A 144,179-nucleotide genomic window follows, 5' to 3' on the forward strand; every position below is an offset into this window, starting at 1 on the left:
TAATTTTAGTTTTTCACAATTTGCACAACCTTACGCGTAATTTTCGCATGAGGAAATATCATATAAACCCGTCGGAAACGGTAACGAACATATCTGCTGAAGAAAATCCATCCAGCCGTTTTTGAGTTATGCGGATTTAGGATAGGATGTGACAAGTAGTCAGTAAAAATCGTACCGATTTGCTGTCACAATCGTACCGGTTGCTGATTGGTTGAATATGACAATCGATTACTTCGATTGGTAGCGGCGCGTTTTCCGTAGGGCAGCATGTTGTTAGTTTGGCCGTGTTGCAGGTTTTTAAAGTTGATATTAAGCAAAATACGAAAATGTTTGAGTTCCACTTTTTTGGTAAGAAATAAATTTATATTGAACTGCAAACGCCATATAAATTATTCTCAAGGGTTGTACAGGTTTAAAACTGTTGATTTTAAGCATTATCATACACCTTTCCGTCATTTTCGATCTAAAAGTCATTTTTTCAGTAGCGAAAACTTCTCTCTGTTAGTCTTTCACTTCTCTTACATAAATAGTGGATGGAACGGGAAGAAAAACATCAAATTTTGATACATGATATTTGGAAGATTTTGTACCAAATTACTTTGGCAGCACTGGCGACCACCTCGTTAGAGCAACTGACTAAAAAACAACAAGGCAGTCTCAATTGAGTTGTCACATCCTATCCTAGATGCGGATACGAACACAGACCATGTCATTTTTATATATATACTAGTCGACCCGGCAGACGTTGTCCTGCATAGTAGGCGGAAATTCGCGTTGCAAACTGCCCATGCAAAATTCCCATACGAATCTTTATTCTAGTTTTTCGCGGTTTACTCAACTTTACTAATGATTTTCGATATCATATAAACCCGTCGGAAACTGTAACGAATATAACTGCTGAAGGAATGAATAAAATCCATCCGGCCGTTTTCGAGTTATGCGGATACGAACACAGACCATTTCATTTTTATTATATAGATAGATAGATAAGAATATTTCCACAAAAAAACAAAAAGGCAATTAAATTGATAAAAATGTTCCGAAACTTTAAAATTTAAAGAAGGGATCCCATTTTTTCGAATACAATAAATTCAAACTAACTTTTTCCGTTTTAAAGATTTTTTTCATATTTTTTTCTGAATTCAAGGATATTATTTGGAAGTGTAAATATATATGAGAAATTAAGCTAATCTTACTGTCACTATAAATCTAGCATACAAACCTTATTAGAAATGGATTTATCAATATTAGCAAATTGATATTGACTACAACAGCTACTTTACATGACAACGACTTTAACCATGCAGCTTTCCGAAGCCACATTATGACCATTCCCATGTCTCACTTTGTAACTACTGACCTCGATAATTGCAAGCGGGCCGTAAGTTCCATGCGAACAACAAAATCACAGCCCGTGGCTATATACCAACGTAGATAGTTCGCCTCGGAAGAGCCCGAACAAACGAAGACACGACTTAACGAGACATAATCACGCAGTAAATTACCGCAGCTCAAATTAATCCCCATCGTATACAAATGCAATTGCTGCAGCTCTCTAATTTGCTTCCTGTTTCGTACTTGCTCTCGTTTCTTCCTCACGCAGCATATCGCAAGTGCCAACCGGACGACATCCACTGCGGGACGCCGTCGCAGTCCGTGTCGGTGAACGGGCGCGTCGCCGACATCTGTGTGCCAAAGGAGAAGAAGTGCGACGGTTATCTGGACTGTCGGACCGGGGTGGACGAGGACGGGTGCCCGGGCATTGCCTGCCAGCTCGATCAGTTCCGCTGTGCCAACGGGCTGCGCTGTATCGATACGGTGCTGAAGTGCAACCACAAGAACGACTGCGGCGACAATTCCGACGAGCAGAATTGCAGTAAGTATCGCGATCACGATCGCGCAAAGGGTGACCTTGGTGAATGCGGATCTTCACCGTAATTAATCACGACCACGACAACGCTCAGCTTTAGAAAGGCGTCATCCTGCGGCGATAAGTGCCTTCCTTCATCAATCAACCTGTTTTTTCATATTTAATTTGTAGATTTCCCGCCGTGTCATGGAGGTCAGTTCCGATGCGCAAATTCGCTGTGCATCCCGGCGACCTTTCACTGTGACGGTTACCACGACTGCTCCGACGAGAGTGATGAGGCGAATTGCACGGCGATTGCCTGCCCGGATAACAAGTTCCTATGTCCGCGGGGTGGACCCAACGGTCAACCGAAGTGCATCGCTAAAACAAAACTGTGCGACGGAAAGCGAGACTGTGAGGACGGAACCGACGAAGAGACGGCTTGTTGTAAGTTTCCATGAGCGATCGACCTACAGATCATTTGGAATTAAACTCGAATTTATTTCAGCTACTGCATCATGCCCGGCCTTGGGTTGCGAGTACAAATGTGGTCCATCGCTGACTGGTGGAGTGTGCTACTGTCCTCCGGGACGAACTCTCTCACCCGATAACAGGACCTGTAGCGATCTGGACGAATGTAACGTGTGGGGTCACTGCGATCAGCTCTGTACCAATACGGATGGATCGTACTCCTGTGCTTGTGCGGGCGGTTACACGCTCATGGACAGATCGCGCTGCGTTGCCCCCACGGCATCCAGTCTGGAGTTGATCTTCGCTTACGATCGTGCAATAGTGCGGATGAGTTCACACGGTCAGGACTTCAGGACAATCGCGAACGCAACCGGAGCTAGCGGTTTGGCTTACCATCACAGCAAGAACCTTCTGTTCTGGTCTGACATCAAAACCCGCAAAGTTCAGTCTCAAGTTTTGGAAAACGGAGGTTATGGTGGTCATGATTTTTCGTTGCCCGGTACATGGGCTCCGGTTGCAATTGCCATCGACTGGATCGGAGACAAGCTGTATGTGGCGGACTTGGTCGGACAGAAGGTTGACGTATTCGAACTGGATGGACGATGGCGCGCTGTAGTGTTGGGATCGAACCTAACTAGCCCGGCTGACCTGGCACTGGATCCAACGTCTGGTCTCATGTTCGTCGCCGATGGAAGTCATGTTCTGCGAGCTCACATGGATGGAACTCATGCCAAATCGATTGTATCTGAGGCTGCCTACAAAGCATCCGGCGTCGCCGTGGATGTTATTGCGAAGCGAGTATTCTGGTGCGATTCGCTGCTGGACTATATCGAATCCGTCAACTACGATGGAGAATATCGAGTAATGATTCTTCGTGGCCAACAAGTGCCGAGCCCATCGCGTTTGGCGCTGTTCGAAAATCGCGTTTTCTGGACGGATGCCACCAAGCAGGGTATTATGTCCGTTGATAAATTCGAAGGTTCGTCCAGCATTCAATCGATCTTCAAAGCGAAGGATATCCGCGAACCTAAAGCGATCATCACCGTACATCCGATCGCTCAACCGAAAGTTTCAAATCCTTGCGGCAGCAACAACGGAGGATGTTCACAAATGTGTGTAGTAACGGCGGTGCAGGGTGCTCCTTCCGGATTGGGCTATCGCTGCGCGTGTACTACCGGATGGCAGCTGTCCAAGGATCTGATGAACTGCGAGCTAGTGCGACAGTTCTTGATGTACTCACAGCAGCGATTCATCAAGGGTAAGGTACTTGATCCCGTCATCGAAGGATTCAGCGATGCGATTCTACCGGTCGTGTCCCGACGGGCTCGATTCGTCGGTTTGGACTTCGACGCTGTTGATGAACACATCTACTACTCGGACGTGCTGCAGGACGTGATCTACCGGGTTCATCGGAACGGAACCGGACGGGAAATTGTGCTCGCCTCACAGAATGAAGGCGTTGAAGGACTGGCCGTTGATTGGGTTTCCAAGAATCTGTACTACATTGACAGTCGAAAGGGTACGTTGAATGTGCTGAGCACCAGGACGGTCGCCTACAGGAGAACTCTGCTGAAGAATCTGAAACGACCACGTGCTATCGTTGTCCATCCGAACAAGGGATACATCTACTTCTCTGAGTGGGATCGACCGGCAAATATCAGCCGAGCAAACTCCGACGGTACGGGCTTGATGGTGTTCAAGAATGTGACTTTGGGTTGGCCAAACGGTTTGTCGATCGATTTCAAGGAAGATCGAGTTTATTGGTGTGATGCCTTGTTGGACCACGTCCAGCATGCAAGCCTGGACGGTACGGACGTGAAGACGGTCAACTCACGACTGATTCGGCATCCGTTCTCGATCGTGATCCACGACGAGTGGATGTACATCACCGATTGGCGGTTGGACGCGATCGTGCGGCTGCACAAGTTGACCGGCGAGCAGGAGGAGATCATGGTTCGTGAACCGCAAACTAACAGACTATATGGCGTCAAGGTGTTCAGTAGATCGATTCAGCTGATCGATTCGCATCAACCGTGCGGAATCAATAATGGCGGTTGCGAGAAGTTGTGCTTCGCGGTTCCGCGCAATAGCTCCAGTGGATTGACGGTGAAGTGCGGTTGTCCGTATGGGGAACGATTGGGAGATGACGGCAGGAGTTGCTTTGCGGATCCGAATGCGGAACCTCCGGTGCAGTCCTGCCCGAACACGTGGGACTTTACGTGCAACAACCAGCGGTGTATTCCGAAGAGTTGGATCTGCGACGGAGATGACGATTGTTTGGACAACAGCGACGAGGAGCAGAACTGCACGAGTAAGTGGATTTATTTGGGTTTGGGGTCGTTTGGTCGAATAGTTGACATTATTTTCCTTATTAATTAAAGCGAGTTGTTCGAAGGGGGAAATGAGAAATGAGTAAAAGGAAATGGGTGTAAGGACTGAATAGTGAGATGTGTGCAGTAACAAGTGAGAAGTGAGTAGGGGAAATGAAAAAAAGTGAGAAGTAGGAGGAAGTAGTGAGAGAAACACAAGGAAGGGACGTGAGGGACGATGATAATTGGAAAGTGAGAAGGAAATGATAAGATATAAAACAGAAAGATAGAGGAAAAAGAAAGAAGAAAAAAGGGAAAAGAGAGAATAAGCTGAAGGAATAATGACGATGAAAGAAGGAAGAAGAAGAAGAAAAAAGAGGAAGCAAGAATAACGGATTAAAAATAAACAGAAAAAAAGCAAAAAGAAACAAAGAGAACGGATGAAGGAAGTATAAAGAAAAATGAAGGAATAAGGAATAAGAAAGAAGAATTAAGAAGGAAGAAGCAAGGAAAAAGATAGAAAAAGGAAAAACAAGAAATAAGAAGGAAAAATAGAAAAAAAAAGAAAGAAAGAAGAAGACGAAAGGAATAATGAAGAAGAAACAAGGAAGAAGGAACAAAAACAAGAAAGTAGGAAAAAGAATAAAGGAATAAAAAAAATGGAAGAAGGCAGAAAGGTTGAAACAAAGATGAAGGAAGTAAGCTAGAAAAAAAGAAGAATAATGAAAGAAGAAGGAAGAAGGTAAAAAAGTAGAAAAGAAAGTAGAAGGAAAAGGGAAGAACGAAGAAGAAGTAAGGAAAATGCAAATGAAGTAAAAAAAAGGACGATATAAGAAGGGAGATAAAAGAAGGAAGAAGAGAGAAATGAGATGTTCTAAGTGAGTGCAGTGAAATGAATAGTGAGATATGTGCAGAAACAAGCGAGAAGTAAGTAGGAGAGAGAAACAGAAGCAAGAGGTGAGACGTAAATCATCCCTTACGTCTTACGTCTTTGGGAAGTGAGAAACGAGTGGTGAGATATAACACAAAAAGGAGAAGAAAGAGGGAATAAGGGAGAAGGAAAAGAAGCATGAAGATGAAGGAAGAATGAAGAAAGAAGGAAAAAGGAAGAAAGAAGAAGAAATAAGAAAAAGGGAACAGTAAAGAAGAAAGCAAGAACAACGAACAAGAAAGAAGTAAAACAATAACATTAGAGGAGAAAAATGAAGACGGATGAAGGTAAAGTGAAGAAAAAAGAATAATAAGGAAAAATGAAGTTGGAAGACGGAAAAGCGAAGTAAGAAGAAAGGAGGAAGAAAAAAAGGAGATAGAAGAATTAAGAATGAAGAAGAAAGATGGATGAAGAAACAATAAAGAGGGAAAAGGAAGGAGGAAGTGGCAAAAGGGAAGAAGGAAGGAAGAAGGATGAAGGAATAAAATAGGAAAAAAGTAGAAAAAAGAAACAATGAAGAAGTAAAGAAAAAAATAGAGTTGAGTGGAAGGATAAAGGAAAAAGATAGAAGTCATGAGGAAAAAAGTAGAAGAAATAACGAAGAAGGAAGAACGTAGAACGAAAAGGGAAGAATTAAGGAAAAAGGAAATAAATCAAGATGGAAGAATGGAGAAAAAGAAGGAAGAAGTCAGAAGAGAGAATAAGATGTTCGAAGCGAGGGAAGAGAAATTGATGTACTGAATAGTGAGATGTGTGCAGTAATAAGTGAGTAGGAGAATCTAAGAAGTAAGCAGTGAGTGGTGAGAAGTTAGATGTGATATTTGTGAACTAAGAAGTAGCAAGGAGTGAGACGTAAGAAACAAGGGGAAAAAGAGAGAAAGGAGAAAGGAGAAAGGAGAAATAAGAATGAAAAAAAAGAAAAGGAAAATAAGAAGAAAGAAGACAAAAGGAGGAATAATGTAGAAGAAACAAGAAAGATGGATGAAGGAACAAAAACTAAGGAAAACGGATGAAAAAAGTAGCAAAAAGGAAGAAAGATGAAAGAATAAAGAAGGACAAAAAAGGGAAATTGGAACAAGAAGGATAGAAGGAGATTGAATTGAGATGGATAAAGGAAGAAGAAAGAAGTTAGAAGAAAAAAGTAGAAATAACGAAGAAGGAAGAACGTAGAAGGAAAAGGGATGAAGTAAAAAAAAAAATCAAGAATGAAGAAAAAAGAAGGAAGAACTGAAGCAAGATATGAGACGTAAGGTTTGATAATTGGGAAGTGGGAGAAAAATGGTGAGATATAAGACAGAAAGAAGAAAGGAAGAGAAATGAAAGAGGGGAGAAGAAATAGTATGGATGAAGTATGTATGAAGAAGAAAGAAGGACGAGGAAAAAACGAAGATGAAAACCAGAAGAAGGAATTATAAAGAATGAAGAAAGAACAGTAAAAAAGAAAGCAAAAAGATCAAAGAAAAAGAAAAGGAAGGCAGCAAGAACAAATAAAGAAGACGAGAGAAAAGAAGGAAGGAAGGAGGAAGACAAAAGATTGAAGTAGGAAGACAAAAAAGGAAAAAAAAGGAAGTAAGAAAGAAAAAGAAGAATCGAAAACAAGAATTAAGTAAAAATAAAGAGGAGACTGGAGAAGAAAGAACGAAAAAGAAAGAAGGAATAAAAAAGATACAAAAAATGAAAAAAAGAAAGAAGAAAGTATAAGAGAGGAGAAGGATAAAGAAAGAAAGTGAAAGAAATAACGAAGAAGGAAGAACGTAGAAGGAAAAAGGAAAAAACAAGAATGAAAAAAGAAGGAAGAACTGAAGCAAGAAGTGAGACGTAAGGGTTGATAATTGAAATAGAGAAGAGTTGTGAGATAAGGCAGAAAGAAGAAAAGAAGAAAAATTAAAGAGGGAAGAAGGGAAAAGAAAGAATAAGGATGAAGAAAGTATGAAAAAGAAATAAAGAAGAGGGAAAAACAAAGATGACAGAAAGAAAAAGGAATGTGTAGAGAAGGAGAAAGGACAGTAAAGAAGGAAGCAACAAGATCAAAGATCAACTAAAAAAAAGAAGAAAATAAGAGAAAAAGGAAGAAACGATAATTAAGGAAGAAGGAACAATATAGAGGGAATAAGGAAGATGGAAGAAAAATGAAAAAAGAAGGAATAAAGAAGATGCAAAAAATTAAAAAAGAAGGAAGAAAATATAAGAGAGAAGAAGGATAAAGGAAGAAAGTAGAAGAAATAACGAAGAAGGAAGAACGTAGAAGGAAAAAGGAAGAAGTAAGGATAAAGAAAAAAACAAGAATGAAAAAAAGCAGGAAGATCTGAAGCAAGAAGTGAGACGTAAGGGTTGATAATTAGGAAGTGAGAGAAGAGTGGTGAGATAAGGCAGAAAGAAGAAAGGAAGAAAAATGAAAGAGGGAAGAAGGGAAAAGAAAGAATAAGAATGAAGAAAGTATGAAAAATAAATATAGAAGAGGGTAAACGAAGATGAAAGAAAGAAAGAGGGATATGTAGAGAAGAAGAAAGGACAGTAAAGAAGGAAGCGAAAAAATCAAAAAAACAACGGAAAAGGAAGAAAAAAAAAGAAAAAAAGGAGAAACGAATAGTTAAGGAAGAAGAGAGTTCTCATGAATGAATAAGAAGGAAGGAAGAAGAAAGAAAAAACATTGAAGAAAGAAACAAGGAGGAAGACAAAAAAGAAAAAAGAAGAAGTAAGAAAGAAAAAGAAGAAACAAAAAGAATAAGGAAGAAGAATGGAAAAGGAAGAAGGAACAAGATAGAGGGAATAAGGAAGATGGAAGAAAAATTAAAAAAAGGAAGGAAGAAAGTAGAAGAAATAGAAGAACGTAGAAGGAGAAGATAAGAATTAAGCAAAAGTAAGGACAAAGGCAAAGAAAAAAAAGGAAGAAAAAAAAAACTGAAGACAGAACATGGGAGACAAAAGATTTAAGATGTGAGAAGGGAGTAAGCGGAAATGAGAAGTTATAAATGAGTGGTAAGAAGTGAAAAGTAGGAGGGAAGGTGAGAAAAACATAAGCAGAACAGAAGGAGATATAAGACATAAGAGGTAGGGAGAAACGAGAAAAAGGGAAGTAGGAAGAATAGAAAAGAAAGAATAAAAATAAAAGAAGAATGACGAAAAAATAAGGAAAGGGAAGAAAGAAGGGAGAAGGAAGAAGAACAAAAAGGAAGTTGGAAAAAGTAGATTAAAAAAGAACAAGAAATACTGATGAAGGGAGTCGGAAGGAAGAAGAAAAATAATACTAAAGAAGAATGGAAAAGAAAGGAGGAAACAGAAGAAGGAAGAAACAAGAAGGATAAAGCAGAAAAAAGCGAAAGTGAAGAAGGGAGGAAGAATGATAAAGATGCAAGGACAAAGGAAGAAACAACAGGAAAGAAGGAAGAAGCAACAAGAAAGAAGGAAAAAATATGAAGGAAGTAACAAAAAGGAAGAAGGGAGAAGGATGAAAGAATGAACGAGAACTAAGGAAGAAGCTAGAAGATAGGAGAAGGACGACGAAAGGAGTAAGAAGGAAAAAGGTAAAATACATAACAATCTAAAGTAAACAATAACAAAGAAAGAAGAAAGTACAAGGAAAAGGGAAGATGGAAGAAAAACTAAGGAAAACGACAAAGGAAGAATAAAAGATAGATGGAAGAAGGTTGAAAAAGAAGGAAAAAGTGACAAGAGAAAAATGAGATGTTTGTGAGTGGTGAGATATGAGACAGAAAAAGGGAGGAAATAAGGAGAAATGGAAAAGAAGGATGATTTGAAAAGAAAGAATAAGTATGAATGAGAAATGGAGAGGGAAGAAGAATAAAGAAGAATGAAGGTACAATGAAGAAGGAAGCTAGATGAGTGAAGGAGAAAAAAGGAAGAAAGAAAAAGAATCAAGAAAAATGAAACAAGACGATTGAAAGAAGAAGGAAGACAAAAAAATGAAGACGAAATAATATGAGGGAATAATGAGAAAGAAAGAAGCAAGGAGATAGGAGTGAGAAAAAAAGGAAAAATAAGTAAAAAGGGACAGTGAAGAAGGAAGAATCAAGGAGACTAAAAGAAGAAAGAAAAGAAAAACGAAAAAGTAAGAAGGAAGAAGAAAAAAACGAAGAACAAATGAAGAAGGAAGAAAGAACAAGAAAAGGGAAGAATTGCGTTGCGTTGCGTTGTAACGGAGTATTTCGTAGATTGCATACTGATAGTTGTCATGTATATTCTTTACCTTTCTTACCCCAATTGCTTATGGATTTCCATTTGGGATTCAATGGAAATCCAATTGGGGGTCCAAAATGATAAAACATGAAAGCTATCATTGCCGGCCACGCCCATCTTCTCCGTTACTAGGAAAGGGAAGGAAATGATGATATGACATCTACTTAACGAGAGGCCAGCGACTCACCGACGCCCTCATAGATGTCAAGGAATTGGATGGTGGGTAGGGTATGTGGTTTAAGAGTATCATTATAAGCAAATGATAGAAAATTTGTGGAAATACGTTAGGAGTGACTTTGCTAAGAAATTTATGTCACTCCATTATCCTTGCCGATGATTTTCCTCGGATGGGGCGAAGGTATTAGCCTTGCCCTGGCTAATAGCCTAGGTTTAAGCGCCTTTGCTCGCTCTCTGAAACGAAAAAAGAGCAAAAAGAAATAAAATTCCCCTTCCCCCCTGATATGATAATGATTTTGATCAACAAATGAATTCTAAGTGGATGAATAAATGATCAAACGGCTGCAAACAAGCCTCTATTGTCGTAGCAGAAGCAAACCCGCCTCAATACGACAGGCAGAAGCACATGTTTGTGATTCAAACGCGATCGACTGTTGTTCAATTTCGATACACATAGTTGGGTAGACAGACAAGATGTGAAATATTGCTAAATTAGGATTCGATGGAGGAAAACACTTACCGAAGAAGTCACTCACAAATCTTTTTCGTTTCAAACCTTTTTCCATCCATAGGTACCTTTTCCGTCCAACAGTAATCATCCTAAACTCAACCGATAATTGTTTCGGTCTCCAGTGAACCACTACGTTGTTCCAATTCGGAGAAACTCGCCAAAACCATGTTCACCGCTAGCTGATTAATGGTTCCAGAAAATCCCTCGTATTCCATGGTTCCAAGAGAGTGGATTAAATATTCCTCTTTTCAATTTCTTCGTCTTCTTCTTCGGGGTTTGGCCGGTTTGATTTCCAAAGTCCCACACTGATAAGTATTAACCACTTCAAAAGACTTACAAGACTTCAAGGAGAAAAAACAGCAGCGAAAAAATAACACGTCAACTAGGGATCGTTGACTACTGCGATCTCAAAGAACAAGAAAAGGGAAGAATGTACCAAAAAGAAAGAAGGATGTAAGAATAAGAAATATGGAAGAAGCTAGAAGGAAGAAAAAAAAAGAAAGAAGAAGCAAGGAAAAAAGATAGAAGATAGAATAACGAAGAAGGATGCAGGAAGAAAGTAGAAGAAGTAACGAAAACAAGAAAGTAGAAGGAGAAGGGAAGAAGAAAGAGGAAGAAAGGATTATATCAAAGGCTGAAAAAAAGGAAGATGCAAGGAGGGAGAAAAGGAAAAAAGGAAGTGATGTTCGAATTCCGATTAAACGTCCTTTTGACGAAATGTCATGCGACTAAATGTCAATCAACGAAATCTTCCAAAGCCGATCACAATCATTGATTTTTGAGCTTGTGCCGAAAAATAGAAGTTACCGTTTGCTCAGGTAAAAAATCCTTATTAGCTTTCGTATTCGTTCCTTCCGCTGCTGATTGATCTTCCCCACGTCCACTGAATTCCTCTTCAGTTCCTATGCAAATTGAATCAGCAATCTATTTGACGAATTATCCATTTTATTAATTAACTATTACCGACTGTAATTCGTTTTCAACATTCGACAAAATTCCCATTCAGCTAAATGTCTTTTCGACTAATCATCCATTCGACCAAATGTCCTTTTTACTAAGTTTTATTCGACTAAACGTCATTCGACGAACTGCCCCAAAGCCTTTTAAGTGAGTACAGAGAAATGGAAATAAGTATTGCCTAGTGAGATGTGTTCAGTGGCAAGTAAGAAGTGAGTAGAGGGAAATGAGAAGTAAGAAGTAAGATGAGAAATGAGATGTGATAGTTGAAAAGTGATAATTAGGAGGGAAAATAGAGAAAAACAGAAGCAAGAGGTGAGATGTTTCGGATGATAATTGGAAAGTGATAAGGAAGAGGAGAGATATAAGACAGAAAGAAGGCAGAAATAAGATAAAAAGGGGAAAGAGGAAGGAGGGGAAAAACAATAAAGATCAGTATCGTAGCCACGGGGGTAGGGGTGTTGTGGGGTTTGGGCTTAAACCCCCCGCCCTCCCCCAGAGAAAAAAAAATGTAGAAGTTTTTTTTTCGAACCCTCTGAAATTAAAAAAAATATGTTTAGAAAACCATTTCTTCTCACCTCCAATTTTTTTCCTTCTCTTTTTTTTAAAGAGAAAACTTATCATATCTCACTTTTCACTTTTCTCATAAATGTCCCATTTCTCACTGCTCGCTGTACACTTCATATAATTCTCACTGTGAGTAGTGATTGTTCAGTCTTCACTACTTGCAATCTAAGGATTGGGCCAAATGACCCATTCAGCCAAACGGCATTCGGCCGAATGGCCCGAAATCTTCATTTGATAGAAAACGTGGTTTCAGCTAATGATGGATTGATCTCTATTTCACAGAACCAACCTGCGGCACAAACGAGTTCCAGTGTAAATCGGGTCGCTGTATCCCGTTGAACTTCCGCTGCGACCACGAGAACGACTGCGGCGATCATTCGGATGAGTTCGAGTGCGGAAATGTGACCTGTGCGGCATCGCAGTTTGCGTGCGAGAATGGACGCTGCATTCCGAACATCTGGAAGTGCGACAGCGAGAACGACTGCGGCGATGGATCGGATGAGGGTGATTTCTGTGCGGAGAAAACGTGTGCGTACTTCCAGTTCACGTGTCCGAGGACGGGTCACTGTATCCCGCAGAGTTGGGTGTGCGACGGCGATGACGATTGCTTCGACAAACAGGACGAGAAGGACTGTCCGCCGATTACGTGTTTAGCGAATCAGTTCAAGTGCAACGATCTGCGGCAGTGCGTTGAGTAAACGTGCAAGTGTGAAGGAATTCCGGATTGTAATGATGGCAGGGACGAACTTGGATGTCCATCGATTGAACCGAATCTGTGTCATTTTGAGAAGCACTTTCGGTGTAAATCCTCCGGGGTATGCATTCCATTTTCATGGCATTGCTATGGGTCCAACGACTGTAAAGACCACTCAGATGAGAAGGAGTGCAATAAGATCACTTGCCCTAACAACTTCTACAAGTGCAGGAAATCCAAGTGTGTCTACGAATCGTACATATGTGACAGTAAGGACGATTGTGGCGATGGGTCGGACGAATCTACCGAGCATGCTTGCGTGACCCCACCGTTGAAGTGTCCGCATGGTCAATGGGCATGTCCTGGAATAACCGAACGTTGCGTCAATCTAACGTCAGTATGCGACGATGTCGAAGATTGTCCCAACGGTGCTGATGAAGGTCTTGGCTGCGATCTGGCTCAGTGCACACATCAAACTGGTCTGTGCTCCAACGGCTGTCAGAAGACTCCTTTGGGAGCACTCTGTATCTGTCCTCCAGGCGAAGAACTTGCGCCGGACAACTTCACCTGCATGGATCTTAACGAGTGCGATCCACCTGGCCTCTGTTCTCAAATCTGCACGAACACTAAGGGATCGTACTTTTGTTCCTGCACGGAAGGCTATACCTTGGAATCGAACAAGCACACCTCTGTAAGGCGATGAACCACCCTTCGGCCTTTTTGACCATTTCCAACCGTCACTCAATCTTGGTTGCAAACCTGAACGAACAAGGTCTGGAACGGGTGCCGATCATCGTGGAAAACGTGGTTGCAACCGCTTCCAATATGCACATCGGCACCATCTGCTGGAGTGACATGAAACTCAAAAAGATCTCTCGGTTAGATCGCGGACAAGAACCGCGGGAGATTATCTCGACAGGCTTGGATCTTGTTGAAGGCCTCGCATACGATTGGATCGGACAGAATCTCTACTGGTTGGACAGCAAGTTGAATACGATCGAAGTTTGCAATGAAAATGGATCAAACCGCTTGGTACTGGTCCGCGAGAACATCACCCAACCCCGTGGAATGTGTTTGGATCCGAGCCCTACCGCCAAGTTCCTCTTCTGGACCGATTGGGGTGAGAACCCACGTATCGAACGTATTGGCATGGACGGTACAATGCGTGAAACCATCATCAACACTAAAATCTACTGGCCCAATGGACTGACCTTGGATATTGCTACGCAGCGCGTGTACTTCGCGGACTCGAAACTGGATTTCATTGACTTCTGCTACTACAATGGAACAGGACGCCAGCAAGTGTTGGCCGCTAGTCACTATCTGCTTCACGCCCATTCCCTCTCGCTTTTTGAGGACACGCTCTATTGGACGGATCGTCAATTGAATCGAGTTCTCTCCGCTAACAAATACCGCGGAAGCAACCAAACCGTCGTCAGTCATCTAATTTCACAGCCCCTGTCGATCCATGTTCATCATCCTTCACTTCAACCCATGTACGAAAGCCCTTGCAAGTTGGCGACATGTCAGCACATATGTCTGCTCAGTCCGTCGGAGAAAACTGGATATTCCTGCAAGTGTAAACCGGGCTTCAAGTTGATGTCCGACGGACGTTGCGTCGAAGAGGAGAACGCCTACCTCATGGTGCTGAAGAACAATCAGATCGTTGATATCCCCTTCAATGGCGGTGATCTCCGAGCTGGAAGCATGATCCCAGTCGTAGGCATCGAAAGCGGCATCAGCGTGGACTACGACCGTAAGGGTGAGACTCTATTCTGGATTCAGGGCAAGGAAGACGACGACGAGAACTGCACGGTCTTCACGACGCCGTACGGAGGAGGCAACAAGACGCGTTTCCTCGGAGCGGACAATGGACTTGTTGGTGCGGCCTACACAATCGCGTTCGACTGGATCGGACGAAACCTGTTTATTGGAAATCGGCTGGCAAGTAACATCGAAGCCATTAAGGTGGACGGAAAAGTGAAGTACCGAACGATCGTGCTGGTTAACGACGGTGACAGGACTTCGATATCTAAACCAAAGCAGATCGCCCTGGATCCAACAAATGGCAAACTGTTCTGGATAGATGAGGGAGGCTTCGGAGTTCCTACCAAGGTCGCAATGGCTAACATGGATGGTTCAAATCCTATGATCCTGGAAGAAACGGTACAATACCCGGAGGCAATCACCATAGACATTGAGAAGCGAATGGTATACTACAGCTCGCAGCATCCACCGGAGGTAGTATCGATCGATTACGATGGAAACAATAAGAAAACTATTCTGACTGAGCAGAACGGAATCGCTAAACCGCGAGGTCTTGGCGTTTTGGAATCGAGGTTGTACTACATGGATCCCACCTACGAAAACATTGTACGGGTGGACCTTCCAAACGGAGACAATCCCAAAACCATCCTGGATAACGAACCCGACCTGAAGAACATGATCATCTACAAGAAACGATCGATGCTGCAGCACCCCTGCATGATGAACAACGGAGGCTGCGAACATATTTGTATTCCACACGACAACGGAGCACGTGTTTGCGCATGCGGCATGGGCTATAAGAAGGACAACGAAGTTTCGTGCAACGCCTACAAGACGTTCGCCGTGGTGTCCCAACTGGACATGACCCGAGGCTACAGTTTGAAGGATTCATCCGAAGCTATGGTGCCGATTACCGGCGCAGGACATCACATTCTACACGTGGACATTTTGTACCGGGACTCGTGGATCTATTGGGTCGAGTACAATCGTGGCCACTGGAATGGAATCTTCCGTGTTCGTCCAAATGGTACCGAACTTCAGGGCGTTATCAAGGACGGCATAGGAAGCAATGGAATCCGTGGCATCGCGATCGATTGGGTTGCCGGAAATATGTACTTCACGAACGTATTCCCGCATGAGAACTACGTCGAAGTCAGTTGGCTGGATGGAACGCACCGAAAGATCATTGTAAAAACTACAAACGATGCGCCTCGTGAGCTGGCGGTGAATCCTATCAAACGACTTCTGTACTGGATTGACTATGGTCAGTACCCTCGAATTGGAAAATGCTATTTGGATGGATCCAACTGGACCCCGGTTGTTACCTCGGGAATTTCGAACCCTCGTGACTTAACCGTAGATATGCTGACACATGATGTCTACTGGGTCGACTCCAAACTGGACATGATCCAGAAGATTTCTTACAACGGAGGAAATCGACAGGTCATTCGCCGTAACCTCGCCAACCCGATGGCCATCGCTGTTTACTTGACGGACATCTACTGGGTGGATCGCAACTTACTGACCGTGTTCAAGGCCACCAAATTCCCCGGAAACAACACCCTTCCGGAGAAGGTTCGTACCAATCTGCAGAAGCTGCGAGACATCTCAATCTACGACATCAACAACCAACCCACCGATGATAACAACCCTTGCCTGCGGCTCGGAAACGGCGGATGCGATCAACTCTGCTTCAGTTTCCCTCCGGAGTACAATCAAAAGCCGAACTTCAAGTGCGACTGCTCCGTCGGACGGCTGGCCGCCGATGGTCGACGCTGCGAACTGGCAGACGAATACGTAGTGTTCTCCACACGAACGGAAATCCGAGCGATCGAGTTGAACCCCGCTTCCACCAATGTTCCATTCGCCCCGGTCGTCAACCTTACCAACGTCGTCGGTCTCGATTTTGACTACGCTGATAACAAGCTGTTCTTCACGCAGATTCGACCCTGGGCTAAGATCGCGTACACCAAGGGTGACAAACCGGACGCAGCCAGTATCAAGCCGGTTATAACCCGGGGCATCAATCCGGAGGGTATTGCATACGATTGGACACAGAAGAAGATCTACTGGACGGACAGTTCGAACAACTCGATCTACGCCATGAATATGGACGGTTCGGATCTGGTGATGATCACCCGAGTGGAGCGACCACGTGCGATCATTCTGGATCCCTGCAACGGAACGCTGTACTACACCGATTGGGGACGTTTCGGTACGTCGGGAAAGATCTTCCGGACGACGATGGCCGGTTCGCTAAAGCGGGCTATCATTGATAAGGACCTGTCGCAGCCAAGCGGTTTGGCGATCGATTATGACGAGAGGATGCTGTACTGGACGGATGCGGTGCGCGAGAAGATCGAACGGTCCCGGCTGGACGGTAAGGATCGTGAAGTGCTCGTGTCGGCAACGATTTATCCGTTCGCGATCACGGTGTTCAGGAACTACATATATTGGACGGATCTCCAGCTGAGGGGTGTTTATCGGGCGGAGAAGCACACGGGAGCTAATATGATCGAGATGGTGAAGAGGTTGGAGGATTCGCCGAGGGATATCCACGTGTACAGCCACAGCCGGCAGCAATGTCAAGCGAATCCGTGTCTGCAGAACAACGGCGGATGTGCCCAGAGCTGTCATCCGGGACTGAACGGAAAGGCGGAATGCAAGTGCGACGATTCGACCAAACCGGTTAACGAAGGAAGGATGTGCGCACCGAAGAACCATACGTGCGATTCGAGCAAGTTCTACTGTCAGAACGGAAAGTGCATCTCGAGGATGTGGTCTTGCGATGGTGATGACGATTGCGGAGATAACTCCGATGAAGATACGAACTACTGTGCGTTCCATTCGTGCGGCCCGAACGAGTTCCGCTGCAACAACGGTCGGTGCATCTTCAAGTCATGGAAGTGCGATCACGAGAACGACTGCAAGGATGGTTCGGATGAGGAGAACTGTTCGTATCCGCCGTGCGTGGATGGAGAATTTACGTGCATGAATGGACGCTGCATTCCGCAGAGTCAAGTATGCAACGGAATTAACGACTGTAAGGATAATGCAACTTCGGACGAAACTCATGAGAGGTGTCCGACGAATACGACGTGCCCGGCAAATCACCTCAAGTGCGATAAGACGAATATTTGCGTGGAACCGTATTGGCTGTGCGATGGAGATAACGACTGTGGGGATAATTCGGATGAAGATCCGCTGCACTGTGCGCAGCGAACGTGTCCGCAGAATAGTTTCCGTTGCCCGAACCATCGGTGCATTCCGGCTACGTGGTACTGCGACGGAGACGATGACTGCGGAGATGGAGCCGACGAGCCGCCAGAGTATTGCAAATCGGAAGGAAGGACGTGCTTCGGTGATTTGTTCACGTGCGACAACGGCAACTGTATTCCGCGGATCTACATCTGCGATGGCGATAACGATTGCCTGGACAACAGTGACGAGGACAACCGGCACCAGTGCAACGATAGGAAGTGCGACGAGGAGACGGAGTTCACGTGCAACGAGAACAAGAATTGGGCCCGGGCGCAGTGCATTCCCAAGAAGTGGATCTGCGATGGGGATCCGGACTGCGTGGACGGAGCGGACGAGAATACGACACTGCACAACTGTCCGACGCCGCAGCCCTGTAGCGATGATCAGTTTACGTGCACGAATGGAAGGTGTATTAATCAGGTGAGTGAATACCATCGTCAATATTATGCAAATATAAGTGTGGATATGAAGATGGCATGCCCGTTGTTACTTCGGGAGTTTATTCGAAATGGAAGCAGTATTCGAAATGGAGCCTAATGGCCTGTAATTTTTATCTTCTTTTACACCCGTATTTCACAACGGTCTTTATAAAGGAGAAAAAAAATCTAACATTTCCTGCAGAAGCTTCTTCCTACAGAATCTTGGAAAGCTTCCTACAGAATCTTGGGAAGCTTCCTTCACAAATTTGGAAATCTTCCTTAAGAAGCTTGGAAAGCCTCCTTCAGGAACTTGAAAACCATCCTGCATAAGCTTGCAAAGCCTCCTACAGAAGCTTGGAAGGCTTCCAATAGTTCCAATAGAAGCTTGAAAAGCTTGCTGCACAAGCTTGACAAGCTGCCCACAGAAGCTTGACTTGAAAAGCTTCCTACAGAAGCTAGGAAATTTCCTACAGAAGCTTGAAAAGCTTCCCACAGAAGCTAGAAAAGCTTCCTACAGAAGCTTGGAAAGCTTCCTACAGAAGCTTGGAAAGCTTCCTACAAAAGCTTGGAAAGCTTCCTACAGAAGCTTCCACAGAGCTTCAAGCTCCAAAAGCTTGGAAGCTTCCCACAGAGCTTGGAGCTCCTGCAGAGCAGGCTTCCTGCAGAAGCTTGGAGCTTCCTGCAGAAGCAGGCTTCCTGCAGAAGCTTGGAAAGCTTCCACAGAGCTTGGAGCTTCCTGCAGAAGCTTGGAAAGCTTCCCACAGAAGCTTGGGCTTCCCACAGAAGCTTGGAAAGCTCCCAAAGAAGCTTGGAAAGCTTTCCACAGAAGCTTGGAAAGCTTCCCACAGAAGCTTGGAAAGCTTCCCACAGAAGCTTGGAAAGCTTCCCACAGAAGCTTGGAAAGCTTCCCACAGAAGCTTCTAAAGCTTCCCACAGAAGCTTGGAAAGCTCCCACAGAAGCTTGGAAAGCTCCCACAGAAGCTTGGAACCCACAGAAGCTTGGAAAGCTTCCCACAGAAGCTTGGAAAGCTTCCCACAGATGCTTTCCCCAGAAGTTTGGAAAGCTTTCCACAGATGCTTAGGAAGCTTACCGCAGAAGCTTGGAAAGCTTCCCCCAGAAGCTTGGAAAGCTTCCAACAGAAGCTTGAAAAGCTCTCCATAGAAGCTTGGAAAGCTTCCCACAGAAGCTTGGAAAGCTTCCCACAGAAGCTTGAAAAGCTTCCCCCAGAAAAAAGCATCCCCCAAAACCTTGAAAAGCTTCCCACAGAAGCTTGGAGCTTCCCACAGATGCTTGGAAGCTCCCACAGATCTTGGAAAGCTTCCCACAGAAGCTTGGAAGCTTCCTGCAGAGCAGGCTTCCTACAGAAGCTTGGAAGCTCCTATCAGAAGCTTCCTGCAGAAGCTTGGAAGCTTCCTATCAGAAGCAGAAGCTTCCTGTCAGAAGCTTGGAAGCTTCCTATCAGAACTTAGGCTTCCTATCAGAAGCTTAGGCTTCCCATCAGAAGCCAAGCTTCCTATCAGAAGCTTGGAAGCTTCCTATCAGAAGCTTAGGCTTCCTATCAGAAGCTTGGAAGCTTCCCATCAGAAGCTTGGGCTTCCTATCAGAAGCTTAGGCTTCCTATCAGAAGCTTGGAAAGCTTCCTATCAGAAGCTTGGAAGCTTCCTATCAGAAGCTTTGGAAGCTTCCCATCAGAAGCTTGGAAAGCTTCCTATCAGAAGCTTAGGCTCCCATCAGAAGCTTTCCCATCAAGCTTAGGCTTCCTATCAAGCTTGGAAGCTTCCCATCAGAAGCTTCCCATCAGGCTTCCCATCAGAAGCTTGGTGCTTCCTATCAGAAGCTTGGTGCTTCCTATCAAGCTTAGGCTTCCTATCAGAAGCTTGGAAGCTTCCTGTCAAACTTGGAAAGCTTCCCACAGAAGCTTAAGCTTCCCACAGAAGCTTAGGCTTCCCACAGAAGCTTGGAAAGCTTCCCACAGAAGCTTGAAAGCTTCCCACAGAAGCTTGGAAGCTTCCCACAGAAGCTTGAAAGCTTCCACAGAAGCTTGGAAGCTTCCCACAGAAGCTTGGAAAGCTTCCACAGAAGCTTGGAAAGCTTCCACAGAGCTTGGAAAGCTTCCACAGAGCTTAGAAGCTTCCTGCAGAAGCTTGGAAAGCTCCTACAGAAGCTTCTGCTACAGAAGCTTGGGCTTCCTACAGAGCTCAAGCTCCACAGAAGCCTTCCCACAGAGCTTGGAAAGCTTCCTGCAGAAGCTTGGGCTCTGCATAAGCTTGGGCTTCCCACAGAAGCCTGCAGAGCTTCCTGCAGAAGCTTGAAAGCTCCATCAGAAGCTTGAAGAAACTTCCATCAGAAGCTTGGAAAGCTTCCAGCAGCAAGCTTCCAACAGAAGCTTGGAGCTTCCAGCAGAGCTTGGAAAGCTTCCCAAGAAGCTTGAGGCTTCCTAAAGAAGCTTGGAAAGCTTCCTATCAAGAAGCTTCCTATCAGAAGCTTAGGCTTCCCATCAGAAGCTTAGGAAGCTTCCTGCAGAAGCAGGAAGCTTCCTACAGAGCTTGGGAAGCTTCCTGCAGAAGCTTGGGAAGCTTCAGAAGCTTAGAGCTTGGGCTTCCTGCAGAGCCCAGGGCTTCCTGCAGAAGCTTGGAACACTTCCTACAGAAGCTTGGAGCTTCCTGCAGAAGCTTAGGCTTTCTGCAGAGCTTGGAAGCTTCCTATCAGAAGCTGGCAAGCTTCCCATCAGAAGCTTGCAAAGCTTCCTATCAGAGCTCTGCAAAGCTTCCTATCAGGCTTGGAAGCTTCCTATCAGAAGCTTAAGCTTCCTATCGAAAGCTTGGAAAACTTCCCATCAGAAGCTTGGAAGCTTCCTACAGAAGCAGGAAGCTTCCTACAGAAGCAGGAAGCTTCACAGAAGCTTAGGCTTCCTACAGAAGCTGGAAGCTTAGGCTTCCTACAGAAGCTTGGAAAGCTTCCTGCACAGCTTCTCTGCAGAAGCTTAAGCTTCCTATCAGAAGCTTGCAAAGCTTCCTATCAGAAGCTTGAAAGCTTCCTATCAGAGCTTGGAAAACTTCCTACAGAAGCTTAGGCTTCCTGCAGAGCTTGGAAAGCTTCCTGCAGAAGCTTGGAGGCTTCCTGCAGAAGCTTAGGCTTCCTGCAGAAGCTTGGGCTTCCCACAGAAGCTTGGAAGCTTCCTGCAGAAGCTTAGGCTTCCTGCAGAGCGGCTTTCTACAGAAGCTTAGGCTTCCTGTTAGAAGCTTGCAAAGCTCCCATCAGAAGCTTGCAAAGCTTCCCATCAGAAGCTTGGAAGCTTCCTATCAGAGCTTGGAAGCTTCCCATCAGAGCTTAGGAAACTTCCTATCAGAAGCTTGGAAACTTCCCATCAGAAGCTTGCTTCCTGCACAGCTTGGGAAGCTTCTGCAGGAGCTTCCTGCAGAAGGAAGCTTCCTGCAGAAGCTTGGAAGGTTCCTGCAGAGCTTGGAAGCTTCCTATCAGAAGCTTGGAAGCTTCCTATCAGAAGCTTCCTATCAGAGCTTAGGAGCTTCCTATCAGAAGCGAGCTTCCTATCAGAAGCTTCAAGCTTCCTATCAGAAGCTTGGAAAGCTTCCTATCAGAAGCTTGAAGCTTCCTGTCAAGCTTGGAAAGCTTCCTATCAAGCTTGGAAAGCTTCCCATCAGAAGCTTGGAAAGCTTCCCACAGAAGCTTGGAAAGCTTCCCACCGAAGCTTGGAAAGCTTCCTATCCGAAGCTTGGAAAGCTTCCTATCAGAAGCTTGGAAAGCTTCCTATCAGAAGCTTGGAAAGCTTCCTATCAGAAGCTTGGAAAGCTTCCTATCAGAAGCTTGGAAAGCTTCCCATTAGAAGCTTGGAAAGCTTCCCATTAGAAGCTTGTAAAGCTTCCTATCAGAAGCTTGGAAAGCTTCCCATTAGAAGCTTGTAAAGCTTCCTATCAGAAGCTAGGAAAGCTTCCTATCAGAAGCTTGGAAAGCTTCCTACAGACGCACTATAGGATTTCGGGCGGTCATTAATCGAAAATGTCATGTCTTCCGAATTATTTTAAAATATTTTCTCTCCATTGTCAATACTCTAATTAAGAGAAATTCTGAATTTGAAGTCTCTAGGTGCACTAGTTCCAAAGATATAAGGTGGCAAAGTCAGAAATGGGTAAAAAAGTTAGCAAATTTTCTGAAAAAATATTTTATTTTCAACTATTTATTGAAATATTTTTAAATGTTTTTCTTCAATGTTAATACATCATTACAAAGGTTATTGTATAAGCTTTTAAATGGTGTGCAAAAACTAATGGTTACACTGTGAAAAAAATTGAAAAAAATGCGGAAGCAATATTTTTTCCAAAAACGACGCTATTTTCAACTTTGATAGTGAAGAACTTTTTTCCTCAGGAATCCCCGGGTTCTTTTATGATACACATCAAGGACAAAGCTTCGACTGAAGTGTCCCGAAAGAATTTCGTGCCAGTATTTGCAATTAACAGAGTTAAGTCACTCTGATTTTTTTCATTTGTTTTTTACCGTGTTTTGCCTCTCTCGTACTCCAAGGTTAATGCTCATTCCAAAAACGAATGTTTGATAGAAGGCCTGGAGACCCCTAGTGGTATATATCAACTAACTCAGCGCGAAGAATTGAGGTGATGTCTGTATGTGTGTGCATGCGCGTCTGTATGTATGTGCGCAAAAGAACGCAATCGCCATTTAGACACTTATTTGTGTCCGATTTTCTCGCAACAAGTTTCATTCGACGGGAAATCTAGTCCCATCGTTTCCTATTGAAAATGGGTCAGACTGAACTATGCGCTCAAAGGGTATGGTCAAAATACATTTATTGGTAATAACTTCGACTTTATTTATAACCATTTGAGCTCATTTAATTAACTTTTCAAAGGAGTAAATGAATAAAACCCCAATGCAATGCAGCACAACGGTAACGGAAGGATTTAACAGTTCGCTCATATATTTCCTGTCAAATTTTACCGTTTCCGTCGCCATTCCGCTGAAATGCGTTTGGGGCTTGAGTGGTTTGAGTCATTCTCTAAACCTAATTTTCTGAGCTATTCATTAGCTACTGATGGAGAACTAAATATGAGATTTCATAATATGTAAATATTTATAAATCTCCTGGAATCAATAATTCCCGACATGTTTATTGCAAAAGTAAAGACGAACAATATCTTAGTTAGAACGGAGCGTATGAAATTCCTGCTAGTGTTCATGAATGTCTGGCTAATGGTAGGAAATATTTATTCACTCATCTACACTTTGAGGTTCACTGGCTGAACAACCAGCGGAAAGTCAATATAAACAGTTGAAGAAATTTAGAACTCATAATGCAAGAAAATGATCAAGAGAGGCAAATGTTGACATTTTCCTTCGTGCCTTACATGAATCAGATCCATTTTAAGCTCGATTTGGATAACGAGGAGACGTTGGAAAAAATTTTTCACTTAGTTATTCTTATGCCATGCGTAATTTTGTAATATTTGAAGATTTTCAAAAGTTCTTTATCTTCTAATACTTTAGATGAATTTATCTCATCTTCCATCGTTGATGGAATTGAAGAAAATATCATTGAAGACTTAAACCTTGACACAGAAAAGAATGATGCTGTATATAACTTGTAGAAATCATGACAACAAATCAAAAGTAATTCAAATAGTGTTGTTATTTAAATTAAAAGAATGTTGCTTTTCGGAAGAATGGTGCATTCGTACGTTCCACACTGGATGTACACATTTTGAGAATATATTAATCTCATTTTTGAATAACTTGTACACGTAAAAATGTCATGGGATTGCGATTTCTAATTTGCTAATACCCTTTTTCAAAAGTTATTTTCAATTCTGATTATTTGATTAACATTTAATGCTTTATGATCCTTCAGATCCTAGTACTTTGTCAAACAAATTGTTCTAAATACAAATTGTGAGGCATGAGAGTGAGAACAAAAAATATCACGGAATGTCATGAAATTAATGTCATTTAACATGATCGCCGCCATAATGTCCATAAATTGCTGAACTTAGTTTTTGTACAGCCCCTTCCTTCTCCTTAAGAAAACGCACGAAATTTCAACTTCCCAAATAGGTTTGCTTTGTCACGTTAATCGAACCTATGAAAAAATAATTACGTAATTCATAGACGATCCCCAAAGGGGTTGGAAATTGTATATTCATGCTATTTCGACCATACACAGCTAAAACTAAGTGGAAAATCACTTTAAAAGTCCAATTTTATTTTTGACCGCTCGCTTGTATGGGGATCCCCCATAGTGAGACGCTTGGAAAGCTTCCGTCAGAAGCTTGGAAAGCTTCCTACAGAAGCTTGGAAAGCTTCCTACAGAAGCTTGGAAAGCTTCCTACAGAAGCTTGGAAAGCTTCCTACAGAAGCTTGGAAAGCTTCCTACAGAAGCTTGGAAAGCTTCCTACAGAAGCTTGGAAAGCTTCCTACAGAAGCTTGGAAAGCTTCCTACAGAGCTTAGGCTTCCTGCAGAAGCTTGGAAGCTTCCACAGAAGCAGGCTTCCTGCAGAGCAGGCTTCCTGCAGAAGCTTGGGCTTCCTGCAAGCAGGCTTCCTGCAGAAGCTTGAGGCTTCCTGCAGGAAGCAGGCTTCCACAGAGCTTGGAAAGCCTGCAGAAGCAGGAAGCTTCCTGCAGAGCTTGGAAGCTGCAGAGCTGGCTGCAGAAGCAGGCTTGGAAGCAGGCTTCTGCACAGAGCAGGCTTCCTGCAGAGCTTGGAAGCTTCCTGCAGAGGCTTCCTGCAGAAGCAGGCTTCCTGCAGAGCTTGGGCTTCCTGCAGAGCTTGGAGCTTCCTGCAGAAGCTTGGGCTTCCTGCAGAAGCAGGCTTCCTGCAGAAGCTTGGGCTCCTGCAGAAGCTTGGGCCTGCAGAGCTTGGGCTCCCACAGAGCTTCCTGCAGAAGCAGGCTTCCTGCAGAGCTTGGAGGCTTCCTGCAGAGCTTGGAGCTTCCTGCAGAGCTTGGAGCTTCCTGCAGAAGCTTGGGCTTCCTGCAGAGCTTGGAAGCTCCTGCAGAAGCTTGGAGGCTTCCTGCAGAGCTTGGAGAAGCTTCCTGCAGAAGCTTGGAAGCTTCCTGCACAGCAGGCTTCCTGGAAGCAGGCTTCCTGCAGAGGCTTCCTGCAGAGCAGGCTTCCTGCAGAGCTTGGGCTTCCTGCAGAGCAGGCTTCCTGCAGAGCAGGCTTCCTGCAGAGCAGGCCTGCAGAAGCCTGCAGAGCTTAGGCTGCAGAGCTTGGGCTTCCTGCAGAGCTTGGAGCTCCCACAGAAGCTTGGTGCTGCAGAGCTTGGGCTTCCTGCAGAGCTTGGAAGCTGCAGAGCTTGGAGCTCTGCAGAGCAGGCTTCCTGCACAGAGAAGCTCCTGCAGAGCTTGGGCTTCCTGCAGAGCTTGGGCTTCCTGCACAGAGCTTGGAGCTTCCTGCAGAAGCAGGCTTCCTGCAGAGCTTGGGCTTCCTGCAGAGCTTGGGCTTCCCACAGAGCAGAAGCTGCAGAGCAGGCTTCCTGCAGAAGCAGGCTTCCTGCAGAGCTTGGAGCTTCCTGCAGAGCTTGGAAAGCTGCAGAAGCAGGCTTCCTGCAGAGCTTGGGCTTCCTGCAGAAGCTTGGAAGCTTCCTGCAGAGCAGGCTTCCTGCAGAGCTTGGAGGCTTCCTGCAGAGCAGGCTTCCTGCAGAAGCTTGGAGCTTCCTGCAGAGCTTGGAAGCCTTCCTGCAGAGCTTGGGCTTCCCACAGAAGCTCAAGCTCCCACAGAGCTTGGGCTTCCTGCAGAGCACAGAGCTTCTGGTGCTTCCTGCAGAGCTTCAGCTTCCTGCAGAGCTTGGAAGCTTCCTGCAGAGCTTGGAAAGCTTCCTGCAGAGCTTGGTGCTACAGAAGCTTGGAAAGCTTCCTGCAGAAGCTGCAGAGCTCAGCTTCCTGCAGAAGCTTGGAAAGCTTCCTACAGAAGCTTGGAAAGCTTCCTACAGAAGCTTGGAAGCTTCCTGCAGAAGCTTAGGCTTCCTGCAGAAGCCTCCTACAGAAGCTTGGAAAGCTTCCTACAGAAGCTTGGAAAGCTTCCTACAGAAGCTTGGAAAGCTTCCTACAGAAGCTTGGAAAGCTTTCTACAGAAGCTTGCAGATTTAGGATCCAGGTTCGAACGTTGGCTGTGTTCTTTTCCATCCTGCTCATTTACTCTTTCATAGCGGAAAGCTCCTTGTGGATGCCATGCCAATACTCAATACATCCTTCAATAACCGATAATCCATCAAGCTGGTAACTAACAGTGACCTCCGTTTTCACAGGGCTGGGTCTGCGATCACGACAACGACTGCGGCGACGGCTCGGACGAAGGCAAAACGTGCAACAGCCAGTACAAGACCTGTTCGACGCAGGAGTTCACCTGTCAGAACTTCAAGTGCATCCGCAACCAGTATCGGTGCGACGGGGAGGACGACTGCGGCGATCACTCGGACGAAGTGGACTGCAAGAAGGACAACAACACCTGCTCGGAGGGCAAGTTCACCTGCGCCAATGGGCAGTGCATCGACAGCCATCTGGTGTGCAACAAGGTTCCGGACTGTTCGGACGAATCGGACGAACCGCTGCACTGCAACGTGGACGAGTGTGCCAAGGTGGAGATCCACCGGTGCGGACATAAGTGCGTGGATACACCGACTGGGTACTACTGCGATTGTAATTCTGGTTATAAGTGAGTATTGGGCGCAGATCATTATGGTAAGCGAGCATTCTTAACTTCTAATCTAATTGCAGATTATTGGAAGACGGTAAAGCCTGTGCGGACATCGACGAGTGTATCGAAACACCAGGAGTTTGTTCACAGCACTGTTCCAACACTCCAGGATCGTACTACTGCAAATGCGACGATCGGTACTACGAGCGACAGAACGACGAGCACACGTGCAAACGTAAGGACGCTACTCAGCCTTGGCTGATCTTCAGCAATAAGTACTACGTGCGTAACATGTCAGTGGACGGACATCAGTACAACCTGATCCACCAGGATCTGATGAATGTGGTGGCGATCGATTTCGACATGAAAGAGGAGGAGATGTACTTCTGTGACGTTACGGCCAAGACGATATTCAAATCGACATTCGGATCCATCAAGGATGATGTAAAGATCGTGAAGGTTCCGATTATCAAGCACGATTCTCATGGCTTGGAAGGAATCGCCGTAGATTGGGTCGGACGTAAACTTTACTGGTTGGACAGGCATTCCAAAAACTTGGATGTCTCTGAGTTGGATGGTACAAAACGAAAGACATTGAAGAGTGGAGTCGTTGATCCTCGAGCGATCGTTGTACATCCTGGAATCGGTTATCTTTATTTCACTTCTTGGCATCTGCAGGCCTACATTGCCAAGATGGGTATGGACGGATCGAACTTCACCCGTATCCTAACCTGGGAGCAGGACATTGCTTGGCCAAACGCTTTAACCATCGATTACTTCACCGATCGCATCTATTGGGCTGACGCCCACTTGGACTACATTGCGTTCTCCGATTTGGAAGGTCGACATCGCCACGTAGTTCTGTCAGGAAACAAAGTCCCACACGTGTTTGCCCTGTCAATTTTCGACGATATGCTGTACTGGACCGATTGGAACCTCAAGGCAATCATCCGTGCGAACAAATTCACCGGGGAAAACTTTACCGTCATCAGAAATACCACGCACAGACCTTATGATATCCATATCAGTCATCCATTGAGACAAATTGCGTACAACAATCCTTGCGGAGCGACTAACGGAGGTTGCACGCATCTGTGCCTGTTGGCTCCACCACTGGAATCCACTTATCTGAACGTCGAAGGCTACATCGAGGAAGGAGCTCCGAGCTATAAGTGCGCCTGCCCCAACCAATTCTATCTTGCTCGGGACATGAAAACCTGTATCGCCAACTGCACCACCGGCCAGCACCGTTGCGGCGGGGCTGACGAGAAGTGCATTCCGTGGTTCTGGAAGTGCGACGGCGAGCCGGATTGCAAGGACAAGTCGGACGAACCGGAAACGTGTCCGGCGCGGCACTGCCGAGCAGGAACCTTCCAGTGTAGTAACGGAAACTGCACCCCGTCGACTACGATCTGCGACGGCACGGACGACTGCGGAGACGGCAGCGATGAGCAAAACTGTGATCTCCCGTGCCCGGTTTCGGACTTCAAGTGCCGCTCCAGCGGACGGTGCATCCTGGACAGTTGGAAGTGCGACGGTGATGCGGACTGCAAGGACGGAAGTGATGAGGATCCGGAAATTTGCCGTGAGTATTATTTTTCCATGTTGTTAGATGGGACAGATAGACCATAGTAACTCCGACAAACTATTAAATTGGAACAAATGAAAAGTCACTTAATCGGATCGGCATATTATACAATTAGTCCGACACATCATGAGTTAGACATTTTTAGTAGACTTGAACAAAACTAAGGCTAGGCTAGCAGTTCTATAAATATTCGAAGGCAATCAGATTAGTCCGACAAGTTATAGATTTATGACGACAAGTTGTAATCGTGTTCCGACATGTCATCACTTTATTTTGAAAAGAGTAGGTTACTCCGACAAATTATTATGTGTGTCGGACAACTCATAAATTTAGTCCGACAAGTCATGAGATGCTCTGAACATACTAATCACGCATTACGATTCACTAATGAACCTTATTTCTCTCAGACAAACGAGCCTGCGATCCGGACACGGAGTTCAGCTGCAAGAACGGCCGCTGCATTCCGAAGCTGTGGATGTGCGACTTCGACAACGACTGCGGAGATGACTCGGACGAACCGGCCTACATGTGCCGACAGAGGAACTGCACCACCGGGTGGTCTCGCTGCCCGGGCCAGTCCAACTATCGCTGCATTCCGAAGTGGCTGTTCTGCGACGGTAAGGACGATTGCCGCGACAACAGCGACGAGCTGCCGGAGAACTGCCCCAAATGTAACCTGGAGACGGACTTCAAGTGTAACAACAATCGGTGCATTCCGAAGTATGAGCTTCCATAAAACCTGAATGATCTGAACTGACTAAACCTTCACACGTGTTTATTACAGACAATGGATGTGCGACTTCGCTGATGACTGCGGCGATGGAAGTGATGAGTCGGACGCCCAATGCAAGGGCAAGTACCGCGAGTGTTCCGAATCGGAGTTCCGCTGTGGAAACGGTAAGTGCATCTCCAGCAGATGGCGTTGCGATCACGAGGACGACTGCGGCGACAATAGCGACGAGTTCAACTGCGAAGGATTCCAGTGCAAGAATGGCACGTTCCAGTGCAACTCGGGACATTGCATTGCTTCGTACTTCCGGTGCGATGGTGATCGTGATTGTCGCGATATGTCGGATGAGATTGGATGTCCACCGAGGTTCCCAGGAGGGCGGTACTGTCCGGAATCGAGATTCCAGTGTGCGAACAATCTGTGCGTTTCGCCGTCGGACCTGTGCGATGGCACCGATGACTGCGGAGACAACTCGGACGAAGCTACTTCTGTTTGTACGAACTTCAACTGCGATACGCTTAGGAGGTTCCAGTGTGCAAACCATAGATGCGTTGCACGTTACCAGATTTGCGACGGAGTGGATAACTGCGGCGATGGCTCGGATGAAAATAATATGACGCTGTGTGCAACTCGGCAGAAGCCTTGCGACTTGTACACACAGTACCAATGCGCGAACAAGAAGTGTATCGATCGTGCCCAGATTTGCGACTACGCCGATGACTGCGAAGACAGTTCAGACGAGCTGGGTTGTCATCACACGAGTACTTGCTCGGCATTGACTAGGGGAGGTTGCGAGCATCACTGTCACAACCTGACAGACGGTGGCTACATCTGCGCGTGCTATCCAGGATTTATCATCGATGCGGAGAACAAGAAGCACTGCCTGGACATAGACGAGTGTGCAACGGGAACTCACAAATGTTCGCAAATGTGTACCAATTTGAACGGCACCTACGCCTGCTCGTGTCGCGACGGTTTCCGTTTGACAGATGCCGTTTCCGGTGTGTGCAAGGCGCTGAAGGAAGACGTGACGGTTGTATTCAGCAGCGGTCCGGAGATTCGGGCGTACGATCTGAAGCTGAACGATCAGTTTGATGTGATATCGGGTGAGAAGAGAATCGAAGCATTGGACTACAACCCATCCACGCAAATGATCTTCTGGGCGGATAGCTACGATAAAACGATCAAGCGAAGCTACATGGTTAACGCCAAGAACGGAGAAGTGAAGATCGGCTTTGCTCAGGATCTGAACATGAAGGGTAACTCGAAACCAACCGCGCTGGCCGTGGATTGGATTGCCGATAATCTATACTGGGCCGAAACGGATCGTACAGGCTCGAAACCTAGGGGAAGAATCATGGTTGCCAAGACCGATGGTCGGTATCGTAGAGCGCTGGTAAATGCTGGACTGGAGGTGCCGACTTCGATCGCTGTAGATCCACAGCTTGGGCGTATGTACTGGGCGGATGGCGGATCTGCACCAAAGATTGAAGTTTCCTGGATGGACGGATCCAAGAGACGACCTCTGATAACGGAAGCTATTCGGCATCCAGCTGGATTGACCATCGACTACGCGCAGGACCACATGGTCTACTGGGTGGATACCAAACTGAACACGATCGAGGTCATGAAGCCAGATGGATCGATGCGACGGGCCATTCTGAAGGGTGAGATGTTGAAGCATCCGGTTTCGCTGGATGTGTTCGAATCGTTCCTGTACTGGATCACCCGAGATACTGGTGAACTGCTGCGACAAGACAAATTTGGCCGGGGAGTGCAAGTGGCGGTGCAACGAAGCCTTGCCAATCCATCTAATCTGAAGGGTAAGTTATTTTTGGGCACGTTGGATTGTTCAACCTTTAATCCGATTATTTATTCCAGTTTATCACGACCTGCGTTACAATACCTCGCTGAATAATCCGTGCTTCAAGAATGTGTGCACCCACTTGTGTTTACTGGTTCCAGGCGGCAGGCGATGCGCCTGTCCGGATAACACCGTCCAGCAGACGTCCCATCGCATCACGACGGAGGTCGTTTGCGATGCTCGTAAGTACCTAAACAATATTAATCTCTGAATTTAAAAATCCTAACGAATATTCTGTTCTTCCAAACAGCTTCCGAGCATGCTCGACCTCTTCCACAGATTTGTCCGTGCCAGAATGGTGGACTGTGCCAGGAAGATGACAGCGGCAACGGTTTGGTGTGCATGTGTCTTCCCGAATTCAGCGGACAGCACTGTGAGTTCTACAGTGAACGAATGTTCGGATCCAGTCCGGGCAGTGCCGCTGCCATCTACATCCCGATCTTGGTGGCCATTCTAATAGCGGCCACCGTTGGGCTGTACTTCATCATCAAGAAGAGGCCATTGTGAGTAGTTTTGCCGTCCGATTCTATGACCATTATCAAAAAGTAACATTTTCATACTTACCATTTTCAGTGGCAAGCCAAGCCTAACGTCTTCGCAGAGTGTGTCGTTCCGACCTGGTACGAACGTGGAGTTCAACTCGCCCGATTTCCCATCGAATCGACCACCGACCGGGGTAATACCGGCCGGTGGTGGCATAGCCCCCCTGGACGGCTATAGCCTGGATACGCTGAGCAACAAGAATACGGACTTCAGCAATCCCATGTACGATGCGGTGCAGTCCGGTACGACCGATCCCAGCATGGGTAACGGGTCAGGTAAGCGTCCAGATTAGATTGGGCTTTGAAGGGAGCTTGCTGGTGTCGACTTCAGCATTTACATTTTTTATTTGTTTAGCTTCAATGCAAAAATTGAAAATTATTTAGAGTTTGTGTAGAAGGCTGCTTTCCGGCGCGCGCAAGCCATTTTTATCGGGATTCCACAGAGACGACCGCTCTCCCGAAGCATCGGAGAGACTGACAAATTCCAAGCAGCTAGTGAAATTTTTCGCGAGATTCTAAATTTGGTTATGAGCTGTTAGTGATTCAAAATGCGTATTGTTGAGAAGAGTAACAAAATAACAACCCAAGGCGAAATTTCTTCATAGTGCAAAACATAATCGCTTGGCGTCTGTCAGTCCGATCGACGGTCGCCAATGAGTGGATGCTGAAGAAATTTCCCACTAAGGTGGCGTTTTCATCGATTTCGCTGCCATTGGATTGGCAGAAAGCCAGTTCCTATTAGTACTTGGCTTTGTTTCGGTTAATTAAAAGTCATTGAAAATGAAATCGTTTTTTTCGGTCCACCATTTTATACAGAGACAGGTTGATCCGAGATGAATTTTCTTCAAAGTGAAGTAATTGCTAACATGTCTTGATCAAGACGATGAATACGCATCAACCTATCCTCTTCACTACCATACTTGCCATTATTGTTCCATGTTGGACTTTGTAGTTTTTTACTTTTTATCTCAGAGCAGTTTGTGGGTTTTGATCATGCGCCGTATACCTATTCTAACAGTATTCAAAAAATACCAAAACCAACATGCTTCAGAGAAAGAAAAAAAACTGCATTTAAAATTTTTACATTTACGCGTTATACGGGGGAGGGGATACCAAAAATGTTACTTTTTGTTACGAGGTCTTATGTTGAGCGATCTCCAGGCCTCTACGGCTCATCCAATCCGCAATCCGTGCTGATCGTGTGTGCTGTGGTCAGTTCTACCTCGGGAATTGACTCCCTGTAGACCTCCAAGGTTACGTCATCGGCGAAGCCGACGATCTTAACACCAGAAGGGAGCTTTAGCTTCAGAACCTAGTCATACATGAAGTTCTAGAATACCGTGCCCAGTATTGAACCTTGCGGAATTCCTGCGGTAATAGGAACACTTCTCTGACCGGCATCAGCATCGTATAATAGTACACGGTTCTGGAAATAGCTTCCCAAAATCCGGTACAGGTCCACCCGGTGTAACGAGAGCGCGATGGCATCCAAGCTTGCGCTGTTGAATGCTTTGATCGCTATCTCGGCGGTCTTTACCACCGAGTTATAAGTGTTCAAAGTGGACTTAACCTTGCGAAAACTGATCTGAAGAGTTTCCTTTCGTCTTGGCCATCACTATCCTGTAGACGTCACCTCACGGATTCGCGTTGGCTCCTTCGCATAGGTTGTCAAAACACGCTCTCTTACTGCTCTCGATTGCCTTGTTAAAGGCATGTTTCGCAGTTCGAAACACTTCACGGCGGTCCGCTCTTTCCTCCTCTGTGCGGGAACGTTGCATCTTTCGTCTACCCTTGTGGCAGGTTGATCGAAGGGCCGCAATCTCGGCTTTCCACCAGTATACCAGGCGTCTGCCAATTCTCGGCATGGTGGCGTCGCACGTGCGTGATAGGACAGCTACCAATGCATCCCCGCTTAGGTCCTCAGTGTTGGCTTCCAGTCCCAGGGCCGCGGTAAAAACTTCGCTGTCGAAGTGATTGGTTCTCCACCCATGGACCTGATTTCCGGACCTCGGATGTTGCACGCCATAGTTGATTTTAAAACGAATGGTTAGATGATCACTATGGGTGTAACCCTCATCCACCTCGGAAGGTGGGAAGGGTCGACTTCGCGCCTGCTTCCCTCTGCACGACTGGTATCAAGAATGATGATGACGCGTGCACCCCAAATTGACCTCTCTGCGATAGGGTCTGTTCGCCAACACACAGAGGGACTTGCCGACGCGGTGCCTACGCCTACCCCAGCCTTGACGAGGACCCCTTTCCCGAGCTCGGAACCCGCCCGGTTGACCGACGCCGCAAAAGCGACGATACCATGTTGTTCTTCGCGCGGCCACTTGTTCGATAAAAGGATCGAGTTCGACCACAGGGCATGACCACCGGTATGACCCATGAAGCCGACTCCGATCCCTTGGACCACCTCTTATTTGCGCCTGAACTAGCCATCCTTGAGTCCACGCGCCACCTTCTGTGTAGCTCCGAGACGATTTGAGCGATAGCCGATAAAACGGCGTTCCAGCCAACTTCATCTTTACACATCCTCCGAACTAGGTTGTCCGGGTAGTGTCCAGACCACATGCGGCAAGCCGTTTCCTCTAAACCGTGTGTGTGTGTGTGTGTGTGTGTGTGTGTGTGTGTGTGTGTGTGTGTTTTTTTTTTTTTGGGTTATGACACTAATGTCTGCATTTCCTCGCAAAACTGCTTGGAAACATTCACCATCACCCCTTGCTGTCTGCTAGTGGGATTGGGCTCTGGGGTTCACGCCTGCTATGTTACCTATAATTAGGTAATCCTTGTTTCTATGGAAACTTGCTTTCACTGTGATGGGAGGAAAAACCTCAAATGAGGGAAAAAAAACCTCCTTTCTCACCTTTGCTATCTTGCTCCTCCCCGGGACCGCAAGATGCTTCTTCTACTACGAGCTCATTCGAGCTTATCATCAAATCTTTCTGTGTCGATGCCTGCACTTCTCCGGTACTACCAATCTGCTTTACTTCGGAGAAGTCGGCCTGTTGTGCTGTTAAGTACCTCTCCTTGGCCTCCACTTTGAAGTGGTTGGTGTCTCGACCACTTTAAACAACTAATTCTTCGCGTTCTACTCGGTCTAGTCCTCGAGGGCGGATCTAGCTACTCCGACAGAGAATTCCCCGGCGATGGAGTTTCTCCCACACCGAAGCCAACCAGCCGGGTGCCAAGGTCAGTCCAGCGATTCCGGTGGAACAGGGCGTCCGGTTCACTGGTGCCCTGACTACCCATCGCTGGTGGTATTTCGTCGCGATCTACTCAGTCTAGTCCCCGGCGGTGGATCTAACCTACATCGACGGAGAGTTCCTCGCCACAAAAATTTCTCCTGATACCGATTCTCTTTGGTCGTTGCGCCATTTCTTTTGCAAAACAGATAATATGCGCGATACTACCCTGTCGACCGCATTCCAAGTGCTTTCCTTTCGACACATTTCCTCAACGACGTTCTCCAAGCTTAAACCGGTTATTTCCCTTCGTAGTGCCTCAAACCTTGGACATACGAAGACCACGTGTTCCGGCGTCTCTTCGACGTTCTCACAGTTCGGACAGAACGGTGAGTTGGCATGCCCGAACCGATGCAGATACTTCCTGAAGCATCCGTGGCCCGACAGGAACTTCGTCAGGTGGAAGTTTACCTCGCCATGCTTTCTATTTATCCACGCTGCCAGGTTCGGAATAAGAAGGTGGGCCCACCTTCCTTTCTCCTTACTGTCCCACTCCTGTTGCCATCTCGCCATCGAACGGATTCTCACCACCTTCCTTATGTTTCTGGTGTCTCTCCGCTGATAACACTCGATATCTTCCTCCAGTGCGATGCAGATGGGTAACATCCCGGCAATAACGCATGCTGCATCCGACGATATTGTTCTATACGCGCTTGCAACCCGTATGGCCATCAACCGGAACACACTTTTTTCACGGTTCCGCTTGGTTTGCAGTGCTTTCCCCCAAGCAGGAACTCCATACCGCAGTATCGATGACGAGACACTAGCTAGCAGACGCCTCGTGCTGCTTCTTGGTCCGCCAACGTTTGGCATGATCCTCGTCATGCCTTCGCCGAATTTTCACAGGCGTAGTCGACATGGCTGTTGAAGTTCAGCCGGTCATCAATCATCACTCCCAGGTGCTTCAGTGACCGTTTCGATGTAATTTCATGCCCTCCGATTACGATCTCCATCCGTTGGATTGTTTTGCAGTTGCTGACTAATAGCACCTCCGTTTTTTGGTGAGCTATCTGTAGCTTGACTCCATTCATCCAACTCTCGATTGTGGTTATCGCCTCCGTCACAGACGCCTCCACTTCTTCGAGTGTCTCGCCCATCACTGTTAGTGACACGTCGTCCACAAAACCCACGATTCTCACTTTCCTGGGCAGGTGCAGTGTCAGGACTCCATCATACATCCCGTTCCAGAGGCTTGGGCCGAGTATGGAACCCTGAGGAACACCCGCCGTAACACGCATCGACTTTTGCCCTTCGTTCGTGTCATACACCAGAACTCTGCTCTGAAAGTAGCTTTTCAGAATATTACACAGATAGCCGGGAACCCGCATTCTGTGCAGCGCTGCGGCAATTGCTTCAAAACTGGCGCTGTTGAACGCGTTCTTCACGTCTATCGTAACCACTGCGCAGTATCGATCTCCTCTTCGCTTCTGTTTGGACGCTTTCTCAGCACTTTCGAGTACTGTCCGGATTGCATCAACAGTTGATACTCCTTTTCGGAATCCGAACTGCATCATTGACAGTCCACCCTCACCCTCCATACACTTTGTCAACCTGTTGAGGATGATCCTCTCCAGGAGCTTCCCAACTGTATCTATCAGGCATATCGGTCTATACGAGGCCGGATTCCCCGGCGGCTTCCCAGGTTTTGTCAGCAACACCAGCTTCTGAGTCTTCCACATTTCTGGAAAGTTACCCTCGTCCAGGCACCGCTGGAGTACCGTTCTGAACATGTCCGGATATGCCAAGATCGCAGCTTTCAGAGCCACGTTTGGTATTCCATCTGGACCGGGAGCTTTCTTCGTTTTCAGGTGCCTTGCTGCTTCTGTCAGCTCGTCATTGAACACTTGTCGATCCTCGGCAATTGCTTCCACATCTTCGCCGTATGGTGTCGGTGGCCACGTAGTCAGGTCGTGTTTTGGGAAGAGACCTTCCACGATTTCCTTAAGCATTATTGGACACATTTCAGCTGGCGTCGACGGGCCTTTGATCTTCGCCATCACAATTCTGTACGCATCACCCCAGGGATTGGCGTCTGCTTCTCGGCATAGCTCCTTGTAGCAGTCTGATTTGCTAATCTTGATTGCTCGTTTCAATGCGGTTCTAGCTTCCCGGAACGCTGCCTTGCGCTCCTCTCTTTCTGGTTCCGTCCTCGCTCTCTGTGCCCGCCTCCTGGATCTGAGACAAGCAGCACGCAGCGCACTGAGCCTCTCATTCCACCAGTAGGCTGGACGGCGATTGCTTCTAGGTTCCAGTTTTCGCGGCATTGCGGCGTCACAAGCCGTTACCATTCTCCTTATCAGTTCGGCCGCATCAATGTGCTCGATACTATTGTCCGGACGAAGTGCCTCAACGAAGAGGTCCTTATTAAAAGCTCTCATCTTCCACTTCTGCTCAACGGTCACTCTTCTTCGTGTTGTCGCAGGGATTCGTTGCCCAATACAATAGCGAATCGCCTGGTGATCGCTATGGGTGTACATTTCACTAACTCTCCAGTTCATGTTCGGCATCAGCGAAGGACTGCAGAACGTGATGTCGATGATAGACTCCCTCCCGTCTCTCCGAAATGTGCTAACGGTGCCTTCATTGCACAATCGTACATCTAGCTTCGCCAGAGCTTCCTGCAGAATGTATCCCCTCGTATTGGTTACTCTGCTGCCCCACTCCACAGCCCAGGCATTGAAATCACCTCCTATAACTATCGGCCCTCGTCCGATAAGCTTGTCGGTTAACTGCTCTAGCATCTGGCTGAACTGCTCCACCGTCCACCTTGGAGGTGCATAGCAACTGCATATGTAAATGCCGTTGATTTTGGTAATCACGAATCCTTCACATAAACTCTCCACCACTTCTTGGATAGGCAGTCTGCCCTTAACTTGTATCGCAGCCATTCCCGTTCTATCAGCGACCCAGTTGCCATTATCAGGGGGAACTCGATACGGCTCTGCAATTATCGCTTTGTCACACATCACTTCTGTTGTTGACTGCCATAACAGTTGCTGTGCGGTTTCGCAGTGATTCAGATTAATCTGAATTATCTCCACTACTGCTGGCCTGCGATCGCCCTCTTGTAGGCAAGGCATTTGTAGCCACCCGTCTGATGATCATTCCCTTCTTCCGGTGTGCAAAGCATACGCTTGGGTTTTTGCGTGCAGTCTTTCGCAAAATGACCTGTTCCCCCGCATTTAAAACACATATTGGATCTGTCCGGACCCTTACAAGCCCCTGCTCGATGTCCGAAGCCCGAACATTTGAAGCATCTCTCAGCTTGTTTATTCACTGGCGGGGCGGCTTTCAATGGGCATTTTGACCATCCAACCGTCAATTTGCCTTCCTCTAGGGCCTTGTTAGCAGCGGTTACTGGCAGACGAATTATCGCTGTTTGTGTTCCCCCGAACGCTTTCCTTATTCGGATTGCCATTTGCACCTCGCCCAGGTTACACTGTGACCTTAGAGCATCCTTGAGCTCTTCTTCCGACGTGATCTCGTCTAGATCTCTGCACATAATCACCATCTCTGGGGTCAGGGATTTAACTTCCGCCTCTGCGCCCAACGATTTTGCAAGGCGCTCCTGCATAATCGAGCAATCGACCGCAGGGTCCTTCTTCAACTCGAAGAGCATCTCTCCGGTTTGAGTGCGCCTGGTCCTTATTACATTCTAACCTTCTTGAGTAGCGCAGCATACGTCCGTGCATCGTTAGCCTTGACGAGTACGGCTTCCCCCTTCGGTGGCTTCTGACGAGGCGGAGGCTTTTCTTTCTTGTTCTGTTCCATCTTTCTCGCCTCTTTTCGCTTCAGCTGTTTGTTTCTTTTCTCCTTCTGGCCAACTACGGTACTCCATCTTGATCCCTGTGAAGTAGCGTCTGTCCCTTCAACGGAGGCAGCGTCCTCCCGCGTTTGCTTCTTGAGACAGCCTGGCCTCCCGTCTCCCGGCGAAGTTCTGGCCCTTTTAGGAGTCATGGAGACTGATGTACTCTCCAACCCAGCTAACATCTCTTTCCCCTGCTTCTTAGGATGTAGCGGATCAGCTGTGCCGATATGTTCCTGTTCCGGCGGAGCTAAGGCAGCAGGAGCCTTAGTCAGCGCCAATGCGCACTCCGCTGCATCGGCCCTCAACACTGCGGTATCGAATTCATTTACCTCCGATACTAGCGCCTTTCGGATCTTGTGAACCATGTCCTTAATCTCCTTATGGATATTGTTCCTCCCATCCACGAAATTGTGGAGCTCCTCCACCAATCTCTTTCCTGTCACTATTTTCGGCTTTTGGGAAGGCTTGTTTAACTCGCTCTGTCCTAGCCGCTGCTCCTGCTGTTGCCCCTGATTCTGCTGCTGTTGTTGTTGATTAGCACTACTGCTACTGGTGATCTCACCAGCCCACTACTGGCGAACGGGTTTGCCGCTCCTGCGTCTTCTTCTGTATGGTTTGTTGGATTACTCATTCTATAGGGTCCCCCCTCCAAACCGTTATTTCCACCCGTCGTACGTAGTCGATTATGATCCATGGATTGTCTTTGCAAGCAGTGAGGTCCATGCGAAGGTTGACACGGACGCACTTATATGGCCGTGTTCAGAGCCGATCGCGCAATCGGGAAAGTCTCAACCGAGCCTAGTACTCACCAAGAAAATTGGTGGACGAGTATTGAACGTATTCGGAGGACTGCTAGTTTTTTACCGGGACGGAGGCGGCCGTGCTGTTGGCCCACTCGCCATTTCAAGCCGGTGTCACCCTTCCTTACTCAGGGAGTAGAACAGCACGACCGTCAGCCCAAAATCGTCGTTCTTAATCCACTATCCAGATTTTGTCCGTTATCGTACGCCATGACCAGTATACCATAATTAGGACCTTACTGGTATCGATCCTAATGTGCTGGTTGGCACTCCCGTTGATGGGGCTTATGTGCTTTGGAAGCGTCACGGGTCGCTTGTACAGAGCTGCTCATAGACCTGTGGTTTTTTGTAGAGATTCAACAGAGCCCACTGTCAAACCTCCGCCACGTCCCCTAGGCAGATTCCGCTTGGGCTGGCTGGGAACCAGTGAACTGGTGCCAGGGCCCGGTCATCTCCCGAGGGAAACACCAAGTGGTGGTTTTTCATTGGCGCCCGGGATCAAACCCCGAGCTCCCACCTGTTGTGTGTGTGTGTGTGTGTGTGTGTTTTTTTTTTTTATTTTCTTCCTAAGCAATGGAGGGGGAATCTGCTCAGCAGACATCCTGGGTTGACCAGGAAGTGCGGGGTTAGGGGCCACCTCCAATGAGGGAGGCAGGACTGCATCCCCGACCCGCTAAACCGTTTCCATTGCCGCCAAGCCCATAATCCCTTCAGTACAACCAGAAAGTAATGCTTCAAAAGGGGGCCAGTGCAGGACGCACCCTCGAGGTTAGCTGCGTGTTCTTGCAGCATCGAACATCGTGACTCGCTTTTTTTAGAAGAACACCATGGTATCGTGCCAGCGCATTGCCGGCTTTCCAGGTGGCCTTACCACGCCCTATGTCCTCGGAAGGTGGGCAGGGTCGACTTCGCGCCTGCTTCCCTCTGCACGACTGGTATCAAGAATGATGATGCCGCGTGCACCCCAAATTGACCTTTCTGCGATAGGGCCTATTCGCCAGCACACAGAGGGACTTGCCGACGCGAGGCCTACGCCTGCCCCAGCCTTGACGAGGACCCCTTTCCGTCCTCGGGCTCAGAACCCGCCCGGTTGACCGACGCCGCGAAAGCGACGATACCATGTTGTTCTTCGCGCGGCCACTTGTTCGATAAAAGGATCGAGTTCGACCACAGAGCATGACCACCGGTATGACCCATGAAGCCGACTCCGATCCCTTGGACCACCTCTTATTTGTGCCTGAACTAGCCATCCTTGAGTCCACGCGCCACCTTCTGTGTAGCTCCGAGACGATTTGGGCGATAGCCGATAAAACGGCGTTCCAGCCAACTTCATCTTTACACATCCTCCGAACTAGGTTGTCCGGGGTAGTGTCCAGACCACATGTGGCAAGCATGTGGTCACGCATTGCGCGAAAACGTGAGCACACGAACAACACGTGTTCCGCCGTTTCCTCTAAACCTGCGCACACCAAACACTCGGGCGAAGCCGTGCAAGCGTTACCTGCACTTTGATTTTGTAGCACGCTTAAACGCCGGGCACATCGACCCCCCCATGGGGTGCTTGCTGTTCACAGCTTTTCTGGAACAAATCAAACAATTTGGAGGGTTCGTGCAGCATTGTGCCTTATGTCCCTCCAATCCGCAGCGTCGGCAGAGATTGCTTCTGTCAGGGCCTTTGCAGTCCCATTGCTTGTGCCCCGGTTCCAGGCACTTGAAGCAAACTTCGGGTTGCTCGTATATGCGCACAGGGCATACCGACCATCCCACCTTGACGCTCCCTAACTTGACTACCTTGGAGGCGTCCGCTGCAGATAGCCGAACCAATACTACCTGCGTCCCTGCCGGACCTTTCCGTAGCCGAACGGCTGCGGTGGGCGTCTCCACTTCACACTGTCGCCGCAGTGCCGTGACGAGCGCTTCGACTTCAGTTATCTCGTCCAGGTCTTTAACCCTTAGATTCACCTCCGTCGTGAGTGCCCTCACCTTGACCGTCTCGCCTAGGACCTCCTCCGCCAACTTCTTGTAGGCGGCGCCTTTTTGCGAGACGCCCCGCTTCAGCTCGAGTATCATCTCGCCCATCCGGGTACGTCTTATTCGACGTACGTCGGCGCCGAGTTCACCGAGCTTGACGTCACTCCTCATCGCCTTCAAAACATCCGAGTACTTAGCCTCATCCGCCGTGATGACTAGGGCATCGCCCCTGGAGCGATTGGCGCCTACCCTAGACTTCTTGCTACCCTCATTCGCCTGGGCCTTCTTTTCGGCCCTTGACGTCTTCGGTTTCCTCTTGTTCTTGACCAGGGTCCAGGAGGCGTCATCCTCCTCTATTTCCCTGGTCTGGTGCGGCTGAGAACTTTCAGCCTTCTGTAACCCCTTACCACCGTCTTTCCTGAGTGGACGGACCTTTCCAGGTCCTTCCTCCCCCGGTTTTGGAGGTACCTGACCGGGGTTCAGCTTCCCAGCCCCACTACCCTTGTTCGGGGTAGTAACCCTCCGCGTTTTGGAGCGGCCCCCAGGCAGCTCATCTCCTGGAGACTGTCTCCCCGTTTTGTGTCTGCTCCGTTGGAGCAGTCACCCCCGACGTACCCGCAAATACTTGAGCCTCAGTCTGGGTAGACTTTGGCACCACCGTCTTCGCTGGCACGCCTTCGGTCGATTCGACCTTGCCCGAGTCCGCGAATCCTTGGGCCTCAGTCTGGGTAGACCTCGACTCCACCGATTTCACGGGTTTACACTTGGCCGTCCCGACCGCCCTCTCCCAGATTCTGCAAGCTCCTCTTGAGGTCATTGCTGATATTATGCTTCGATGACGCAAAGATGGCGTCCAGCTTTTCCGTCGCCACCTCGAAGGCCGAAAGCCCATCGCGATGTGGTTCATCGCCTCCACAAGCCATGGGCCGTCAATAACCCCTACCGGCGTTTTTCTAGCCGAGAGGAAAGTTGAGTGACCCACGCTGGCGCTGCGCACTGAGCTGCCGACTATTGCCTCTGTCCTCCTAGGCGGAGACCTGAACAACCCACCTCTTGCGAAGGGGTTGTCGCCTACACTACTACCACTAATTGAAGAATTGCCTTGGTTTTCCATTTTGGTCCCACGAGTTGCTCGGGAAAAGAGGTCCACCACGCCAGAGCCCAGCATGACGCGGTAAGGGACAATTACTGTGGAGGGTGCCCAGGTACCCCACAGACTCCGTTAAAGGCCTAGCTTATTATTTCACCTCCCTGGCCATGCATCCCCTCGGCACGGGTCGCTTGACGCCTTGGGATTAGGGGTTAGGGACGATTGTCCCGGTCTAACTCGCAGTGGCCATGGGGAGGGGTCGTCAAGCCCTTGGACAAAGTCCCTGCTGCCCCTGCTGTGTTTGTGTGTGTGTGTGTGTGTGTGTGTGTGTGTGTGTGTGTGTGTATCTGTGTGTGTGTTTGCGCGCGATACAGTGCTTACGTTAGCACAAATCTCTCTGTTTTTCAACTTTAATCGAACTTGCCATCTCCAGATTGGCAATCCTATCCAGCTTTTCGCGCACGGTAATGGCGGCTCTGTGAGTTTAAAAGTGTATCCGTCCCTGTACTTCTTTGACATCTGGCTTGGGTTTGACATTCCGTTTTCCTCCTGTTCCAGGATGAGGGGAGAGGGTAATCGAAATGTCAAACCCAAGCCAGATGTCAAAGAAGTACAGGGACGGATACACTTTTAAATCAACAGAGCCGCCATTACCGTGCGCGAAAAGCTGGATGCTTTTTTTTTCAAGCAGAACATTTAAATTTACTTTACTATGTGGATTGTAATCAGAGACACCAGAAACTCCGTTTTTGCTTGTCACACAGCTCAACGTGTAGTGAAAAACATTTTTTTCTAATATATAAAAATTCTTTCCAGGAATCTACGAAGTTCCCATGGAGGCCAAGAACAGTAAATCTGTAAGTGGCCCATTCACGGAACCGGTGTCGGCCATCCTGGCGCCAAGTAGCATAACGCATCGTACGTCACCGCAGCTGAATCTGCGCCCGAAGGAGCTGAGCCCTTCGTCCCATGACACCGGCAAGGATACCCAGCTGCTGGTGGAGGAGGACAAATCCGAGTGCTGATAAGGTATCCAAGTCTTTAACAACCGAAACGGAAACATTCACAAGTACATACACATCTACAAATTTGAAAGAGAGAAAGAGAGTGAGAATCAATCGTACACCAAGCGACGCCACGCCCGCACTCACACAAACGCACTATACACTGGACGAAAACGGTACGCCCACAGCGTACGATAATATTTATGACTTTTTTATTGAATTTTAAACTTTGTTGATTGGAGCCAAGCTCATGTGGAAAAGTGCGCAGAATGCTAACAAAAAATACGAACATTCCAGAAAAGGTTGACCTTATACATATTTATACATAGCAACAAGCACTCGAGGAAACACCCATACGGATCCCGCACAAGCGCACACAAGGGCAAGAGCGTGAACGGGCTTTGTAAATGAAAATGTTTTTTGATGAAACGTTTGTACATAGGCAATCTAAGTGTAGTATCGTTAATTTTTTTAAAATTGATATTTATATACATTTAAAGGCAAACAAATGTAGAAGAGCAGTGCTGAAAAGTAACCACGGAAAAAAGACAAATGCAAAACGACAGATCTTAAAACATCACAGTTTTAGGATAAAATGTTATTGATAAAGTTAACAATTGAAAAGAGTTGCTTTTTACTGTGAAATAAATAACATGTGCAACTTTAATTGATGACTGATTTGCAATCAACACTCCCTAAACATACACAAATATACACATTCGCGGAGAAATCGTTTTCTAAAGATGTAGATCTGTTAAATGGTTTAGAATTTTTAATGCGAGAAAGAGAAACTGAAAGTATGAGTAGAAATGATAGCGAGAGTGATCATTGTCTTGATATTGAGTCATATTTAGAGTATGAAAGTGGTGATATTTTCAAAAGAATAAAACATTCCTTCACTGAAAGTCAATTAAAAATCCTGGATTCAATCAACCGAACAGAGTTATCGACCAGATATCCGTCCAAAAAATAGAGGAAACATAACCTTTCCGATATGCGTGATGCAGACGGATCGAGCACCGAAACTAGTAAATCTCAGTCCAAACAGAGAGGAGAAAATATTCCCTGCAATATCGTCAATGGTAAGCCACTGTGCCCCGTTGAATAGAAGTATGTATTTGGAGACAGTCCTGTCTCTGTGTAACTATAAAGTACTAACCATTACCCGTGAGTTCGTTCTACTTGAATAACTGAAAGTGAGTGATTTCCCTAATGCCTAACTAAGTAGTGAGAGACAAATAATTAGATGTTCTTTTTTTATACATACTTGTGTAGGGGAGAACCAAAATATGGGTAGACCTGCTTTTCCTCTCAACTATGAAACATATCAAAAGGAAGCAGTCGGAGTTTTTGATATTCCGACACAGACCAATCAAGATGCAAAAAAAAAAAGAATTAAGCAGCAATGCTGGCGGCCCCAATTGAAGGCGGGGCCGAACGGTAAAACGCAATATTTAATATGTGGTGAAAGCACAATAAGCGAAGCAGGAAGAGAAAACAAAAACAGTTGTGAACGAATGTGTGCTATGCATTCGCGATTCAGAGAGCAAGAGACAGAGATAATTATTTTAAAGAACTGTTTTAATAAAAATTATTTTAAAGATAATTTCATTGATCATTTTTTGTTCTAAAAACATCCGAAAGATTGGTTATCGAATGAGGCTAGGCTCAAAATAGAAAACTCAAACCAACGTTGGAGGTTACGCTTATGCATGGCGTGCTGTGAAGCCTCATAATAGCCGGCTCTGGGTGATGTTCCTCCAATTGCTTCAAACGTGCAGGGTCCCCCTAGAGGTAAATAGGGCCAACTCTATCCTTGGTGGCTGCTCGCTATAGCCTTGAACTGGACCCAGGTCAGATTCCTGTCAACCTTTTTGTTTTTTTCTTTATTTGAACTACGTTGCCACGAGCTCCTGGGTCTGGCTCTGCTACAATGTCCTACTGGATTCCGGTCCAACACTTGTTCGAAGATTTCGTCTCCGCTCTTCCGTAATGTGTGGCCGACCCACCTCTGTTTACGCTCTCGAATTTCTGTTGGTACCAGAGACCAACGGAGTGAAAAAGTGTCGAATTGACAATGTATGAAAATACATGAAATCTCGGGTACTTATTCAAAAGGACGTATGTGATTTTATAAACAAAGATTCAAACGTTGATTTGTCCAATCTGATGGCACTCCCACGCAAACCAACACCACCAACAGGTAGCCGAAGGCTTCCCCTACCTGTCTGTGGTGATGGTTTGCGTTGGAGTGCTATCAGATTGGATCAATCAACGTTTGAATCTTTGTTTACAAAATCACATACGTCCTTTTGAATAAGTACCCGAGATTTCATGTATTTTCATACATTGTCAATTCGACATTTTTTCACTCCGTTGGTCTCTGGTTATAGGATTGCTAGTCCAAACCATCTAAATCCCAAGGCGGATACAGGCCAGATCTCGTGGTTGGTACCCCCGGGTAACATGTGTGTCACCGTCAGCCAGCAGGTCCTCCAAAGAGCCCCAACGTATCTACAGAGCTATGGACGTTGACAGCAGTTACAATTGGCGCCCAACGTGGGGCACGAATGTTTGGGAACTAGTTCCTGAGCACGAGTGGTACGCGTCGAGAGTTGGGAGAATCCAATTATCTCTAGAATCACGCCGCCTTGCGTACCAACTTCCACGACGGTCGAGGTGTCCGAAACTGACCCGTGAAAGTATCATTTTCCGGCTTATCGCACTAAAACCTTTCAGCGAATCTAATTTTTAGCGACCATTCACTTTCACGGACGATGCTCGACCCCCTCTCAACCTCCAATTACGCGGGTGACATTTTTTGAAGTTAACGATGACCCTTAAAGGGTAAAAAAAAGGTTCTTAAATAACAGTTTTTACTGAAAAAATATTTTTGGCCGCCCATTTGTATGAGAATTCCCCATAGTGCAATGGCGCGCGGCATAATACTGTGCCAGTGTCCACCATGTGCAATAACCGAGAGGGGAATTTGCTGACAGACAAGACTATGGTGGCAGCCAGGTGGAAGGTGCACTTCGAAGATTTGTTGAACGGTGAAAATGAAGGTGTATTGAGGAGCAGGATGGACATAGTCAGCGACGGTCAAGCTGTAGAACCACCAACGCTGGACGAGGTTGTAAACGAGCTGAAAACAGTAAAGCTGCTAGGAAGGACAAGATCCTAGTCGAGCTTCTCAACCACGGAAGTGAGCAGCTGCAACAATCAATCCACCACATTATCCAGAAAATATGGGAGGATGAAGAACTGCCTGCCGCCTGGTTGGATGACCTCATATGCCCAATCTATTAGAAAGGGCACAGACTAGAGTGTGTCAATTACAGCGTACAAATCCTGTCGCGTATCCTGTTCAACAGACTGAGACCGCTCGAGGAGTCCTTCGCCGGCGAATACCAGGCAGGTTTTCGTGAGGGCCGATCAACGACGGATCAGATGTTTGGCCTGCGGATGATAATTGATAAATTCCGGTAGTACAACTTGCAGACTCACCATCTGTTCATAGATTTCAAAGCAGCGCACGATTCAGTGAAGAGAAATGAGCTGTGGCAGATAATGTCCGAACATGGTTTTCCGGCGAAATTGATTAGACTGATACGTGCAACGCTGGATAGCTCGAAATCAAGTATTTGGATTGCAGATGAAGTGTCAACTTCGTTTGTGACCTTAGACGGATTGAAGCAGGGTGATGCACAATCGAATTTATTGTTCAACATTGCACTCGAAGGCGCTGGCGAGATCTGGCGTGCAGAGGAACGGAACTATCATCACACATCGCATATGCTCCAGGACTTTGCGGACGACATCGACTTTATTGGAATCGATCGCAGAGCAGTAGTGGAGGCTTTTGTCCCACTGAAGAGGGAGACGGTGAGAATAGGCTTAACCATTAACTCTACCAAGACAAAGTACATGGTGGCAGGTAGAGATAGAGGAAGACCTAGTGGTGTTGGTGCTGAGGTAGTGATTGATGGGGATGTGCTTGAAGTTGTTGAAGAATTTGTTTACCTTGGAACGCTTGTGACATGTGACAATGACGATTCCCGTGAAGTGAAAAGACGTATTTCTGCTGCGAACAGGGCCTTTTACGAATTACGTAACCAGCTTAGGTCCCGCAACATGCAGTCGGCAACGAAATTTGCTCTATACAAAACTCTAATTCTACCAGTGGACCTTTATGGACATAAAGCATGGACGTTAAATGAGGCGGACTGGAGAGCTTTCGGGGTTGTCGAGCGAAAAGTCCTGCGTACAATACTCGAAGGGAAACTAGAAAATGGTATGTGGCACAGATGCATGAATCATGAGCTGTATCAAGTATACAAAACAGAAAATATTGTGAATCGTATAAAATACGGCTGACTCCAGTGGGCTGGTCACTTAGTGCGAATGCCGGAAGGAAGAATAGCGAAAACAATGTTCAACAGAGAACCAGATAGGGGCCGGCAACTTCGTGGAAGCTAGCTACACGCGGTGGAATCTGACCTGGGGACCCTGAACGTTCGGAGAAACTGGAGGAACATCGCACAAGACCGACGATTATGGAGCTCTACAATACAATAGGTGTATCGACGCTGTAGCCAAACAGGTAGGTAAACTATAGAGGAAGATTGTCGTTGACGTCACTGGCGAAACATCTTTGCTGGCGAGGATATGGCGCTAAATGTCAACGAGGGAAAAATCAGAACGTTTTAACAGTTGTGTACCCAACATGTTTGAGAACGAGAACGAAGGGAACCGCTGCGACAATCGTCCTCTATAGTTTATTGGCTCTATTCCTGTGATAGATTACTTCAAGCAGTGCAGTCTGTGCACCCCATCCCCAAAGGTAAAAGTTTTAGAACGCCTACACACAGAAGCTTCAACAAGGTCTAGAGGCGTCCAAGAAGTCTTGGCCTAACAATAGGCTAGATGATTTACAGACAATGGGTCATGGTGATGGTTTACGCCACATGCAACGTTTCACTAGAACTTCTCAATAGTAAGTTGTTTTCAAAAAGACAAGATTTCTGTCTGCTTAACAATAACCGTCCTCACTGGAAATGCGTACGGAATGCTGGTCGGGAAAATTACGCACAAACGTGCACAAACCCATCATCTCAACGTTCCGAAGAAGGCAAAATCTGTACCTTCGTATGATTTCTGAGGAACGTGCGAAAAACGGAATTGACGTTGTGTTGAGGTCGAGAATGAGGTAATATTTGCGCAAAACTTAAATTTCTTCAATTTCAGGTTTTAATTGTGAAAGCAGACTTATAGAAATCGCTCTTCCCTAAAATTCCCAGTCGAGTGATGCCATCCATTCACCATTAGCCAGAACTCTCTCACGTTCCAACCTCAACTCACAATCATCATTTGCAATCATTCTCACGCAAAATTCTCACTCGCTTTTTTGTTTGTTTGCGTGTGGCTTGACAGCCGCGGCTAGCGGTTCCTGCCGTACCAGTGCCGTTTGTTGGTGTCCAATCCGCACACCAACTGACGTCGTTGCGTCCTCAACCTTGATGGGCCTGTGCTGATGATGGTGAGGTTAATCCTTGATTCATTAAATCTGCTCTAGTCTCGTTTGATTCGCGAATCGCGCCAGTTCGGTTTTTAGGAAGTGTTTTGTGGTTCTGCCGTGATTAATTTGTGAGGAGAAGGAAAAGGTAAAGTTATGATTGCCACATCGGTTTTCCATAGTGAGCAATTTTTGGTTTTTAGTATTGTGTAACCAAATCCGAAGTTAATGAGCTTCATAGTGATGAATTTAGGCACCTTGTTTGGTATTATTCTGGTAGTGACATTGCGATATATGGTTATGGAAAAGGGTAAAAAAAACTATCCGGATTTCTCCCGGAGAATTTAGGCAGAGGATGTCAATTTATTCCTGACATAGAAATGATCATTTTGGAGAATACACATTTTTAATGCTCTGGAGTTCTCCTTCATTCGCGCAAGCAATACTGAGAACAACTACTGTGTAATCTATCTCAAGGAGAGTACCCCTGTTATCAGTCTTATCACCTTGTCCAGTGTGTTTTTGAACTGAGTTTGCAAAACGTGTATCCCTATTATAAATTGTTCTGAAAAGAAACTGAAGGCCCCCGGTGCCGTTATGCAATCAAGGCAGAAAAAGTCATGGCAGAACGCTGCATGCAAATTATAGTGCAGTGCTGTTGCGGCAAAAACCGCCCGAAAGTGAGAGAATGCACACCATTCTCGTGTGTGAGATGAAAATGCATTTTTCGACCTGACAAGATGCAGTTTCATTCACGCTTTCCTAAGCTGTCACCACGATAGTGACATAAGTCTCGTTAGTAGTATGCTGCTCTTTTGGTACACCGATTTGCAAAACTCAGTTGACAAGCCTCCCACCAATTAGATTCACTTAGCGGGTAATATCTAATCTCTAACTGGACAGCGGGTTTACTTCGGATCCGCTTATCATCACCCCACGCAGCGTGAATCGTTCCAGTCCAGTGTACACAATGGTACACTTTCGTACCATCACATGATGGGATAGTTCCATAAGAAGAAAGCCATGTTCAATCTTGACCTTCCGGTTCGCAGCTTGCTGTGATGCATCCTTGAAAAACACAACCGACTGCACGCTATTCGACCTATATTTTCCCTTGCGTTTATTTATTTACTATCATGATTAGCGTCTTCGGAATGAGAGCTAAATTTGTACCGCGAAGCTTAACACATCTGATGTCTGTTCACGCTAAATAATGGGCACTGTAGTATTTTGCGAGGATTTCAAACAACTTTGAATTAGTCACGAACGCGAATTAAATCCAGTAACGGAAACAAAAAAAAAGTTGAAGGTCGTATCCGAGACACGACCGCCAATTGGACGTAGGATTACGTGAAGTGTAAAAGATTTTATTTTGAAATTCTGAATATGTCCCCTGGCGTTGATATTGCGGTATTGCGGACTGTGCCCTTGTTATGTTGGCAGTGGCAGTGTTTAACAACGCATCGATTAGTTTGACATATAAAACTTCGGAAGAAAGTTCGGTTCGGAGGTCCTGACCTCCGAATTCTTAGTTGGTGCTACACCAACAATATCGGGGAAAGACAGCTCCTCAGCAAACTCATTATAGATAATAGAAAGAGGTTTCTGATTTTGTGCCGGTGCAAGTTCCAGACACTTATCTTCATTCCACAATTCACTTCATTCCACATTCCACTATCATCATAGAATTTGAAGATTAGTTCAAATTATTGATATATATTTACTCATTTGCTGCTAATAATAACTTCCTACCTCGAGTTGAGGGACCTTCGCCAGCGTCCCAACCGGTAGCCGACGACGTACTACCTTTGGCCGCTTTCAACTTGGCCCGATAACTCCGTGTCCGATCAGCGTCCGTCCTTGGAAGCTTTGAGGGTGCGTCCGATTGTTGATCCTTTCACGCTTCCTGGAATCGCGTTTATACTTCGCTGCCAAGTATTGCGACATCGCACTGTATTCACTAGTATCGAATAAACTTCTTCTAAGCACAACTAATGTTTCTCACTTCACCGATGTGATACGAGACACTAACTGTGTATCGAAAAAAAATCTGAAAATTGCATCACGTTAGCTATTGAAAAGTGATGTCTGTGCTAGAGAATGCATGCATATTGAATGCCAAGTTGAACCTGGTGAGAAAATGTTTATTTCAATAATACCCCAGTTTAATAGGTGCTCGGACTAGAGATGATATTCGATTGAAAAGTTACTCAAATCTTAGCAATTTTCATATTTATTTAAATACGGCGTTGTTCTGTTGGTCTCAAGCAATTATGAATTGCACTTTGCAGAAAATTCGTCTAGGCTCAAAACACTCCCATGTTATATGATGGTTATTATAAGAACCAATTTGTTTTCCACAATACGCCTATCCAATCACAAGCAGCAACAAAGCTTATGATTTGTACTTTGAAAAATATTTGTCTCGGCTCAATCTTCTCTCGTGTGAAATTATGATTCTGAAAAGAACCCATTTGTTATCAGTAATGCACCTTCCCAATCACAATCAGCAACAAAACCGAAGCAGAATCTAGAGAAAATTTCATTTCATTGCTACTGACCCGAATCAATTTTCGCAGCATCCCCCTCGAAGAGCGCTTGCGCTGCTGCCGACGCCAAGCGATAATAATTTGCACTTTGAAGAAGTAAAAGAAGATGAAGAAGAAGAAGAGTCCCTGGTTATGTACGAAAGCACTGGCATCGAACGAACGAAAGGCGGAGCAAGCAAGCCGATGCCAATGATACGGCTCTCAAAGGGGCGGGGCCTCGAACTCCATGCAAACGTATTCTGACCAGCCGAAGTCTGATTTTCTCGGAAAATCGACAGGACAATTACATCGCAGGGCCAACCAGAAATCACCGGCGGTGAAAAGGGTGAAGAGAACATCATCAAGGGCGTCTCATCGAAGGCGTCGAATATTATAATCAGCCTCATAAACGACATCTTCGTGCGTGTCGAGCTGGTCAAGCCCGCCGTTTCGGAGGGTTCCAAAGTCGTCACCAAGTAAGTCAGCTCCTAGTGAATGAACGAGGAAGTAGCTCCACTTAAAACGGTCCTTTTCAGGGCCACAGTCTCACTCAAAGAGGCGAGGAATTTTCGTACCGTGCAGGCCGGAAATCAAAATTTTTGAAATGAGTTTCCACTACTGATGCCACTGTCAGCCAATTTAGGATTTGCCGCTAGAACACGATAGACGTCATCCATTCTAATACATTGTTTTGCAACGTCTCCATGCAAGGAGCGCATCGGCTGCTACAGACAAAGAATTTTGCCCGTCACCAAGCGATTATTTGCATTTTTTGCAGATTTTTGTCTCGGCTCAACCTTCTCTCGTGTAAAAAGATGTTTTTGTTTCCAATGACGCGCCTTTCCAATAATAAACAGCAAGTACACCGAAATCAGAATCTTGGGAAAATCTCATTTGAAGCACATTCCCGCACTTTTAATAAATAGCAGATTCCAACTTTCTACCGTCGCCAAGCGGTTATGATGTGCACTTTTAAGAAAATATTTCGGCTCTACCTCTCAATAGTACATTTGACAAGAATCGATTTTGATCCATAATGCGCCTTTCTTACAATTCATAGCAAACAAAAGATAGTCCGTATCTTGCGTAAAAATTTCACTTTTCTGTTAAATAGTCACTGTTAAGAAAACATTTTCAGTGATGCCACTGGTATCCGGAGACCGCAATCGCTGCCATTTTTGCAATCAACTCTTTCTTCTCATAAAATTTTGGTCCTGAGAAGAACCGATTTTCTTTCCAAAATGCGCCACTAACAGTAACTAAACGATAGTCTGAAGATTGTTGCTTTTGGCGATGGCCTCTCGATGTTCCACTTTCTGCTGAGACTGCTGCTACGGGCGTCATCGTTGTGCCCGCTCTCCGAGAAAATTTAGTTGAACTGAGGATTGGAGTCGAGCCCGTAAGTTGCATGATTTTGATGTTTGGTTTACTGATTACGCGATTGGTTGGTTTACTGATTTTCAGTGCGTAGTAAAATTCAATTTTTCAATAGTTCAGCACTTCGAATGCTTTTTTTTATAGTTGAGCAAAATCTTAAAGAGTTCGTCGATCGATTAACACCAAAATCTTTAAAATCGGTTGAAAGACGGCTGAGTTATTAGCCCATACTTCCTGACCACTTTTCGTGACGGTCTCAAATTTGAAACTGCAAATTTGAAACAATGTTCCGGAAAGACGTAATCCTACGTCAAAATTCTGCGATTCCCTACAATATTTTTTTCCATTTGTTTTGATTAATGAGATGAGTATATTACTTCTTAGTGATAAAAGGTTTCGATTGCCTGGAATTAGTTGCGTTCCTAAAATTTCTATTTTCATAGATTCCCGTGCATTCGGTTCCATACAAATAGAAGGAGTTGATATGCGGCTTGGATGATCTGAGTCCCGTCAGCATATCGGCTTTTCGTTACCATCTATTCCACAGTGATGCACATAATTGAAGAACGTAAGCTAATCAATGATTACCAGTTTGCGTTCCGAAAAGGAAAATCCACTTCAGATTATCTAGATCTATTTAACATCACAGGTAGAGAAGCTATGCATAAAAAACTCTTAACACAGGCGATCTTCCTAGACATCAAAAAGGCATACGATGGCAGTCTATGGATAGGAACGGTTTTAAGCGTCACTCTATTCATGATTGCATTTGATGCTCGGGCATTCCATCAGGCGTCAAAGAGCTTTTTTTTCGCTGATGATGTGGTGCTCAATGCCACTGATACCAACCAAAAGAATCTTTCAAAACAACTCCAATCAGTGCTCAAATGGGTAGAAACGTGGGAACAACGCACCGGCTTCAAAATATCAACAGAAAAATGCGCAACAGTGGTGTTCAAGAATTTCAGATCTAGAAATCAAAACAGCTGAAGAATAAAAATAAACTGTGAACCTATCCTAGGAAAATCTTGTCACAAATGTCTCGGAGTAACGCTAGATCAACATCTTACCTTTAAGACGCATACAAAAGAGATGAAAGCAACGTGTATTCAAAGGATCCAGTTTCTAAAATTCATCGCTTCCAGATCCTAGGGTGGACATTGTCAAACGCTTATAAAAATTCACAAAGCAACTATATTTGATAAAATGCTATATGCAGCACCGATAACACCATCACTGGTACGTTCCATACTAGTCGGTTAGTGAGCCCACGGGTTGAAACAGGTGCCCCCAGCATATGGTTCCTTTTGAACCAGAGTCTGGCGATATTCGCAACAAAGGAAATCACCAATAATCAACACCCCTCTGACGAAGAAACAGAAGAAGTAAGAAGCAACAGTTCAGGAGAATTATGGAACCAGACCTTAACAGTTGAACCGAATACAATAAGATCTAGAAGCAGCAAAATTCTAGAAGACGCTGAAGCCAACATCCCGGCAATTAAACTCTTCTAAACTCAGACCAGTGCACCATGGCAAAGAAAAAAGATATCAGTGGATAATACCATCCTGAGCGTTAGCAAAAATGGAAAGAACAATATCGAGCTGAGGAAATTATTGACGCAACGACTACACACTACATATAATAGGTTCCAACTCAACGATATATACCGACGGATCAAAAACTGATTCCAGAACGGGTTTTTGTGTTATCGCGATTGGAAACATAATAGGTATTGTAGATCCAGTTAAAAAGCAAATTGAGCTCTCGCGACAATCGCATTTTTTTCCATTTCCGGATGTTCTCAACTGCATCGCGAGTGGTGCGCATCTATGTCATAGCCGTGCGTCATCATGCGCACCACTCGCGATGCAGTTGCTACATTTGGAAATGGGAGAAAATGCAATTGTCGCGAGAGCTCAGTTCGGTTTTCCATTGAATCTACAATAAAAGAACTCATAACCAAATAAGCATTTACAGTGTCGAATAGAAGCCCTGCGCTGGATGCCTAACATAGAGAGAGTAGGTTCTTACATAAAATGCATTCTCTAAGTGTGATCACAAGCCTCGAAAAAAAAAGATCAAATCCATTCTCAAGGATACAATCATCAAATTGTACAACGACTTAATATCAATTGGAACATTCAGCACTTTCTGCTGGATCGAACGTCATATAGGCATTCCTTGAAACGAAAAAGCTGATAAGGAGGCCAAGCAGGCTCCAAAGTTGACCACTGTCACGCATGAAGTAGTGGATCAGAAGGAAATAAAAACGATTATCAAAACTAATATGACCAAGGCTGCAAAATGGTGAGTTGACATCCGGGAAGGAGCGTCTAACATAGCTCTGGTCCTCACAAGTTCCAATACTCACGCTTCCACGGGTCTTCCGATGACGATTGACTGCCAGCTAAGGGTTGCGTACTTAGCCGGTAGTGTAGTTGTCCTTCTGACATCAGCTAGAGTGAGAGGGTGCGTCCTGTGGGGTCTGCCTAGGATGTGGTGGGGTTCGACAGTGGGCTCTGTTGAACTTCTATAAAAAGCTGCATGTGTCCCCAAGCGAGCCCTATCAAAGCGACCGTGGGCCGCTCAAAGCGCACTAGCCTAGTCCTGGTGTTGGGTGGGACTTTAAACAAATTTGACCAGACTGATCGAGCGTCTGTTCACCAAGGAGGTGCGGCTCCAACAGCGTCTGTTCTGGCATCCAGCGGCTGAGTATGAAATGCTATTCCCTGGAAGCTATACCTAAGAAGGCAGCCCCATCCCGGTGGATAGGGAACCTTGGGCCAACAACCTACTGTTCCCGAAACATCAATTTGTTCGAGAATCCGATAATGAAAGAATACGGACTGATTTTACGGCGACGACTCTTAGCGCGAAACAACGGACACGAATAGGAACATGGAACGTTTTATCCCTAGCCCAGCAGGGTAAATTGGCACAACTTGTCTGAAGCTTGAGATCCTGTGACTGAGTGAAGTTCGTTGGCCAAACATTGGAGAACACAGAACACCGTCGGGACCAGTTCTGCTATACTCTGGTTAACGAAGTGAACACGCAAAGAGAACTTCTACAGTCAACTCTATGCCGTCGTAGTTAGAATCCCGAAGGGTGATATCTAGATTTGTTTGAGCGACTTCAATGCGAAGATCGGATCCAACAACTCGAACCATGAGCGCATTATCGGACGCCATGGTCTCGAAGAAATGAACGAAAACGGAGAGCTGTTCGCATAATTTATTCCAATAACGACATGGTGATCGGGGGATCGCTCTTCCCTCATCGACCGATTCACAAGGTCACGTGGATCTCCCGTGACGGCTTTACAGAAAATCAAATCGACCACATCTGCATCAGCTGAAAATGGGAACGGGGCCTTCTTGATGTACGGAATAAACGTAGTGCCGATATCGCGTCTGATCATCACCTCCTCATCGGCGAAATACGCCTGCGCATTGCGCGAATTCGTCGGCAGGAGGAAAGAGTTGAACGACGATTCAACACACGCCGAGTGGAAGATGCCACGGTGAAACGGTTCTTCGTTGAAGAACTGGAGACGCGTGTTGCAGATTTTTCGGAAGGTGGCAGCATGGAAGACCAATGGACCGCCATCAAGAATGCCTTCATCGCCACCAGCGAGAACAATCTGGGCGAACTGCGCACCCAGAGAAAATAATGGATCACCGATGAGACCTGGAGGAAGATAGAGGAGCGAAGAGAAGCCAAAGCCGCGATAGAGCGATCAAAAACCAGAGGAGCCAAAGTCTTAGTCCGTCAACGATACTCGGCTCTTGAGAAGGAAGTAAAACGCTCATGTCGACGGGACAAGCGAGCGTGGGCAGACTCTCTGGCCGACGAAGGAGAGAGAGCCGCCGCAACCGGGGACATTCGCCTCCTCTACGATATCTCACGACGCTTAAGCGGGGCGAAGATGAGTGCAACGATGCCTGTGAAAGACGCGAATGATCAGTTATTGACCGACCCAACTGACCAGCTGAAACGCTGGTTCGAGCACTTGGAAATTTTTTTCAAGTGCCAGCCAGGCCATCACCACCTCGGCATGATCTGCCTAGGATCCGACGTATAACACGCGTCAATACCGAAACTCCATCACTGCTAGAGATTCAAACATCCATCCAAAGCATAAAAATAAAGCCCCAGGGGTCGGAGACGAGCCAGCCTTGGGCTGAAAGTCTCTTTAATAAAGACAAAAAAAAAAAAAAAAAGCCCCAGGGGTCGATCGCATATCAGCCGAGATGCTCAAAGCTGACCACATGACATCCGCTCAACTACTGCATCATTTATTTCGTAACCGCAAATTTCCCGGTCGACTGGATGCAAGGTATCTTAGTGAAGGTGCCCAAAAAGGGTGACTGTATGCGATAACTGGCGAGGCATTATGTTGCTGTGTACCGTTCTCAAAGTTCTGTGCAAAATTATCCTAGCCCGGATTCAGGAGAAGATCGATGCGACTCTCCGGCGGCAGCAGGCCGGATTCCGTGCCGGAAGATTCGTGTGGACCATATTGTCACACTCCGCACGGTGTGTCTATGGGGAAACATTATTTTTCAAAAATCAGTATCTCTGAAACACCCACCACGTGGAAGTAGATGCTCTCCTTTTTCATAGTGGTTAACTAAAATGTTCTATCGGGAGATCTAGAACAATTTTTATTTTTTTCACTATTTTTGGTGCAAATTCCATAGAAATCTCAAATGATAGCCGATTTAAGCCCCCCAAAAATGTATGGAAAAACGACCCCCGATAGAACATTTAAAAAATGCACCTACGTGAAAGAGGAAAACCTATACTTTCGTGTAGTGAGTGTTTTAGAGATACTGATTTTTTTGAAAATATGCCTCATCGGACAAACACATCGTGTATGGAGCAGGTCAACGAATTCCAAGAGTCCCTTTACTTGGTATTCATTGATTACGAAAAGCTTTCAACCGTCTTAATCACGAGAATATGTGGGTTGCCCTGAGACGCAAGGGGGTTCCTGACAAAATCATCGGCCTCATCGAAGCACAGTACGAGGCCTTTTCGTGTAGAGTGCTGCACAATGGGGTCCTGTCCGACCCTATCCGGGTCGTAGCTGGTGTGAGGCAAGGATGTATTTTATCACCGTTACTGTTCCTCATCGTAATCGATGAGATTTTGGTAGATGCGATTGACCGTGAACCGAACCGCGGGCTGTTATGGCAGCCTATAACCATGGAGCACCTAAACGACTTCGAATTGGCGGATGACGTTGCACTACTCGCGCAACGGCGCTCTGATATGCAGAGTAAGCTCAACGACCTTGCCGAGCGCTCCTCCTCGGCAGGTTTAGTCATCAACGTCAACAAAACCAAATCGTTGGATGTAATCACGGTGACTACTTCCAGTTTCACAGTAGCCGGGCAACCAGTGGAGAATGTTGAAAGCTTCCAATATCTTGGTAGTTAAATGGCGTCAGACGACAGTACCAAGAACAACATAGGCGCACTGATCAAGAAAGCAAGGGCTGCCTTTGCGAGTTTAAGAAATATCTGGAAAAACAGGCAGATAAGTGAACGCCCAAAAATACGAATTTTCAACTTTAACGTGAAATCTGTGTTGATATACGCTAGCGAAACATGGTGTGTATCAGTGGAGAATACTCAACGGCTGCAGGTGTTCATTAACAGATGCCTGCGGTATATAATTCGGGCCTGATGGCCTCACAACTGGATCTCAAACAACGAGCTCCATCGTCGTTGTCACCAACTTTTTTTGTTTTCAAAACTTTTACTTTTTTTTTCTCCTTCAACTCCTTTAAAATCCTCCTCTCGTCTTTGTTCGATGTCCCATAACCTACGGAAAAACAAACTGACAACACTGACACCGATCGATGAACCGCTGAAGAGGGTATCGGTCCCCTATGACCAACACATCACCCACCAGCTACACCATCGACTGAGGAAATTTGGCATCGATTTAGTATTTTCTAGCAGAAGCAATCAACTGAAGACACTGTTGGGCTCCAAAAAGGATAAAGTATACTGCCAAAAATATTTATATAGGATATATGTGTCACCGTTATAAATTTTTGCAATAGCTTCACCCTAATATAATCGATATAGAACCACACATAAATTAAATAATTGCTAATACGAGACCATACATAAAGTTTATTTGGATATATATTACATTAGTAGTTCGCGTAAAGAATGGTTACGTGTGCGCTGATATACATCATAAGTCAAATATATGTATTTTAGCCAAAAAATATGTGTGGATTTTTAGTAGTGTAGAAATCAGAAAAATATATTAAGCTCTTTTAGTGGAATGTATTAAACCGTCTAAGACGAATTAAGTACTGTCCATTTAATTCCACCAGTTAATTTTCGTTATCTTTGCAGATACGTATTTCGACCACAACTGTGTGGTCGTCTTCAGTGTCTTGTACTTGACTTGTACTTGAGTCGAGTCAAGTACAAGACACTGAAGACGACCACACAGTTGTGGTCGAAATACGTATCTGCAAAGATAACGAAAATTAACTGGTGGAATTAAATGGAGTGTAGAAATGTTAAATAAGGCAGGGGTTTACCAAATTAATTGTTCACAGTGTGATAAAGTATATGTAGGTCAAACAAAAAGATCGTTAGATGTAAGGTTCAAAGAACATATTGCAGAAGTAAGTAAGGCTAAGAGGGAAACTGATAAGGCAGCGGTTCTCAACCTTTTTCTTGAGAGGTACCCCTTCGAACTTTTGCATGATTTGAGGTACCCCCTCTCGAAAGTAGGCTTTCAATCCTCTTGAAAACATAATTCCGAGCCCTTTTGAAGGGAAGCTCCTTTAAGCTTTTGAGTCCATTTAGAGTAGGCTTCCGCGCCTCTTTATTAGAGGCTTCTGAGCCCCTTGTAGAGAGGCTTCCAAGCATCTTCAAGGCGGTTTTCGAGGCACTTAAAAGGAAGCTTTCATCTTGAAAGAACGCTTCTGAGCCTCTTGATAGTATGCTTCCAAGCCTATTGAAAGAAGAATTCTGAACTTCTAGAAGCGAGGCTTCCGAGCCTCTTGAAAGGAGGTTTCCGAACCACTTGAAAGTAGACTTCCGAGCCTCTTGAAAGCAGGCTTACGAGCCTCTTGAAAGAAGGCAACCTTACCACTTGAAAGGAGGCTTCCGAACCTCTTGAAAAGAGGCTTCCGAGCCTCTCGAAAGGAGCCTTCCGATCCTCTTGGAAAAAGGCTTCAGAGCCTCTTGAAAGGAGGCTTTTGAGCCTCTTGAAAGAAGGCTTCCGAGCCGCTTGAAAGAAGGCTTCCGAGCATCTTGAAAAGAGGTTTTTGAGTCTCTATAAAGGAGGCTTTTGAGCCTCTAGAAAGGAAGGCTTTTGAGCTTCTTGAAAGGAGGCTTCTGAGCCTCTTGAAAGAAGGCTTCCGAGCCTCTTGAAAGGAGGCTTCCGAGCCTCTTGAAAGGAGGCTTCCGAGCCTCTTAAGATGAGGCTTACGAGCCTCTTGAGAGGAGGCTTCCGAGCCTCTTGAGAGGAGGCTTCCGAGCCTCTTGAGAGGAGGCTTCCAGGCCTCTTGAGAGGAGGCTTCCAAGCCTCTTGAGAGGAGGCTTCCGTGCCCCTGGAGAGGAGGCTTCAGGGCCTGTTGAGAGGAGGCTTCAGGGCCTCTTGAGAGGAGGCTTCTTAGCCTCTTGAGAGGAGGCTTCCGAGCCTCTTGAGAGGAGGCTTCCGAGCCTCTTGAGAGGAGGCTTCCGAGCCTCTTGAGAGGAGGCTTCCGGGCCTCTTGAGAGGAGGCTTCCGAGCCTCTTGAGAGGAGGCTTCCGAGCCTCTTGAGAGGAGGCTTCCAGGCCTCTTGAGAGGAGGCTTCCAGGCCTCTTGAGAGGAGGCTTCCGGGCCTGTTGAGAGGAGGCTTGAGCCTGTTGAGAGGAGGCTTCCAGGCCTCTTGAGAGGAGGCTTTCAGGCCTGTTGAGAGGAGGCTTCTGAGCCTCTTGAGAGGAGGCTTCCAGGCCTCTTGAGAGGAGGCCTCCAGGCCTCTTGAGAGGAGGCTTCCGAGCCTCTTAAGAGGAGGCTTCCAGGCCTCTTGAGAGGAGGCTTCCAGGCCTCTTGAGAGGAGGCTTCTGAGCCTCTTGAGAGGAGGCTTCCAGGCCTCTTGAGAGGAGGCTTCAGGCCTCTTGAGAGGAGGCTTCTGAGCCTCTTGAGAGGAGGCTTCCAGGCCTCTTAAGAGGAGGCTTCGAGCCTCTTGAGAGAAGGCTTGAGCCTCTTGAGAGGAGGCTTGAGGCCTCTTAAGAGGAGGCTTCCAGGCCTCTTGAGAGGAGGCTTCTGAGCCTCTTGAGAGGAGGCTTCCAGGCCTCTTGGAGGAGGCTTCCGAGCCTCTTGAGAGGAGGCTTCCAGGCCTCTTGAGGAGGAGGCTTCTGAGCCTCTTGAGGAGGAGGCTTCCGGGCCTCTTGAGAGGAGGCTTCCGAGCCTCTTGAAAGGAGGCTTCCGAGCCTCTTGAAAGGAGGCTTCCGAGCCTCTTGAAAGGAGGCTTCCGAGCCTCTTGAAAGGAGGCTTCCGAGCCTCTTGAGAGAAGGCTTCCGAGCCTCTTGAGAGAAGGCTTCCGAGCCTCTTGAAAGGAGGCTTCCGAGCCTCTTGAAAGGAGGCTTCCGAGCCTCTTGAAAGGAGGCTTCCGAGCCTCTTGAAAGGAGGCTTCAGGCCCTCTTGAAAGGAGGCTTCCGAGCCTCTTGAAAGGAGGCTTCCGAGCCTCTTGAAAGGAGGCTTCCGAGCCTCTTGAAAGGAGGCTTCCGAGCCTCTTGAAAGGAGGCTTCCGAGCCTCTTGAAAGGAGGCTTCCGAGCCTCTTGGAAGGAGGCTTCCGAGCTTCTTGAAAGGAGGCTTCCGAGCCTCTTGAAAGGAGGCTTCTGTAGTAATAACATAGTAGGCTGACGTAGGAAATAACTAAGTTTGACACTGACGAATAATTCATTATGTAATAAACCACTGAACTAGAAACACCCGTTTTATTACTTCAGTTCAGAAGTGGGATAAACCATGATTTTCCAGTCTAGTCAAGAGCCTTCGGTAGATTTGGAGCCGATTGATGCAGCAATTCAAGCTGTAGAAGAAAATCAAAGCTGTTTTGGAGGAAGTTTAGATGAAATGTCAAACTTAGTTATTTCCTAGGTCAGCCTACTATGTTATTACTACAGCTTCCGAGCCTCTTGAAAGGAGGCTTCCGAGCCTCTTGAAAGGAGGCTTCCGAGCCTCTTGAAAGGAGGCTTCCGAGCCTCTTGAAAGGAGGCTTCCGAGCCTCTTGAAAGGAAGCCTTCGAGCTGCTTGGAAGAAGGCTTCCGAGAGGCGTAAAAGGATGCTTCTTATCCTCTTGCAACGAAGCAACCGAGTTTTAGTGAAAATATACGAGAAAGGCAAAAAATCATTTTGTTCATTTGACGTTTGATTCGTTTGATCTTTTGCTCCACAGCCCTTCATATATTGTGCAGGATGTTTCACATGGGATTTATTTATCGCATTACATATTATGTATGTACAAAATAAATTTTTGAAATAGAAAATACACAATTAGCAAAACTTTATCAATGAATTTTGATTGAAATTGTAATATGTCCGCCATTACGCATTTTTGGTCGAGGTACCCCCTAGGGCCAGCGAAGGTACCCCCAGGGGTACATGTACCCCAGGTTGAGAACCGCTGTGATAAGGGATTAAATTATGAGTTTAGGACTAAGGTAGCTGAACTTGTATATCAGGAAAATCATTCAATTACGACATCAAACATTGAAATTTTAAGAAATGTCGCTTCTCCTTGGAAACTTGATGTTGCTGAGAGCTTGGAAATCTACCGACATGTACAAACGCGGTTGTTGAATAAAGATCAAGGAAATGGTAACTCCTGGCTCTTCAAGTTTATACCTAGGCATTAAGCGCAACAAGCACCGTAGTAAATGTACCTAGAAATTATTCTACCTACGCATAGTCGCGTCAAGTACGAGACACTGAAGACGGCCTTACTGTTGAGGTCGAAATACGTATCTGTCAAGATACAATTAAGTGGTGGAATTCAATGGGATTGTACAAACTCGTCTTATGACAAGTGAAGACATTCCACTAAAAAGCTCAAAATAATTTTCTTAATCCTAAAAGTCTCCAAGGTGACATTCTTGAACTCTGAAAAATCGAACACAAAAAAATAGATAAAAAATACTGGTTTTTGAGGGACATCCTAATCCAAGTAGGTAAAATGGCTCTAAATCAGCAAACTTAAGCCAATCATCATCATCAGTATTCTAAAATAAAAAATATATTTAATAATTTTTATATGAAATGGACCCATTATATAATTTTTTTTTTACAGAATACTGAAATGTTATTTTCTATAAAGTTGTAGCGCAACTTTTTTCAATTAATTTAGCTAAAAAAACCTTTTCCGTAGCTCTTGGCTGATTTACAGCAATTTTACCTACTTGGAATAGAGTGTTCCTCAAAAAGCAGTAGGTATTTTTGATCTACTTTTTTTGTACTATTTTTTTATGGCACCATAATGATGGCTTTACTGTTCCGAACAATTTTGTAGAACAACATTTTTTCTAAAAAAAGTATATAGTTTTGGCGTAAGACGCATCTTTCTGCGTTAATCTGTATCCTGGACTATAGTGCAGTGGGTAGGCTTTTTTAATGAACTTCCAGTACGGCTCTGGAAGGCCCCTAAATAATTTGTTAAATATTCAAAAAAGTATCACCAAGTTGAGAAAAAATCTCAGCAGGGCTTTCTACAATCCACATAAACTTTCAAGTACAAGTATTTGTACTCTTCGGAGTATTGAACCGTATTTAAAGCATCTCTAACCACTAAATATTCTAATCTTACTTTTTAGGTAAGATTTAAATTGTTCTCTAAATGTTAATTTTTTGCATTTTTTACTTAATGAAGGGCGCCCAATGAGGGTTTCGCTAAGGGCGCTGGCACGTTACGGCTCTGGTCAGACTGCATGCAATCACGTTACACGATCGATCCCATCATAATCAACAAACAGTCGATACACAAACAAAAAGTGAAAATTTGAAACTCGAGTGCACGCGCTGTTGTAGGTATTTTGTACAATTCTATGGAAAAAGACTTATATACTTTGCGATTAATGACTGTCGGATTGCTAATGAATGTTATTATGCGAGGTGGCAATGTCCGAGTTGGGTATGTACTGCCTACAGTGAAGAAAACACTCTTTTCTAAACGCCAATAACATTTTCCACATTCAGCCATACATCTATCAGACCGAAAAAACATCGACTTGAATATTATACTCATTAGAGAGGGGGTGAGAAGTTCTGCCATACATCATGATCTGTAGGTCAACTGCGACGACAATTTTGAAAACTTTAGGTTTTAAAATTGTTGAAAACTTTAAAGTTCCCATCGTGCAATCAAGACGTACATATTTATAATCACCGTAACAGTCCTTTTCTGGTATTTAATATATTTTGAGCCATTTTATTCTGGTGAGAAGTCTGTGCACGCAATCACTCCTTGTACCAGACAAACATGTCAGATGTCTTGAATATTCCATCCTACTTCAAGATGTACAAAGCACAATCCAAAATGACCGACTGTGAGAAACGAGTTATTTTTATTTTTCTGTATTTTGTTACTGTCGCTGCGCAAGACACAGGCCAGCAGAACGGAATAATGAAACCTGACTGCTTCACGTTGTCTAGATACTGTCTTTCTTGTAATCAATGAAGACTACAAACTTACGTCTTAAAATTTTTATACAGCATTAATCATCTATCAAAATTCTCTAAGTGTAATACAAAAAATAAAAAAATATGTTGTAATAAAAGATATATTTTTTAAAAAGTAATGCTTTATATTTTTATTTTTATATATCCATTAAAACCACGATTGGATTGATATGATAGCCTTTCTGTTCAATTGAAGTGTGCAGGGAAAGCAAAAAATACCCGTGTCCATTTCAGCGGTTCACCCGTTCGAAGGGTAGGTGGACGAACAGGTAATCATCATTGTCGTTAGCGTTGGGGGACACATGAATAAGAAATATTGTAAGAAGTGATTTTAAATTTTCTTAAGTATGAGTGAATTGAATAATATTGTTTGCGGATCAATACAAATTAGAATCGTTTCAGTTGTTGTGTTGTAATTTGCTACCGGAGACTTATAATCAGCTTGATCGATTGTGATAATATTCAATGATATAAGCGCTGAGACGGAAGGTGAAATACTTTATAAAACAGAGTTTGTTTGGAACTTTTGAATCAACAGTGAGTAGCTGTGGTGAGCAAGGGTCAAGTTTCAAGTCCAACCATATGATTAAAATTGTTCCGCTATAATACAATAACAAAGTGCAATGTGAGGAGAATCCGTGAAGCTGATGGATTGCTGATAATGCCTTTTTTAAACTGAGATTAATCACCCTAGCGGTGACGATGCTATTCTTGTTAGCAAAAGCGCATTTGAGTGGTCAAAAAATCTTTTGAAAATTGTGTGTCAGTTGAAATAATTTTTTTTTCATTTAATAACGTACATTCTTCTTCTTCTTCTTCTTATTGGCATTACATCCCCACACTGGGACAGAGCCGCCTCGCAGCTTAGTGTTCATTAAGCACTTTCACAGTTATTAACTGCGAGGTTTCTAAGCCAGTTTACCATTTTTGCATTCGTGGGAATCGAACCCAGCCACCCTCAGCATGGTCTTGCTTTGTAGCCGCGCGTCTTACCGCACGGCTAAGGAGGGCCCCGCGATGTACATTAGGGTGTCTCAAAAAAAAAAACACTATGTTCGAAAAGTTATCTCGGATAGAATCTTTGGGTTGTAAAGAATGTAACGGATGGGAATTTGGTTTCAGAAACTTGCCGTAACTCTCAAACGACCTACTTTCATTTGTTCAACTGAATGATTTTGTGCTCAATCTAACATACTCCACAAATTCCTTGGATGCAGTCCTACTATTACTATTATTTGTAGTGCCATTCAATAGAAATTTTATGCCAAATCCTGTGATTCAGGTAACCAACTCCATCGGATAGAAAAGCTATGTTAATTAGAAAATATTACCATTTATTTGCTTTTGAATTGTTTTTAATTTAAATTAAAATACTGGTGCAATCTTGATGAAATTATAAGATGTAAAAGAAAAAGTACCGAATTTGTACAATTTTTGACTATTTACTATAACTGCAATATCTCAGCCCCAGAACAACATTATTTGGATCTTTTTTATGAAAATATTCCTTATAAACAGCGCTTTGTAGTACGTAAGTTGTTCTGAACTAGAAAAAAATATTTTTTTGTGTGAGGATGAAGTAGCTTCGAAAATAAGTCAAAAAATTTGTTTTTTTTTTCGATTTTTAAAAAATTCATTTCATTTCAGGGTCGAGCACCATGACTTTTCTAACATTGATTTTTTTGGGACACCCTAATGATAGCCCAATTTCATCGATTTAGTGCTTGAAGACGAAAATAGAATATCGCCAAATATACTGACACCAGATGGTATTTCTGACGAATCTTATCAAATACAAATTTTCTAGTTTTAATTAAAAATAGAAAAAAACACTCCTCGAATCAGACATGGATTCACGAACAAAGTTAAATAATTTACGTTTTGGTATAAACTAGTCAGAGCTTGTTACGAAATATGGATAAAATAAAGCCTTCTTATTCGAAAGAGTGTACTAACTTTAACTTCAAGGGAACTACATCTGTAGTGCCATTTAGTGATTTCTCAACTAAATTCCAGACCAATATATTTTAAAATAATACTGCAAAATAACTAAAACAAAACTTAAACGCGGCCAAAATGTTTATGTGCTCATTATAATATGAATTTTACGGCCTACTTCGATTGAATAAGTGACAGATACACACATGCGGAACTCAATAAATATTAAGGCACTGTGTAATATTTACGACAAATTTCTGCATTCAAATTCACGTCCATTACATTTTTTATATCCTAAAGATAGAATCCGAGATAAAATCTAAGCGGGAAGTGGAGGGAGCATGAAAATAAATCAATTTTCCCTCATATTTTTGAATATTTTACAATAGTTAAGGCGTTCTTCTTGGTCAAATCGGCTCAGGCACTACTATATATTGCTCTCCGAAATACAGAAAAAAATATGCGAAAATGAATATTGGACATAGATACAAAATCAAATAAAAAATAATCAAATTTTAGATATAAACTCACATTTTTACATAAAAAGCATTGTATCTCAGAATCAAAAGCCTTTTCAAAGATAGTTCCTTCACAAGAGTTGCTCATAATAATGAATCCTTGATTTTTGCTGAAGACACCATCACCCTATCATGCTCATATAAAAAGTTAGCTAAAGCGCCGGCCAGGCGGGAGAGTTCCGAACTATATTTTTATCACCCTATGAAGGCCTACTTATCATGCAACAACTTTGTGGAAGACACCAAACTTCTATGAAGCAACCCTAAGGAGTTATTTATTAATGCCATGATTTCATGATATCTGACCACAGTGCCCCAGGGGTACATGTACCCCAGGTTGGGAACCGCTGTTATCCAATGGAGGAATCATACTGGAATTATTTTTTCCATTTTCGTTTAGAAAAAACTTGGCACGCACTTTGAATGGCTGACAATTTCTTCGACACGACTTGACTAAAGGGAAGGCTGACCATACGTACCTATTTAACAGTCCCGTTTTTTAGACCTTATTGTGCTGTCCCGTCGTAATCTAAAAAATCCTCAATTTATCCCGTTTTTTCGTTGAACATTCTAAAAAGCTCCAAAATATTATTCATAAAAATTCGATACTTTAGGCAGGAATCCAAAATCACATACATAGAAAGTGATTTGTCTTTATTAGAGAGATTTGTAGTCCTCGGCTGGCTCATCTCTCAACAAAGAAAGTGGACGAAACCCATGAAAAAGTTATGTTATTAGTGTAGCTTTTTAAAAGAATGCCGTTTTGCATTTTACGACTTTATGATCGACTTTTCTTAGGTTTTTTTTAACAATTAATGACAACATGTGCTTCTCCGAGAGATATTTTCATACAGTTTAATTTTAATGATTTTTTTTTTTTTTTTTTTTTTTTTTTTTTTTTTAACTAATTTTATTTGCTAATTATCTAATACATGCATTTATCTCTTAGACTAGGTGTTCCGTGTTTTCTTAACACTATCATCCTTATTTGCTATGTTACGCTTTTAGATATTATTAATACATTTCAATTGCCTCTGGCAGTTACGATATTTCCTCTGGTTGAATTAAACCATGTAGGAATTACAATGTTTTCTACTTAAACTAAACTTAACCTAATTTATACTAAGGGTACAGGAGCTAATCGTTGCAATAGAAGATTGCAACGATTTTTATCTAAAATTGAAATTATTTTGTTGGACATTTGTTGCAATGTCTCAATATTAGAAATTCTATGAAGTTCATTGGTACTATACCACGGAGGTAACTTCAGAATCATTTTCAAAATTTTATTTTGAATCCTCTGAAGTGCCTTCTTTCTGGTATTGCAGCAACTAGTCCATATTGGCACAGCATACAACATGGCTGGTCTAAAAATTTGTTTGTAAATCAAAAGTTTGTTCTTAAGACAAAGTTTTGATTTTCTGTTTATAAGTGGATATAGACACTTAATATATTTGTTACATTTGGCTTGAAGGCCTTCAATGTGATTTTTAAAAGTTAATTTTTGATCTAGCAGAAGTCCTAAATATTTAGCTTCGCTAGACCAATTAATTGGAACCCCATTCATAGTGACAATATGTCTGCTAGAAGGTTTCAAATAAGAAGCTCTCGGCTTATGTGGGAAAATTATAAGCTGAGTTTTGGAAGCATTCAGAGAAATTTTCCATTTCTGCAAGTAAGTGGAGAAAATATCCAAACTTTTTGCAATCTACTACAAATGACACGAAGGCTTCGCCCTTTGGCTGAGAGACCTGTGTCATCTGCAAACAAAGATTTTTGACACCCTGGTGGTAAATCAGGTAAGTCAGAAGTAAAAATGTTATACAATATGGGCCCCAGTATGCTGCCTTGGGGAACACCAGCTCTAACAGGTAATCTATCAGATTTAGAATTCTGATAGTTTACCTGCAGTGAGCGATCTGATAAATAATTTTGGATCAGTTTAATAATGTACAGAGGAAAATTAAAATTCATCAATTTTACAATCAAACCTTCATGCCAAACACTATCAAATGCTTTCTCTATATCAAGAAGAGCAACTCCAGTCGAATATCCTTCAGATTTGTTGAGCCGAATTAAGTTCGTAACTCTTAATAACTGATGAGTGGTTGAATGCCCATGGCGAAAACCAAATTGCTCATCAGCAAAAATAGAATTGTCATTAATATGAACCATCATTCTATTTAAAATAATCTTTTCAAACAGTTTGCTTATTGAAGAAAGCAAACTGATTGGGCGATAACTAGAAGCCTCAGCTGGATTTTTTCCGGCTTCAAAATTGGAACAACTTTGGCGTTTTTCCATTTATCTGGGAAGTATGCCAATTGAAAACATTTGTTAAATAAATTAACCAAAAAGGATAAAGAGCTCTCTGGAAGTTTTTTGATAAGTATGTAGAAAATGCCATCCTCACCCCGGGCTTTCATATTTTTAAATTTTCTAGTAATAGATCTCACTTCATCCAAATTAGTTTCCCACGAAGGGGCAAAAACAATATCTTGGTTGAGGATGTCTTCGAAGCTTCGTGTAACCTGATCCTCAATTGGACTAGTGAGACCTAGACTAAAATTATGGGCACTCTCGAACTGCTGAGCAAGTTTTTGAGCCTTTTCGCCATTTGTTAATAAAATTTTATTTCCCTCTTTAAGCGCTGGAATTGGCTTTTGAGGTTTTTAAGAATTTTCGTTAATTTCCAAAAGGGTTTCGAACTGGGATCCAACTTCGAGACATTATTCTCAAAGTTGGTATTTCTCAGAATAGCGAAACGTTTTTTAATTTCATTTTGCAAATCTCGCCAAATAACTTTTAAAGTAGGATCGCGAGTTCTTTGGTATTGCCTTCGCCTCACATTTTTAAGACGGATCAGTAGCTGAAGATCGTCGTCAATAATAATGGAGTTGAATTTAATTTCACATTTAGGAATTGCAATGCCTCTGGCTTCGACAATTAAATTTGTCAAAGATACGAGAGCATTATCAATATCACTTTTGGTATCGAGAGGAATATCAACATCAAAATTCCTATCGATATACGTTTTGATAAATCCCAATCAGCTCTATGATAATTAAAAGTAGAGCTGATTGGATTATAAATGGCTTCTTGTGAGATTTCAAATGTCACAGGAAGGTGATCAGAGTCAAAGTCAGCATGAGTTACCAATTGGCCACACACAGCTGACTTGAATCCGTTAAAACTAAATCAATTGTAGAAGGATTTCGACTGGAAGAAAAACAAGTTGGTCCATTGGGATATTGAATAGTATAATATCCCGCAGAACAATCTTCAAATAAAATTTTACCATTGGAATTGCTTTGAGCATTATTCCATGAACGGTGTTTGGCATTGAAGTCACCAATTACGAAGAATTTAGATTTGTTGCGAGTCAGAATTTGAAGATCAGCTTTCAACAAATTCTTTTGCTGCCCATTGCATTGAAATGGCAAGTAAGCTGCGATGAAGGAAAATTTTCCAAAATTTGTTTCAACAGAAACTCCCAAGGTTTCAAAAACTTTGGTTTTGAATGAAGAAAATAATTTATGTTTGATACGTCTATTGATGACAATGGCGACCCCACCACAGGCGCTGTCAAGACGATCATTTCTGTAGATAAAATAATTTGGATCTCTTTTAATGGAGAGTCCTGGTTTTAAATAGGTTTCTGTTATAATGGCAATATGCACATTATGAACTGTTAGGAAGTTGAATAATTCATCTTCCTTACCCTTTAGAGAGCGGGCATTCCAATTTAGAACTTTCACACAATTATTTGGATCCATTGAAACGGAGTCCGATAACAATTTTTTGTGTGTACTTTATACCAACCTGAACAGCTTCTGGAATGGTATTTGCTTTGAACATTGCATCAATCATGTGATGCAATTGTTCAGTTAAAAAATCAAAATCGGAAGCAGTCATGCTACCTGAATCGGCAACATGACCATTATTTCCCGTTGGGACATGGGTATAAACCTCATTTTGAGAAGAGAAATTTTGTCTACCAGCAGCGATGTTTGCATACGTAGGTACATTCGAAAATTGGAATTTACTGAAGTGCTTGCTACCCGTTGACGAGCAGCAAAATTTGTTTGTGAATTGTGGTGGGTATGAATTGCTCGTGGGGTAACTGGTTTCGAAATTTGAGCGTTTGAAGGATTTCTTCTCGTCGAATTTGGGATCCGATTGGAATTTCCGTCATCAATTTTGCACGGGAATTCAAAACTTTTGCGTGAAGGGCATTCCCAGAAATTGGATTTATGATTACCCCCACAATTTGCACACTTAAATTTATTGGAATCTTCTCTCACAGGACAAGCGTCCTTGGCGTGAGAGGTTCCACCACAAATCATGCATTTAGCATCCATGTGGCAATGTTTGGTTCCGTGACCCCACTTTTGGCACTTACGGCACTGAGTGGGATTTTGGAAATTTCCCCAGGCCTGCGGAAATGTTCCCATGTAACACGGACATGGGACATAATACAGGCCTTTTCCAAACTTTTCATATTATTTAGTTCACTTTTGTTAAAATGAACTAAATAAAATTCTTGAGAAATGCCCCTTTGGGAAGTACCAGAGTGGGATTTCTTTTTCATCTTAATTACTTGGACTGGTGAAAATCCAAGTAATTCAGAAATTTCAATTTTAATCTCATCCAGTGATTTGTCATCACTGGGCAGACCTTTCAAGACGACTTTGAACAATCGCTCAGTTTTGTCGTCGTATGTGAAGAATTTATGGCGCTTCTCAGTTAAATACTGGAGAAGACGTTTGCGATCGTCAAAGGATCCCGGCAAAACGCGGCAGTCACCCTTCCTAGCTATCTGAAATGAAACCTTGATCCCCCGAAGGTTACTCAAGATTTCATTCCGAAAGCCAGAAAACTCGGCAACAGATACCACAATTGGCGGAATCCGTTGTTTCTTCGCATGAATCGAATCACCTGGGCTAGAGGTAGATTCGATTTCCTCAAATTCGTTATTAATCAAATCGAACTGATTGCTCAGTTCGATGGGAGAAGAAATAATGTCAACGTTAGATTTAGAAGGAATATCTGAAGTCTCCAGCTTCCTTCTATTTTTCCGCGCTTGGGCAGGACGGTCTTGAAACCTTGTTTCTTTGAAGGAAGTGGAGAATTCAGAGACTCCCCTTCCTCTTGTTTTTATTAATACTCATTGCTGAGCGTGGAGACGTGACCTTCTTAGAGGTTTTTCCCAGAACGGTGTCCCTGCAGGATTACCACCGCTTGTCGGAATTTTACTTCCGCAAACGGGTCCAACGTAAAACGAAGGCACGGGTCCTTGCAAAGATCGTAACGGGATCAGTGGGTAGAAATAGCGCTAAGAAGCACCGTTGAAATTAAAATAGCTTCGGGTAGTATTAAAAACTTCCTTCCGCAAAGAGAAAGAACCGCACAGCACGAAAGCACGATGCGGTCTGGAATTTTAATGATTGTTTCTGCTTACTCCAGAGGCATTACAATTTGGCTTATTTTATCAGAATTGAACGAAATTGGTAACTTGGTAGACAAGTATTTCCTGAAAATCAGGTCACGCCTCAACGTCAATAAAATGAAGCGCAGGGACAGACATTCTAATTTTCAGATAAAGTGCATTTTTGTTTACACATTCTTTTTTAGTTAGGTAGTTTTGTTTTCAAATCTGGGGTGGCATTGTGCATCTCGATTCGGACGCAATTCTATCGAGTCGAACATGTTTGGCATTACGGGTTTCGATTCGATCTCGAAAACGACTCATCGTTCGAGTTTGCTCGAGGAGGTAAAAGAATAACGAGATGTTTTGGCATTATGGGAACTCGATAGCACACTGAAAAACGACTCAAGTCGAACGAAAAACACTCGTCACCTTTATAGCTTTCGAATGTTGTTCGAGAGTTATTTCTTGCTGAAAGTTTTTAATCATATTTGTTATTATTTGTCTACGGGAAGAGAATAAATGTTTTATTATTGTCTCTTGAGGAAAAGAATGTCATTAGTATACCTACTTTTATAGTTTCCAGACAATATGCAATCTCTAATTATCCCGAAATCCGCGTAAAAACGACTTCAACTAAAATCGGTTTTTTGAAGTTTTCACGTATTTCTTGACGATTTCAATAAATCGCTTAGAAAATCTATGAGGAAAATCTGCGTAAAAACGTGTATATACCAAAATCTACGTAAAAATAGTTGAGTTAAACCAAAAAAAAACACGCATGAGATGACCCAATTGCATTTAACTAAAACACATGGAAACATTAAAGAAATTTATTATCGAACCCTTGCACATTTGTAGCTTTAAATTATTTAGCTTAAAATTTGATCTGTGGCATAAACTCGAATAAACATAAAACTTATAATTTGTGTCGTAGCAATATCTCAATTTACAAAACATGTCGTATCGGCATAATGTTTTAATCGGTTGCAACTGCTCAATGAATAATATTGCTTTTTAAAAGTCATTGAGCAGAATTTGCTTGTTTATAAATTAACGCCAGTTCATGCCCTGAAGGATGCCTTTCCAACAGGCAACATGCTACACGCAGATGAAATTACTCTTATTCTCTCTGTTTACTCACATTCGCCATGCGCTGAAGGTTGTCTCTCCAGCGGGCGGCATACTAAACACGGAGACAGCTATCTCTTATTCTCTCTGTTTACATTTCGTTTGACAGAACATACTCGATTGAGCTAGTACAGCACCATTCGAAATCTTGTACTGCGAATGAATGAAGTCGAACGAAATACATAATGCCGCATTTTTTTCGAAACGAATCCAAAAACTTACGAATCGAGTGATTCGATTCGAGATGCGCAATGTCACCCCTGTTTTACCACACGTAATTCTGTATATTTCGAAATCAACCACTGTAAAAAAAACGGCAGTATGAAAAATTAATTTATAAACCAAATAAACAAAATCGTGTTTGAGGCAGTTTCAAACCGAGGGAAAATTTGGTCGGATTAAAAACTCTCGTACTTTACGCTGTATTCTGAGTAGGTGACGTAAGCGCCAAATTACAACATGCATTTTTCCATATTTCTGTTAAAGAGCTCGATGAGTATTACTCGTTAATACCATTTTTGGAAAATAGCGTATACGTCACTTTTTCAAATTACGGCAGTTTAAGTCTAGTTTACATACCAGGAGCTTGTCTGCAAATTTCGCACGCATGTGTGTGGACGGGATTTATGATTGTGATTCCGTTATGAAAAATTTGAAATTCGGCGATTTAAAATACAATCCAGCGAAAATCTTCGAGAGTTCGAGCAGTAAACAAGACTATAGATCGGCCAAATTTTTTTTTTACTTTTCGCGACGATATTGCATGAGTCCCGCTTTTTTGGGAGCACATGGGAACAAAATCAATGGACAAGATTACCGAGGTGTGAAGCTACTTTTAGCGTCATTTAAATAAATTTCGATCAAAAAGGACATTTATTCATACGATTCATGGAAAGAATTAAAATTACATCTTTCTAATTTTTTTTTTTGAGATTCTTGTGAATCTTATCCTCAGATTTTTTTCCAACTTTTATTCATTAAAAAGGGGTTTGGCACGAGAAATCAATAACCACACTCTATTGCAGTGATCCCCAAAGTGCGGCCCGCGGGCCACATGCGGCCCTCTAAGTCTTTTCTTGCGGCCCGCGAAGGATTTCTGAGATTACACTACAAGTGGCCCATTGATTTGCATTATATGACCGAAAACCCTCTTTTAAATTCCCAATATTTTGGTGTACTTGGAAATCTGTCAAGCTCACATCATTTTGATGTTGAAGCACTATTTATATATCGCGAATAGTTGTATTTTTATGTTTCAAGAAATTCATACACGGATGTTATGTAGGCCAACAGCAAATAAACTTCGATGTTATCGCTCCGGGTTATGGTAATAGTCAATATGTTTTTAAAAACAGATTTAAAGAAACCAAAGTTTACAGTTACAAAGTTACAGAATACTTGATTTATTAAAATAAATTTGGTGTGACGAAATTGAACTGAAATGTACAATACGTCGACTAGCAACTAAGGATTCTTTCTGAATTCCATTCGTACATTTTTGAGAATCGCAAACAGATTCCGTTCAGAACCTTCAAACAGATTCAGTTCAGAATCCCAAATAGATCATGTTCAGAATCTCCTGAACAGATTCTATTCAAAATTTCAAACGAATTCCGAAAGGATTCTTATCCAAATCTCAACCGGAGCTCTGTTCAGAATCAGTTCTTATCAGAATCTTAAATGGATTCTGTTGAGAATCTCAAATTGGTTCTGTTCAGAACTCCAGACGGATGCCTGAGTACACAGATAAAAATATGTTGTGACTTTAAATGTGTTTTCATGCACATATTTGGAGCATGTAAATAAACGTAACATTCAATCGATCTCACTATTTTTTTTAAATCGAATTAAATTTATACGGTGCTTTCTTGTAAAATCCAATCAAATTTAATTAAATTATAATTTAATATCGAATGTTAATTCGTTTAATGGAATAAGCTGCAATTTTACACGTCGTTAAGTTTTCAAAATTATTTGCTGTGTAGATGTTTCTCAAAATTTCCACCGGACGTTGCTTAGCTGTTGCAAAACTACTGCGGCCCGCTTCAACAGCTCAAAATTTCTATGTGGCCCGTGATAGTAAGCATGCTGGGGACCACTGCTATATTGCTTCCATGTGTCTTTTGACATTTTTTTTTTCTCAAGGGCAATCCTCACGGAATACAAAACTATAAAAACTATTTTTTCTTAACCTTTTAATGCCCAAAACCGGCCTTAGGCAGGGTACTTTGAGTATTGTTTGTTATTTTCAATTGTTCAGAAATGAAAAGATTTTTGAAATTGGTCAATAATAAAATCCATAATGCATATCCAAGAGAAGATCACAGTAAGATTAAAAAATTACACTTTTTTTTTAAATATTGTGAGATGCTCAATTTTTTGTTCCTTCGTGTTTTTGTTCGCGTCCCTTTGAAGAGTGAAATTTTTGTAGATTAGTATTTTTCCACAACTAACATAATACAATACAATTTTGAATCTTCTACAGCTCATGAATCACAAGGTTTTTTTTATATGTCCCGTTTTGCAGGCGCGTTTGTCCCGTTTTTTTTCGCCAAAATGATCTGGTCAGTCTACTAAAGTGGCACCCCAGTTTCTCGCTTTCGATCTACATACGTCAAAACGGTTTGAAACCGAGTATTCTCGGTTTTAATAAACCGAACTCATTCATACAATCGGTTATCCGGAGTGTTCGGTTTTTCTAGCGTGCCGAACTGTCAAATAATTGCCAGGTATACCGAAATTCTGTTTATATTTAAAAACATATGTCAGTTGTTTTTATTTTGAACGTTTGTTCGGTTCTTTATTCTCACATAACTCTAAAGTCTAAATCATAGCATACCCGGGTAGAAGAAAATAGCAAAAGAATAACAAATTTTACCATTAACATATGAATAACAGAATAGCAAAATCTGATGTTAGTTTGTTTGATATAGTTGCTAAAATAATAGCAGAAATCGTTCGACCGAATAGCTAAAAAATAACTCATTTTGCCATTATAAGAGCGAACCAATAGCAAAATATTTGCAGAAAAAGAAATATTAAAATCAGTTATTATTGACTAGTTGACCCGGCAGACGTTGTGCTGCATAGTAGGCGAAAATGTGCGTTACGAATAATAATTAGTGTGAAATACTAACTTTACTCAACTTTACTGATGATTTTCGACTGAGGGAATATCATATAAACCCGTCGGAAACGATAACAAACATATCTGCTGAAGTAATGAAGAAAATAAATTCAGCCGTTTTCGAATTATGCGGATACGAACACAGACCATTTCATTTTTATTATATAGAGATATGTTGAAAATGCAAATGATAAATGAATAACAAACTTTGTTATAATTGCATAATCTGTTCTTCATTTGTTCTTCTGTTCTTCCTTCCAATAACATATAAATAACAAATTTAACTATTATAACAAAATTTGTTGTTAGGATGCTATTTTATGTTATTCATGAATAACAAAACCTGATATCATAGTAAAATGTGTTATTATTATGTTATTTGTTTGTTATTCACCTCTACCCGGGATGCTACTTGTTAGCGGCATAGATACGATCTCGGACGCTAAACTCACCCATACAAGAAACATGCGCGAATGAGCTGCGTGGGTTTCTGTATAGTCGTAATGAGGTCATTACGGCTCATGCACAGCGGTTGCTGCCAGGGCGCTTATCTGGTTGTCTGGTTGTAGAGTTTTGTTTACCTTAATCCAAACAAAGGTACGATACATTTGTACAACTTTGCTTTTTGAGAGTTACAGCTCCGCTTGTTTTATGAAAAATAAAACATTCATCCAAACAAGTTCTAAAATAAATCTCTATTACTTTGTAAAAATAGCTAATCAAAGTTACACAGTAAATAGGCTATACGGTACTGGGATTGGTTTCCTTCTCAGCACTCATGTACATGTGGCAATGGCACATTGTGGCATTCATTAAGTGGGATCTAATTCTCACACACTCACTCTGGTGTTCTGAGCACCTTTAGGGGTACATAGGGCCAACGTAAAAGATCTCCGTTCTTGACTTGGGTCTAAGTCTGATTCCTATCCACTTTGTTTATTTCACTGTTAAGGTATTCGTCGCCAGAAGATCCTAGGTCTGCCTCTGCTACGATGTCCTGCCGGATTCCTGTCTACCCAACAAACAACGACAAGCTACAAATAAGCATCTAGGTTGAATTATTGTTTATTTGTGATCTTTGTAGCTGAATAAAATGGATGCTGAATAATTTGCTAGACAGATTTCATTTCAGCATTTAATCTAACTAATATTCGACATGGCCTATTTATTTGTTTACTACCTTTATTTGAAGTCGAACTTACGTTTTCGTTTTATCACATTTCAGCACATTGGGAAGTTAACAATGTACTGAACTGATGATTTTAAAGTTCTCTGTTCGACTATGATGTGATGCTCTGAAAGGGTGGTCGAATTGAGTTTGAATAGTAAGTTAATAAGCAGGCATTAGACATCCTTCTTAACCTTTGTCCTTCTTAACCATTGGATTTCAAATTTATCTGATCTATCGCACAGTGGGAAAAAACATGCTTTTTCAGTTTGAGAGAAAATCTGGGTTCTAGATCTGGGAAATTTGATTTATAGAAAAATAATGATTTATTTTTATGACATGCTTTTTATTTTCGTGATTATAACGGATTATGTCGGAGATTATAACGAACAAAACTGCTGGAGCAATAAAAAAAAATGCATTCATGCGGAACTAAATTTACTAAAAGCCGGACATAACGCCGTTGAATAACATCGGAAAATTATTGAATCTTTGATGTGTGGAATCCCAATATTATCGCATGGATGTTGATCTTTATTGCGGCGAAATAATTGAAATTATCTTAGCATTTGACAATCATATCGCAACCGATTATCAAGAGATTCTGAGGAAGGCCGAATATACATTGATTTTATTTTCATAAATTCATAAATAGCATTGGGGACGGATTTTATTTTATCGTTTATCGACATTATTTTTCGTATTTTTTCTAGTGTGCGATGGTTATGACTGGTTGAACAATGGTTGAAATAAAAAATTGTACAGTTTTTAACAAACTGTAGTTTGACAGATCGACTTATTAAATAAGAGTCCAATTATGATTCATATTCAGCAATAAGATTATTTATGTTATGCATTGAGTGAGCCATATCTAACAAATCAAGGATGGCGCGGATGACAACGTTACCGGCGGATGATCAAATGACAGCAGTTCGAGACCCGATTTAGGAAAATTTTAAAATGATTATATGAAAATAGCAATTGCTTCAAAATACGTTCATTGAAGATCTTACTGATGTTACCTTCTATGCGTTATTATTTTCGAGGAATTCACATGTAGCTGAATTGAGGCTTAGTAAAATGCTTATTAAAGGTTTAACGAATCAGTTAATAAAGTTGTTTTTCAAAATGAGATGATGTAGTTGTATAACTTCGCCAAAATTGTGTGAACAAAGCTTGAACAGAAGTTGTGATAAGAAATAGTACAGACATAATTCAACACAGCGCTGAATTAAATCATCACACTGATGTTAGTTCAACTAGTGAATGTTTGTTGGGTAGCGCTTGCTTGCAGATTTCTTATCCGCTCTTACGTGGTGTGTGGCCGGCCTACGTCTATTCAAACTGGAGTTGCTGTATTCGGGATCCAGTTATGAGGTCACCAGACCTAAAGCCCGCAGTCCACTGTTTGTCATATTGACAAATATTTGTTAAGTTTATCCGGACATCTATCAGACCGATTAGAAATCGACATGGATTTCAGGCTGACTTGACAAATATTTGACATCATGACAAACAGTGTACTGAGGGCTTAAGCAGTGAAACGTAGACATCGGTAGATGAAAACTTGTAAATCTATGTGATCTATGCTAATACGCACCAAATCTCACTGGCGTATAACATTACATATTTCACGTTTGAGATTTGGTGCATTGCCTGGACCGACTGGATGTCCATGTTCTATGTTCCGCCGATCTTGGTCCACCGCACGACGTTGGCTGGCTTTGGTTTTTGACCTCCTCGACTGTTGGCCCACCGTGGAATTGGACAAGTTCACATCCAACAATTTCGTCTTGTTCACGTTGATGAATGGGAGCGTACGACCAGGTAATTCAGTTTACTCTACATGGTAGAGCGCTGTTGCGTTGGTAGAGCAGTATCATCATCTGAGTCGAGGTCGTTCGATTGATCTATGGTGGTGGGCTGCTAAAGCGGCTTACGATTTCGTGGATTACGGTGGGCAACAGCAATAAAGATATAAAACATCCATCCTTGCCTCACTCTAGGGATTTCATTTAGCAGGACTTTGGGTTTTGTCAAGACCTCCCTTGCTTCTAGGAGCGCCTAACAGTTTTTCGTGATATAGACGATTCAGCGGCGGGAGAAGAGGCTCGGGCGACGAATCAACATAGACCGACTAGAAGATCCAGCTGTGAAGAGATCGTTCGTTGAAGAACTTGGAACTCGGGTAGAGGATGTTCTGGAAGGTGGCAGCATAGAATAGAAGTGGGCGGCAAAGAATGCTTTTATCGAAACCGGCGAGCACAACTTGGGTAAGCTGCACACTCAGCGAAAAGAATGGATTACTGATGTAACCCGACGGAAGGTTGAGGAGCGTAGAGAAGCAAAGGCTGAGGAACAGGAAAAATCAGAGGAGTAGAGTACGAGTCCCGTCAACCGATGTATCTCGGTAACTAGGAGTCGGGCGCTACTGCAGACAGGACAGGCGGGCATGGGTGGACCAGTGTTCTTCAAAAAGTAGCCATCCGAAGCATAACATCGAAAGGAGCCCCAAGGTCGATTGGCTGTCGGCGGATGTGTTGAGGGCTGACCCTATGCTGTCTGTGCGAAAGTTGTAGCAACTATTATGTACTATTTTGCCCCGCTCTGTATCATTCTGGAGCAGGTTAACAAGTTTGAAGTGCCCCTTTATTTGCTATGCATTGACGACGTGTTGTCTGAATCACAAAAATCTGTGTGGCGTCCAGGGATGCAAAAGATTTTCAGATAGGGTCGGAGCTTTGTCCGACCCCATTCAGATAGTCGCTAATGTGAGGCAAGAATGCGTTTTCATCTCCACAGTTACTTCTCAGCGTAATCGATAAGATCCTGGTGGGGCGATTGACCATGTACCATACTTCGAGCTGCTTTGGCAGTGTTGTGGAGCATCTAGACAACTCTGATTTTGCCATTGATCACGAGACTAGCGTCTAGACGAGCCTAGACTATTAGTACTGCGACGCTCTTTCATGCGGAGTAGGTTCAACGAGTTGACCGTGTGCTTCTTTGCGGTGGCTCTCACCTCAAACTTTGCAGTAGTCAGACAATCGGAGGACGTGTTGTTGTGTATAGGCTAAGATAACGTAGATGATGTCTAAAATTTGTAATTCGAACGGCCTTACAGCTGGATATCGTGCTCCGAGCAACATAGAAGCTATCAAATACCAATAACAATAGATATTCGAGAACGTGGATGGAAATAGGTCGGCCACATATTGCAAGGGAATCGGTAAGCAAGAGTCCCCTTAAATATTCGTGACCTGATAGGATGTAGAATACTCATGCCGATAGAGATTTATGCTCGTATTTTCATTTAACATACTCATGGTACAAATTTATGGTCTATGATTGATATATTTTGTATAGATTTCGTACCAAGATAAAAACAGTGATGCACAATGTTGAAAATTTAAAAAATAAAAATTCATCAAAAAAAATTGTTTTCGCCCCTGACATAAAATAAATTTAATATTTGTATCGGTTTTATTAACTGCGAGGTTTCTAAGCCGATTCACAAATTTTTGCATTCCTGTGTCATAAAATTAACACAAAGATGCTCATAGGGAAATACAAAAAAACTGGACCGTATCATGAAATGAATTCAGCCATTTTCTGCATTATTACGGAATATTCAGAAAAATCGAAGGATTTTTTTCGAATCCATGTAATACATATTAAGTAATATTAATTAAAGCAAATAATATTACGAATTGCAAGAAAAATTTGGATACTGGAAGATTCAAAGCGCTTCCAATGAATATTTTCCATGTCTAAATCGTCCCTAATCATTCGGTGGAGAATGAACAATTAGAAACACATATTCTATGAAAGTTAGGATGTTTGAGTTTTAGGGGGCTGCAGGTACTATGTCCAAGGGATTGACAACCCGTACCCTGGCCACTGCGAGTTGTGGGGATTGCCTAGAACGTTGTGGGGTTTGACAATGCGCTCTGTTGAACGTCCATGATAATCTGCACATTTGTCAAGTAGACCCGTGTCGCTCAGAGCGCACTGGCTCAAGTTTTGGGATTAGGTGGGACCTGACACGTGCTGACACGATAGACTTGACTCAACGCTCCCCTGCGAAATAGAAGGTTTGCGCAGATCCCAAAAGCCATATGTAAAACCAATCATCTCGGACACATTGAAGTTTTGTACACAAACGTTCAAATCTGGAATGAGAACGAAATGTTTCATTAATGATTAGAAGCCATGAACGCTAAGCCACTGCAGATTCAATTTTTATGCAGCTATGACAGTTGATTTATGTTGATATTAAATATTTTGAACTCAAGTCACGCACACTATGTACGATTTGTTCTATGCGGGGATTTACCTTAGCGCATTATTTCCGCGAAGCCAAAAGACATTTTAGTTACTATTAGTTAGTTAGTAACTAAAATATCTTTTGCGAAGCCTTTTTCTTTTTCTCCATAATACAATTTATTTGTCGCACACTTTCTCGCCACATTACAGTGTGAAACTTAACAGCGTAGGGTAAAAGACCCAATAGTGGAGGCAATAAGCACGCACAATCACTGTTTCATCACTTACATCTAAACGATACTGCATTTCACTTACCTTGGAGGCAGTGGCGTAGCCAGAAAATTAGTCTGGGGGGGTTTTCCGAACATTTTTTTTTTCGAAAAAAAAATTTCTTCTGAAAATTTTGTCTCTGGGGGGGGGTTTATGCCCAAAACCACCCCCCTGGCTACGCCACTGCTTGGAGGTACAGTCGACTCTCCACATCTCGATGTTCTATATCTCGATATCTCTCCCTATGTCGATGGTTTTCTCGGTCCCTTCAATCTACATACATTTGGTCATTCTACATCTCGATAACCTCCCTATCTCGATATCTCTCTATCTCGATGTGTTCTGGTCATATTTCGTTCCAGATTCTCTCTCCCTATGTCGATATATTCATATTTCTAGGCTACTAGACCATTTTTGGATAATAATAAACACATGAACAACAAGAGATGACGTTTGTTTTGTTGTCGTTTTTCATAGCGACGAGCTTTTTTCAATCTAGTACCCATTTCAATTTTCTTTCCATTCATCGATCTCTCCTTATCTCGATGGTCCCTTCAATATCGAGATGTGGAGAGGCGACTGTATATCCAAAAGTCCATAAACACTATTTTAAGCGAAATATATTCTGATCGCAACGTAAACTATCACTGCTGCTTAAAATCCGTCCTCCAATTTTTGGTACAATGTTCCAATAGTTGTGGTATTTTTTAACTCGTGTTCCTATAGTTGCGAATCCCATTGTTTTTGTATGGGACTCGCAACTATAGGAACACTACCGCAACCGATTTCAAAGATATTGCTAGACTGTTTTCGTTTATATTGTATGCTGAGTCAGTCAGTTCAACTAATTGATCATCAATGTGGGTTGCTATGTTTAATACGTAGATTCCCTAAAAAATACACTACCGCAACTATAGGAGCATCCACGACTATCGGACCTTTTACCCTACTTAATATAAATCTCGGGTACTTATTCAAAAGGACGTATGTGATTTTGTAAAAAAAAAAGAATAAAACAGCGGTTTGTCCAATCTGATAGCACTCCCGAGCCTATCAATTAATTATTAAAGGGCCACATTTACTTCGCACTCTTTGCGAAATAACTGTAACTGTAGTACGCATTGGTGAGAACATTTTTTTTCTCACGACTCACCATTCAAATCTAATCGCTCTCGACTCTTGTCTCTCCTCTCCGGAATCTCCGCCAGCAATCTGCGTCATCGATCCAGCTGCATCAAGGCTGCACAAACGTGTGTACAACCGATAGTGTTTGTAAACAATACCGTTGGCGAGGAGGAAAGCCACAACAGAAACCACCACGTGACTACTCTCCGGTGAGCCAGCCACCAAACGAACGAGAGCGCGCGGCGCGATATCAAACGCACACCAGCGTAAATAACCCTACTCTGTGCTGTTCTCCCACGTCGCGGCATCTGCTGCAAGGAAATTCGCAACCATGTCGCTCAGTCAGGTTTTGAACGTCTGCCCAAGGAGTGCCCTCACTGGACTGGGATTAGTTGCATCCAGTAGTGGAACAGCAGCAGCAGCGAAGAGAAGTGTGGGTCGCATATCAACGTTATTGCTATCGTCGTCGTCGCCCCTCAGCCAGCAGCAAGACTCTCGGAACATGTCGACGTCGCCGTGCGCCTACAAGCAATGCATCACGCTGGAGAACATCAATCCGGCCATCAAGCTGATGGAGTATGCCGTCCGTGGTCCGCTCGTAATCCGGGCCGCGGCCATCGAGAAGGAACTGGAGAAGGTACGTGTTTTTGTGTATGTACAGCCTTTGTTATCGATTCCCCTTTTGCACAGTGCACAATGAATCCTAAAAATGTTAGATTAATCGTTGGGATGGGACAGCCTCCGATACTCATTGAGGATGTTTTGTTTTATTTCGCAGGGCGACAAGAAACCCTTCAAAGAAGTGATCCGAGCCAACATCGGCGATTGCCACGCCATGGGACAGGAACCGATTACATTCCTTCGTCAGGTCAGTGCACTCAGTTTAATTATTGTCTGTTTTTCGTTGGTTTATATTTTCATTCATGGGGAAATTTCCATTTGTCGGGCAGTTTCGAAACTCATGACGTGCGTGACACAAAGAAAGCGGCGACAAAAACAAGTCGATGGGTAGTGTTCCGTACGCGAATGTACCTACCTCTAGTCGGGATTGTATTGCGTATCGTAACGCGCCCTGATTGGTTGCGAAGTTATGTAACGAAATGTGGGCGCGATAACTGAATGGAGTCACACCGCTCACAAGTGTCTCAGCCTCAGAATGGTAGAACCAGATTACAATGCAAGGTAGAAAGTTGTTAGCAGGGCTGGTTGTGAGGCATCAACAGTGACAACGTGTCGTTACTTACAAGCTTCATGTGAATTTAATCATTCCTGTTTATCTGATATAAGATGATAAGCAATGTACAAGCAGTGGCAAAGTAATTTAAAAATGTGGAATATGGTTTTGTATAACATAAGCAGGAGTTGTAAACAAAACATGATAAGAATTAGATTACGATAACACTTTATTGCCTATGAATGAACTTGATATAAGTGATTTGATGCCGGAATAGTAATTCGTGTTAGTGTTTAGAAATGACGGCTTTATGTGAGTGTGGCGAGTCCATCGATCCATTGATTCATTGTTGTTATGACATTTCTGGAGGTCAAATACCCTTTGCTCGCTTGTACTTCTAATAAGGAATATAATGGAAATGAAATTTGACTTTTCTTCGAAAATGTGAAAAAAGAAAAACACTGATCAATTGCCAGCCACAATACGAAACGTCGAAAGAATATGTACATAAGCTACACATTTCGACATTGAGCTGAAATGCAGCGAACAGTGTCTCAGAAGATCCGGATCGGCATGTTGTTTACTGCCTTACTTATTCACTAGTCGGTTCAAATCCACCAACACAATGGCTGCCATCAGTGGCATCTACGGTTTATTAGAGGGAATGCCAAAACCATAGTAGTTAATACCTCTATAAAAACATGAAGAAGAAGAAGAAGAATGCCAAAACTTTGATAAAAGACAGGAATGTTTGTCACACAACTATCGTCGCATTGATCATTGAAAAATGATACAAATCTATCAGAAAGTTAGTATTCTGTCGGAACGAAACAGCTAAGCGTTTTGGACCAGTAGTACATCCGGTCTGATTACTCTTCGATTGTATTAGGGAGTGATTGCTAGTAATGGACCCCTTAACGACTAAAATTTACTTCAGTCGCTCCGCTAGAGCGAGCCTATTGACAAATTCTTCTGCTGCACCCGTTGGCAAGCAACAGGTATCAGCATTGTGTTTCGTAAATAAAACCAGCCGAAACATTCATTTTTACTACTAAAGCAAGCATTTCAAATTGAAGTAGCTAGCATGCCTATTATGACCACCTCCGGGACCATAATACGCAACATCGAGTTTGCTTATATACGTATTATGGTCCCCCATTTGATTTACACGTTCCATTCCCACATGTTCCTTGTGCCTATTATGGATCCCCCTTGTGTGCATTAATGGACCGGGACCCTCTATCATATTTATATTTACAAATTAGTTAATAACTAAATTTCTGCTTCCCTGTCCATAACAAATGCTGTCATCGTGTCACATGAAGCACCCGACGGAAGTTTGCAGAAAAAAGTCGATTCTAGCGTTTAATTTGGGGTTCTGTCCAGGGGGTCCATTATACGCACGGGGTCCATTACTAGCACTCACTCCCTATTTATCGTAATATACAATCACATTTACTCATTGTTAAAGGTGAGCCAGCCAAAGGCTAAAAGCCTCTCAAATAAAGACAATTATTATTATTTTTTGCAATTCCTGATCATAAAACCTGGTTTACAGTTGTCATTTGAGTGATAAAACGGCCTACTTTTCCATACCAACAGAATGGGTGCTTTAATGACCATTATGCAACTCAAATGGGTTGCATAATATTCATTATAGCACTCATTTGGGTGCTATAATGAAAAGCCAACATTGGGACAGTAGTTACATGACTACATTTAGCTGAATTAGTTTGGGTGAGTGTTTAAATAGTGTACTCTAAGCGTTTCGTAATAAATGAAATGGTTTGTTGGACATAACATCACAATTTTCCAAAGGCAATCGCTTCATAGCTTTTCAAGCAATGCAATTTGCCACGATAAGATGGAATCTTATTGTTCTCTGCCGCAACATAATTTATTGGCATGAATGATCATGTGGAGTAAATTCGATTGTACAATTTTGGTAAAGATTTATCATATTAAAGCCCATTTTTCGTCATTGCAAAAAATAGCGTGTGCAACTCGTTGCAAAACTCGATTTTTTCAGCACTCGTAGTATTTATCCTACTCGGCAAGCCTCGTTGGATAAACGTACAACTCGTGCTGAAAAAATCATCTTTTTGCAACTAGTTGCACAAACTACTATTTTATAGCTTTATTAGAGTGATTAATAAAGCTATAAAAAAAATAATAATAATTGCCTTTATGTGAGAGGCTTTCAGCCTTTGGCTGGCTCACCTTTAACAAGGAGTTAATTCAATCACATTTACTCTTTAACGAACAGTTGTGATGGATTTCAACCAGATTGAAATTGAACTCCAGTTCATTATGTCAGAAAGTATCAAATGGTTACGAATGTTTCCAATAAATCTTTGTAGTATGTAGTTAGAAATGTTTTCCATGGTTGGCAGAAAATTTGTTTAGTTAAAATATCTTCTCTGATGCTAAGCATCAGTTGTCACCAGCCCTGTACATCAATAAGAACGTAACGCGCCTGTGCTCCATCGACGGAAGAACGGAAGAAACAGGGGTAATAACCGCATCGCAAAAACACGCGAGATGTGTCCGATGTTCCGACGCAAAATAGTGCTTGATACCCGATACTTATTGGTAGTAATTATTAATGTTACCACCATTACGGTCGTCGGATGCATCCATTCACAGTTTGTCGACTAGACACTAGACGGCTGGAGACAGTTATGTGCTATCTGATCAACGCTTGACTGTGCGAAGCGATTAAGGAAAAACTTCTCAATGATAACGACATTCGCTTATAACGAACTCATTATTATCGACTTCACCAGCGTGTCCGTATAAACGTCAACGGGGTGTCGCTTCTGAACACATCGTCACCGTATTTCAAACCGTTGTAACGTGGCGTGTTTAGCTAAAACTTGAGACGCTAAAACTTAAATCAACTTCGCGTTTTCGTAGTGCCAATTGCGGACATGCAAACATAAGAAAGAGGGGCGACACCGAATGGGGACGAACTTGTTTTTCGAGTTATACCGATTATTACTCTTATTAGCATCCTTCCTACCTGATGTAAGCTGGAGACTCGAACAGGGGTGCTGAAAGATTTACAGGTTGCGATCCACCTCAATAAATTGTTTCGTCTTCATTATTCGCATCTCTTGGAGGATGTCTAGTAAAGTACAAAGTAGAAGCTGAAAAACCGCATAATGCGAATTCAATAGATGTCTACGTATGAAATGTTCGTAAGGCGTATAACGCCATCATGTTTGTAGACCTTAGTTTGTGATTAAATAGGAACAGTGGTCAACAATCAACAGTTCTATAGCTGATCCACCACGAATGGGTCTCTTCAGTCTATTTAGTGTGTCGCGACTAGTAGTTTGAGAAACGCTGGAGGGCTTCCGTTCAGCTATTATTCGCGGATATGCGTTGCTTTCGGCGTTATCGTAGTCTGAGAATGGGACATCGCCGGCTGGTATAATGGACTGCAATTATGAGCTCTCTCTTTTTTTTCATTTTTGCATGTTTTCAATAAAACGAAAGGAGGGAAGACACCTGACAACTTATCTTCATCTTTGATATCAACTTATTTTTATTGTATTTGCAATATGATTGTCTGTATGATGTAGACCTGAATATTAAGCTTCAACGCAGGATACAACAATTATAAGGAAACATAAACGTTAGTTGAAAATCATTCAAATTTCAAAAATAAAAAAGAGGTGAAAATACCAGAATTGACACCAGAATCTCATTCATGTTCACCATCTTAATTTAATTTTCTGATTAAACTCTTACCCTGCGTTTTCCTTGCAACCAATTGAATGATTCGTTCAGTTTTAGAGGGAAGTTCTTCCTAGCACTAGTGAAAATTCTCCGGAAGTTCTTTCTGGATTACCTTCGCAAATTCCCCCAGGAGGTTTTGGAAATTCTTCCAGGAGTTCCTAAACCAATTCGTCCAGGACTTTCTTCAAAAAATCTTTAAGGGCTTTCTTCAAGAACTCATTTCGATTTTTCTTTCACAAATTGCTTCTGAAACTCTTTCGGTTATTTCTCCAAAAATTCCTTTTAAATTCCTCTAGAAATTTCTATAGAACTTCCCAGGAAATACCTCCCAAAGTCCCTCTAGAACTTCCTCCGAAAATTTCTAATAAGTTCCTTCATAAATTACTTCAGGTGTTCCTTTAGAAAGTTCTCCAGAAATTACTGCAATAATTCCTCTAAAAATTCCTTCAGAACGTCCTCTAAATAGTTTCTCAAGATATTTTTTCAGGAGTTCCTGTGGAATTTTCCAGGATTTCCTTCAGAAATTACTCCAAGAAACCTTTCGAAAATTCCTTAAGAACGTCCTTATAGGTTTTCTCAAGATATTTCTTTAAGAGTTCCTCCAGAAATTCCTCTGGAAATACATCCAAGAGTTCGAAGATTGCAACGATTTTTGTCTAAAATTGGAAATTATTTTGTTGGACATTTGTTGCATTGTCTCAATATTAGAAATTCTATGAAGTTCATTGGTACTATACCACGGAGGCAACTTCAGAATCATTTTCAGAATTTTATTTTGAATCCTCTGAAGTGCCTTCTTTCTGGTATTGCAGCAACTAGTCCAAATTGGCACAGCATACAACATGGCTGGTCTAAAAATTTGTTTGTAAATCAAAAGTTTGTTCTTAAGACAAAGTTTTGATTTTCTGCTTATAAGTGTCTAGACACTTAATATATTTGATACATTTGGCTTGAAGGCCTTCAATGTGATTTTTAAAAGTTAATTTTTGATCTAGCAGAAGTCTTAAATATTTAGCTTCGCTAGACCAATTAATTGGAACCCCATTTATAGTGACAATATGTCTGCTAGAAGGTTTCAAATAAGAAGCTCTCGGCTTATGTGGGAAAATTATAAGCTGAGTTTTGGAAGCATTCGGGGAAATTTTCCATTTTTGCAAGTAAATGGAGAAAATATCCAAACTTTTTGCAATCTACTACAAATGACACGAAGGCTACGCCCTTTGGCTGAGAGACCTGTGTCATCTGCAAACAAAGATTTTTGACACCCTGGTGGTAAATCAGGTAAGTCAGAAGTAAAAATGTTATACAATATGGGCCCCAGTATGCTGCCTTGGGGGACACCAGCCCTTACAGGTAATTTATCAGATTTAGTATTCTGATAGTTTACCTGCAGTGAGCGATCTGAGAAATAATTTTGGATCAGTTTAATGATGTACAGAGGAAAATTAAAATTCATCAATTTTACAATCAAACCTTCATGCCAAACACTGTCAAATGCTTTCTCTATATCAAGAAGAGCAACTCCAGTCGAATATCCTTCAGATTTGTTGAGCCGAATTAAATTCGTTACTCTTAATAACTGATGGGTGGTTGAATGCCCATGGCGAAAACCAAATTGCTCATCAGCAAAAATAGAATTGTCATTAATATGAACTATCATTCTATTTAAAATAATCTTTTCAAACAGTTTGCTTATTGAAGAAAGCAAACTGATTGGGCGATAACTAGAAGCCTCAGCTGGATTTTCGTCCGGCTTCAAAATTGGAACAACTTTGGCGTTTTTCCATTTATCTGGAAAATATGCCAATTGAAAACGTTTGTTAAATAAATTAAGCAAAAGGATAAAGAGCTCTCAGGAAGTTTTTTGATAAGTATGTAGAAAATACCATCATCACCCGGGGCTTTCATATTTTTAAATTTTCTAGTAATAGATCTCACTTCATCCAAATTAGTTCCCAACGAAGGGTCAAAAACATTCTCTTGATTGAGAATGTCTTCGAAGCTCCGTGTAACCTGATCCTCAATTGGACTAGTGAGACCTAGACTAAAATTATGGGCACTCTCGAACTGCTGAGCAAGTTTTTGAGCCTTTTCGCCATTTGTTAATAAAATTTGATTTCCCTCTTTAAGCGCTGGAATTGGCTTTTGAGTTTTTAAGATTTTTTTTTAATTTCCAAAAGGGTTTCGAACTGGGATCCAACTTTGAGACATTATTCTCAAAGTTGGTATTTCTCAGAATAGCGAAACGTTTTTAATTTCATTTTGCAAATCTCGCCAAATAACTTTCAACGCGGGATCGCGAGTTCTTTGGTATTGCCTACATTTTTAAGACGGATCAGTGGCTGAAGATCGTCGTCAATAATAATGGAGTTGTATTTAATTTCACATTATGGAATTGCAATGCCTCTGGCTTCGATAATTAAATTTGTCAAAGATACGAAAGCATTGTCAACATTACTTTCGGTATGCAGAGGAATATCAAACTCAAAATTCCAATCGACATATATAAATCCCAATCCACTCTATGATAATTGAATGAAGAGCTGATTCGATTATAAATGGCTTCTTGTGAGATTTAAAACGTCACAGGATGGTGATCAGAGTCAAAGTCAGCATGAGTTACCAATTGGCCACACAGCTGACTTGAATCCGTTAAAACTAAATCAATTGTAGAAGGATTTCGACTGGAAGAAAAACAAGTTGGTCCATTGGGATATTGAATAGTATAATATACCGCAGAACAATCTTCAAATAAAATTTTACCATTGGAATTGCTTTGAGCATTATTCCATGAACGGTGTTTGGCATTGAAGTCACCAATTACGAAGAATTTTGATTTGTTGCGAGTCAGAATTTGAAGATCAGCTTTCAACAAATTCTTTTGCTGCCCATTGCATTGAAAAGGCAAGTAGGCTGCAATGAAGGAAAATTGTCCAAAATTTGTTTCAACAGAAACTCCCAAGGTTTCAAAAACTTTGGTTTCGAACGAAGAAAATAATTTATGTTTGATACGTCCATTAATGACAATGGCGACCCCACCACAGGCGCTGTCAAGACGATCATTTCTGTAGATAAAATAATTTGGATCTCTTTTAATGGAGAGTCCTGGTTTTGAATAAGTTTCTGTTATAATGGCAATATGCACATTATGAACTGTTAGGAAGTTGAATAATTCATCTTCCTTACCCTTTAGAGAGCGGGCATTCCAATTTAGAACTTTCACACAATTATTTGGATTCATTGAAACGGAGTCCGATAACAATTTTTTGTGTGTACTTTATACCAACCTGAACAGCTTCAGGAATGGTATTTGCTTTGAACATTGCATCAATCATGTGATGCAATTGTTCAGTTAAAAAATCAAAATCGGAAGCAGTCATGCTACCTGAATCGGCAACATGACCGTTATTTTCCGTTGGGGCATGGGTATAAACCTCATTTTACTGAAGTGCTTGCTACCTGTTGACGAGCGGCAAAATTTGTTTGTGAATTGTGGTGGGTATGAATTGCTCGACCGGTAACTGGTTTCGAAGTTTGAGCGTTTGAAAAATTTCTACCCGTCGAATCTGGGATCCTATTGGATTTTCCCGTCATCAGTTTTGCACGGGAAGTCAAAACTTTTTTGCGTGAAGGGCATTCCCAGAAATTGGATTTATGATTGCCCCCACAATTGGCACATTTAAATTTATCGGAATCTTCTCTCACAGGACAGGCGTCCTTGGCGTGAGAGGTTCCACCACAAATCATGCATTTAGCATCCATGTGGCAATGTTTAGTTCCGTGACCCCACTTTTGGCACTTACGACACTGAGTGGGGTTTTGGAAATTTCCCCCAGGCCTGCGGAAATGTTCCCATGTAACACGGACATGGGACATAATACAGGCCTTTTCCAAACTTTTCATATTATTTAGTTCACTTTTGTTAAAGTGAACTAAATAAAATTCTTGAGAAATACCCCTCTGGGAAGTATCATAACGAGATTTCTTTTTCATCTTAATTACTTGGACTGGTGAAAATCCAAGTAATTCAGAAATTTCAATTTTAATTTCATCCAGTGATTTGTCATCACTGGGGAGACCTTTCAAGACGACTTTGAACAATCGCTCAGTTTTGTCGTCGTATGTGAAGAATTTATGGCGCTTCTCAGTTAAATACTGAAGAAGACGTTTACGATCGTCAAAGGATCTCGGCAAAACACGGCCGTCACCCTTCCTAGCAATCTGAAATGAAACCTTGATCCCCTGAAGGTTACTCAAAATCTCATTCCGGAAGCCAGAAAACTCGGCAACAGATACCACAATTGGCGGAATCCTTTGCTTTTTTGCATGAATCGAATCACCTGGGCTAGAGGTAGATTTGATTTGCTCAATTTCATCATTAATCAATTCGAACTGATTGCTCAGTTCGATTGGAGAAGAATTATTTCCGATATTAGAGTTAGAAGGAATATCTGAAGTCTCCAGCTTCCTTCTATTTTTTCCGCGCTTGGGCAGGACGGTCTTGAAACCTTGTTTCTTTGAAGGAAGTGGAGAATTCAGAGACTCCCCTTTCCTCTTGTTTTTATTAATGCTCATTGCTGAGCGTGGAGACGTGACCTTCTAAGAGGTTTTTCCCAGAGCGGTGTCCCTGCAGGATTACCACCGCTTGTCGGAATTTTACTTCCGCAAACGGGTCCAACGTAAAACGAAGGCACGGGTCCTTGCAAAGATCGTAACGGGATCAGCGGGTACAAATAGCGCTGAGAATCACTGTTGAAATTAAAACAGCTTCGGGTAGTATTAAAACTTCCTTCCGCAAAGAGAGAAAATAGAACCGCACAGCACGAAAGCACGATGCGGTCTGAGGAAACTTGATCTAAAAGCTCTAAAGCTTGGGGGACTAGAAATTCAGCTTAGTGAACAGGTCAAATACCTGGGAGTCATTCTGGATTCTAAACTAAACTGGAATTATATTGAGTTTGCTTTCGGAAAGGCAACTAGTGCCTTCTGGATATGCTCTAAAACATTTGGAAGAAAATGGGGCTTAAGACCAAAAATGATAAAGTGGATTTATACTTCCATTATTCGTCCAAAACTGACATATGCTGCTCTTGTATGGTGGCCAAAAACAATAGAGACTACTGCACAGAAGAAGCTGACAAAACTGCAAAGGTTAGTGTCCATTGCTATAACGGGAGCGATGCGTAGCACTCCTTCAAAATCGTTAGATGCAATTCTAAATCTGCTACCATTGTATGAATTCGTGCAGTTAGAAGCGGAAAAGAATATGCAAAAACCTGAACGATTGAAGTTATTCAAGTCAGGCGATTTAGTGGGCCACTTGAGTATCTCACAAAATTTTCAATATGGGCCAGTGATGAATATGAGTGGAGACTGGATGAAACCTGTGGAGAAATATGACATTCCTTATAACATACGTGAGCCATCACGTATGGACTGGGAAGTCGGAGGTCCCACTGTTCGGGACGGTTCCATAAAATTTTACACAGATGGCTCAAAAATAGGAACAAAAACGGGAGCAGGAATCTTCGGCCCTGGGATATCGATCTCAGTGGCAATGGGAAACTATCCAACGGTGTTCCAAGCGGAGATTTTTGCTATAATGAAATGTGCTAATATCTGTGTAGAGAAGAAATATAGATATGCAAATATTTGTATCTTCACAGATAGTCAAGCAACATTCAAAGCATTGAGTAGCTTTAAATGTACTTCAACACCTGTCTGGGACGGCATTCTTTCAAAGCGAAAAGTGTGCCAAGAGAACTCCGTAATACTGGGTTCCAGGACACTGTGGCATTGAAGGTAATGAAAAGGCAGACGAGCTTGCAAAACGAGGTTCAAACACACAGTTTATTGGCCCAGAACCTTTCTGCGGTATATCATACTGTACTATAAAAATGGAATTGAAATCCTGGGAAGCACAAAGGTTGATGACCAACTGGTTGGTTGCCGAAAAGTGTGCTCAATCAAAGAGATTCAGAATTCCCAATGTTAAAGTAACCGAAAAGCTCTTGGAGCTCAGCAAGGGAGCTCTTTGCACCTTCACTGGCCTAATAACCGGACACTGCCCGAGCAGATATCACTTGAAAAATATTGGCCAGATTCAGAATGATATCTGTCGTTTCTGTAACATGGAACGTAAAACCACGGAACATCTGCTTTGCAGTTGTGATGCATTGTACAAGGGTAGATCTAAATTTCTAAATAGTGGCTTTATGCAACCAGGAGATATTTGGACTGCAAATCCTGGAAAGGTAGTGGGTTTTATTAACTCAATTATACCGGACTGGGAAAAGACGCGTCTTAGGTTGTTCACTTAACAAATGGTGATCAACCTACAAGATGCGAATACATAGTTAACCTTTGCATCCCCAACCTCTTTTGTGCATCTAAATTTTGGGGATGTTTTTGCTCTAATTCATACAATTTTTGACCGATTTGTTTGAAATTTTCAGACATGAACTGGAAATTATCACAGTTTCAGAGGATCGATCGATTGGACATGTCGGTTCACCGGTTCCGGATTTATACGGAATCCCAGTGGGGTCTGTCGGGTGGCCATATCGGACATTATTGACTTTTATGTTTGTTATTCGTACCAATTTCGTCTTTTTATATCCGTATCAAGAAGAAAATTTGTTTGCGATGCTTCTGAACGAATTTGGAAGCACGATGGCCACACTGGAACCGGTTCCGGGGCTCTAACTGGGGACATATATCAGATTGCTTCGAAATGTATCATGAGGCATATCAATCATCGGCATTTTTGGTGAAAGTTGTTTTGAAATTAGATTTAGATTTCTACTATCAATTTTGATCCTTTAGATCCAGTTGATCCAAACATCCCGGGACACCTGGAACCAATCCCGAAGACCCTGTGGAAGACTTGAATCCGGGTTTTGGAAAAAAAAAACAGCATGTGACATATCAAACTTCATGATTCACCATGACAAAAATGTAGGATAACATTTTTTAGATCTTGATTTTACTTCTGGCCAGTTCCGGGGTAGACCTGTGCGCCAGCACCGGTTCCGGGGTAGACCTGTGCGCCGAATAAAATTTAATCGGCGGCGGCGTGATAAAAAAAATAGCCGTCACACCGTTGGCGACACCGTTGGCGGTGTTTCGCCGTAGAAATTTCTCCGGAAGTTCCCCCAAGTAATCCTCCGGAAGTTCCTCTAACAGAAATCGCTCTCGAAAGATAACGAACAACGATAAAAGAGAGGCAAAAACCTCTTCGAATCATAACAAGCCATGAAAACAAAACTATCGCACTTATATACAAGTTGAAAACAAAACTTATTCGGATAGGCGGCCCCCACCGATGGGGTTAGATAAAACGCTTTGTTCTCGCTCATTTCAAGTTGGGGACCATATATTTTCGCACAGATGTGTAAAACAAGTTGAAATGCATCATCAGAACTGGTGCCCCCCGAAATTGGGGTTTCTTAAAAAAAAAAAAAAAATAGATAAATCATGGGTTGTAGCACCCCGAATCAGTTCATTATCGTAACAGCTACCGAAAAACGTCTCTCGCGGTATGCCACCTATTGAGAGTATATACAGACTTGATAAGTGAGAGATTTGCTTATTCTCATTTGGATTGAAACCCTGTCCTCTAGGAATTCCTCCGGAAGTTTTTTCTTATAGAAATTCTTTCGGACATTCTTCAGGATTTTGAGCAACTCTTCCAGGAATAACTTTAGACCTTCGGTGATTCCTTTTGAAATTTCTTCGGAATTCCCTTCGAGCATTCCTTCGGGAATCCCTTCAGAAAATCCTTCAAAAACTCTTTCAGAAATAGTTTGGAAATATCATTTAGATTTTTTTTTTGAGAATTTCTTCAAAGAATCTTTAGAAAATTGGTTGCGAAATTTCTTCAGAAAATCTTTTTTAATTTTTTAAAACTCCTCTGGAAATTTCTTTAGGATTTCCTAATTCTTCAATAATTTTTTCGTAAGAATTCTTTCTACAAAATTTCCGGAATAATTCCGGCAGGAATTTTGAAAAAAATATTAAATTGTTTTACTGATGGAATTTCTGAAAAAAATACAATGGCCTTTTGGAAGGGTATACGAAAGAATCCTTTGAGAAGTATTCAATTGAGCTCCTGTAAAATTTTTTTGAATTATTCTTGGATGAGTTCTCGAAAGAATATCTGAACGATTTTCTGGAGAAATTTTAGAAGAAATTCTTGAAGGAATATTTCATGAGAAATTTCCGAATAAATTTTCGAAGGAATTTCAAAAGAACAACCTGAATAGGTTTTCGAAAAGAATTTCTTAACGAATTTCTGTAGGAATTGTTGAATAAATTTCCTGAATAATTATTATAAGAATCCACGAAAAAATTGAATTTACAAGCAAATGACTTTTCAAATAATTTTCTAGATTTCCACAGGAATTCATACGGAAATTACTCCTGCAAGAATTCGTTCAGGATTATATGAAGGAAACCCTTCGGGAATACTTCCAGGCATTTTTTTTCCAGGCAAAAACCCAAAAATATCGAAATTTCAGTCAATTCGTCATCATACTTTTTCGGATATGTTCAAGAATTCCTTAGGAATTTACTACAAGAGCTGCTTCGGAAATTTCTCCAGTATTCATCCAGAGGATATTTCATGATTTTATGCAAAAGTTCGTTCGAAAAGTCCTTTACACCTTTTTTTCGTAAAAAATACCCCCAGGAATTAAAATGGTTAGACATCCAAAAGTTCTTTCAAGCATACCTTCAAAAGATCCTCCAATGACTCAATACTAAATTGCTCAAAAATATCCTCAAACAAATCTACAAATACCTTCCGAAATTCCTGTAGAAATTCTTTCGCAAATTTCTTTAAAAAATTATCTGAAATTTTTTTTGGAAACTCTTTCGGAATTTTCTTCAGGAAATCCTTTAGCAAATTTTCAGAAATTTAGAAATTCTTCCAGGTGTTCCATTCGTTCGGCTCCCGTGATTCCGAATTTCTTAAGGAATTTCCGATATTCTTGAATTTCTCTGTACTTTCCTCCAAGAATTCCTTCGAAGTTTCCCACAGGGAGGGATTCTTTCGACAAAGTATCAGGAAATCACTTAAGAGATAGATCCTGAAACTCTTTTGGGAATCCATCAAGATATTTCTTCAAAAATTCTTGTATGGAAGCCTTAAAAAATCCTTAAGGAATACTTGCATTTTGAGAACTTCTTCGAAATATCCTTAACGAAATATTTAAAGATTTTATTGGTTGGAACTCCTACGTGAAATTGCTCAGCAATACCTGCTGAAATTGTATCAGGGAAACCTTCCAAAATTCCCTTGGAAATTGCTCTAGAAATTACTGCGGAAATTCATTTACGAATTCCCTCGAAATTTTTTAAGAAATGCTTTTAAGAAATTTTTCCAGTAATTCCTTAAGAAATCTCTCTGGAATTTCGTTAGAACATCATTCAGGTATTCCTTCCAATTTTTTTTTTTAGAAATTCCTTCGGTCATTCCTCCGGAAATTTGATTAGTCACAAACCTTTGGATATTCCTTTCGGAAATTTCATTTGGAAATTCCTTTGAAATTTCCGTTAATTCTTCCGAAAATTCCGTTAGTATTTCCTATTTTATTCTTTATTAAATTTTCTGCAAAAGTCTTCCAACAAAATTTCCAGAATGATTACTGTAGGAATTTTTGAAGAATTTCGTGTGGCTTCAACTAAAAGAATTTCCTGGAAGAAGTTGAAGGATTTCCTAAAACATATCCCAATGAAATTCCTAAATCTATTGCCGAACAAATTCCTAAAGGAATTTGGGCACGATTTGCTCTTTGGGCGTAACTTATTTTGTAAACAAACTTCGTTTAGTTTATTTCGTAGAATGCAAGCAATGTTATCCAACACTAATTCTCCTACCGGATAGAGGAAAGCTTATTCTGTCGGATACCGTGGTTTGCAGAAAATGCTTGCTTTAGCAGATATACGCTTTCCAATGTTTCTTTACAAAATAAGATACGACCAAATCGCAAATCTGTCCTGAATTTCCAAAGATATTGCTAAAGAAATTTACGAAGGATTTCTCCTAAAACTATTTCTGTTGATATTCCCAAAAAGATATCCGAAGGATTTACCATAGGTATTCCCGCTTGAGTTTTTGCTCATTTTGTGCACTATTGGGGTACACAAAATTTTCGGCCCCGTATGTGCACTGAGTCTGATGGATGCTACAGATTCGCTGTGGTGTGCTAAGTGAACTTCAAGAAACATAGATGCTTAAGTTCATTTTCATATACAACCACTTTTCCCTAGTACTGGTATAGTTTTATGCTGATTTTATAGAAGTTTTGGTGAGCAAATAATGGTATTCAAGATTGTTATTATTATAAGACCAAAAGTGATACTTGGGTTGTGATCCTCGCTTTGCGTGATATATAGCCTTCTAGATAGCTGGCACCAAAAATGCGTATTAAGTTGCAAAGGCCTGGTGTTGTCCACCCAAAACAATCAGCAACTATGAACCACTATGATATCGAACATCTACGGTGCCGTGCCTCACAACTCAATATGGAATTGAATAAACAAGAGACATATTTCCATGTACATGGATTGATATATTCCACCCTCATCGAACTTGTTAATTCAGCCTGGAGCTGTCCAACGTTTCCACTAGTATTATCACTCGCCACCACTCAACCCAAGTGCAAATTACGGGGTAAATTATAACAACAGCTCGAAACAAACACCCGTTCGCAAATAAAAGGCAGCCGGTTTGGTGCGGCTATCTGTATGTGGAATCGTTTTGTCGCACTATCTCTAGTTGTTGACAAAACTCATCTGTAGGGAGCCCGGTCCGGTATATAACCTACACGACAACAGCGACGAAAACGGCAGAAAGTTAGTTACTTTACTGATGGTGTTATCGTCGTCATTGTGGCGTGGTCTCCCGCGATACATTCATTATCATTTTTTATGGGCTTCAATGACAATAGCGGTGAGAGGTTCGTCTACTGTCCAATTGAACGCAGTTTGATTTATGGATTTATTTGGGGATCGTTGCCGTTTTGGTTGAAAGAGTTGTGCTGAGGTTGAAATTGCAACGCCCGGTACAATAAAGACATTTTGCAATTGGCGAACTGGGACAATCACACTTTTAGGAATATCGGGTATCAATCGACTATAATTAATTGATTTGATATTGCTGCTGATACAGTTTTTCCTTCTACTTATCTGAGTACTAAGTAGATTTGTCAGATATTAGCCGTGAGTCAATTGTGATTGTATTGTAGAGTACGCCTTTGAATGCAGCAAGGCACCCGTATGCATACATGATTTTCTTATAGTTTGTGTAGTCAGTGAGACCCAAGCATTCCGAAACAATATTATCGATAGTGCCGAGTTGCCAAGAAACCAACTGAGAATCTTTGATTCAATCAATTACTACGACTTCAATCAAAACCAAACGAGCCGAACAATGTTGAAAACAATGTGACATCTTCACACATCTTTCATCAAGTGATGACTTTTCTTAGTCTCTACGATTCAAATTTAAACACAATTTCGTTCAAGTTGGTTTCCTAACGACACAAAAATTGGATAACCCAATTGACGCAGTTAGCGCAAATAAGGTGAGATGGTAGAGTGAAATTGCGCGAATAAACCATCAACAAGAGTAACTTGATGAAATTATTTCAGTCAGAAGCGATTGGCGCTGCATTTTAAAAGGCAGGGGATGATGATGGAATTATTTTGCCGAGATCAAAACTCATGCGACCATAAACACCACCAGATCGGAAAGTATAGAATCATCCGAAATGTAAAGTATTCGTGAGTGGACTTGCACTGTTGTTTACCCTAGTCTTAAATCTGCTCAATCAACATCAATCTGCAAATTGTCTGCAAATTGGGACTGGGAACACACTCAAATACACGCAAATTGACCTGACTGGTTGATTTCTAATTGCTCGTAGTCATGCTCGGCTCGGCAAATTTTTGATAAATTGACTGATGAAAGCGCATGAGCGGGTTGAAAGTGACCCCTGAGGACACTTTCAATTCAATTCATTGCGAGATCCATTGCTTAAGTCTTCTTTCTAGCATTCCGTTGAACGTCTTCATGCACTCAAATGCGGATAAAGTCTGCTCAGGATAAATTATGACTGATTGGTCACGAGGTCCCCTGAAGGTCGTTATTTTGCTTGACTAATCCAATCATATCTACATAAGACGATGCATCATATCAATTCGACGTGTAAATGTTATCGTTTTCTGTGTACCCTATGGCTTGGGCTCCATGCTAATTTTCTCACATCGCGGATACGTTTGATGTTCAGCTACTACCAAGTGTTATTTTTGTAATATCGCAGATAGACGGAGTAGCATGGTAACAAACCAGTTATGAATCCGTCTGTTCCGATTGGATGCATTCAGTGACTAGTAGTGTGATTTGCAGTTTTGTTCTACTGTGGAATACTACCATGTGGTGGAAACATTCGAGCTTAGTTGTATCAATCATTTAGTGGGTATATATATTCTCTATTTATTCGTCCATGTAACTACAAAGCTGGTAACACTCAATGCAGTGACAAATAAAAACTCCCATCGTTATTAGCTGGTTATGAAACAACTTCTCGCAAGGGCAGTTGTTGTATAATTGGTGGTCCGTGTACTTAATGGAATAGTGTGGGCTCAAGACCCACTGGCAGCCGAATCTTATTTCGAAATGTCTAACAAAAACCCAGATTAATCCACCTAGCGTTGGTGGTGCCTTTCTCGCATTTAGTTAAGACACCAACCTTATATGGGGTTTATATGGTCCAATGTACCATTTTCTTCATAACTTTTAAATGCAATGACCGATCGTTATAAAATTTAATAGTGATCAACAAGGCTTTGTCTCCTGTCGAATGAAACTTGTTGCGAGAAAATCGGTTAAGGATTTCTATACGAAAAGTTGTCTAATGTTTTTTAAAGCTTTTGTGCACACACATACACACACACATACATACACACGGACAGACAGACATGTGCTCAGCTCGTCGAGCTGAGTCGATTGGTATATAATACTATGGGCCTCAGAGGCTTCTATAAAAAGTTCGTTTTCGGAGTGAAATGATAGCCTTTCGGTACAACTTAGTTGTACGAGAAAGGCAAAAACACCTTAAATGACAAACTAAACTAATTAAACATCTTTTCAAAAAAAAAAAGAAAATCTGATTTCCCTCAAAAGTTATTACTCAAAAAAAAACGTTTTTGCCTTTCTCGTACAACAAAGTTGTACCGAAGGGCTATCATTTCACTCCAAAATCTTTTTATAGAAGTCTCGGAGACCCATGATGTTATATACCAATCGACTCAGCTCGTCGAACTGAACAAATGTCCGTGTGTATGTGTGTGTGTGTGTGCACACGAAAACCGAAAAACATTGGCCACTTTTTTATATAGTAATTCTTAACCGATTTTCTCGCAACAAGTTGCATTCGACGGGGGGCAAATCCTTGTTGATCACTATTGAATTTGATAACGATCGACCGTTGCGTTTAAAAGTTATTAAGAAAATGGAATCGAACTATATAAGCGCCATATAAGGTTGGTGTCCTGGCTAAATGCGAGAAAGGCAGTATCACCACTCGGTGAATTAAGTTGGGTTTTTTTGGAAAATTTTGTAATTGCTAATATTAATTTATTTATAGAAATTTTTTTTTCATTGGCACTTTTCGATTTCTTTCTGAATTTTCCATAATTCTTCTCTTATAATTGCAATTTTTGCTTTTAAAAGTGCTAACATATTTTTGTTTCGTGGAAAATTCTTTATTGTTTATGCAAATTTTGCATTATTTAAGGAAACTTTATATTTATTTGATGCTTTCCCTGATTTCTTTATTGGCAATTTTCTGTATTTTTATGAAAAACTAGCAGACCCGACGAACTTCGTTTCGCCTAAAATTGATTTATCCCCTGATTAATTTTTAAGTTATAAAGAATTTGATGTTTTATTTGTATGGCCCCCCCCTCGCCAATGTTCTCAAGGACCGTGGATGCGGCATCGTAGCGCTGCAGGAGGTTTGTTGGAAGGGATCAATGCTAGACCAACATTTGAAAAGGACGTAACAGCCAAAATTTGATCTCTCCAGTATTTTGTCTATGTATATAGCTATGTATGTAGATAAGGAATCCGAAGGAATAAATTTTGGCTGTTACGCCCTTTTCAAATGTTGGTCTGGAATGGTGCGAACGTTTAGAGGTAATCATACCATCTACCAAAGCTGCGGCCATACACACGAGCTGGGAACAGCTTTCACAGTGATGGACGATATGCAAAGGCGCATGATCGGGTGATGGCCGATCAATGAAAGAATGTGCAGGTTAAGGATCAAAGGCCGGTTCTTCAACTTCAGCATAATCAACGTCCATAGCCCACACTCAGGAAGCACTGATGATGATAACAGCTGGAACATGAGTACGACAACTGCTCAAACCACGACGTCAAAATCATCATAGGAGATTTGAACGCTCAGGTTGGCCAAGAAGAGGAGTTTAGACCGACTATTGGGAAGTTCAGTGCTCACCGGCTGACGAACGAAAACGGCCTACGACTAATTGATTTCTCCGCCTCCAAGAATATGGCCATTCGCAGCACCTACTTTCAACACAGCCTCCCGTATCGGTACACCAGAATCACAAATCGACCCGTTCTGTTTGATGAACGGCACTTCTCCGACATTATCGACGTCAACATATCGTGGCGCTAACATCGACTCTGACCACTATCTGGTGATGGTTAAACTGTGCCCAAAACTATCCGTCATCAACAATGTTCGGTACCGACGACCGCCGCGGTACGACCTAGAGCGACTGAAGCAACCTGATGACGCCACTGCATACGCGCAGTATCTCGAGGCAGCGTTGCCGGAAGAGAGTGAGCTCGATGGGGCCCCTCTTGAGGACTGCTGGAATACAGTCGAAGCAGCCATTAACGACGCAGCGGAGAACAACCGCGACAGGGCCCGTCTGGGGAGCAGTGAAACAATAGGTCGAGGGATTCGTCTACCTTGGATCCTTGCTAACGGCTGATAACAATGTTAGTCGTAAAATACGAAGGCGCATCATCTCTGGAAGTTGAGCCTACTACGGGCTCCAGAAGAAACTGCGGTCAAAAAAGATTCGCCACCGCACCAAATGTGTCATGTATAAGACGCTGATGAGACCGGTAGTCCTCTACGGACATGAAACATGCACAATGCTCGAGGAGGACTTGCAAGCACTCGGAGTATTCGAGAGACGGGTGCTTAGGACCATCTTTGGCGGCGTGCGATCCGCACGAGCTCGTCCAGCTCTACGGCGAACCCAGTATCCAGAAGGTAGATAAAGCTGGAGAGAACGATGGGCAGGACATGTTGCCAGAATGCCGGACAGCAACCCTACGAAGATGGTGTTCGCTTTCGATCCGGCAGGTACGAGACGGCTTGGAGCGCAGTGAGCGAGCTGGGCAGACCAGGTACAAAACGACTTGGCGATCGTGGGGCGCATTCGAGGATGGAGAGATGAGAGAACAGTGTATTGTGGCGTAAAATTGTTGATTCAGTGTTATCTGTTTAGATGCAAACTAAAAAAATGAATGAATTAACATAAAATGTCCTACAAAATTGTAGCGCAGCTTTTTCGAATCAACTTTGCTATATGAACTTTTTCTGTATCTCTCAAACTCATTGATTTAGAGCAAAATTTACTTACTAGGATTGGGGTGTTCCTAAAAACAATATTTTTGATCCGCTTTTTTTCATTTTTTGTTACCTAATTTTGACAGAAAAACGATTATAACTTTTGATTGGCAAAAAATATTAGCACATTTATGCATCAAAAGTTGAATTTTTTTAGCTCTAAAAGTCACCCGAAAACGACTTTTCCGAAAAACCGAAAACAAAAAAATAGATCAAAAATACTGTTTTTTTAGGGACACCCTAATCCAAGTAGGTAAAATTGCTCTAAATCAGCCAACTTAAGAGCTACAGAAAAAGTTTTTTTTAGCAAAATTTATTGGAATAAGCTGCGCTACAATTTTGTAGAACCTTACATGTCAGTATTCCGTAAAATAAAAAAATAAAAATATTTTTTATATGATGGGGCAACCTATTTTTTAGTAGCATCATGATGATGGCCTTGCTATTTTGAACAGCTTTGTAGAACACCATTTTTCAAAATTGTTGATTTTATAGGGCGAGGATGCTAATAGGAGTTATTCGAAATCATTATATTCAACGAAAAATCGGAACAAGAAGAAAGAAGGGTTTTGCCCACAAACAATCAATCTTCGGAGCGTTATAACATTTTTTGTAGACGGTTAGCAACATACACGGAAGAAATAAACTACCCAATAGTGAGTTTAATTCACCCAACCTCAAACATCCGTACGGGAAGCCAAAATTGAGTAAGTAGGGTCGAAGTAGTTTGCCTTTACTCCCATGTTAAAAAAGTACCCAACGAAAAATTTATTGACCCAAATTTAAGTATAATTCACTCAATTTCGACCTCAGGTAATAAAACTCAAAATTGGCTTCCCGTATTGAACTGGCGTCGTTGTTTGTTTGGCTCTTTTGTTTTTGACAGCAAAAGAAAGAGTGGATGAAAGCGAAGAGAAAAAATAACTCAAAAGTAAGTTTAAAAATACTCAATTTTGGGTACTTTTTTTCTTCCGTGTACCTTCTTCAGTTAAGTCGACATCTTTCAGACTACAGTGAACGTTCGCTAATTGTTTTTTTTCCTATGTGGGGCGCTTTTTAGTTGGGGGTTCGCTACTTGGGGCGAAACCCAATTAAAAGGCAGCTAAACTGCCGCTAACCGCAAGTCGAGCACATCTGTATATGGGCCTCCATATACAGATGTGCTCGACTTGCGGTTAGCGGCAGTAAACGTCAGAATGTGATGTCAAAAACGCGTTGACGTTTTGTTTCTGTGTTTGGCGGGATCGATATTTTCTGGCGCGTAAAATTTGCCTTTGTTCAATGCAAAAAGTAAACAACATTGACGCTTGTCAAAGCGCTCCAATTAGCGACCGATCACTGTATATGCTAACGCATTGAGTAACGCGATTGACGATAAATTTAAGCCGCTAGTAGCAAAAGCGCCAAAACAGTCAGAAAAATCTTGTTTTCACTTGATTTGATGAAGTTTGCGTTTTTCCATATAACTGCGCCCACTCTAATATGTACGTGAAGGAGGGCAATATACTGTAGATTAGTCCCAACGTACAATGTTCTTTCTTTCAAATCGTTCTATCCTAGATCAGTAAGGAAAGAACCGTAACCAGTAAACCGATGTTTGGATCCCGAGGCCACGATTTACGCAAATTCAATTCGTCCGTACACGATCGACTCATATTGCGAGCAGTACGCCAGATGTAATAGTTATCCAGAATCCAATCACAAAGCTGCAATCAAAACCTCAAGTTCCATAACTGCGATAAATATCAGTCTATATGAATAGCTTACGGCTTTCAATGTCTGCGGAAAGGACTAGCTGTTGCTCCTAAGGTCATATATATTCGGATAAATGGTCACAATGCGGTAATGTTTGGATCTTGTCTTTATTAATTTCTTAGTTTTAGGAAACCTTCCAGTTGGAACGTGAAACATTTTACAAATTACTGGACAGAAAGGATAAACGAGTTTATAAACAAAAGATTTAATATTTGATTTTGACAGATGTAGTAGGACTTATTTGCTTTTTAAGCAGAGGTTGATGCTATATTTAAAGCAAATATTTAAGCGTCTAGCGCAAACTAATATCTTAATTAGTTGGATTATACTTTAATATACCTGATGGTGACAAGATTCCACATAGGTGCTTTGCGGAAGTAAATAAAAATGATGATTGGATAAATGGTTGAAAAGCAGCAAGCACTTCTAAAAAAATATTCTATGATGAAAAATACATCTATTGGAAATATACAGAAGCTGTATTACGTGTAAATAAAATGAGATGCATTTAAAAAAATGTTCTTGGATTATTTGCTTTTATGAGCTGACATCTCATTTTATTTACACGTAATACAGCTTCTGTATATTTCCGATAGATGTATTTTTCATCAAGATAAACGCCATCTGATGGATACATGTAGAACTTTCTATAAGTTTCTATGGATGCTGGGTCATTAGGCCGAAGGTCATTAGGCCGAAGGCCATTAGGCCGAATGGTCATTAGGCCGCATGGTCATTAGGCCGAATGGCCGTTAGGCCGAATGAGTACTGGGAGTGAGAAGTGAGTAGTACGCAAAGAGGAAGAAGCAAGAAGGAAGAAGGAAGATGAAAGAAGGAAGAAGGAAGAACGAAGACGGAAGACGGAAGAAAGAAGAAGCAAGAAAGAAGAAGGAAGAAGCAAGAAGGAAGAAGGAAGAAGCAAGAAATAAGAAGGAAGAAAGAAGAAGGAAGAAGGAAGAAGGAAGAAGGAAGAAGAAAGAAGAAAGAAGGAAGAAGGAAGAAGGAAGAAAGAAGAAAGAAGAATGAAGAAGGAAGAAAGAAGAAGAAAGAAGAAAGAAGGAAGAAAGAAGAAAGAAGAAGGAAGAAGGAAGAAGGAATGAGGAATACGGAAGAAGGAAGAAGGAAGATGAAAGAAGGAAGAAGAAAGAACGAAGACGGAAGAAGGAAGAAGGAAGAAGCAAGAAGGAAGAAGGAAGAAGGAAGAAGCAAGAATGAAGAAGGAAGAAGCAAGAATGAAGAGTGAAGAAGGAAGAAGGAAGAAGAAAGAAGAAAGAAGGAATGAGGAATAAGGAACAGAGAAGAGGGAAGAAGGAAGAAGGAAGAAATAAGAGGGAAAAAAGAAGAAGGAAGAAGGAAGAAGAAAGAAATAAGAAAGAAGAAGGAAAAAGTAAAAAGGAAGAAGGAATGAAGAATACGGAAGAAGGGAGAAGGAAGTAGGAAGAGGGAAGATGGAAGAAGGAAGAAAGAAGAAGGGAGAAGGATGAGGGAAGGAGGAAGAAGGAGAAAAGAAGAAGGAAAACGGAGGAAGAAAGAAGGAAAAAAGAAGAAGGAAGAAGAAAGGAGGAAGAAGGAAGAAGGAAGAAGGAAGAAGGAAGAAGGAAGAAGGAAGAAAGAAGGAGGAAGAAGGAAGAAGAAAGAAGGAAGAACGAAGAAGGAAGAAGGAAGAAGGCAGAAGAAAGAAGAAAGAAGAAAGAAGGAAGAAGGAAGAAAGAAGGAAGAAAACGGAAGAAAGAAGAAAAAAGGAGGAAAAAAGAATGTAGAAGGAAAAGGGAAAAAGAAAGAAGGAAGAAAACGGAAGAAAAAAGGAGGAAAAAAGAATGTAGAAGGAAAAGGGAAAAAGAAAGAAGGAAGAAGGAAAAAGAAGGAAAAAGGAGGAAGGAATAAGAAATAAGGAAGAAGGAATAAGGAAGAAAGAAGAAAGAAGAAGGAAGAAAGAAGTAGGAAAAAAGAAGAAGGAAGAAAGAAGAAGGAAGATGCAAGAATGGAGAAGAAAGAAGGGGTAAGGTGAAAAGAGAACTTCTCATTTTTTACTTCTTGCTTCTTTCTGCAAATTCGGCCTAATGTCCATTCGGCCTAATGACCGTTCGGCCTAATGTCCATTCGGCCTAATGACCTTCGGCCAAATGGCCTTCGGCCTAATGGCCTGACACCGTTTCTATGAAACCCTTGAGAAGGTAATGATATAAATAATTCCACGCAAAAAAATAAACAATCGAATTTATTACAGATTCATCGTTACTCTTATCATGGTTCTGATAACCATCTATAGAATGTAGATATCGTTGATATATATAGTTTTAAGGCAGTTTCATAGTTATTCTAAATCTTGCTTTCAAAACCTTCTTAAGTGTGGTCCACTTAGTTGTAAGTCAACCTTGTAGTGGTTGTCAGGAGGTTCTAAGAGACTTTGTGGATTTATCACTACTCTTACGAAATTGGTTCTCAAAACAGCTTATAGAATTCAATAAAACTTAAAATGTTACTTGGGACTACTGAAGGAGGCTTTTGACGTAGGACTACGTCTGTGTTTTCTATATTGGGGTACACTTTGCGATTGCGAAAATCGGGGACCGTCACGAAAATATTATAGACTTTAAACTTTAATATCTAAGCCGTTTCTCGATGGATTTTCAATTTTTTTGTACCTTTCGATCAAGGATGAGTCAACGCTTCTTGTATTTATTTGAAAATACTGATTTTTAACTATTTATTATCGATAATTGATAAAAAGTTTAGAAATAGGTAAACTAACCAATCACGTACATGCATCACTAGCACAGATATCAAAAATCAATCACTTGCGGGTTTGGATCTAATCCTCAGTTTGAACAAGATTTCACGCAGAGCGGACGCATCAAAGCGATCGCAGCGTTGCGGACACAGCATCATGGAGGCGCTGGTAACATTTTCACCGGAAATCCATCGCATTGGTGATGGTCCTCGGTGTGTTGCTGCAGATCATTCAACCTCAACGAACCAGCATTTTATATGAAAAAAGGGTTGACTATAAAAATAGCACTGTTGCGATCCCGTTCCGCCAATGGCGATGCTTTTATTACATTACTGGGAAAGCGCATTGGGGAAAGAAAATTGGCTCTTCTCAGAACTAGCATTTTCTGAACAGAAAGGTTTAAAATGGACTGTTTCGATGGCATCGGCGTTTGGCGTGGAAGCTTGGTTTAACCATTTATAAAACAGTATGGCAACTATATTGCCACCAACAAATTATATGTTTTTCTGTTTATTAACAAGAGCTCTACTTATTATTTCCCATGTAGTGACTATATTTGCTACCTAGTAATCTCCCAGATGAATTTGAGCCATAAAAATTGAAATGTTAATTTGAGAACGATTTTTTAGGAACAGATAGTAAGTTTCGAGTGGAAGATGGATTTTCATTTATAATTCGTTGAAAAATGACGACAAAGATATACTTTTTCCCATAGATAATAATTATTTTGAACCTCATGTGTTAGATTACGGCGTGATTAGCGTGAAAAATACTTTGCCTTTCTTGTATATTTGGTTTTTAGATTTTTGACAAAATTGCTTGGGAAAAAAAAAACATGCAAAACAATTTTTTTTTTCACTTATGATGCGTTTTCCAATTAGGACTCTTCGCTAAAAAATGTAACGTGCCTTGTTTTGATTTGTTTTACGTAAAACCTTACATCTTTTATTTATTTCTGTTGCATTTTTCCCGCTCACAAGGCAATGGCAAATAACATTCTCCGACATTGTCTGCGCAATCCCCATCAAAATGGCTCGCGCGCGCTGAAAACCAGCTTTCTTATATCTAATGAAGTAATTCCATTAGCCCCGCCCTTCATTAATCGTTATGAGTGCACATTATATTTACACCCATATCAGATCACAAAGGGGCGGGGCTAACGGGCTTAATTTATTACATACAAGAAAGCTGCTGTTCGGCGCGCGCGAGCCATTTTGATCGAGATTCCACAAAGAGCGGTTCGACATTCGATGCAGCGGAGCGGACACAGCAGCACGAAGGCGTGGGTGGCAGTGGCAATGCGGAAAATTTATTTCAAATTTTGGAGGCTTAGCGAAAAATCATCGAGTGGCGGTCGGACAGTTTCAACGCAAGGTGCCGATAAGCGTTTAGATGGAAAGGCGCATTGGGAAATGAAAAATGGTTCTTCTCAGGACCAACATTTTATGGAAAGAAAGAGTTAATTGCGAAAATGGACGGTTTCGGTGGCATCGGGTTTGGCGTGGTAGCTTGGTTGCTGTTAGTGATTCCATCCATTCAAATTTACTGCATCATCTCCCTCCGCCGCGCTATCAAATTCGCTATTTACGATTGAGTTTTGTACTTTGAAGAAAGATTATTTCGGATAGTCGGATCAACCTTCTTTACTATAAAATGGTGGCTTTTGAACGGTTAACGTCGCTCGGACAGACAGATGCCAAGAGATAATGTTTTGTAATATGAAGAAACTTCATCTTGAGCTAAATTTCTGTTGTTATTCCTCGCAACAATACGCATCTTAGATAACCAACATATCATAACCATATTCAGAATCTTGCGAGAAAATATCATAGGATTCCGTTGTCTGCTGCGGAATCCCGATCAAAATGGCTTGCGCGCCCCGAACAGCAGCTTTCTTATGTCTAATGAAGAAATTCCATTAGCCCCGCCCCTTCATTAATCGTTATGAGTGCACATTATATTTACACCCATACAGATCACAAAGGGGCGGGGCTAACGGGCTTAATTTATTGAATACAAGAAAGCCGCTTGATCGGAATTCCGCGGAAAAAGCGGAATGAGCTGTTCGACAAAATTTGATGCAGCGGAGCGGACACAGCAGCACGAAGGCGTGGGTAGCAGTGGTAATGCTGAAAATTTATTCCAAATGGTGGAGGCTTAGCGTAAAATCATCAAGTGGCGATCAGACAATTTCAACGCAAGGTGCTGACAAGCGTTTGGATACAGTTAGTTATTGGGAAGACGTATTGGGAAAAGAAAATTGGTTCTTCTCAGGACCAGCATTTTATGGAAAGAAAGAGTTAATTGCGAAAATGGATTGTTTCGGCGGCATCGGGTTTGGCGTGGTAGCTTGGTTGCTGTTAGTGATTCCATGCGTTCAATTTAATTGTATCATCTCCCTCCGCCGCGCTATCAAATTCGCTAGTTACGATTGAGTTTTGCACTTTGAAGAAAGTTCATATCGGATTGTCGGATAGTCGGATCAAACTTCTTTTGCATAAAGACATTTTTGGAGGACACCATCCTCAAAAATGGCCGAAATAAGCAGAATCAGAAGTGGCGTGAAACCAAACGCAAATATATTTATTTGCAACGTTTGGTTTTCGCCCGCGATGTAAGCGTACGTGGCAAAGTAAGGATTGTGATGTCCCCGACTGAAAGCCAGTCGAGTGGCTTCAGCGGCCGATGAGTCATGTTAATTCCACGGTTAGAGAATCAAAGTCCATCCAACTGGGAACAACTATTCGACTTCTTGATTCAGTTGGCCTCCGAGCAGTTTGCTCAATGTTAATAAAACGACGAAAATTATTATGGCAAATACCATCAATTTCGAATAGCTACGTAGTCCTACGTCACCTTTGCGTACAACCCGATTGGGCTGCACCTTTGAGTTTTTTCTTCTTAAGCCCGAGGCCGTGACCTTATATTCACTTGACTCGGATTTATGACTTTCATTAAATAACGTAAACTAAGAAATGGACACTGATTTTTTTTTTACAATTTGACAGAACGTAAACATCACTTGTATTGTCAAAAATAAATTTAAAATATAAAGAAGAATTCGATACAACTTTAATAATCCATTGGATCTCAGTGAAGATCTTATTGAATAATCCAATAATTTTTAATAGAAAATGTAGATCGAAACGTTATGTTATAAATGTAATATAATGATTGTAATGTATTGAGAATAAGACGGTAGCAACGTAGTTGCTGATAATCTTGCTAATGAAGATCAAAAAATTTCGTTAGCAACTAGGTTTTCTTCTCATTAAAGCAATCAATACTTAATGAGTTTGAAGTAAACGGTAAACGGTAAACAGCAAGTACTTAGGCTAAGAGAAAACATTATCAAAATAGAATGGAATTGCGTTTAAATAAATTAAAATTTGAAATTAATGGAAACTAGAAAGTATTTTATTATTTCGTTCATTTCATTGTGAAATCTGTGATGTACTAATATCACATTTTTAAACACTCTGAATTCTAGAGTCATATAACAGAGAGACTGATATAGATATATATTATGTTATTAGTTAAAATAGTTTACCTTGGATGCTGAAATTTAACCTTAAAAAGGAGTTCATATGAAGTAAAAAAGATTTGATCTCACCAAAACAGCAAACTGGAAGACTTCTTAGGATCAGTAACGAAGATTTGTAAATGTCCATCGGTGAATATTGCACGGTGGCCAATTGAACGTGAACCCATGAATCGTGCAAGGATCAGTTTCTGTACTTCCATGAAGATGACTCTGCTAACTCCTTTAACTCTTGACACACAGATTAGCTGGAATGTCTTGCTGCACGGCGATGCCAGCCATTGGTAAAACTTTGCATCGCGACACTTTGATTTGGCTTACTTGTTCTCATTCAGCACTTTGCTTAGTTGCATGATGTATGATGACTTTTAGTGGTAACTAAAATCTTGAGATCATGCAGGATTTTTCGTTTGTTCACTCACTTTAGTTTTGAACGTAAATTATTTTTTGGTAGCGGAACAAATTTGCTGTGACGAAAAACACGCGAGCGAGCAATGATTACTACGATCTTCAATAGCTGACATCTTAAAATAGTAGAAAATCTCAATTATATTGGTATTTAATATTAACATTTCAAAAAAGTGGTGATATTAAGGCTCTCTCAGACCTAAGCGATTTCATCGCCGCGACGGCGACAACTAGTCGCCGCGATTCTGTCGTTGGGTCGCTGCAGGCAATGTTCTATTTACGCTTCCATTCCAACGCCGACAGAATCGCGTCGCGACTGTCACGTCGCGTGTGTTTGGGAGAACCTTCACGTTGCCGGAAAAATCATGAGGCAAAACGCCTTTTAGCTGGCAGCTCTTAAGGATCAACGCACCATGCGTCGGCGAATGAGCATTTTGCTATGGACAGTGCGTGGAGACGCTTAGTTAGTTTAGTCCCACTTGGGCGTTTTGCCAAATATTTGCATGGAATAACCATGGGTCTCCATCACTTCAAAATGGTTAGTGTAACCAGCTCATTAAAGTTTACTGCGACATTGTAACCAACCAAACCTCAAAAGTGCATGTTTGGTCTCATGTTTATTGTTGTATAAAACGATCATGCGTTCGTTGAAGGTATGTCGAGGAGATGAATATTTAGTTTCTAAGCAAAACGTTTGCAAGCAGCAAATAACATATAGACATCTTAGTTAAAAAGCAGTTCCACAGTGAGATAGCTCCGATTTCGCATCAGAATAGCCTGGAGCAGATTACGTGTTCGCGGTGTGCAAAGGAGATAAAAATACCAAAAAAGGATTAAATAAAAAATCCACACGTTGTGTAATACCAAACAAATGTTAATTTGTTACATGTTTGCTATTAAAATAACTGAGTGGGCTATCAGTAGCAGAATTAGGTATTATTTAATTTTATTTTTCCTGCTCGGACGGCGTCCGTTTCTGTCACTTTCACAGTCTTGTCCTCATCTGCAAGACGAACGTTGTTATCTCATCTACCAGCAGCTGACGAAGCAAACAAATAAACGAAAATGTATTTAACTGTTCAGTAGAATCAGATAACACCTTTGTGGTCTAAATTTGCAATCCCACAAAACAGATAGAGCTATTGTAGCCCGCCATCATGCCGTCAGTCAAACTTGCCGATCCATATCTTTATTTTGATCTACAAAGAATTTTACATCGCAATTCATATTGTTGCGCTTATCTAAAACGTTCAGCTCTTCGCGGTGGTAAAGTGCAAGCAGAGATTACGAAGCAGCCGGTCCATAGACTTTAGTACCTACAAAGAATACGCGAGCTCTGGCGCGTGTCCATTGAGATGATAAACAACCGTATTTTGATTGACAATTTAATTGAGTTGATTTCGCGTAATGTTGAAATATGGTTTGGACTTCAAGACAGAATCCATCTAATCGAATTCATAATCCGAAAAAATTGCTGTTCATGTAATAAGTAATGCCTGAGCAATTCTCTGTGAAATCATGATTTTTTTGGAGGTTTCAATTTTGTATTTTTCGATTTCCCTGAAATTTCGCATATACATTTCTTGTGATCAAAAAACATAATTTGCACCATTGGTTCGCCATTTTGTATCTAGCCTAACTTTTGCCAAAGGACTAAGCGTCTTGAACACTTTCAAAAAAATATAACTTGAAAACGGCTTGTCCGATCGTTTTGGTGTCTTTGGCATAAGATACCATATGGTCACCCTAGGGAAATGGGACTTCAAATATTTAACTTAATGCAAATATTTATTCAAAACTCATTTCCAAAATTCTCTTTTTGTCTTCCATCACACAGGTTCTCGGTCTGGTAGCCTATCCACCGCTGTTCGACGACAAATCAATTCCGCAGGATGCCAAGCAACGCGCCCGCGAGATTCTGAACGGCTGTAAGGGCCACTCTGTCGGTTCATACACCGATTCGAACGGAATCGAAATCATTCGGAAACACGTTGCGCAGTACATTCAGGACCGCGATGGCGGAATCCCGTCGGACCACAACAACATCATCCTCTCGGCCGGTGCGTCCGGTGGCATCAAAGTGCTCATGTCTCTGCTCAGGTGTCCAATCGATGGCAAAACTCCCGGTGTGATGATCCCCATCCCGCAGTACCCTCTATATTCGGCCACCATTGCCGAGTTCGAGATGGAACAGGTCGGGTATTATTTGGACGAAGCGAACAAATGGGGACTGGACATTTCCGAGTTGGAGCGATCGCTGAAGGAGGCCAAGAAGACCTGTGCGCCACGGATATTGGTCGTGATCAACCCCGGCAACCCGACCGGACAGGTGCTGGCGCGTGAAAATATCGAAAACATTATCAAATTCGCGCACAAGGAGAAGCTGGTGCTGTTCGCTGATGAGGTCTACCAGGACAACGTCTACGAGAAGGGATCCAAATTCCACTCGTTCAAGAAGGTGCTGATGGAGATGGGCGCCCCGTACAACCAGATGGAACTGTGCAGCTTCATGTCTTGCTCGAAGGGTTACATGGGCGAGTGCGGTATTCGCGGTGGATACGCTGAGATCATCAACATGTGTCCGGACGTAAAGGCCATGCTGCTCAAATGTATTTCGGCTCAGCTTTGCCCGACCACCATCGGACAGGCCTGCATGGATGTGGTGGTGAACCCGCCCAAACCAGGAGAGCCATCCTACGATCTGTTTATCAAGGAAAAGAACGCCGTGCTGGCCTCGCTGAAGGTACGTGCCGAGATGGTGGCCGATACGTTCAACTCGATCGAGGGATTCTCGTGTAATCCGGTGCAGGGCGCGATGTACGCTTTCCCACAGATTCGGCTACCGCAGAAGGCCATCGAGGCGGCCAAGAAGGCTGGCCAGGCCCCGGACGTATTCTATGCATTCCAGCTGTTAGAGCAAACCGGTAAGTTTGTTTTTCTTTCTAGCTGTAATAAAACGAAGGGCATTGCAGCAAATAACAGGATAGTTTAAACTAACAGTGGTTGATTGATAGCTAGGAATTTGTATCACCGTTATTAAAAGTTCTCTTTTATTTACCTCAGGTATTTGCATTGTGCCCGGCGCCGGATTCGGCCAACGCCCCGGCACTTATCACTTCCGCACCACCATCCTGCCGCAACCGGCCAAGCTAAAGGAAATGCTGGACATGTTCCGGGCGTTCCACGAAAAGTTCCTGAAGCAGTACAAGTAGAGCGATCGTCTCTAAGCGGACGACGACCATCACGATCACCAACCACTCATATACAGGCAATACTGAACCTCAGCCATTTGCAGCGCTTCAACGGGACGCAACTTTTGCAACTTCAACTCGAGTCAGACATTGTGAGTCGTTGGTTTGAGAAACCAACTGTTTTCAATTAAGCTAAATATAATCTATGTACACTACCACAGCACATGTAACCTATCTAGAGAAGAAAGTGCGACTCGCACCGCATGTTATACATACAATGTCCGTATTACGACGTCGATCTGATCGGCGCAAAACGAACTCGAGATTTATTACATATATAGAACTGCTCGCCACAGGGACCATGTGTCCAGATCAGGTTTTAGGTGGGATTAGAATTTTGTATGCTAGAAAGCCTTCACCGACGGAGAAGGCCTAGATGAGTTATGCCCCTGTTCAACCCCATTACATCAAATCATCATATCTCGTGCAACGAGTCAGATTTTGTGGCAGTTTGTTTTATGAATAGAATTGCGTACCAAAACATGTTAATGGAAGTTACTCATCACAAAATTGTTAGAAATTCTTGGGCCCTTTGATTTTACGTTCATTTTAATGTCACAGGCTTTGTTTGTACTTTTAGTGTGTAATTTTAAAAGAACAATTTGAGCAAAAATTGGTAATCAGAAATGATGGATAAAAAGACAATAATATATTTTTTGTGCTTATACTTTCCGTGTGGAGGAAACAGTTCTCCAAAAAAATTGGCCAATTGAAACAAATGTAATTCTTCATATAAATGTATTTTAACGCGTTACTGTAGCAAAAAAAGATATCAAAAAGCGATTAGAGTTTGGAAGAGAATAATTAGATATGTACAACTGCCATGTACCTTATAACCTGTATTAGTTGCTCATTGATTGTCACTTCCATGTGTAAAAATGCAAAAAGGAAATAAAAAAAAACAATTGTAGACATTATCACTGGAAAAAAATTATGAAAGAAAAAACGCATGTGAATAAAGTTGAAAATATCAAAATCTTGTTCCAAATATTCCTGAAATTCCTTTCTTTGTGTAGGTACTAACATTACCTACGCACCTAGAGAATGATTATTTATTTATTTATTATCAGACTAAGGCCGGAGTGGCCTGTGCAGGGTGGTCGGTATTGGGCATTTTTGATAAATACCGGTATTCGGTATTTGGTGGAGTCAAAACCGGTAATACCGGTAGAATACCGGTTTTTGTGAAAATTTCAGGTACTAAAAGAAAAACTTTTGATTTGGACTTTTGGATGAAAAACAATATTTGTTGACAAACTTCAGATGTTGTAATCATTGCTTGTTGGGCTGAGCAAAGCGAAAATAAAGTAGACATGACATTCTAAGCGACTCATCTCCCAATCCGCATTGGATTTTGTTAGCAATGTTGCCGTTGTCGTTGTTTCAGTTTCAGCGATCCCATCAGGAATGATGAATCGCTTCAAAATCCCGTCCGCTTGCCTAATCAAAGTACCTCTGTATGCCTCGAAGAACATGTCAAAATCATTTCTGATTGATTGCTTCACGGGAGAATTATTCAAAAAATCAAAAAGATTGGCGTATTTGGATCGTCTCTCTTGGATTCGTTCCTTAAAAGCATTGAATAAGTGGCAGACATTTCTGTGGCTCTTAAAGATAACATGTTATTCCAGCGTACCTTGGCATCAGCCACTAATTCACATTCTTTTCCGAATTCAGAACGGACATATTTTTTCAGAAAATAATTTTTCACAAGTGATCTCCGGGAAAGCACTATTACGGCTCGTACCTTTTTCATAATTTTATACATTGCGGGAAAACTCTCGACGATGTCAACAATGTTCATTGTTCATTGTAATCAGGTATGATTAATGACGATGTTGATCGATTTTGGTTGTAGCGTGAATGTCGTCAATAATGCTTACTCGGGCAAAGTTACTCATGTGCGCATTTAATTGCAGTATTTTTTGGACGATGAGTCTTTACTGGTTGTAATCGAATATTTGTCCCATCTCTGCTGGATTTCTTTTTTATATGGGACAGATATGCGATTACAGGCAGTTGACCTGATACTTGTACTGCCGTGAATCGCATATCTGTCCCATCTTTGCTGGGTTTCCTATGCATATGGGACAAATATGCGATTCACGGCAGTGTAGGTGAAAATAATTCGAGATTTTTCATACTGACAGCAACATTTGAAATACCGAAAATACCGGTATTTTCCGTCTCTAATACCGGTGTTTTCGGTACCCAAAATTGGCCGGTAATACCGGTATTACCGGTTTCGGTACTACCGGTTAGACCACCCTACCTGTGCTGCACATAAAAGACTTCTGGATTCAGCTCGGTCCATGGCTGCACTTCGCCAACCACGCAGTCTGCGGAGGGTCCGCAAATCGTCCTCCGTCTGATCGATCCACCTTGCCCGCTGTGCACCTCGCCTTCTGGTTCCCGTCGAATCGTTGTCGAGAACCATTTTCACCGGATTACTGTCCGACATTCTGGCTACGTGCCCGGCCCACCGCAGTCGTCCGATTTTCGCGGTGTGAACGATGGATGGCTCTCCCAACAGCTGATGCAACTCGTTATTCATTCGCCTCCTCCACGTCCCGTCCGCCATCTGCACCCCACCATAGATGGTACGCAACACTTCCCTTTCAAAAACTTCCAGTGCGCGTTGGTCCTCCACGAGCATCGTCCAGGTCTCGTGTCCGTAGAGAACTACCGGTCTTATAAGCGTTTTGTAGATAGTCAGTTTGGTACGGTGGCGAACTCTATTCGATCGGAGCGTCTTGCGGAGTCCAAAGTACGTACGATTTCCAGCCACTATACTGCCGTTATACGCATAACTGTCCCATGTATATAGCAAATCCCAGCAAACATGGGACAAATATGCGTATGACGGCAGTATACGTCTTCGAATTTCTCTGCTGGTATCGTTATCGGAGTTCACCAGTGAGCCCAAGTACACGAATTCTTCAACCACCTCGATATCGTCACCACCGATAGAAACTCGTGGTGGGTGGCTTACATTGACCTCTCTTGAGCCTCTTCCTATCATGTACTTCGTCTTCAACGTGTTGATGACTAGTCCAATCCGTTTAGCTTCGCTTTTCAGTCTGATGTAGGCTTCCTCCATCCTCTCAAAGTTACGTGCCATGATATCAATGTCGTCGGCGACACCAAATAACTGGACGGACTTCGTGAAAATCGTACCACTCGTGTCAATCCCTGTCCTTCGTATTACTCCCTCCAAAGCGATGTTGAATAGCAGACACGAAAGACCATTACCTTGCCGTAACCCTCTACGCGTTTCGAAGGGACTCGAGAATGCCCCTGAAACTCGAACTACGCACATCACCCAATCCATCGTCGATCCATTAGCTGCCATCGATTGTATCATATGCGGCTTTGAAGTCGATAAATAGCCTGGGACTTGTAGTTTCAACCTTACTAATAATACAAGTACTAATATTATTAGTTGGCAGAACATTATTATGCGACGCAAATTACAAGTACTTGTAATTTGTAGACTTGTAACTTGTAACTTGTAGCTAATATTATTAGTCTGATTATGCTACAGGGCCCTGATGATAAAATCTCAGCAAATTTTATTAAAAGTTTAAACAGTTTTAGCTTTTTTTTCCATGATATTGTCAAAAATAGGATGCATGGTTCCACCCGAGATTGTTCAGTACGACAACCCACATTTGAGTTGAATAAAGTCAACTTTAGGTAAACTAAAGCTACTAAACTCTGCTTTAAGTAATATGTTCTTACGTGGTTTAAGGTAAACTACATAGTGTTAGAAGAGTAATTTTACGCAAAATTATGTTATTGGGCTAAAGTATGGTTTTAAGCTAAAACAACCCGCTTTTGAGTAGTTTAGCGTCCACACCATTTGAATATTTGATGTCAGCACTTAAAGTATTTCTGCTTTCTCCAAATTACATAATTCTCAGTTATGTATTGGAACGAGATATTTCTTCCTAATGCATAGTATTACACTGTATGGTAATTTGAAGCACTTTGAATAATAGTTTCTATCTTTGTTAGGTCGTTAAAACAATAAAACGATATATATTTACTTTGCACAGCTGAAATAATAAAATAAAAGTTACTTGTACATTAAATTACAACACCATTCATACTTGTAAAAGAAACTACAAGCCAGCGCTAATAATTTGTGCTTGTATTTTCTTTATGCAACAGTTACTTGTAAATTCTGCTAATATTATTGGTGCGCTTAACTTGTAATATTAGACTTGTAAATTGATACTTGTAGATTCTTTATGCAACGGAAAAATACAAGTTACAAGCTACTCTACTAATATTATTAGTAAAATTTCGATTATGCTACAGGCCCCTGGTCTGTGGTAGAGTGTTCACCCAAAAATCCCGCGCCCCACGAACTCTCTTGCAATTGGTGATAGTCAGCGGCATAAAATTTGGGAGAGTACCTTGTAGGCGGCGTTCAGCAATGTGATTGCGCGGTAGTTGCTACAATCCAGCTTATCGCCCTTTTTGTAGATGGGACACACGACACCTTCCATCCACTCCTGCGGCAAAACTTCCTCCTCCCAAATCTTGGTAATGACCCAGTGCAGCGCTCTAGCCAGTGCCTCACCACCGTGTTTAAATAGCTCTCCTGGTAGTTGGTCAACTCCAGGGGCTTTGTTGTTTTTCAGCTGGCCGATCTCCTCTCCTGGATTTCCTGGAGATTCGGAGCCAGAAGTCGCATGTCCTGCGCGCGTGCTCCTAGGTTCATTACCATACCGCCACCGTTGTCTGCCATATCGCCATTCAGGTGCTCTTCGTAGTGCTGCCGCCACCTTTGGATCACCTCACGCTCGTTTGTAAGAAGTTTATGTCCTTACACATATCGGGCTGTGGCACGTGGCCCTTACGTGAACGGTTCAACTTCTCATAGAACTTTCGTGCGTTATTAGCGCGGTACAGTTGCTCCGTCTCTTCACGGTCTCGATCTTCCTGCTGGCGCTTTTTCCTCCGAAAAATCGAGTTTTGTCTGTTCCGCGCCCGTTTGTATCGTGCCTCGTTCGCCCTCGTGCGGTGTTGCAGCAATCTCGCCCATGTTGCATTCTTCTCTTCAACTAACTGCTCACATTCAGCGCCGTAGCGTGTGGTTGGCCAGGTTGGCCCCCGCCAAGGGCGCCAGCCTTCATGGGGCGCCAAAATCACTGTTTGCTCTATAATAAATAGAACAGTTTTATTACTTAAAGGCCATGTAATAACCAAACCGACTATTGGTTGGTCCAAAAATCTATAGGTATATGGTAGGTGCGTATAATCTTGATGAAGCAAACAAAGAATATTTTCCATTATTTCACATCTACATGCTTAATGGATTGGTTTTAGTTTTGACTGCTATTCAGGATTCTCATGGACCTCTGGGATCGGGTTGAAGGAGCCAATTGAATAAGAAAAAATCTGAGAGTATCTTATTAAGTTATTTGAAAATCAATTTGTTTGATATCCACATTGCGATTGGAAAAATTTTTGGTCACTATTATGGCCAGCGAGAGTTTTTCGGAATTGTAATGTTTCAGCATTGTGGAGTGAATAGTGAAGAAATGATTCAGTTTTTCCATGTGGGTTCCTTCAAATGAATACGTCCACAAATAAGCGATTGAACAAATTCCGAGGGCCCTTTTGCTCCTATGATTGATATCAGGAATCCTCCAGGAATTCTTCCTACAGTTCTTCCAGCAATTCCTCCAGGAATCCCTTCTTCCGGTTGTTCCTCCAAGAATTCCTTCGTTAGTTCCTCCAGAAGCTCCTACAGGAATTTCTCCAAATGTTCCTCCAAGAATTTCTTTGAAAGTTTCTTCGGGAATTCCTCCGGAAGTTTCTCCAGAATTCATTCGGAATTTTCTCAAGTTATTCCTCCGGAAGTTCCTTTAGCAATTCCTCAGGAAGTTCCTCGAGAATTCTTCAAAAGTTCCTCAGGAATTCCTCCGGAAGTTCATCCAGAAATATGTCTGAAAAGTTCTTCAAGAATTCCTAAAAGGTTCTTAAGATAAAGGATTTCATCCAGAAATTTGTTCAGACTTAATTTCCGGAAGTTTATCCCCCAATTCCCCCGGAAGATCGTCCAGTATTTTTGCAGAATTTGCTCAGGAAATCTTTCAGAAGCTCCGCCAGGAGTTCCACTAGAAGCTACTCCAGAAATTCATATAAGAATTCCATTAGATTATTTTACAGATACAAGAACTTTGAATATTTTAATAATTTTAATATATAAATATTTTAATAATTCCTTTTGAAATTCACTTACTTAGAATTTATCTATACCCATCTACCATCCAGCTCTCGAGAATTTTACTGGAAATTCCTCCAGGTATTTCCCCCAAAAAAATTCCAAGAACTTTACTTGAAAACGTTTAGAAATGCTCAAAAATTCCTTAAGGATTTATTCTACAAAATTCAGATATTCAGGGGGTTATTCCTACAGAAAATGTTACAACAATTCTTCCGAAAATTTCTATAAAAACATCTTTGTATGTTCTTATAAGAATCCATCCGGAAATTTCTCATCAAATCCGGATAATCGAAATGTCGGAGCAAAAAACGTATTTATTAATACTTATTAAAACTGCTTTCGCCGGAAGACTCCAGTCTTAAAAGTACAACTTCAGTCATTAACTCTTATATGGAATATTACTAGGTACCCATATCCAAACATTACTGCAGTAAGTTCTCCAGGTAATCCCCAACAGTTTGTCAAGAAATCAACCAAATGTGGGCTTCCTGGCCGTGCGGATAGCGACGTCAATCGTCTAGATGTGTGTGTTATGGGGTGTGGGTTCGATTCCCGCCCGGTAAGGAGGAAACTTTTCATGATAGAAATATTCTCCACTGGTCCACTGGGTGTTATGTGTCATGTCCGTTGTCTCATGCTATGTGTTAAGTGTTCAGTCTGTACGACCTCTGGTGGAAGACGGTGTCCCCGTTTTTCTTTTTTTAAACCTTTCTGGATTTTTTCCGCTAAATTCCTTCTGGAACTCACCCCAGAATATCCTAAGGAATCTACCCTGGAAATTCTCCCAATTTTTCTTCCACGAGGTCTTAAAGGAGCTCTCCCAAAAAATATATCCGGTAATATCAGCGAATTTACTTCAAAAATTCTTTTTAGAAATTCCTCCATGAATTTCATGAATGGTGCCGGAATACTTTTTTCAAAAGAAGAATTTATTTTTTTATTAAAATTAAAATAAAACTCAATCCCATCTTCTTCGTAATATACTTTAGAGATGGCCGTAAAAAGTTTCAGCAATTTTAATGAGATTCTAACCCGGCTCTACAAGTTTGCTTATTTGCGTCATTTTGTTCAAGCCTTCTATGTGTATGTAAGGTATCAGGTTCCACTACATCTCTGAATATTGAACGCTATTTAAAGCACGTTTGAATCATTAAACTTTTTTGTTGGCATGAGATTCAAATTGCTTTCCAAATATAAAATTTTAGCGTTTGATTTCTCTTAGTAGAAGAGGGGCGCCCAACAAACGATTCGCCAAGGGCGCTGGGAGTCCACGCTACGGCTCTGCTCACATTCGTAATCATACCAGTCGTTCCTCTGATCCGGAGCCACCGTGCCTAGTGCAGCGGTTGCGGTGCTTCCAATGGCGGATCGAATATCTCTCCAGCCATCTTCAAGAGATGCTGCGCCTAGCTGCTCTTCCGTTGGGAGTGCCACTTCCAGCTGCTGCGCGTAATCTTGGGCTAGTCTACCATCTTGTAGCCGCCCAATGTTTAGCCGCGGCGGACGACTCCGACGCGTGTTGATCACCGTCGAGAGTTTTGAGCGCAGACATCCTGCAACGAGGTAGTGGTCGGATTCAATATTCGCACTGCGGTAAGTGTGGACGTTTGTGATGTCGGAGAAGAATTTACCGTCGATTAGAACGTAGTCGATTTGGTTTTCCGTTACTTGATTAGGTGATTTCCATGTGGCCTTGTGGATATTCTTGCGGGGGAAGAAAGTGCTTCGGACTACCATTCCGCGGGAGGCTGCAAAGTTTATGCATCGTTGGCCGTTGTTGCTCGATACGGTATGCAGACTATCCGGTCCGATGACCGGTCTATACATTTCCTCCCTTCCTACCTGAGCGTTCATGTCACCAATGATGATTTTGACGTCCCGAAGTGGGCATCCATCGTATGTCTGCTCCAGCTGCGCATAGAACGCTCCTTTCTTGTCGTCGGATCTCCCTTCGTGTGGGCAGTGCAAGTTGATGATGCTATAGTTGAAGAAACGGCCTTTTATCCTCAGCTTGCACATCCTTGCGTTGATTGGCTGCCACTCAATCACACGTTGGCGCATCTTTCCCAGCACTATGAAGCCGGTTCCCTGCTCGTTGGCGGTGCCACAGCTTTGGTAGAGGGTAGCCGCTCGATGCCCGCTTTTTCACACTTTCTGTCCTGTCCAGCAGATTTCCTGCAGCGCTACGACATCGAAGTTGCGGGGATGTAATTCATCGTAGATTATCCTGTCGCAACCTGCGAAGCCTAGCGACTTGCAGTTCCATGTTCCAAGCTTATAATCGTGATCCTTTATTCGTCGCCTAGGTCGTTGCCGATTGTATCGAGTCATATTATCTTCTATGTCGTTCTTAATAGTTGTTTTTGAAGGCGGCTCATTGGGCCTGCGCAAAATACATAAAAATCGGATTAAAAAATAAAAACCCAGATTAATCCACCTAGCGTTGGTGGTGCCTTTCTCGCATTTAGTTGAGACACCAACCTTATATGGGGTTTATATGGTCCGATGTACCATTTTCTTCATAACTTTTAAACGCAATGACCGATCGTTATAAAATTCAATAGTGATCAACAAGGCTTTGTCCCCTGTCGAATGAAACTTGTTGCGAGAAAATCGGATAAAGATTACTATACGAAAAGTTGTCTAATGTTTTTTATAGCTTTTGTGCACACACATACACACACACGTACACACATACATACACACGGACAGACAGACATGTGCACAGCTCGTCGAGTGGAGTCGATTGGTATATAATACTATGGGTCTCAGAGGCTTCTATAAAAAGTTCGTTTTCGGAGTGAAATGATAGCCTTTCGGTACAACTTAGTTGTACGAGAAAGGCAAAAACATGTAACACCTTTAATCCCTCAATAGAACAAAACATTAAACAAATGAAATATGTTCCTTTTTCAGATTAACTTTCATCCACCTGATAAATGCGACTACATATAAGGAAATATCGAATAACAATGGCATGGTGGCCATAAAAACAAAAACAGTACGGATAAGGATAGGATACGATAGGACCGATAGGACACTACCTAAGATTAGTTTGGAATCACTAGAAGATAACATCAAATACATAGAAAAAATCACACACTCATTTAAAACCGTTGAACACTTAGAGCAAACCCTACAGGAAATGTTAACAAGAGCTAAGGAAAAACTTTTTAGTTTAATCCCAAGTAGAACAAAAAGAGCACTGATAAACGTCCTCGGAACAGCAATTAAATTCATTGCGGGTAATCCAGATAACGAAGATCTTGAGATCATACACGAAGGATTAGGAATATTGAAGAATCAGGAGAATAAGTTAGTACAAAATCAAATCAAGCAAATCCAAATTAACGAACTTTATAAAAAAAGAATCAATAACATAACAGATTCCTTAAGGAAAATTAGTTCTACAATCTCTAGAGAATTCAACACTGTACAAAACCTTAGATCAGACTTGGAGTTCATTAACCTCATTTGGAATACAGATACAGTCGACTATCCACATCTCGATGTTCTATATCTCGATATCTCTCCCTATGTCGATGCTTGTCTCGGTCCCTTCAATCTACATACATTTGGGCATTCTACATCTCGATAACCTCCCTATCTCGATATCCCTCTATCTCGATGTGTTCTGGTCATATTTTGTTCAGAATTCTCTTTCCCTATGTCGATATATGCAAATTTCTTGGCTACTAGACCATTTTTGAACAATAACATAAACAACAAAAAATGACATTTGTTTTGTTGTCGTTTTTCATAGCAACGAGCCTTTTTCAATCTAGTACCCATTTCAATTTTCCTTCCATTCATTGATCTCTCCCTGAGAGAGAGAAGACAGCTCGCTTTATTTACCTTCATCCTAATGTCACCGCGATCCAGTCACTGCGAACCGAAAAAGTAAACACTGCGAAGCAACTTCAAATGGTCGTAACCAAAATTATTTATTTGGCGATTTATGTTCGCAACTTTTCTTATATCTGCTACAGTGATTTGAACCCGTAATTATCCATGTGAATGATCCCGTATTATGAGAAATCGGTTTTGTTCCACGTTAGAAAGGTCATAACCATTAAAATCAGCTAATTTGAACAAATTTTTATTGGAGTGAAAAATGTTGCTTCCGACGTTATGAAATGTTACTTTGATTTGTTGAGTTTCCACGGTTTCCACACAAATAAAGAAGAAGAAGACATAGTAAATAAACGATCTGTCAGTGAGCTGGCTTCTCTCTCTCAGATCTCTCCCTATCTCGATGGTCCCTTCAATATCGAGATGTAGAGAGGCGACTGTAGAATAATTCATATATTAGAATCTATAGAAGAACAAGTCGAGTTCTCCAGACTAGGTCTCATAAATAAGAATATCCTCTCGTTAGATGACAAGCAGGCAATCGCAGCGAAACTTAGGAAGCAAAACATCCACCTTAACTATCTTGACGAAATATTTCAGTATTGCTCAGCAACTACCGGCATCAACGGCGGACAAGCGATGGTACTTGTGAAGGACTTCGACCTCCTGGAGCTCCACACGTTGAAGGTCAACAATTAGAGGATAGAAACCGACATCAACCTGGTGGCAAAGCACGGCAATCTGATCTACGCCCAAACGACAAAATGCGACATTTGTGAAGGTACCAAGCTGATCGAGGACGAATGCATCTATAATATCTTAACGCATCAAACACCAAAATGCACACTCGTAAGTACAATACAAGGATTCCAAGCCAAAGAGATCACGGACGGCGTAATCCTAATTGACACTACGGAAAACATCGAGGTAAACGACTCATGCGGGGATTCAAGAATCATTACCGAACCAACAATAATAGAAATCGGCAATTGCACAATCAGAGCACGTAACTTCACATTCTCTGGTAAAATAGATGTCATAAGACAAGACAACTACTTGATCCCAATTTACAGTAAACCTCTTCAGAAGTCAAACTACACGTACAACGAGGAGCAAAACTTCATGCTGCGGATTCAAAACCTGGAAGAATTGAGCATGATCCAGCTTTCCTTTAACAGCACACATAAAAGGGTAACTTTCGGAGGGCTAGCCCTCCTGATTTTAACATTTTTCTGTTTCGTCACTGCTTTTCTTTACAAGACAACTCACAAGAAGGATGCCAAAAAGAACCACGTCGAGGCACTGATGCTTAGAACAAAGAAGCTAGAAGAAGTAGAAGCAACCGATGGTTCGAACACTCAAACAACAAGAAAGGACCCCGGACATAAGCGGCTGAAACTCATCCCAGAACCAAGGTTCGAGCTCCTGAAACATCAAACGAGGACGCTTGATACTTGGTTGGCGTAAGGTTGCTCACGTGCCATCCCATCAGAACGAGCCATCGACCGGCCCATCGATCGATGCAACGTAAAAGTGATGACCCAGGGAATTATCCAGCTGAGGTGGCAACGTGCGCAAAGCCACGCGAACGACAATGGATCGGACGACATCGATGCAGACTTTGACCGGGACCGTTTTGCTGAGTTGATAGATTTAGTTAATAAAAGGTATAGCGGTAGGAAAATTCAATTAGTTTCGAGTGAGAAGTGAATGATACTTGTTGTAACTTATAATTAGTGGAATAAAATATTTTTTTTATTAAACTGATCCTTCAGAGCATTTCTTATATATATATATATATAAGTTAAGCACGAGGCTTCAAATATCCCTCCAACGGATGAATCACCTGACGCAGCTAAAAGAAGGTGCACTTGCGCCATGATAACTGAGTCAGCGCCATCACCGCCAGACGACATCGGACACCTAAGGAATGCAGCCACTGTGGACAACGTGACCATCGGACCATCGTCACTAGGTGCCAGGTTAGCAGAATTAGGGAAACAGGCAGGGCAACTAGGACTCTAAAATAATATAGCAATTCAGTTGTGTCTTAACTCCCAACGTGTACACATTCATCTTTTTTAAAAAGAACCTCCAGCTCGATGAGCTCTTAAGTGGCGCAGTCGGTAGGATCGCGGTTTTTCTAAGTATTTTAGTGTCCGGTATAGTACCATCCGCGAACGAATATCGTGCGATTCGTGGCAATAAGTGCGAAGAAAAATCCGTGATCCGTTTTTCCTCCGTTTCGCGAGTGAGTGTGTGGTTTTCGGCATCGAGCCCCAGTGAACGAATATCATTTGGTTGCAGAACCACCCGCACGTAGCAGCAGACGGATTTAGGTAAGTCAACTAGTACTAAGTCTAAGCAAACAAACAAAATTTAGTGAAAAGTGTAAGTGTAGTGTAATTTAAAAAAAAGTGTAGTTTAATATAATAATGCCAGAAACCAGATTACAAAGATTGACCGCCATCGACGAGGAGCAAACTGCTCTCTCTAGCGAAGGCCGTTCCCCAAGATTAATTCCACCTACCTCAGACACAGTGGAGGATACCACTGATAGAGACGCGCACATCGTCGCATTAGAACGCGAGATGGCCCGCATCTCGGAGCAACTAAGAAGATTAAACGTGTCAGCTAGTAACAATTCAAGGAAACGTCGCCAGCAGAGGATGGGATTAAAGCCTCCAGACGCCTAATACCCTAAGAGATTTGACCCCATTTGATGGAAACCCCATCAAATTAAATCAGTTTCTTAAAGCCGTGGATAGGGTTATGCCTATCCTAGAACGAGCAAGAAACTCTCCGATGTTCGACGTGTGGATGCAAGTTATCCGCGCAAAAATAATCGGTGATGCCGATACAGTTTTAGAACTGTATGGTACGGAGTTGGAATGGGATGACATAAAAAACAATTTGATAACCCATTATCACGACAAGAGAGATGAAGTTTCTCTTATTAGAGACTTGTTTAAATTGTCACAAACGGACACCGTTCAGAAATTATATGAGGAAATTTCTCATATAATTTCTCTCCTTGTCAACCTGCTGAACCTTAACGAAAGGGACCCCAACGTTAAGTCAGCGAAACAAAAAGTTTCAAGAAATAGGGCTAAAAGTGTTTGTGGCAGGGCTTCTCCTCCACTAGGCCCAATCATTAGGGCACAACAACCTAAAACTCTAAAAGAAGCGTTGAGATTCTGCGCAGAAGAAAGTAATTACAATTATGTTCAAAATCCTCAACGAACAACGGTGAGCGCACTCAATACGGGCGCCGTACCCAAACAACAGTCTATGCCACCCCGGCAACAGTTTAAGCCATCAATGCCTATTCCCCGTTTTCCATTTACTCCAAATTTCGTTCAGAATAGAAAACCTCTATTCCGACCATCCTTTCAACCACATGAGTTTAACCGGCAAACACATTTTAGATCACCAATAAATCAACAACCCCAATCTGCATATGTGAGACCAACCTATGAAACAAACCGTTATTCCGCCCCACAAGTGAACTCGAAAACAATCATCCAGTACAGCCTCAAACATTACAAAATTTAACTCAATTTAGACGACTCCCGCACGGTAGAGTAAATACTTTAAGTTCCCCATACAGGCCGAACTTCCATATGGAAGAACAAGCCGCCAACTATGACGATTATTACTATGGTGATGGTGAACCTTATTATGATGAGACTTGTTATTATGAACATGATCCATCTCAAAGCAACGATGAATCTGTTGAAGTGCCACCCGTAGCTTCAGATACAGAGATCGAGCATAAGACACAAACCGACGATTTGAATTTTCATATAGTCGGCGAGTGCAACCCGATAACATAAATAATAATAACTTTATCCCCTATGTTACAATTGAAACATCTAAGGGAGAACTAAACTTTCTTATTGATTCCGGTAGTAACAAGAACTACCTATCTACAAAACACGTAAATTATGAAAAGTGTAGAACTACCCAACCTACTACTGTAAGAAACGTCAATGGATCGCACACGATTGATAGATTTGTAGAATTTAATCCTTTTCCAAAAATTCCAAATACCTTCAAACAAACTTTTCTCATATTTGACTTTCATCCATTCTTTGATGGACTCATAGGGTATGAATCATTAAAGAATCTGAAAGCTGATATAATCTCAACTTCAAACAAACTAAGATTTCCTTCGGGTGAGGTCCCCATGAAGCGAAAATATCCCGAAGTCAAATCGGTATATTTAAATTCATACGAGACCAAACAAGTGGATCTGAATACTGACCTAGTTGGAGATTTCTTCTTGGAGAATGATCTTAAAGTTGATACTCAGTGTTTTATTCATTCAGGTTTATATAGAGCCGAAAACGGATATGTTAAAGTGTATTTGACAAATTATGCTACTGAACCATGCAAAGCCAACTTAACTGTCGATGCTTTGAAAATGGAAATCAACAATTTTGAATGTGCTATGCTAAATACCCCTCATAACAACGAAATTGTAAAGACAGATGCTTTACTCAATCAGCTTAGGATCGAACATCTTAATGCCGAAGAAAAGCGGAAGCTTACGAAACTTGTTTCACAACATAGTGATTCCTTTTTCATGAAGGGAGATCATCTTTCATTTACGAACGCGATAAAGCATTCTATTAAAACAAAAGATGAACTACCCATACATACAAAGTCGTACCGTTACCCCTTCTGCCACAGAGAAGAGGTCAAACGCCAAATTTCTGAATTATTAGATCAAGGAATTATTAGACCATCTAATAGTCCTTGGACATCCCCTGTGTGGATCGTCCCAAAAAAATTGGACGCCACAGGCAAACAAAAATGGCGATTAGTAATAGACTATCGCAAATTGAATGAGAAAACGATCGACGATCGTTACCCCATTCCCAATATTACGGACATCTTAGACAAGCTGGGTCGCAGCATGTATTTTACAACCCTAGATCTTGCATCTGGCTTCCACCAGGTCGAGATCGACGAAAGAGATATCTCAAAAACAGCATTCAGTGTCGAGTCTGGACACTATGAGTTTTTCAGAATGCCTTTCGGGCTCAAAAACGCTCCATCCACATTTCAGCGTGTGATGGACAATGTCTTAAGAGAGCACGTGGGTGTCATCTGTTTAGTTTATATGGATGATATTATCGTATTCTCTTCAAGTTTAGAACAACATTTGGATAATCTTAGGAAAATATTCCAAACACTGCAAAAACACAACCTGAAGATACAACTGGACAAGAGTGAATCCCTTAAAAGGAAGTTGCCTTCTTGGGCCATATTGTGACTTCAGATGGTGTTAAGCCGAACCCGAATAAAATACAAATTATAAAAGAATGGCCGCTACCCTCTAATGAAAAGGAACTAAAAGGTTTTCTTGGTATCTTAGGATACTATCGAAAATTTATCAGAGATTTTGCAAAGATTGCAAAACCTCTCACGAATTGTCTAAGAAAAGGCGAAAAAATAATACACTCAAAAGAATTTATTGATTCATTCGAGAAATGTAAAGGTATACTGTCAAGTAGTAACATACTTCAGTACCCAGATTTAACAAAACCCTTTATACTCACTACAGATGCCTCTAACTTTGCTATAGGCGCTGTATTATCTCAGGGTACCATAGGAAGCGATAAGCCGATAGCTTTTGCTTCTCGAACACTAAACAAAAGTGAGGAAAAATACTCAGCAATAGAAAAAGAATTATTAGCTGTAGTATGGGCATGCAAGTACTTCCGCCTATATTTGTACGGAAGGAAATTCATCCTTTATACAGACCATAAGCCTTTAACCTATGGTCTCAATCTGAAAGACACCAATTACAGACTTGTTCATTGGCGACTTTCATTAAGCGAGTTTAACTATGAAATCCGCTACAGACCTGGAAAGCAAAACGTAGTGGCAGATAGTCTGTCCAGAATTCGCAACGAACTTAATGTAAATGAAAACGATTCTTCACTTGACAACACTTCCGATAACGAGTCTAATAACGGTTATGGTGACGCAGGATCTGAATCTGATGCAGATACTGTTCACTCTGCTGATACCGATAATTTGGATCTTATCAAATGTACGGAAAAACCCGTCAACGAATTCTGTAACCAAATTATTCTTAAAATCGGTCCTGATGCAACCGACAATTATGAAGAAGTTTTTCCTAGAGTCTTCAGAAGGACAATTACCAGACTAGTTTTGGAGTGCCAATAATCTTTAAAATTTTCAAAGATTATATGGATCCCAAGAGGACAAATTGCATCTATTGTCCCGAAAATATAATGAATTCAATTCAAACGACTTACAAAAATCATTTCAGCAGAGCTAAGGCTTTCAAAGTCTACCTCTCTGAAAAATTATTAATTGATCTTCGAACTATTGAAGAACAAAATCTCATTTTGGAACAGACCCACAACTCATCTCATAGAGGTATATGGGAAAATCATCAGGAAATTCTCAGAAGGTTTTATTTCCCAAGAATGAAATTCAAAGTACGAGAATATATTAAACTTTGCGAATCCTGTCACAAAAATAAATACGACAGGCATCCCTACAAAATCGCATTAGGCTCCACTCCACGTCCAGAGACCCCTGGATATTGTTCATATCGATATCTTCATTGCGGAAAAGACATATTTCCTCTCTGCGATCGATAAGTTTTCACGATACGGATATTTAATCCACATTAAATCTAGGAACATCTTAGATTTAAGAAAGGGTCTAACCAAATATTTTCAAATTTTTGGAACCCCTCGTCAAATTGTGTGTGACAATGAACCTGCACTAAGATCGATTGAGATACGCGGACTTCTTTACGATCTTGATGTTCACATATTTTTTGTTCCACCTAACCATAGCGAAAGCAATGGATTAGTGGAAAGGTTTCACTCCACCATAAGCGAAATCTTTAGATGCATCAAGCCAACATTCGAAAACTTAAGCACTAAAGAAATCTTGAACATTGCTTGCACTAAATACAACAATGCGATACATTCGGCTATCAAACTAAAACCGAGAGAAGCTTTTTATGGTTTAAAAGATGACCAGGAAAGGCCTCTTCAAATAGAGAAGATAGTAGAATATCGAGACAAGCTCTACGATGAAATCATGCTAGCCCATGATAAATCGAATAAACATGCCATAGAATACCACAATAAAAGTCGAGAACCTGCACCAGATCTAACTCCGAATCAGGTAGCTTTTAATAAGAAACAAGGAATTCGAAAAAAGACCAAACCTAAGTATTCCCCTCTCATAGTCGCGGAAAATAGAGGCCGAATCCTCATTGACGACAACGATCGAGTAGTACATAAGGATAATATTAAGAGAATCTAACATTTCTTATTTTTCAGGATGGACAAAAAATTAAGGGACGAAATGTTGTTCGGTTTATGTTACCATCAACTTAATAGATTCAAGGAAAATACGGAAAAATCTAGAGAAGCTGCTTCAGCGCGATGGATAATCGCAGAGAATCTGTTTTCTCTGGCAGCAGCAGCTGCTGTAAGGAGTGGCATCCGAAAGGAAGTCATGGACTCCATGGTAAAACTGATAGATGAAGTGCATGAGCATCTAAGTAAAGAGGCATAACCCTTCATCTTTCAGTAATTAATATCCCTATCCCACAATGCATTTAACTGTCTACTATACTAACAATCATAAAAAATAAATAAATTAATAAATATTAATCCCTTTTTAATTACAGAAACACGATGATCGTACACCGGGAGATATACCTACTTCTCATTACCTCATACTTCACCCTTATCCATCCTAAATCCATCCAAATCCACGATATAACAAACAACGCAGGAGCGTTGATACTCCAAAAGGGGGACGGAAGGATTGTTGCAGGATATAATAGGCTACTACACATGATAGATTTTTCACAATTTGAACTTTCCCTTTCCATAATAGAAAACGCTATTGGTCAAATTGTTAACACTTCCAGCGATTTTTCAAAAATAATGCAAATCAAATTAAGAGAAATCAAATACATTTTGTATACACTTCACACGAAACCGAAAAGAAACAAGCGATCGATTAACATTCTAGGTAGCGCAATTAAATATGTAACGGGAAACTTAGACTCCGAAGATTTAACATTTATTAATTCTAATTTCGAAGAAATAAGAAAATCAGAAAATACTTTTGTCGACCAAAACAATAGACAGATTAAACTGAACACAAAATTCGAAAACAGGCTAAATCTCATCAATGACGAAATAAAAACAATCAAAATGTTCTTAAGCAAATCATTAGCACCGATAACATTGTAATTTCAGAAAACCAAAAAATATTCATAATTTTTCAATTAAATAGCTTTTAGAAACTTTGAAATCTATAGAATATTCAATCATGCTTGCAAAGATAAATATTATTAGTAAACTTATATTGACTTCAAATGAGATTAATACCATAGCACAGGAGATTACAAAACAGGGACTAGAAATCAGTGACCTAGCTGACGCCATCAATTATCTGTCCACCACCGTCTTCTACCGAGGTTCAACACTTATCATCAGCGTAAACATTCCTCGGCTTCTTCCCACATCTTACAAAAGAGTCATTAGGGTAAGACGGTATAATGCGCCCCACCTGGCCAAAACGCCCCCCTTTGATTTCTAGAAAACTATAACTAACTAAGGGTCAAATTCAGTTGGTACCTATAAATATTTGTAAAACCATCATCCTATGTGAATATGTGAATATTCTTGTATTACATAATGAAAATATTTGCAAAATACAAAAAGTCACAGTTTTGATGTAACTTTTAATATTTGTTTGCTGAACATTCTGGAGCGACTCTGGCATACTGTCCGCAAAACTTGCACTGGAACACTCAGTTGGGCAACAAAATTACTTTTCTCAGTGGTTAATACGATATAAAATTGCTTCCATCTTCAAAAATGTAACGATTTTCGAAAACATGTTTCACTGGGCAAAACGCCCCAGTGTAGGCAGGACGATATGCCCTTACCAACTGGACACAAGCGCAGCGAGCCTGCAGCAGTTGCTTCCAAATTGTATGGAAAATATTGAAATGTAATTCATACCTGCTTGAATGGACCTATGTTGGTTTTTTAATGTCAAGCGCATAAGGATTTGTAGCCTTTTTATTATGGGATTGATAAAATACTAATCAAGGGCTATTAAATGACTTTGGTTGAGGTGGGGCGTATTGCCCAGGCACTATTTAAATTTCATTTTTTCGCGACTTTTCAAAAAAGCTTTATTACGTGTTTTCTGTAATATTTTTATATGGCTACTCACGGGCAATACATTTGCGACTTCCTGGACTACCAAATAACACAAAGTTTGCATAAATTGCGTTGAAAAGTAAAAAGTTATCAAGGATTTGCCTTAGGGGGGGCATATTATACCGTCTTACCCTATAGAACCCCTACCTATGTTCAACCGAACAGCAAAGATTGCCCACCATTCAGCATTTATCAACCCACAAGAAGTACTGGCCATTACATCTAAATGTCAGGAAAACAATCATATTACAATATGCGAAAGGAAACAACTGATTGACATCACCCATGACCCATGTGAAGCTCCACTTTTACGAGAACAGCACGGAAAGTGCCACTTATCAGAAAAACCTACGGCAACAGAAACAAGGATGATATCCCCAGGTATGTTGTTGGTGATAACCGTTCACCAAGACGTAACAATCAACAGCACCTGCGATGTAAGTGCCAGAACGTTGACCGGAATACATTTGGTAACATTCCACAATTGTTCGTTATACGTCAACAACGAACTTTTTGAAAATTTCGAGCTTCAATTTCAACATCCAACAATTCTGCCGTTGCAGTCGACCAAAATCAAACCATTACAAATTGATCGACACGTTAACATTTCTGAGTTGCAAGAACTCAACTTTCGCAACAGGCAACACTTGGAAAAACTGCATTTCAAACACCAACTTGGGTTAGCATCACTCAGCATAAGTGTCATCTTTATCGCCGCAATCCTGGGCCTCAGCATACTCAGATATCGCCAATTCATCAAGTCCGGAAATTGCTCGGGACGAGCAAAAGTTATAGGGGGAGCAGTTAAGCACGAGGCTTCAAATATCCCTCCAACGGATGAATCACCTGACGCAGCTAGAGAAGGTGCACTTGCGCCATGATAACTGAGTCAGCGCCATCACCGCCAGACGACATCGGACACCTAAGGAATGCAGCCACTGTGGACAACGTGACCATCGGACCATCGTCACTAGGTGCCAGGTTAGCAGAATTAGGGAAACAGGCAGGGCAACTAGGACTCTAAAATAATATAGCAATTCAGTTGTGTCTTAACTCCCAACGTGTACACATTCATCTTTTTTAAAAAGAACCTCCAGCTCGATGAGCTCTTAAGTTATATATATATATATATATATATATATATATATATATATATATATATATATATATCTGGTTCGAACAACCATTTGACGGTTGGCGGAAAATTGGGAAAAATTAAAACGGTTTGATTTTGATTTGACCTGCCGGTGGCAGAGTCAATGTTCCCCGAACATGTTAGAGCGTTTGTAGTGAAGTCCCCACAAACCCCCATTTACTTCTCTAAAGCCAGAATGTAGGATGTGTAAAATAAAAGTGGGTGGTAATCCAGTTGAAGCAAAACTATCACAAACACTTTGAGAGAAATACTGCGGAATCATGCACACTTTTATTCATTTGGAGAAGTTGGCGCTTCGGTCGTTCGTGTGTGATATTGTTGGTCAGATAAATTAAGTGTTCTCGCCGCTGTTCTCGCCGCTTGTTGGATGCTTGACTAATGCAGCGTACACACAGTTTGACGAACACATTGACTCCACCCCCATTGACACACATTGACTCCACCCCCAAGAAAACGCTTCGGTTGCTGCTTTGTGTGCTTTGTGTGAACGTGTGTGAAGTTGTTCGAAACTCGAACAACCATTTGACAGTTGGCGGCTCGGTTGGAAAAAATAAAACGATTCGTTCGTTTACAAGCGATTCGTTTAACTTTTAGTTAATATTTGACAGTTCGTAGTTAACATCTTGATTCAATCACATCATCATCAATCAATCAGTCGTTCAACTTACTCTGTATATCAGAGCACCGTTTCGTCTCGTCGATTACGATGCATCGCGATAAGGAACAGTTACGGAGATACAATAATACATCCTTGCCTCACTCCAGTGACTACACGAATGGGGGCAGACAAAGCTCTGTTATGCAGGATTCTGCACGTAAAAGCTTCGATCTGCGATTCGATGAGGCTGACGATTTTGTCCGAAAGTCCCTTGCGTCTAACGGCACCCTAAAGATTTTCGTGGTTCGGACGATCGAAAGCCGTTTTGTAATAAATGAAACGTGGTTTTGGACATAACCCCCCCCCCCCAGAAGACAAAATTTCTAGAAGAAATTTTTTTCCAAAAAAAATGTTCTGAAAACAGTTTCCCCCCCAGACCAATTTTCTGGCTACGCCACTGAGAGGAACTGTTGGAATTCGTTGACCTGCTCCAGGATGATACGGAGTGTGACAATATGCCTGCTGTCGTCAGGTGTTCGGCGTTCGCGTCTATTTCCTGCTGTATCCGATTTAGGAAAACTTTGAGAGCATTTTTTTTTTGTTTGTGTTGTCAAATTGACGGCTGGGACAAATGTGATCCATCTCGCCTTTGAGAACAATGCACAGTAACACGATGCCCCACCAATTGTCACACACAGTCAGTTCCCCTATTTTTGGGCACCCTGTATCCAGTCGGCCGGAAAAGTCATGGTTTTCCAGATATTGCAGAATAGTTGATACAACATTTTGGCAAATAGCATGGGGTTAGCTTTGAGTATCTTTGCTAAAATGCGATCGACCTCGGGAGCGTTGTTGGATTTCATGCTGCGGTTGGCTGCTTCAATCTTCTGCAATGGTGCGCATAATGCGTCGCACCCTTGGTGGGTCATGCCGAGATGTTGATGGTTGTTTGGGCGTCGAAACTTGAAGAAGTTGTTCGAAATGCTCGAACCAACGTCGCGTATTTTACCAGCATTCTTGGATTCATCCTTGCTCCATTCTGGTATCATGACTCGTGAGATACCGTTGAGGAAGCGAATATTGATAATTCGGATGAAGAGGATAAGACAAACGTGTGCTTACGATGGAATACAAACACGGAATGAGTTTTATTAATTGTCATTTGTCATACATATGTCAGGAGGTGCAAAGTACTTTCTATCAAGAAGGTAGCATGAAACACTGTTAAGTAATAGTGATCAGATTGATCCTAACACTCCTTCTCAAGCTATCACGGTTGAATCCCTAGAGTAGAACAATGTTTCTTGAAAGAGGCCAACAGTAGACCTTTAGTCATAAGATCCGCAGGTTGATCACTACTAGCCCTGTATCGTATATCTATTTTTCCGGTAGCAACACATTCTTTAATGAACTGTAGTTTCATATCGGTATGTTTTAGTCTGCGTGACGGCGCCTCCGATCCAGATATAGCTATTGCTGACTGGTTGTCTTCAAAGATGATAATCGGCTGCTTCTCACGTACTCCTAATTCTTGAAACAACTTACTGATCCAAAGAGCTTCACAGATGCTGTCAGCCAGAGCACTGCATTCCGATTCTGTCGATGAAAGTGCGACCGTTCGTTGTTTCTTGGTGTTCCACGACGTAGTCGCCCCATAAATGTGGAACAGGTAGCCGGAAACCGAATGGCGATCACCTTGATCTGTCGCCCAGTTTGCGTCTGCAAAACCAACTATTTGCTCAACTGAGTCCTGCCGACGATAAATCAATCCATGCTGCGTTGTTCCTCGTAGGTATCGTAACACCCTCTTCAGGTGTGTCCAGTGTTCTTGAGATGGATTGCACTGATACTGGCTCAAATAGGAAACAGTCGAGCATAAATCTGGACGAGAAGTGACCATGAGGTAGGTCAGGCACCGAATCAATTCACGGTAAGGCTTGTCCAAGTTTTGCTCCACTTCAGGTTTCTGCAGCTGTAGGTTGACACACATAGGAGTAGACACAGGCTTGCTAGATTCCATACTGAAACGACGGAGAATTGCTTCGGTATACCCTGGTTGACTAAGCTTCATGATACCTTCACTGTAATTCCGCTCGATCCGAAGTCCCAGGAACATCTGTGCCTCACCCAAGTCCACCATACGGAATTCGCGTTGCAACATTTGCTTCACTGTCTCTACTTGACCCAAATCCTTGCAAACGATGAGCACATCATCGACGTACAAAAGCAAATATATCGGCCCAAGCTTATTTCGGCGTATGTATAAACAGCTATCCTCGGTACACCGGAGGAATCCAATTCTTGCAACAAACTCGTTGAACCTGTCGTTCCACGCCTTCGAAGCATGCTTCAGCTTATAAATTGATTTGCTCAACTTACACACCATATTCCCCTTCTCAAATCCTTTAGGCTGCCTCATATAGATGTCTTCGGTGAGCTTCCCGTGTATGAAAGCTGCCTTCACATCCATTTGATGAACAACGAGATTTTCTTGATTTGCTAGAGCGAGCATCATGCGGACGGTTGACATTCTAACAACGCTGAGTAAACCCTTTGGCAACTAGCCTTGCCTTCCTTTTGTTAATGGATCCATCAGGGCTCATTTTCAGCCGAAACACCTATTTACAATCTATAGGTTTTCGACCTTCTGGTAGGTCCACCAGTTGCCACGTCTCATTTTCGGCTAACGACTTCAGTTGGTTACTTATCGCTTTCTTCCACTCCGGCCAATCAGGTTGCAACTTAAGCTTGTCAATGTTGTCAGGTAAATTACCCACATAATTTTCTGCTTTGAGGGCGAATACAACACACGAGTAATCATCAAGCTTGCATGGAGCGCTCCGAACACGTTGACTTCGTCGAACCTCCAACGGATCTGGTTCATTCCCTTGCGGCTCCACTTCATCCAGGCAATCATCGAACTCGTCATCTTCGTATACATCAACAGTTTCCAGTCGAACCTCCTCAATAGAATCTGGCTTACTCTGCATGTCGTCTGTGGCCGGCACTGGAGCGAATGGCACAGATAAATCAACTGTACTACAATTCAGTTTTACAACCGAAAGGCGGGTTGCTTCCTTGCTTGACATCAAAGGCATTTCTTCGAAGACGACGTCTCTAGCGGTGAAAGCCTTTCGTGAATCCCACAACCGGTATCCGTTAGCGCTGTAACCGCCAAAATAACAACTTTTGCTCCTAGAACCTAGCTTGTTCCGCTTCTCCTTTGGGATGAAACTGAATGCTTTTGCGCCAAAAATGCGAAACTTTGAAACATCAGGCTTATGATCGTACCACACTTCGTAGGGTGTCTTGTCGACCGTCAATGCCGCCGTTGGACTCCGATTGATGATATATACCGCCGCCAGAACTGCTTCACACCACAGCGCCTTCGACATATCAGCATCCTCAATCATCGCCCTCGCTTTGTCCATTATAGTCCGGTTAAGGCGTTCACTCACGCCGTTTTGCTGCGGCGTGTACGGAACCGTGTATTCAAGCTGAATGCCTTTGCCTCTGCAAAAGTTCTGGAATGCTACTCCAACATACTCCCCTCCGTTATCGCAACGTAGACGGGATATTCGTCTGTCGAAGTGCGATTCGGCCATCGCAGTATACGTTCTGAAGGCTTCAAGCACCTCGTCCTTAGTGCGCAACATATACACAGCAGTGAAGTGCGAGAAATCATCCACAAAAGTAACAAAAAATCGCTTACCGTTCCAGGCAGTCGGTGTCATGGCTCCGCACACATCGCTATGGATCAGCTCGAGGGGACGCGAGCTCCTGGGCAGAGGCATATCTGTGAAGGGCTTTCTTGTCTGCTTTCCTTTGAGGCACGGCTCACAGACAGTACGATCCACCAGCTCACCTTTCTTCAGCATGAGGCCATTCACTAATTCACTTGTTACCATCTTCATTAGTCCGCTCTTTCCGATGTGGCCGAAGCGTCTATGCCACAGTTCTGCATTGCTTATAGCATTTTCAGTCATAAGAGCAACTGGCACTTTCACTCGCGATACATCAACGTCCAGTTCGTAAAGTTTATCTTTACGTTTACCCGTGCAAACAACTGCATCGTTGTGCAAAATATCGACACTATTCTTCCGGAAGATCACTTGCATTCCCAACAGCCCAATTCGTTGGATCGAGAACAAATTGTACCGCAATCCGGGTACGTATAAAACGTCTTTAACCACAGCATTTGCTCTCCGATCTCCGATCCTGGTCACAATGTTCACCGAACCAGAATAATTACTCTCGAGTTTCTCCCCAGAGGCCACTTTAATCACTGGTTTATCCAGCTTCTTCACGTGACGCAACCATTCAATTTTACCAACCATATGATCAGACGCGCCTGAGTCAAGAATCCATGAGCAATCACTTTGTTGCAAGGGGCCGTACACTAATTACGTAAGCAATTTTTCTGGGTTTTTCATCCCCCCTATCCCCCATGTAAGATTTCTCCCATACACAACATTTTTTATTTATATGGAGCGTAAGAAAATGGCAGACCCCCCTCCCTCCATAAATGCTTACGTAATTAGTGTACGACCCCCAAGCAATCTGTCATTGAATGACTCACAAATACCATCTCTTTTTCACTGAAATATGCTTTCTCTTTGTGCACATTCTTCTTGCTCTTTAGCACATTTCCATTCCGAACCCGCTCTTCAGTGCGGCTTGGGCAATCCGCGCGTATATGCCCCACTTTTCCACAAGAATAACACTTCAGTTTGCTCCTATTCTTCCTTCCTTTTCCTACGAAGGCCGTCGAATCAACCGCCGGGCCGACGTCGTCGCAGTTCGTACGCTTCATACTTTCATTGAGCAGCCTGGCTCGAACAAAATCCAATGTGCATTGTCCGTCCGATAATGTTTCGAGCACTGTAACAAGCTGACTATACGAACGCGGCATCGACTGAAGTAAATAGAACACTATAAGCCGCTCGTCCAGCTTTATTCCCGCCGAGTCCAAATCGCGAACAGTTTTGTCGAACAATAACAAATGTTCTTCCATTGACACGTCTTCTTCAAACTTTATCGCGGTTAACTTTTTCAGTAAGAAAAACTGTCCCGAAATTCCTTTGCGTGCGAATGCGAAGTTAGCGCTCAACTTCCAAGCTGTTCAGTCGATTTACTCGAAGGAGCTAGTTTTCCGAAGTCGTTCACAGACTATTTCGTACGTTTCCGTCGATAACATTTACCATTCGCTAAAAGTATCGTGTTACTTAACCATCGCGAGGTCGTCGTATTCCGCGATGCCGCGCCGCGAAAATACGTTTCGCGTCGACTACTCGCAATTTCCGAAACATCTTTCACACGATGAAATACTTAAATTCATCGGGAAAGAGCTTGGTCTTTCGCGAGAAAACGTGCTTCTACTCCAGCCAAGCAGGCGGCTGGGTTGCACCTTCGTGGAGGTCAGTGATCTCGAACTTGCTGAGGACATCGTACTCAAACACGATAACAAGCACGAGTTCGTGTTTGATGGTAAAATACACAAACTACGCATAACGATGGAGGATGGAGCTGTAGAGGTGCGCTTGTTTGACCTATCCAACGAGATCACTAACGACCATGTTGCTGAGTTTCTCGCCGAGTACGGTGACGTTCTCAACGTTCGGGATCTGCTTTGGGACAATCGTTCGGCTTTCGCCGGCGTTAAAACCGGAGTGCGCATTGCTCGGATGGTGGTGAAGAAGAATATCCCTTCTCTCGTTACGATTCGCGGAGAAGACACGGCAGTGGGTTACAGGGGGCAACGTCAGACCTGCATACACTGCCAAGAATTTGTACACGTCGGGATTCCGTGTGTGCAAAATAAAAAACTGCTCGTGCAAAAACTCGTAGCAGACCAATCGTATGCAAACGTCACCAAGCAGCCGGCGCTGCCAAAAAAACCAGCATTACCAAGCCATCCTCTATTGAAGGGACAAGAGCAACACAGACAATCAAGACAGCAGATTAGAAAGCCCGATGATATCCGAACCCCATCAGCACAGCGAACGAGCGTGATGCCCCCTCCAGCTCCCAAGCCCCCTGGAGCAGTTGGAGCACAGCCGATAGTTCAACTACAGCAGCTATCAATACCTTCAGCAGCTGGAAATACCTACATACCAAAACAAATGGATGGCAATGATACGGACAGCTCTACATCAAGCAACAGCCGACGATTGCGTAGCAGACGATCGCCTCCAGGGAAGAAGATGAGGCATTGCGATGAAACTTCCACCGAACACGGACGAGCTTCGGGGGATGATATGCAGCAATAATAGCGCACACAAGTGTGAACATCGGCTCCATCAACATCAACACAATAACGAACACAACAAAAATCAATGCTCTACGAACTTTCATCCGCACAGTCGATCTGGATATTATTCTCATGCAGGAGGTAGAAAACGATCAGCTGGTTCTGCCTGGCTACAACGTCGTCTGTAACGTCGACCATGCAAGGAGAGGAACAGCAATTGCTCTCAAGGAGCACATCAAATTTTCGAATGTCGAAAAGAGTCTGGACGGTAGGCTGATTGCTTTACGCGTTCACAATACGACACTGTGCAATGTGTACGCTCCATCGGGATCGGCTTTTCGCGCTGAGCGGGAACGATTTTTCAACAACACTGTCGCCTATTACCTACGTCATCGTTCCGAACACACCATTCTAGGCGGTGACTTTAACTGTGTGATTCGGCAGTGCGACGCGACCGGATCAAACCCGAGCCCTGCACTGCAAACCACCGTACAGCAACTTCGGCTTCACGACGTCTGGCAGCAGCTGCGTCCCCGCGAACCTGGCTACACATACATCTCACACAATTCCTCCTCTAGACTAGACAGGCTTTACGTCAGCACCAGCTTACGAGAACAGCTGAGAGCAACAGATGTTCACGTTTGCTGTTTTTCGGACCATAAAGCCATCACTGCAAGAATATGCCTTCCTCTACCTGATACAGCACCGGGGCGAGGATTCTGGTCTCTTCGTCCCCATCTCCTGACCACGGAAAATATTCAAGAGTTCCAGATGCGGTGGCAATACTTGACCCGCCAGCGTCGCTATTATCGTTCATGGATGGAATGGTGGTTGACATGTGCCAAACCGAAGATCAAGTCTTTTTATCGCTGGAAATCAAAAATAGCTTTCGAACAATTTCACCATGAGCAGCAACGCCTCTACGGATTGTTGCGACGAGCGTATGATGAATATCACAACGATCGTTCCATGCTTACCAGAATCAACCAGATAAAAGCACAGATGCTCTCACATCAGCGACGTTTTACTGAAATGTTC

General features: G+C 42.4%; 2 protein-coding genes across 2 annotated transcripts; both read left to right on the forward strand.

Moving 5' to 3' along the window:
- The first annotated feature begins 1,476 nt into the window (after positions 1 to 1,476).
- On the forward strand, positions 1,477 to 45,023 carry LOC134205786 (low-density lipoprotein receptor-related protein 2-like). The gene is given in 13 exon segments (XM_062681379.1): positions 1,477 to 1,876; positions 2,042 to 2,296; positions 2,358 to 4,631; positions 12,252 to 13,351; positions 13,354 to 18,111; positions 26,387 to 26,793; positions 26,856 to 28,360; positions 28,771 to 29,083; positions 29,148 to 30,916; positions 30,975 to 31,139; positions 31,208 to 31,460; positions 31,531 to 31,775; positions 43,230 to 45,023. Coding segments are annotated over 13 exon segments (13,593 nt in total). The 5' UTR covers positions 1,477 to 1,536; the 3' UTR covers positions 43,439 to 45,023.
- A 3,898-nt stretch (positions 45,024 to 48,921) lies between these two features.
- On the forward strand, positions 48,922 to 116,713 carry LOC134205788 (alanine aminotransferase 1-like). Its single transcript, XM_062681380.1, has 5 exons — positions 48,922 to 49,080; positions 83,596 to 84,149; positions 84,291 to 84,380; positions 114,383 to 115,469; positions 115,609 to 116,713. The coding sequence occupies exons 2-5, from the start codon at positions 83,844 to 83,846 to the stop codon at positions 115,755 to 115,757; spliced, it is 1,632 nt and encodes a 543-aa protein (XP_062537364.1). The 5' UTR covers positions 48,922 to 49,080; positions 83,596 to 83,843; the 3' UTR covers positions 115,758 to 116,713.
- Positions 116,714 to 144,179: the final 27,466 nt, after the last annotated feature.

This window comes from Armigeres subalbatus, chromosome 1 (assembly GCF_024139115.2).
Source record: "Armigeres subalbatus isolate Guangzhou_Male chromosome 1, GZ_Asu_2, whole genome shotgun sequence".
NCBI classification, from domain to species: domain Eukaryota; kingdom Metazoa; phylum Arthropoda; class Insecta; order Diptera; family Culicidae; genus Armigeres; species Armigeres subalbatus.

Excerpts from the sequence above, each read along its gene's own strand:
- LOC134205788 (XM_062681380.1), top strand. The coding sequence starts at position 83,844 with ATGTCGCTCAGTCAGGTTTTGAACGTCTGCCCAAGGAGTGCCCTCACT. Across the intron at positions 84,150-84,290 it reads TCGAGAAGGAACTGGAGAAG|GGCGACAAGAAACCCTTCAA; the intron begins GTACGTGTTTTT and ends TTTATTTCGCAG. Across the intron at positions 84,381-114,382 it reads CGATTACATTCCTTCGTCAG|GTTCTCGGTCTGGTAGCCTA; the intron begins GTCAGTGCACTC and ends TCCATCACACAG.